Below are 144179 nucleotides of genomic sequence, written 5' to 3'. Positions count from 1 at the left end.
AAATTAAGGGAACATACTTCAACATGAGAAACAATGCGGCAAAAATGGGAGAAGAAGTGTAGAGGAGGAGCAATGAGGGGAAGGTTAAGTGAAGCGCGAAAAGGGGAAGATGAAGATATAAGACATTATGTCAGTTATAGTGATGAACCGACCTAGAAAGTCTTATATTTTATTACAAAAGTGTCACTCTTTCACTTTCAATGTCAATTCTAGGTATAAGCATAGAAATTTTTCTACTTTATTATGTAATTGCCACCTCGCCAACTTTTTATGCTTGTTCTAGGAATAACTACAAGGAAAGTCTTCTACTTTATTATAAAATTGTCACCTTATTAACTTTTATGTTGATTCTAAGTATAGTTAACATAAATCTTTTTTATCATATTTACGAAATTGTTAACGCATCACTTATTATCTATAACATAACAATATATAAAGGGGATTTCCCTTTTTGTGTCCACATTTTAAAATATCAATTTTACCCTTTAAATATAATAATTTTTTAATTTTTTAAAAATTGACTGTTACTTTTACAAACTTTTTATAAAATTGGCTATCTCTGCTTCTTCTCTTCTTCTTTATCAATGGTTATTATTTCATCTGTTATAATATATTTTACTTTATTTTTAATAAATATAATTTTAGTTTATATATTAACTTAATAAAATTATAATATTATCATATATTAATATAATATCATACATATTTAAAAAATTGCATACACAGATACGATAAAACTGTGTTTACGCCGGTAATAAATGAATTATAATCCACATAATAAGTTATCATAAAAATTTGTTTTTGCATTAGTGACTTATTACAATAATATCACTATGGAATCTTTTGCATATGTTAGATCCACACAAGACATAAATCTAAAAACATAGTAGCCTATTTTTTTATTAATATTTGTGAAAATAAATAAATCATACTCAATAATCCATATTTTCATGATTATATCAAATACATCCAAATGGATAATAACAATTTTATTCACATGTTCTTTTATTTCCTCTTGTATTCAGAAACCCTCTTATGATCATCACATAATATTTTGCAAAGTTGAAATTTATGAACTTCTAAGGTTTCACTTAAAACCAAAGATTTACAATACAATTTGTTAAAAGTATATTATTGTACAATTTGTCTTTATTTTCTGTAGTGGAGCACATTTCACTCATCTTTCTTATTCTCTCTTACATTTATTAGGACAGTTGGCACGTTTTTTGTTCTTGTTGGTTAGGTAATGTGTTTCCATAATACCTTGTACTAATATTTTTTTATAAAATAAGAAAATGTTCGAAATCATTTAACAATAAAATAAAAGTAAATTTTATTCATCGATTTCTTACTCACGAAAAAAAAAAAAGAAAAATCTAACAAAAACTTAAGATATCATTACAAAAAAATTAAAAATATATGGATTGCTTTATTAGATAATTTAAAATATATAATCTTACTAATATAAATCTTATTTTCCTAAATATAAATAACTAATATGATTAGTATTAAAATACGAACTCAACAAATAAAATATATATTAATTTTTAAGAATAAAAATTTCTGTTATTTATTGTATTAATTTAACATCAAAAATACATTTTTATAACTTTTGTTATTTTTCTTGTTCTCGATCTAAAAAAGATTACAAATGAGATATAATCAACAAGGGATTAAAATGAAAATAATTATATTTTATAATAATTTCAAGTACATGTCATTAAAACATTAAATATTTTACATTGAATTATCACATAAATTTATACTTATCGATGATATATATTCTACTAAGGTAGTTTTTTTTAAAATATTTAAATATATATACATATAATTATAAATTTGTATAAAGTTCATATTTAATCATTTAAATTTAGAAAATAATAATAATCATCATCATCAAATTAGAAAAAAATTTATCAACATCAAACACGTGATCAACTGACACATGTTTAACCTAACATGATCCCTAATAAAAAAAATCCAGCTACAACAATACACATGTAACTAATATCTTACACAACTTTTAATCTGATCATTATCTCTAATTAAACATCCAACTATATTACTAAGAAATATAATAATTTTCACATCAAGAACAAGCCAAGCAAATCTGGAAATATCTTTAAACCTAATTAATAGCCGACATATTTCCATTTACTGCAATTACTTAATTCACTCACGTTTAAAAAAAAATAAAAATAAAAAACTTACCCCAATATATATACATTTCTAGAGTTCGAGTTGCTTCAACCTACATCGAGATTCCAGAACTCTCTCTCTCTTATCTTTTATTAGTCAAACACCCTCTTTCTTCTTCTCCAACACCATTCACAAATTTTTCAGAAACTCAAACAAACAAAACCCAAATCCAAATCTAAATCCAAATCCAAAGACCCTTTTTCTTCCTGAATCCAAAGAATCCAACTTTGCAACCTTTCTCGAAGTGGGTCATAGAGAATTTAGAAAAGAAGAAGAAGAAGAGGAAATAATGTTGCAGCTGTTCTTCACAGTGGCTTTCTCCACAGTTCCTCTGACCCTTTACGTGCCACCGATCAGAAGCTTGAATCTGTTTGTGGAAACAATGGAGTTTGTCGTGAGAGAATCGAGAAGTTACAGGAACAGGGTTTATCCTCGGCTACGAGTAGCTTGGTCGAGGATGTTGGATTTCATGCTCTGCAACAACAACATCAGGTAGATTTCTGCAGTTTCATGAACTGAAAGAACACCATGTGTTGTTGTAAATAATTTCTTTTCTTTTTTTCTTGGAACCTTTTTGTGGTTCTTCATTTTCCTCTTTTGTTTTTGTTTAACATCGATTCCCCAATCTGCAATAAATCGTGTACTTTTGACTTTGCCACGGATTATTGCTGTAATGTGTGAGTTTTTTTTTTTTTTTTTTCATCTGAGGTGGTTTATGTTCAATTTGATCACACCTTGTTGTAACCTTGCATAGAAAGAATAATGGAATTCTCTGTGTTCATCATGATTCAGAACTGTTTTTATTTATTTTATTTATTTATTTATTTTATTTAGAATTTACATAATTACATTCCCCACACATTTTCGAAAATAAATTATTCATTATATATTTCTATTTTTATTACGTGGGCGTCAGATTCTGACATTTTTTGTATTTTTATTAAATTTTGATCATTACAAAAATAATTTATTTGTAGCAATTATAATTTCTATGAATGATATTTTTTTTTAATGTGCTTTCATTAATTTGATCCTGATCTTCGTTCGAGTTTGAACCACAAAGGTGGTGCCACTTGGCCACGTATTAAATGCCGGTGGAAAATGGGAAAATTATTTATTTATTTTTTAAAATATTTTAATGTTTTGAAAGTAGGACGCTACTGTTTTAATAATTTTTATTGTTATTTTATAAAAGATGGGAATCGTTAAAGATAGATAAAATAATAGCAGTGATAATAATAGATTCAAAAAAAGTAAAGAGAAACTTTTTTTTTTTATATATATATATGGGAATGTAGGGTAAAAATCGTCTTCAATGATACAGTTCAGAGCATTGTTTGGTAATGTAAAAGAGAAATAACTATGAATAATATATGAAACAATTTTGTTTTTGGATGTTACTTTTATTTTACATCTGAAATTGACTTTTAATGAAAAAGAATAGTATTTTTCTCTGTTTATTAATTATAATTGTAGTTTTATCATTACAAAATAAATAATTCTTATCGTAAGTTTTTATTTAAAATGGTATGAAAATAAAACTTTGATTCTAGTTTCAAATTGGTATTAAAAAATTATCTTTTTATAGAGATTTGGAAGATGTGTATGTGTATACAGATATTTACTAAATAATAATATCTCTTTAATTCCTTTTTCTTTTTTTCATCTTTATTGGTAAAGTTCTTTTAATTTTGTCTCTGATCACTTTTGATATTGGTAAAATTTTCAAACCAAACAATCAAAATTTGTCCTTATCTTTGCATAGAGATGTGGGTTTAATTTAGGGTTTATCTCTTTGAGAAAAAAACAAATAGAAAATGTTTGAGGGAATGTCTTTCTTATGAGATTATGACAATTTTAGATTCCCCTGTGGCAGTTCTGTATCTATATGCAGTGTTCTTGGTATGTGTAATGATCCTCATGATCATCATGTTTGAAAAATGTTGTTTTGTTCAAAATAATTATTTTAACTTTTCAAAAATGTTAAAATAGGTAATTTTAACTTTGAATAATAACTATTTGCAGTAAAAAGAATACTAAATATTTGCAGCACTATCTTTAAATTTAAAATTATAAATAACAAATTTGCGTTTTTCTTTATCAATGATTTATTTCATTCATACACATGTACAATGCAGAAATTTTAAGATAATAAATTTGTGTTTTTATCTTTATTTATGGTCTATTTCTCTCATACATATTTTAATGCGAGACTCTTAATTTTAATGGTGAATTTCTCACAATTTCTTCCTTAAGTTTAAGTCTTTCAATATTGTAAATTCTTCCTGAAATTTTAAGTATATTATACACAAGTTTTTTATTCGTATAATAATTTCTACATACATTGATTCTTATCCAAGTTAATATATCAACAAAAATTGACATATAACTTAGAATTTTGGATATGAAATTACAACATTACTTTTAATTCAAAATTTTAAAATAAAAATTTATTAATTTTTTTCATTTTTCAGTTTATTCATCTTAATTTAATGTGAGATTTTTGAATTTAACATAACAACAAAAAAATTAAAGAAAAAAAATTTTTACTCATTAGAAGCTCTTACACACAAAGTATATTAATTAATTCATAAAATACTACAAACATACTATACACATTAAGCCCTTTATATAACCTAGGAAACAAAATGAAAAAAAGAAGAAAAACTATTAAAACGAACTAAACTTAAACATGATTTAATATATATGATAGACACTTTATCTAAATTTCACACTATGCAACACTATTACGTACTTCTTTAATAAGTGTGTCTATATTATTCATCATTAAACATATGATTTGATTTGAGAATCAAATGATAGTATTTCCAATTAATAATTCATACCAATTATATGTCCGGTCCACAACCCAATTTTTTAATTAATATTATTTCATACTAAAATAACATCTCTATAGGTGCAACTTAAAATGTGTAAAGACACTTTTAGTGCATATATCTCTATAGGTGTTATAACATAATTTTAGGTTAAAATACTTCTAAATCTTTTTATACTGAAATCTCAAATAGAATTCTCAAGTCTCAATTATATTTATGCTCAAATAGTTAACAATGTTAAAATTAATAATAATTTTTTTGTGTAAACATGTACATGTGATTTTTTTTTATGATGTGGATTTATTATTTTAATCAAGACAATATTTCTTTGACCGGTAAGATTAAAATGAGAAAAGAGTTGTCATTTTCGAAATGAGATTTTAGCGGTGATCCCATTTGTCTTCCGACTTTTGTTTTCCTAAGCAAAATTAGGATTTTTTAGTTTTTCTTATTGAATTGAGTTGGGGGTTTCATTTTTTTTTTAACTTGTGTTATGATGTGTATTTATGTTATTAGAATTGTCAAAATAGGTTGGAAATCGTGAATCAACTTGGCTCACCATAAATTTGAGTCGGGTTGGGTTAAAAAATTTTTAATCCAATCTATCTATTTACTAATTGACACACTAAAAACAAGTTAGACAAAAAAAGGGTAAAATTAATCCGTTTTAACGTACCTATTTAAACTTGAAGGACGAATATATCATTCAACTCAATCAACATTATTATAAACCATTGTTAACATTTAACTCTTCAAATATTATAGGTTTTCTCAGCGTATCGAAATATGATTTTATAACTACAAATTGAAAATTTTTCACAGTAGATTTACTCAAAATCCACCATGCATGGAACAAACCCTAATTAAGTTACTTTGTGTTGAAGATTTGGTTGTTTTCAAAAACAGCATCGGCACTGTCTTCAAGAATAAGATAAAACATTTTGTTGGATCTCGTAAATTGCGGCTTCAGAACATGGATTTGTGTTTTACAAGGAACATGCTAAACGACAAATTAACCCACAGATTCACACCAACGTAGCATTGTTCCTGTTTTGCTCTAATTTAAGATAAGACTTCATTTACAAATACCTTTTCTCTATCCACCAAAACCATGTTTCAGTAAAACAAAACTATAAAACTTAAAAACAGACACTGACGTAACACTGATAATAAAAAACAATATTTAAGAACTTTTTCTTTTTATCTCGAACACATCGAAAAATACCTTCACAATAAAATTGCGATACCCACGTGATGTTAATTAAACAACTTTAGATTTAAACTTAATTTAGAATATGTTAAAGCCCGAAACATTCATAATATATGTTTTTAGAATATATTTAAATATTTAAGATTAAATATATTTTGGTCCTTCAAGTTTTAGTGAAATTTAGAATTAATTTTCTTCAAAAATTTTGATCAATTTAATCTTTCATCTCTAAAAATGCATGAATTTAGTTCTTTTAACCAAATTTTGTTAAGTTTATCCAATGTTTCAAACGCATTTCATGATAGTATTTGAATTGTTTACACCATTTGACATATTTTCGCTTCAATGTTAACTTAAATATTATCATAAAATGCGTTTAAAATGTCAAATAAACTTAACAAAATTGGATAACAAAGACTAAATTCATGCATTTTTAAAGATGAAGAACTAAATTAGTATAAAGTTTTGAAAATGGACTAATTCCAAAATTTACTGAAATTGAATGGACCAAAAACATATTTAACCTAATATTTAAATATACAAACTCCAATAATATATATATATATATATATATATATTATACTATAAATAAAGTCCTTAGAAACCCCTAATACTTTATTTTATTTCGATTTGTTTTAGATAAACACAAAAACATAAATATTATATGATAATTTTAGTAATAATTTATTAAATATTACGCCAAATATTCACTCACAAAAAAATTTGGTTGATTTTATTAGAATATTAGAAACTCATTAATTGAAAGTCTTACAATTTAACTATCGTAATATAAATCCAACAAACCTTTTTAAAAAAGTTACTTATATACTTTTACATTGTGTTTGGATCGATGAATATGTGATGAATCCACGAAAAAGGAGACTATATTTACATAAAAAAAAAACTTTTCACACTACACTTACCAAGATTTTCGAATAAAGATATATAATTCAATTATATTTCTCCTATAATAGCTTATACACAAAAATATTAAGAGTTATTAAAATAATAAATATAAAAAATTATAAATTTTACAATTTATATTTTGTAAATTAATTGGTTTTAATATATTTTATTTTGAAAGTAACTTTTTCTATTTATTAAATTTTATATAATTTTTATAATTTAAAAAAAAAAATTATTACACTCGATATCATCTATTTCTCCGGTCCAAACGTTCGATTATGTCTCGCGGCTTAAGAAAATATGATATTAGAGTTTTAAATAATTTTTAAGTAAAGGGTACTTAAGTAATTTGACTGACGCAATGGGCTGCAAGAGGAAAATATATAGTGTAGGAAGAAATACCTTAAAGTTAAATACGCTAAACAATCTAAAGATTAAATGAGCTCATAAAATTCAATACAAGAATTTTCTTTCTCTACCCCATATTTTCTAAAATTCCAGTTGTACATCTGATGAAATTAATAAAAAAGAATATTGCTTTCGTGTTTTAATATTCTAAGTGCTGGAAAAAAAGTTAGACAAATTCTTCCTGCAACATTATAATATTAAAATTTTCATTTTCTTCCTTTTTTGTGGATTATATAATTTAAAATTTTAAAAATAATTTTTTATTATGTAATCTTAAAGTTAAAATTAACTTCTCAGTTGTGTAATCTTGAAGTAAAAAATGACTTCTAGATTCAAAAGTTATTTTCTTAAAAGAATTTTTGAATTACACAATTTAAAAATTACTTTTATTTTTAGATTATGCAATTCAAAGATCAAAAATAATTCAGTGGTGTAAATTAGAAGTTATTCTTTTATTAACCTTTCAAACTCCCGGAAGTCATTTGTTGTACAGTTCAAAGTAAAAAACAACTTTTGAATTGTGCAATGTGAATGTTTTTTTTAAGAAAAACATGACTTTCACATTGTGTAATTGAAAGTTAAAAATTTCTTTCAAATGGTTCAATATATGAAAGTCTTTTGAATTATGTAATCCAAAAACCTTTCACTCGTACGATTAAGTTATTTTTGACTTCTTACAAAATTCAGAAAGAGAAAGACAGAAAATTTTGTATTCATGAAAGTGTTAGACGAAAAAAATGGAGGTTTAGAATTTCACTTGAAAACGATTTAAATTTATATCACTAAATCGATTCTAATGGTATACTTTTGAAAAATGAGTAATAGTCTCTGTTTGAGGAAGAAAATATTAAATCAAAACAAGAAGTTTAATTTAAAACCGTAAAATGGTTTTTATTTACTTTCATTTAACAAGGAAAATAATAAGATTTTTCATACAAAAAAATAGGTTAATTGCAACCCTTAAAAAATCCTTATAAACATAAATGTGGATGATTGTGCCTATTATCCTCAAAGCAATACTACCACATCCTATAGAGCATTCAACACAAGTATTTCATTTTTGAATTCCACAAAGCATGCAAATGAGATTTTTTATTCCCAACACAGCTTGATCAATGACTAGGAAGCAGAATTTTGAATCCGAAACACCAAAGAAAGGGACATAAAGCTTAAAAGAGAATATATTGAATACACACAAAATCACACATTAAACAGAAGATGAGTCTCCATTAGAGGTTGTTCTAGTAAACAAAACATATATTGAGAGCTGCCATAGTTCTTCATATTACACCTACCTACGTGTAAGAAATGAAAACTTGAACGAGACAGAGAGAGTTGGATGAGAACCAAAAATTAATGGACAAAAAGGGGCCTCTTGTGATATCTTGATGCATCCATCTTGATGCCTAATGCGTTGATTCCTCGCCAAAAACCTCAGTGTTGCACACAGGACATTTCTGAAAAACAAAGTCAAATGGTAAAGACACAGGATTCAAGTGAATGTGAAAAATGGTAGAGACATTACATAGGATTCAAGTGAACTTGAGAAGAACAATGCATTTAAAAAAGTGGATACCTTGTTGATGCTGAGCCACTTGGTGATGCATTCACTATGATACACATGGCTGCATGGCAATTTCATTTGCTGGTCACCTCTTCGGTATGTCATCTGACAAATTACACACCTGTTTTCAAAGCAATTTCGTTGTGAGTAAGTATACCCTGAAAGTAGAAAATAAAGCTGGAGATTGAAACCAGGAAAAGGTTCTGTCATAAAGAAATGTGACACACATGCAACAAGTTTACACAATGTTCTGTGTCAATCTCTCTTCATAACATCATTTCGTAAATTTCATACTTTTTCTCAGTTGTAAAATTTGTTATGCAAGTTGTTTTATAGATATGATTTCTCCATCATAAATCTGCCAGGCAGAAGTCCTAAGAACCAGAAAATAATAATAATAAAATAACATCAAACTTCTATGATCAATGCAGTCCTACGTAGAAAACTAGAGAATAATGAATCAAATTCTCTGGGAATCGGATTTAAAGTAATTAAGACTATCGAAACAGTGCAATATGAAATAATGGATCATTATATTTCCAGGCGTATAGGGGAAGGGAGGAAATCAATCAAGAATAAAAAATGGACAAAAGTTCAATTGAATTTTCTTCTCTATTCACTGGTTGTTGACTTCTAGGATGATGAAAAACAAGGGAAATTACAAAATTGATAAATCTAAAATTAATAAATGCTACAGGCATGAAGCATAGATTGAATTTTAAGCTTCACTTGTCCTATATATTTTTCAATAGATTGACTTTGGTAAGATAAAAGATTGCAATTAAGCACTATAATTTTCACCCCTCTTCCACATTGCATTCACCTCATTTTCCTCAATAATATAATATAGTGTTGAGAACCAGGAGTTTACCTTTTCCCAGAATTTTTTCTTTTGAATAAGCTACCAAATTTGTACTTCGAGGTTGGAAGCATATCAATAAGTTCTTGTGAAAGACCACGGTTCTGAGTCCCAACTGCCTCTCCCAAATCCAGTAGTTCCTGTCACTCACAAAATATCATGTATTGATTCATATGATTTCTAATTCAAATTCTACTCAACATACCAATAAAATTGAAAGCTCAAAATATTGAAATACCTATTAGCCCCAAGTTAAACCACCTTGCTTAGTTTCAATCATCAAAATTTATTAGACATATACGAACTGGATCCTTTCTATATGCCAAAAGTCCAAACACCCTTTTTGATATTAATTATTCAAATTAAATATGATAACATATAAAAGCACCATTTCTGTTTGATTGACGTTCTTTGGACCTATTTTATTCATGTGATTTACTCTAACAACTTAATCTTTGAGTTAGTTCTTGACATGGTACTATTATCAAAGGTTCTATTATGACTAAGCGTCTCGGTGATCTGTGTCTAAATGGCCTGTGTAGTGAACTGGGGTGTATTTATATTCACCGGTCTTCACAAAATAGCTTGAACTTTTGAGAGAGTTGGCTAATGTAGAAATAATATTGAACATTAAGAATTTTAAGAAAATCCCTAATTCGCTAAACAAATCAGAGAATGTAGAAAATATGTTAACTTTGGATGCTTACCCGTCTGACTCAGCATGAATTAATGGAATATGATGTTTAGTAAAACATAACTAATTTAATAATCAATGATATAAAAGACGTAAAACAACATTCTAAAAGTAAGAAACTACATGCATACATCAGCATTTACACATAAAACATTTAATGTACCACACCTCATAAGTCATATTATCAGGATCGATGTTGTCTTGCCATATGACCTGCACCAATACCCCAAGGATTATTGGCTTCAGATGATAAATTTTTATGCTGGTTCTGATTATCAAGTTAGAAGTTGGAAACAACATAGAGAAGGGTTAACTACTTTTTGACATTAAGCAACTGAAATGCAGAGAGATCTCAACTCAAGTTTTTTCAAGTCCTCGTTTTAAATAATATAATTCCCAGTCTGATCAAGCTTATGAGAGAACAGTTATACACGGAAGCACAAGAAATCAATTTAGAGGGTTCAAATAACATCTTTGTGGATTGAATTCTGACACAGATATTGAGCTCCAGCATGAGAGGTATAAAACCCCTGCTTTTGTATAACAGAAGAACGGAGTACAGAAGAAACAACAAATCTAGTCATGTTCTGTTTATGTTTTAATCATTCCCAGTTAGTGATCCCCAAATGTTAATGGTTAGTTAAAGTAGAATATCAACAATTAGTTATAACAATCAGTTAGTTAGTTATATCAACTAAGATTTCTACCATTTCCTATTGACATCTAATCGCTAATAGGTTCGTTATTGTCTTCATATTTTCCGTACAACATTTTTGTTTGTTTTTGGCTTGGTAACATTCCCATGACTCAGTTTACTCAATAAAGAAACGTTTATTTGGAGACATTTCTAGCAAGAATAAACTGAAGATGGTTTATATGATGTAGAAATTATCAGTTCATATGAAAACCGTTTTGGGAGAAAACCAAGTCTAAAAACCAACATATGTAAACTACTTTGTACGAAAAAGACAATAACATCGTTGGCAACAATACAAATCCTATTTGATTAAGTGTCATCAATCGGAAAATATACCCAGAAAAGGAAGATGAGATAGGAGGCAATGGTCCCCAGGATTTGATAATAACAAATAAATGATGTTTAACTTCAAAACTCCTTTTTGGTTTCTAGACCACATAAGCAAAAATGATTCACATAACATGTCAGATACATGTTACTATCAATCATTGCCTATTACCAATATCATTCCCTCCTTGAGCATCACCCGTACATAAGTATCAGATAAGTATACAAAGTGCCACAGCATTCGGGATGCACATGATACATGTGAAGCAAATGCAAGCATTGGTGCTTTGCATTAAGCAGGAGATTATATGCTGTTTGGGAAAATCTATAAAAATATTGTTTTGCCTGTTTTGAAAATGATGTTAGGACCCAAAAGAAATCATGGACACAATGGGCGGAATTGTTCATCTTGTCTCATTGGCCTAGGGTCTGGAAAGTTTAGATGAGGGAAAATGGGAGTAGGAAACTGGCAGAGAGAATGGCTAGCAGATGACATGCATAATAGATATAACGGAATGGCTAGCAGATGCATTATGATATAACTCTGACATTCCAAAGAACCTAGTCTAATAAGCTGAAAAGACAGATTAACCTAAGTTTGGTCAAATTTATGGTTAAATTGCGAATCACCCCGTTTAACTGTGACTGTTGTGCAACCTGCAGTGTTTACAACTTTGGTTTGTTGCTAACCCCGTAAAGCTTTCAACTTTACAATAAATAAGCCCCTGTAATTAATTCATAAAATTAAACCCACAAGGATTACTAGACACAAAGTAAAGTTTAGGCAAACTATTTGCTAATGACATGGTGTAATCCATGTAGTCGACCTCATGACCTACGGAAATAAGGTTATTGTTGTTTGTCACACATTGAAAGTATATGCAGACTATTTGCCAAAGTTTAAACTACAGGGGTTATCTGTCACATATTGAAAGTTTAAACAAATCAATTGCAAAAACTGAAATCATGGACTATTTTAGCCAAGAGGCCCAAGTTAAATTGAGTAATATTCATTTTGATCAACATTAACTGATAAAAGTGTTAAAGTATCCAAAAAAGTGTGCAGTAGATAGATCACAATTTATCATTAAAGTATGCCATGTACACCAAACTATCATTGAAATAATGTCTCCCAAATTTCAAGCATAGGGGACCCAGTGTTCCTACCAGTACAAATGATTGAATATTAAACCAAAATTCAAATAGGTAAGGTCTAAAATTGTGGCTCGGTTAATAAGAAAGCTTCCTACCTGGCTACTACTGTTGGACTCAAGATGATTTGGACTGCCTGCAAAAGAAATTTAAAACAGTTAATATACCATACTATAGTTCACATAGATTTCCTAAGTAATGAAAAAAGAAAAACGGTTTCAATTTAACTCAGAAGTGACGAAAAAAATGATAAGCTTCACTTAAAAGGTTAGCATGATTTGCAAAAGAAATCCAAATAATGAAGACGCTACCACAAAGTTTTCAATTTTTTTTTTCTGAATAGCTGCAATTTATAACAGTAATTCCAATAATGAGTTTCACCCAACCCGACAACCCCTCCCCCCTCTACAACACCTCGCCCCCCCCCCCCCCCCCCCCCTAATTTGATGATAGCATGGACCTAAAAGTGATAAAAATACAACAACCAAATTGCAGAAACCAACAACTTGGCCACAGGCCTTTGCTTACAGTAAAAGAAAATAAAATTTCACTAACATTCTTCAGGGATGGTCTGCATGCTAGTGATTCCATCTCTTCTAGGCGGAGAATCTGTTGTAGCTGGTTCCACAGCAGTAATTGTCGAAGGGTATTCCCACTCAGCCCTTTCAATCTCCATTCTCGGCAAATGACCATTTACCTCATAAGAACTATAGTAAGATGTACTACCAGGGCCAGACAATCCAAACTTATAGGGATTCATGTTCATTGACCAGTAGACACTTTCCTGGACAGAACATAAGATTACATAGTTATGGTCACAAACCAAAACAGAATCTTAGTAAAATATGAGTTAATAAAACAAAACAAAAGAGGATATTTTCGGCAAGTTCAACACATTCACATATGACAACAACTCAAAATTTAGTATTTAAATGGGTCAAAAGGGAGACATGCATGTATACGACACAGCTACTTGGAAATGCAGCATTACCTATCCCCTTTGCAATTCAACAAAAAAAAAAAAGTACCCATCATTCTCACATTATTTCTTGTACTTGACCATCCAACTCCCATTATTTAAAAACGAAAAAAAAAATTCCATGATTTCATGTCAAACATAGTGAATGCTATCATGTATCTAACTGTTAAGTAGCAGCAGTAATGATAGCAGCAAAAGAACTGAAATTTCTGCTTTTACTCCCATATTTTCAGTAAAATCCAATTTAGAACAAAACTCAATAAACACTAACAAAAACCCACATTTGCAATCCCTGGATGGATAGCATGATTCTAAATCACTGCCACCAAAACCATTAAATCATCCAGCAACACTGAAACAACATAAAAACAAGAATAAGGGGTATCACACGTTTATGGTCCCCCAAAACACCTTGAAATTCGATTTTAGTCCCTGTAAAAACATAATACATTATTAATCCCAGAAGTTTAACAGAATCACAAGTTTTTATTCCTGATATGCATGGCTTAAAAAAACAGGTCAGTGACCACAGTTTCGGCGACAAGGTCAAGTTTTGTGGGACTCTAACTGTGTTGCGACCAATTTGAGCCACATTTAACCGCAATGTCAAGGATCGCGAGCAAACCACAAAACTTCACCCACAAAAAAGTACAAAAGCTGAATTTTGCCATATTTGGCCCAAAATTTAAAAGAAAAAAAAAACAACAACAAGAAGAAAGAAAAACCTGATCAGGCATTGAACCAGCAAAGGCATAATTGACGGGCACATGAGAGAATCCTTGAAAGAAATCCACAAAGTTTTCATTCACAGCATAAGGAAACCCTGCGTCTACATAATGCAACCCCATTTGTCTACCGTCATTCATTTTGCACTTCCAAGACGAATAGAACACACCACTCTACACTATACCCTTCAACAACCACTGCACACACAAAAAAAAACACAGAAAGAAAAAGCACATTACACTCCACCAAACACGGCCTTCAGCAACAAATTCTTAAAGGGAACTACATCGAGAATCGCAGCGACAACCTTCGAATCCCACAGAAAACAAGGTTTGTTTGGCCTGAATTTCTCTCAAAAAAATTGAAAAAAAAAATGCTTGTAAAAGTTTGGTGTGTGGGGTGAGATTGAGTGTGTGTTTCTGGTGAAAGAAGAAGAAGAAGAAGAAGAAGAGAAGATGCAGAGTTGAATTACCTTGTTCACATTCAGAATGGTTGGAGGAGTGAGAGAGAGAGAGAAGAGAGAGAGAGAGAGAGAGGGTTTCTATGCTCTGAAGCAAATGGCAATGCAATGAGGTTCTCCTCCTTTTGTACCCATTTTCTCTTTGGGATTGATTTGGGACAAAGTTGAATAATGTAATTAAAATTTTATTTTCTTGTAATAATATTATATACTAACAACATATTATACTAATTAATTATCATTAATTTCATCTAGAATTTTCCTCACGCATTTCATCAATAAGTTAACAAGTAAAATAAAAGAAGAAACTAAAAATAAAGAAAGCAACAATATTTTGTTTTGTTCTCTTTTGCAAAAAAGTATGTTGTTTTATTTTTTTTTCTTAAAACATAATTTTGTTTCATCTTAAAAATTATAAAACTGTGAATGAAACTCCAAAAAAAAAGTGTTTCACAAAATTATTTGATGTAAGAATTAAAAAAGTATGGATAAAAATGTGTTACTAACCATTTTTTATTAGAAATTATTACAACAAAGTTATTCCCTTAGTTTGTTAGGCTCAATTGATTTTTGTATGGTCTTGATCATAAAAGCTAAGAAAAATTAAATCATTATCTTAATTATAAATTTAGTAAAGTATGAATGTAAAAGTAAATAAAATATTGATGTCAATAAATTTTAAATTAGAATTATAATACAATTATTGTTTAAAGTATTTTTAAAAAAACAAAATTAGAAAGAAACATATGGATAATAATTTTCTCGAATGGTCAATTTCTGATTCATTTTCCGATAAATTAACGACTCGTGGCGGTCATGGCCGATGCTTCCGTTCGTGTTGGAACCAATCCCATTTGCAAGTATTTAGTAACTTATAAATCTTATATAAAATAATTTCTATCTACTTTTAATTCAGATATTACATATTATGTTATATAAAAAACAAGAAAAAAATAATTCATAGATTTTTTTAACAAATTTATATTTAAATAAGTCACAACTGGTGTTAAACATAAGTCATTATATTTTTAACATATTTTTACTATTTTTTATCATTAAAAGACTAATTTAAAGTTTTTTTATTTATTTTAATTTGAAGTATTTATCAATATTTTTTTTTACTCAAGTGTTTGATAAAATGTTATTTAGATAACTTATTATTGTATTAAATATATTGATATAGTGTTTATAATGATTCAAATTTTTTTAACAATTTGATCTCAAGAATAAAAATATAATTAAAAGTCAATTATCATAATTAGTTTATTTTTTACTAGTGTAAACACAGGCGCTATCGCGCCTGTGTGTACGCATTTTTTGAATTATATTAATAATTGATGATATTGTAATGTTATTAATTTAATAAACAAAATAAAAGTATATTTATAAAAAATAAAATAAAATGTACGGAGAAAATAAGAAAAAAATAACTGTTGATGAATAGTAAGAGAAAAAAAGAAAAAGGAGATAAGTAAATAATTTTATAAAAACTTGTAAAAGTAACCGCTAATTTTTAAAAATTTAATAAATAATTAAATTATAAAGGGTAAAGTTGGAATTATGAAATGTGGACACAAAAGAGGGAATCCCCTTTATATATAGTTATAGATACAAAGTTGTTTAAAAGAAAAGCCAGAACTCATTATAGCACATTTGGAAGAGGAGAGCTTCATCCGATATTTGTAATTTAGAAAATTACTTCACTCTCTAGAAGATGATTGACACTATAGAAAAACATGAGTTGTGAGATTTGATTTTAATAAAAAAAATATTTTATTCTAAGATTATTATACTAAAAATAGCAATTCAAAAATTCAAATAATGAGAAATGAAAACGTTTAATTGGAGGACTACAAAAATATTGTCCTAAAGAATATTTAAATCTTTCATAAATTTATATATATATATATATATATATATATATATATATATATATATATATATATATTACTCAAATAAATTCCTTTCACAAATCTTAAATATGTAGTACTTTGTCACATTATTAATATTATTAACAATGACTAATTTCAAATTCTAAAAGTAATATCGTTCAAAATTAAAGAATAAAAAAAATGAAATATTTTTATTATAGATTGAAAAGGAACTATTTTGTTAGTATATAAAATTGAAAACACACCTTATCTAAACAATATAAAAACTAGTTGTATAATTGAAAAAAAAATAATGGTAAAATAACATGGAAGTGAATTAGGTTATGAGAAAATTTTGTATATTAATTGATTTAAGGGTGAAATAGATCCAAAATGAGATGAATGTGAGTAAAAAAAATAGGATTGAGAAAAAAAAACAAAAAAAAAACAAAGATTGAAGTATGAATTATAGTGGAAGAGAAAGATGAAAGAGTGTATTAGAGTTGGAAATTGCATACAATGAACCAATAATAGTGATACTTCTTATTATGTAAAAAGATGTTGGACTTGAGGATGATACATATAGAAAGAATATTGATTATCATCAAACTCTGTCATATTGAAATCTGTTAAATTAAATATGGTATACACAGAAAAAAAATGACCATCACATTTTATCACTTTGAATAATATTGAAGTTGAAGATAGCACACACAGAAAGTAGTGTGACCACCATCTGTTGGAGTTGGTGATACAACACACAGAAAGAGAAATGGTGACCACTGCATTATATGACCCTCTGAGACTCTTTCTGAAAATGGCACACAGAAAGATAGTGATAGTGACCAGTCTTATGATGTTTAAGAATTTCAATTAAACAGGTCAGCAAGAATAACAAAAATTTAACAAAAGTTAGTATAATAATAAAATTTAGAACACTTAAATGATAAAAGAATAATTAAAATATTAAAACATGAATACTCTGAATATCTATAATATAATTCACTGGATTTCTTTTGTTATAAAATTACAACATGAATAAAAAAGAAAAACATAAAATAAAATAAATGATATGATGTAAAATAAAATAGAAAGTATAAGTAAATATGATGTAATAAATTTTTCGGTTAGTGAAATATTACATTGAAAAAGTACTAAATAGTATTTTTATTCACAAATTGAATTAAATACTAAATATTTATTAAAAATCATTTTGCAATAAAAAGAATTGAATAATTTATGAAATGTTTAATTTAAATTTTGTAATCATTATAAAATGTAAAATAGACAACTTTCTAAATTCATTTTAATAAATTTTAATAGTTTTAAGTATTAAAACAACACTTTTTATAGTGTTAGGGACTAAATTAATCTATATATATATATATATATATATATATATATATATATATATATATATATATATATATGTGTGTGTGTGTATAGTTCAGACAATTGTATACAAATTTTACACTAACCTTAATTAGAAAACATTATTACAAAGGCAATATTAAAAATAATTATCATAAAATAAATACCTTTTTTCCAGTTATGTTAATTCATTATTTAATAACACGGCACTATGTATGTTCTTAATAACTAGAACACTAATTTAGTCTTTTCAGACTAAAAACATATTGTCCAAAAGAATATTTAAATCTTTCATAAATTTATATATATATATATATATATATATATATATATATTACTCAAATAAATTATTTTTACAAATCTTAAATATATAGTACTTTGTCACATTATTAATATTATTAACAATGTCTAATTTCAAATTCTAAAACTAATATCGTTCAAAATTAATGAATACAAAAAATGAAATATTTTTATTTTAATTAAAAAAATCTATTTTGTCAATATAGAAAGTTGAAAACACATCTTATCTAAACAATATAAAAACTAGTTGTATAATTGAAAAAAAAACTAATGGGAAAATTACATGGAATTGAATTAGGTTATGAAAATATTCTGGATATTAATTTTTTTAAGGGGTGAAATAGATCCAAAATGAGAAGAATGTGAGTAAAAAGAAGGTAGGATTAAAAAAAGGATAAAAAAGCAAAGATTGAAGTCTGAATTATAATGGAAGAGAAAAATAAAAGAGTGTATTATATAGTTGAAAATTAAACTTAATGAACCAATAATAGTGATATCACTTCTTATGATATTGAAGGATGTTGAACTTGAAAATGACATTTAGAAAAAGAATATTGATTACCACCAAACTCTGTCATATTGAAAGGTATTAGAGTTAAATATGGCACGTATAGAGAGAAAAATAGTGACCACCACATTTTATCACCTTGAATAGTATTGAAGTTGAGGATAGCACACATAGAGAGTAGTGTGACCACCATCTGTTGGAGTTGGTGATATAACACACAAAAAGAGAAATGGTGACCACTGCATTATATGACCCTCTGAGACTCTTGTAACAGAAAATGGCACACAGAAAGATAGTGATAATGACCACACCTGTGTTTAAAACTTTCAATTAAACTTGTTAACAAGAATGACAAAAACTTAATAAAAGTTAGTACAATAATACAATTTAAAACACTTAAATGATAAAAGAATAATTAAAATATTAAAACATGAATACTCTAAATATCTATAATATAATATAATTGACTGGATTTCTTTTTATATAAAATTACAACATGAATAAAAAGAAAAATATAAAATAAAATAAATGATATGATGTAAAATAAAATAGAAAATATAAGTAAATATGATTTAATAAATTTTACAGTTAGTGAAATATTATATTTAAATAGTATTAAAATAGTGTTTTTATTCGTAAATTAAATTAAATCTAAATATTTATTAAAAATCATTTTGCAATAAAAAAATTGGATAAGTTATGAAATGTTTAATTTATATTTTTGTAATCATTATAAAGTAAAATAGAAAAATTTCTAAATTCATTTTAATAAATTTTAATAATCTTAAGTATTAAAACAACGATTTTTAATATATATATATATATATATATATATAATTATAACAATTGTGTATGATTTTAATTTGCCTATTATTTGTATAAAAATTTTACACTAACCTTAATTAGAAAACATTAATACAAAGGCGATATTAAAAATAATTATCATAAAATAAATACCTTTATCCCAGTTATGATAATTCATTATTTAATAACACGGCACTGTGTATGTTCTTAATAACTAGGACACTAATTTAGTCTTTTCAGACTAAAAAAAATTATCCAAAAAAATATTTAAATCTTTCATATATATATATATATATATATATATATATATATATATATATATATATATATATATTACTCAAATAAATTCTTTTCACAAATCTTAAATATGTAGTACTTTGTCACATTATGAATATTATTAACAATGACTAATTTCAAATTCTAAAAGTAATATCGTTTAAAATTAATGAATAAAAAAATGAAATATTTTTAGTTTAGATTAAAAAAACTATTTTGTCAATATAAAAAATTGAAAACACACCTTATCTAAACAATATAAAAACTAGTTGTATAATTGAAAAAACAATAATGGTAAAATTACATGGAAGTGAATTAGGTTATGAAAATATTTAGGATATTAATTGATTTAAGGGGTGAAATAGACCCAAAATGAGAAGAATGTGAGTGAAAAGAAGATAGGATTGAAAAAAAAAGATAAAAAAGCAAAGTTTGAAGTCTGAATTATAATGGAAGATAAAGATGAAAGAGTGTATTATAGTTGAAAATTAGATAATGAACCAATAATAGTGATATCACTTCTTATGATATTTAAGGATGTCGGACTTGAAGATCACACATAGCAAAAAAAATATTGATAACCACTAAACTTTGTCATATTTAAAGTTGTTAGAGTTAAATATGGCAGACACAGAGAGAAAAATAGTGACCACCACATTTTATCACATTGAATAGTATTGAAGTTGAGGATAACACACACAGAGAGTAATGTGACCATCATCTGTTGGAGTTGGTGATATAACACACAGAAAGAGAAATGGTGACCACTGCATCATATGACCCTCTGATGCACATGTAACTAAAATGGCACACAGGAAAATAGTGATAGTGACCATATTTGTGATGTTTAAGACTTTTAATTAAACAGATCAACAAGAATGACAAAAATTTAACAAAAATTAGTACAATAATAAAATTTAAACGATGAAAGAGTAATTAAAATATTAAAACATGAATACTCTAAATATCTATAATATAATTGACTGGATTTCTATTGTTATAAAATTACAACATGAATAAAAAAATATAAAATAAATAAATGATATGATGTAAAATAAAATAGAAAATATAAGTAAATATGATTTATTAAAATTTTCAGTTAGTGAAATATTATATTTAAATAGTATTAAAATAAATTGAATTAAATAATAAATATTTATTAAAAATCATTTTCAAATAAAAAAATTGGATAATTTATGTAATGTTTAATTTATGTTTTGTAATCATTATAAAATGTAAAATAGAAAACTTTCTAAATTCATTTTAATAAATTTTAATAATTTTAAGTATTAAAACAACATTTTTTATAGCTTTAGAGATTAAATATATATATATATATATATATATATATATATATATATATATATATATATATATATAATTATAACAATTGTGTAAGATTTTAATTTGCGTATTATTTGTATAAATTTTTTACACTAACCTTAATTAGAAAACATTAATACAAAGGCAATATTAAAAGTAATTATCATAAAATAAATACCTTTTTTCCAGTTATGATAATTCATTATTTCATAACACGGCACTGTGTATGTTCTTAATAACTAGTACACTAATTTAGTATTTTCAGACTAAAATAATATTGTCCAAAAGAATATTTAAATCTTTCATAAATTAATATATATATATATATATATATATATTACTCAAATAAATTCCTTTGACAAATCTTAAATATGTAGTACTTTGTCACATTATTAATATCATTAACAATGTCTAATTTCAAATTCTAAAAGTAATATCGTTCAAAATTAATGAATAAAAAAATGAAATATTTTTATTTTAGATTAAAAAAATTCTTTTGTCAATATAGAAAATTGAAAACACACCTTATCTAAACTATATAAAATCTAGTTGTATAATTGAAAAAAAAAAGTAATGGTAAAATTAATTACATGGAATTGAATTAGGTTATGAAAATATTTTGGATATTAATTAATTTAAGGGGTGAAATAGATCTAAGATGAGAAGAATGTGAGTGAAAAGAAGATAGGATTAAAAACAAAGGTTAAAAAAAGCAAAGATTGAAATCTGAATTATAATGGAAGAGAAAAATAAGAGAGTATATTATATAGTTGAAAATTGCACATAATGAACCAATAATAGTGATATTACTTCTTATGATATTGAAGGATGTTGTACTTGAAGATGACATATAGAAAAAGAATACTGATTACCACCAAAATGTATCATATTGAAAGCTGTTAGAGTTAAATATGACACATATAAAGAGAAAAATAGTGATCACTACATTTTATCACCTTGAATAGTATTGAAGTTGAGGATAGCACACACAAAGAGTAGTGTGACCACCATATGTTGGAGTTGGTGATATAACACACAAAAAGAGAAATGGTGACCACTGCATCATATGACCCTTTGAGGATCTTGTAACTGAAAATGGCATACAGAAAGATAGTGATAGTAACCACACTTATAATGTTTAAGACTTTCAATTAAACAGATAAGCAAGAATGACAAAAAATTAACAAAAGTTAGTACAATAATAAATTTTAAAACACTTAAACCATAAAAGAGTAATTAAAATATTAAAACATGAATACTCTAAATATCTATAATATAATTGACTGGATTTCTTTTATTACAAAATTACAACATGAATAAAAAAGAAATGGTGACCACGGCATCATATGAACTTCTGAGGATCTTGTAACTGAAAATGACACACAAAAAGATAGTGATAGTAACCACACTTATAATGTTTAAGACCTTCAGTACAACAAGAATGACAAAAAATTAACAAAAGTTAGTACAATAATAAATTTTAAAACACTTAAACCATAAAAGAGTAATTAAAATATTATAACATGAATACTCTAAATACCTATATTATAATTGACTTGATTTCTTTTATTATAAAATTACAACATGAATAAAAAGAAAAATATAAAATAAATAAATGATATGATGTAAAATAAAATAGAAAATATAAGTAAATATGATTTATTAAAATTTTCAGTTAGTGAAATATTATATTTAAATAGTATTAAAATAGTGTTTTTATTCATAAATTGAATTAAATACTAAATATTTATTAAAATATCATTTTTCAATAAAATAATTGGATAATTTATGAAATTTTTTATTTATATTTTGTAATCATTATAAAATATAAAATAGAAAAATTTCTAAATTCATTTTAATAAATTTTAATAATTTTAAGTATTAAAACAACATTTTTTTATAGTGTTAGAGACTAAATTTATATATATATATATATATATATATATATATATATATATATATAATTATAACAATTGTGTAAGATTTTAATTGGCGTATTATTTGTATAAAAATTTTACACTAACCTTAATTAGAAAACATTAATACAAAGGCAATATTAAAAGTAATTATCATAAAATAAATACCATTTTTCCAGTTATGATAATTCATTATTTCAGAACACGGCACTGTGTATGTTCTTAATAACTAGGACACTAATTTAGTCTTTAGACTAAAAAAAGTTAAATCTTTCATAAATATATATATATATATATATATATATATATATATATATATATATATATATATATATTACTCAAATAAATTTCTCTCACAAATCTTAAATATGTAGTACTTTGTCACATTATTAATATTATTAACAATGACTAATTTCAAATTCTAAAAGTAATATCGTTCAAAATTAACGAATTTAAAAATGAAATATTTTTATTTTAGATTCAAAAGAGTTATTTTTTCAATATAGAAAATTGAAAACACATCTTGTCTAAATAAATAAAAACTAGTTGTATAATTAAAAAGAAAATAATGGTAAAATTACGTGGAATTGAATTAGGTTATGAAATAATTTAGGATATTAATTGATTTAAGGGGTGAAATAGATCCAAAATAAGAAGAATGTGAGTGAAGATAATCATGATTGAAAACAAAATGGATAATAAAAAATAAAGATTGAAGTTTGAATTATAATGGAAGAGAAAGATGAAAGAGTGTATTAGAGTTGGAAATTGCACACAATGAACCAATAACATTGATACCACTTTTTATGATGTCGAAAGATGTTGGACTTGAAAATGACACAATAGAGAAAGAATACTGATTACTACCAAACTCTGTCATATTGAAACATGTTAGAGTTAAATATGGTACACAAAGAGAGAAAAAGAGTGACCACTACATTTTATCACGTTGAGTAGTATTGAAGTTGAAGATAGCACACACTGAGTAGTGTGACCACCATCTGTTGGAGTTGGTGATATAGCACACAGTAAGAGAAATGAGGACCACTGTATCCTACCCTCTGAGGTTCTTGAAACTGAAAATGGCACACAGAAAGATAATGATAATGACCACACCTCTGTGATGTTTAAAACTTTCAATTAAACAGGTCAACAAGATTAACAAAAATTTAACAATAGTATAATAATAAAATTGAATGAATTTATTTTGTCATAAGATTATAACATGTATAAAAAAGGAAAATATAATATGATGTAAAACAAAATAGAAAATATAATTAAATATGAGTTAATAAATTTTTCAGTTAGTCAATTATCATAAAATAGTGTTTTCATTCATAAATTGAATTAAATACTAAATATTTATTAAAAATAATTTTGCAATAAAAATTTTGATAATTTATGAAATGTTTAATTTAAATTTTGTAATCATTATAAAATGTAAAATAAACAACTTTCTAAATTCATTTTAATATATTTTAATAATTTTAAGTATTAAAACAACACTTTTTATAGTATTGAATAGTATTGGAGTCTAAAATAACACACAGAAACCATAATGGTGACCACCATCTCTTGGAGTTGGTGATGCCACACACAGAAAGAGAAATGGTGACTACTGCATCCTATGACCCAAAAGGCTCTTGGAGCTAAAAATGACACACAAAAAGACACCGAAAGGGTAATGGTGACCACCAATCTGTTGGAGTTTGTGATGCCACACACAGAAAGAGAAACGGTGACCACTGCATCCTGTGACCCTGAAGGTTATTGGAGCTGAAAATGACAGACAAAAAAGACATTGAAAAGGGTAATGGTGATCAGCATCTGTTGGAGTTGGTGATGCCACAAATAGAAAGAAAAAATGGTGACCACTGCATCCTATGATCTTGAAGGTTCTTGGAGCTGAAATGACACACAAAAAGATAATGATAATGACCACACATGTGATGTTAAAGACTCACATGTGAGAAAGAATAAAAATGTAATAAAATTTAAAATTTAGAAAACTAAACAATAGAAAAAAATTTAAACTAACAAAAAATGTATATTCTAAATATTTATATTATATTGTCTGGACTTCTTTCGCATATAATTAAAAACATGTATAAAAAAGAAAAATATATAGAATATGATAAAAAAATAGAAGGTACAAGTAAATAAAAAATAAAAATATAGAATAAGATAAATGATATGATAAAATATAAAATATAAAATATAAGTATTATTTAATAAATCTTTAAGTTAGTGAATTATCATATTTAAACAGTATTAAATAGAGTGTCTTTATTTATAAATTGAATTAAATACTAAACATTCATTAAAAACCATTTTGCGATGGACAATTTATGAAATGTTTAATTTAAATTTTATAATCACTATATAATGTAAAATAAACAACATTCTAAATTCATTTTAATATATTTTAATAAAACAGTTTAATAATTTTAAGTATTAAAAAAACACTTTATATGTGTTAGAGACTAAATTAATATATATATATATATATATATATATATATATATATATATATATATATATATATATATAATTCTAACAATTGTGTAAGATTTTAATTTGCCTATACTATTTGTATAAAACTTTTACACTAACCTTAACTAGAAAACATTATTACAAATGCAATTTTAAAAATTATTATCATAAAATAAATACTTTTTATCCACTATGATAATTCATTATTTAACATGGGAATGTGTATATTCTTAATAACTAGGACACTAATTTAGTTTTTTAAGATTAAACAATATATTGTTTCACAAATGTTAAGTTAGTTTAAAGATAAATTTGAATTTATTATATATTTCTTTACAGTTCTAATCATAATAAGTAAGAAAAATTAAATAATTATCTTAATTATGAAATTGGTAAAGTATAAATAATTGTCTTAGTTTTATTAACTAAAAAAGTTATAAAAACACAAAGAATTATTCAAATATAAAAGTAAGTAAAATATTTAATAAATAATAATCATTAATTAAAACATTGAGGTCAACAAAATTTTCAATATTAATGTCATTAAAAGATACTCCTAAAATTAGATAATTAGATTAGTCTCACACTAAAAAAGAAAAAAACTAAAAAAAGTTGAAAGAAAATATAAGAAATTCCTTCCTGATTCATATATAAATAAAAATAATTTATTTATACATAAACTAAAATTATTTAATGTAAATCTTATTTAATAGAATAATTTTAATAAATAAAATATCACATATTCAGTTTTTGTTTCATGAAATTTTTTTCAACTGAATTAGAAATACGAAGATGAAGAAGAACAATGTCTCGGAAGGAAAAGAACTCAAGAGGTTTCTAAAAGAGAATAAATGGGCCAACTGGGCCTTTAAATTTTAAATTGGACCCAAAATTATGAAATCATAAGTAGGATTTACACTTAACGCCCTTAAATTTTATGAATTATAATAGCAAATAGTTTTTTTAAAGTATTTTTTCATAAAAAAAAATAGAAGGAAGCATATGGATAATAATTTTTCTGAATGGTCAATTTTGTTTTCATTTTCCGAAGAACTTGTGGCAGCCATGGCATATGTTTCCATTAAAGACAAACAATAATAATTCATGATCATAATTCATAGATTTTTTAACAAAATTTAAAAAGAAAAGTCACAACTAGTGTTAAACATAATTCATTACATTTTTAACAAATATTTTACTATTTTTATCATTAAAAATATATTTTTTATTCTTTTTAAATTCGAAGTTTTATGTTTTTATTGTTTTCATTAAAATTTTATCCTGTGATTAATAAAGTGATATTTAGATAACTCCTGATATATTGATAAAGAGTTTATAATCATTCAATTTTTTTTCTACCAATTTGATCTCAAGAATAAAAATACAATTAAAAGACAATTATCATAGTTAGTTTATTTATGGCTTGAAATAAATTCTAAAATGAGAAATTGAGAGAAAGGAAAAAGAATTTAAAGAAAATAAAATAAAAGAGCAATGAAATCATAATTACAAGAAAAGAGAAAGTGTACTAGAGTTGGAAATGACACAAAGAGAACTAATAATAGTAACACCATTTCTTATGATGTCAAAGAGTGTTGAACTTAACACATAGAGAAAGAATAATGGTGACTACCAAATTTTGTCATATTAGAGATTGTTAGACATGAATATGACACACATAGAAAGAATAATAGTGACCATCACATTTTATCACGTTGAATAGTGTTGAAGTTGAATATAGTACACATAAAGAGTAATGGTCACCACCATCTCTTTGGAGTTGGTGATGCCACACACATAAAGAGAAATGGTGAGCGCTTCATCTTGTTAGAAATAAATATGATACACATAGAGAGAATAATAGTGACCATCACATTTTATCATGTTGAATGGTGTTGGAGTTGAATATAGCACAAACAAAGAGTAATGGTGACTACTATCTGATTGGAGCTAGTAATGCCACACACTTTGAAAGAGGAATGGTGACTATTGCATCCAATGACTTGAAGGTTCTTGGAATTGAAAATGGCACACAGAAAGATAATAATAATTAGTGACGGACCATAGTAATGACCAAGGGGAGCCATCCATTATTTTTTATATTTATGTAATTTTAAAAATATTTTTAATATATTTTACATATATGATATTCTAAAAACAAATATATCTATATCTATATATACAGATTTTTTTTTGTTGTCTATATTTTTTTCAATTTTACCTTTTAAATGTTTTTTAAATAAAAATAATTATTTTATTAATATTATGTTTTAAGTGATCATTTTCTTAATTTAACCATTTTTTCATTTGAATATTTTTTTTTAAATAATTATTATAAATGAAAATTAATTATTATAAAACTATAAAAAATATTTATATTTAATTTTATAATTATAATAAAAGACACAAATTTTATTATTTTACTTTTTATTATCATGAAAAGGATAAATATATGTACACATAGTCACATATTTTTACTAGTGTATACAAATTATTTAAAAAAATTATTTAATGTTTTCTTCCTCTAAAATTTTAAACATTTTTGTCATTTGTAATATTATGTGATATTTATTAATTATTTATAAATTGAATAAAATATTGGAAAACAATTACATGTGATGTAAGAATGATAAATGGTATTTCTAAATAGAATATAGATGTTAGAGACAAAAGTATTTTTTATATATCATATATTTTTGTTATAAAAGTCACAACATTTTAAAATGCTAAAAAACATATTTAAACTACTTTTTAATATATAACCATTAAGAAAGAACAAAAAAATTCAAACTACATTGTGCATTTTTGTGCATTTTTCTCACCTCTCCTTGTGAATGTGCATATCATTACTTTTAAAAGATATTGTATTTTGTTCTTTTAATATTTTACTACCAATCAAGTTTAAAAATTTAGTTTTCTAGAATGATAATAACTATGATAACAAAAAATAATTCCTATTTTTGGTGGGCTGTTTTTAACATATTTATCAATAAGTATTTAGATGACAAAAGGATAAAAAATTAAATTGTTGGGAACAATTGATAAGAGGATTTTTCCATAAATAATGTTGGATTAAGTTGTCACATTTGATTGTTATGCTTCAAACATATTCTAGAAGAGGTTTTATAATTTTAAATCTAAAATGATGGGTTTCATGTTGAATACCTCATTTTGAGTAACAAATATGATTTAGTTGTAATAATCTGAAATATCACTTTTTACCATCAAACATTTTTATTTGTGCTCAATGAAGATTTATTATTCTTTGAATAACTACATGAATAAGATTACTTCAAAGAATTGTTAACAAATATGCAAAATGATTGGAGTCCAAGTTACTTAATAAAAATAGTACTTATTCAAAAATTATATTAAGACAATAAACAGAGTATTTAAATATAATTAGTAATATATATATTTATTTAGTAGAAAGTAAATGGTTAAATTGATCATGAATTTGATAAAGTGTGAATAATTTTATTAATTTAATAACTAAAAAAATAGTTATAGAAAACATAAATAATGATTCAAAAGTAAGAGGAAATAAAATATTTAATAAAATGTGAGGGTAAAAAATTGATGTCAATAAAACTTTAAATATTAATTTTATTAAAAAAATATTATTAAAATTTGTTAATAAAAATTAGTCTCACATTATTAAAAAAAAACTAAAAAAACAAAGTGGAATGAAAATAAATTATTCCTTCTTAGTTCATATATAAATAAAATTAATTAATTTATACAGTAGCTAAAGAAATACCTAACACTCTTTAATTTTTTAAAATTATTTTTCATAAGACATTAAAAGAAAATATATGGATGATGATTTGGACAATTTTGTTTCATTTTCCAAAAAATTAACGACTCGTGACAGTCATGGGAGATGCTTCCGGTGGATTGGGAACCAATTGGATTTGCAAGTATAAAGCAATATCTAATTTTTAAATTAAGCAATTTTCATTTAATTTTATATTCAATATTATTTAGTGTAATAAAAAAACAATAGTTCATACTCCTTTTATCAAAATAAAAATAAAAAAAAGTCACAAGCGGTGATTAATATAATTCATGACAATTTTTTTCATATGTTTTACTATTTTAACCACTAAAAAATAATTTAAAGTCTTTTTTCTCTAAATTGAAAGTTTTACATTTTAGTTAGCTTAATTAAATTTTTAGCCATTTTTAGTTAGTTTAATTAAATTTTTATGATAACAAATTCTTCCTGATTATATTAATAAAATATTATTTTAGATGTTAAGTAGAAAATCCTGATTATATTAAATATAAAATAGAATATTTATGATAACTCAATTCTTCTTAAATCTAATTTCAAAAGCTAAATTAATAATTAAAAATCAATTATCATATTAATTTATCTTCGATATAAAGTTGCTTACCACATTTTAAATTTTATGATGTTGAAGGAAAGAGTGTCAAAAAGATAGGAGTGTCAAAACATAACTCAGTTCGTTTAGGTTTATCCAACTTCTAGCTCGTCAAATTCGAGGCGGGACGAGTCAATATGACATCAAAAAACGGGTTGAAAAATTGAACTTATCCTACCAATGGGCGGGCTAGCGGGTGAACCTGCTATTTCTTCACCCCGAATCACTTGTACTGCTTCCTTCTTTTTCATCACCATGACCTTCATTTTCTCCATCATCTTCATCAGCCTATTTCATGGTACAAAAATCCCAATATGCAAAAACCCCAACCCACAAAATCATCAGAATTAGAAATCAACCATGATTTGTATGGTGTGGAAGCAGAAGCTGGTTCGAGAAATGAAAGTGAAAAAACAATTTCAGCGGTGGAGTGGTGACTCCTTTTGGCATCTCTGTGAGCGAGAAAAAGGGAGGTGGTTGACGCCAACAAAGAAGCCCACTCTGATCGTCATCGCTAGCGCGACCTTAGTTGGATGGAGGAGTGGTTCGAGCAGCAACAACCTAATATAGGGCCAATGACTCATGAATGTTGAAAGGGATGAAAGAAGATGAAACTCATGTAGCCACTCTTGAGGAAGAAGAAGAAGGGGAAGGGAATACCTTCGGTGACGATCAACATCATTAACGAAAACCCATACCTAGATTGGCAAAGGGTCACACCATTGGAGTTGCTCAAAGTGCTAGGGAAGGGAAGAATGGTTCTTTATTTTAGCAGTGAGAAGTATCTTGTGGTCTCATGCCCTCTCTCTGTGCCCATTGAAATGGATGAAGAAAAAGGGATAAAAAAAATCAACATAATGGGCTGATAGGTTGGTGCGGGCTGGCTCGTGTTTTGTCCCTACGAGTTGGTAGGCCAGGCAAGTCGGGTTGTAGCATGCTGATGAACATGACTCGACCCACCATTTTTTTTTCAAGTTGGCAAGCCGGCCCGTCGGGCTCGACCCGTTTTGACACCCCTAGTTTAAGGGTGTTGGACTTGAAGATGACACACATAAAAAAAGTAATGGCGACTACCACATCTTTAACGTTATTTGAGTTAAAGATGACATACATAGAGATAATAATGGTGACACTACATCCTATGACGTTGAACACTATTGGAGTTAAAGATGGAACATATATAGAGAATGATGGTAACCATCACATCCCATGACATTAAAGGTTGTTAGAGTTGGAGATGACACACATGGAGAATAATGGTGACCACTACATCTTATAATGTTGAAGGTTGTTGTAGTTGGAGATGATACATAGAGAAAGAATAATGGTGACCATCACATTATGACATTGAAGGTTTTTGGAGTTAGAGATGACACTCAAAGAGAATAATGGTAACTACTAAATCTTATGACATTGTAGGTTGTTGGATTTGGAGATTACACATAGAGAGAATAATAGTGACCATTGCATTATAACATTGAATGACATTGGAGTTAGACATTCCATACGCAAAGAAATTAATGGTGATCACTACATTTTATGATGTCGAAGGTTGTTGGGTTGGAGATGATACACAAAGATAAAATATGACCACCACATCCTATGAAGTTGAAAAGACTACTGAAATTGGAAATGTCACACACAAAGAATATTTGTTATCACCACATCTTATGACATTGAAGGTTGTTGGAGTTGGAGATGACACATATAAGGAATAATGGTGACCACCACATCCTATCACGTTGAGTACCTGATGAGTCATTATTTTCTTCCATTTCACTAGCCTTTGTGTACCCATTAGACAGTTGATTAGTGCTTAATTGTTCATCATTAGAGTGTTTTCATCTGTTCGGTTTTATTGGGCCACTATTCCGAATTTGGACTAATTTCACATTATTTGGCCTAATTTTTGTTTTTAATTATTTTTAGGTATTTGGGTGAAACAATTTTGGAGCTTGGACATTAATATTTAGTTGAAGAGACTTTCCACATCATTGCCACATCATTTCCATGTCATTTTCACGTCAGCAAAGTCAATGGGTCAACATTTGAGACCCATAGTGACATTTTTGTAAATCTGAGTGGCAGAGTGACAGTTTTGTAAATATGAGTGGCAAGAGTGATATGACCACGAAATTAGGTCTGCATGAAGAGGCCAACCGCTCCATCATCTTCAACCTCTCTTCAAAACATCCATTTTTCGTTCTCCAAGCTTCCATGGACGTCCCCCTTGCTGTTTTTCACGTTTTTGGCTCATTTTTACCGTTTTTATGCTTATTTGACAGCACCCATTGAGGGTTTTGCGTTTTGAATTCGTTTTCTTGCTTGGGCAGTTCGTTTTGTGGGTTTTATTGACTTGGAACAATACCCATTCATGGGGTTTTCGCATTTATATATGATAACACCATTTTGCATTTCATTTAAACTTTGAAATCTCTATTTTTGCTCTTAAATTGCGTTTTCAGATTTCATAAGTTAGGGTTCTTAGTTCTGTTTTTGTGATTTCAGATTTGAAGTGTTTAATTGCTCATTTTTATGTCTAGCTAAATTCGTGTATTGACTCCTTGATGAAAAATGCAATGAAGCTTTGAGGTTGTGCTTGTTTTGTGAAATCTGTCATGTTTTTGTTCTGAATTCGTGGAATGCATGTGGTGAATCTGTTAATGCTTAATTTACAGAGTAGTTGCATATGTTTTGGTTAAGATAGGTTCATGCTTAATGTATATAGCTTGGCTGTCACGAATTTAAGGATGTGTGCATTGCTTAATTGCATAATGAAGTTAGATTGTAATTTTCGCTTAGTGAATTATTATCTAGTGGATTGAGACAAGGCACAATTGGTGTTAATTTGGTGGCCTATGATAAGTGAAATTGCGTTTGAATCAAGGATGTCAATACGGTTTTAATCACTGTAGCATTTAATTTAATCTGTTGATTAGCATTCTGAATCTGTCTGCCAACCCTCCTGTGTTTTATGGTTGTGTTCATCGGGAAATTTCGCTTTTAAATGAAAATATTAGTTGTTGGGAGATGACTTGGTTCACTTTCATGTACTACATTTAATATGTTTTAATTTAGTGGAGTACAGTCTCTATCACTGCCATTAGAGTTCGAGACGACAGAAAGAGACAAATTAATATTGATCACTACATTCTATGATGTCGAAGGTTGTTGGAATTGAAAATATCATACAAAGAGAAAATATAACTACCACGTCCTATGATGTTGAAGACTATTGAAACGGGAAATTTGACACACATACATATTAATTGTGATCACTATGTCTTATGATGACACATCAAAATAAATATATTAAAATATTATGTAAAATATAATAAATTATTATTTTAAATATCAAGACGAGCTTCATTAAACATTTAACGTCAATTATGAAATTTTACCTTTTATAGTAACATTTCGATGATTATTGACACAATGAAAAACTGTGTCACAAGTAACGTAGCGAGATTGAGATTGAATTCTAATAAAAGGATTTAAGTTTGTACTAAGATTATTGTGCCAAAATAATATTTTGCAGAAATACAAATGTTGAGAAATGAAAATGTTTAATTGGTGTACTTAAAGAAAGATTGCCCAAAAAATATTCAAGTCTTTTACTAAATTTTTAAAATAATGTTGTGCACAATTAAAGGCTAAAAAAACGTATTTTGTTACAGGACAAGAAAAATAGTCTCAATTTAAAATTCTAAAAACACACTTAAGTCTAAATAATAAAGAATAACTAGATATTGAACTACAAATAGGGTTAACAGGATGAAATTGAATTAGATTATGAGAAAATAATTACAGAGTTTAAGAGATAAGTTTATTCGAGGGTGAAATTTAACCCTTGAATGGATCAAACATTGAAATTTATGATGAAAAACAAAAATAATAGAGTACATTAAAATTGAAAATGCCACACAATAATGATATTTTAACACACAAATTTTATAATATTAAATATTGTATAGACCTAAACAGGGTTCATCTCCCAAAACCAACAACTTTAATAAATGAAAAACCTAAATTTATTATGACAATGCATAAGGTACCTAATGACAGAGCATGTCTCATTCAATTTCATTTTTTTTTTCTCTTGGAATTCTATTAATACTAACAGTGAATGTTCAGATCTGTCAATTTTTTATTATCTGTGTTTGAAAATTAAATATAATCTTTATTTAATAATTGTTTTATAAAGTAGTAAAAAAATCAAGAAAAATGCAGGATAAATTATATATTTATTACTTTAAAAACAAGAAAAAAAAAACTAGTTTTGATTCCTTCAACATTTTTGTTGTCATTTTTAAAAATTTAACTTATATTCCCTATGGTGGTTTTGTTTCTGTTCCCAATCCTCTAACAAGTTCACCAGATTTTGTTTTCAAAAAATTGATTTGGTTAACTTATGTATACTAAATTTACATATACTTTTCTTAATCATCATATATAATTTCTTAAAAGACTATATTTACTTTTATAATTAATGAAGGGAATATTATTTATCTACTGTAAAACGAATACAAGATATAATAGTAATTAATTCAAAAGTCCCATTTGAAATGATTTTTAATGGAATCATATTTAGTTTTTATGAAAATGCTTTTTAAGTAATATTTTCGAGTGTGTTAGCTTTGTGGTTGGAACATAGAATGTACAGAATCTGGAAAGAACAACATTCAAACAAGCAAAGACATTAACTTAATAATGATGCAGAGATAAAAAGTAACTCTCTGAAACAAAACATTTAGCAGTATTTAATAGAATTGAAAGTGACAGTGTCACTCAGAAGTAAAATAAATAAACAAAAAACAAGATCAAACTTCGATCAAAATTAAAAAAAAAAAAAACAAACTGGGAAATTGGGACAAAACTGCATTGAGCAAAGCACAGGCTCAATGATTTTCATGATCATCTAATCTAAATCAAAATCAGTGGTGAAGAAATCAAGCTCCACCAGAGCCATACTTCTTGCCAAAGACAATGACCTGCAACTTGTCATAACCAGCAAGCACACCAGCACCAGCAACAGCACGAAGAATGTTGGCACCTGCACCCTTGAACAAGGACTTGGCACCCTCGTTCTGAAGGATCTGTGTGAATGCATGCATGGAGCTCTTGTACTTCACAGCTTCCCCAGATGTCATCATCATCCTTCTCCTCACTGTATCAATTGGGTACGAAGCTAAACCAGCACCATTGGTGATTAACCATCCTAGAGCAAAGCTAGCGAAAAAGCTATCCTGCAATCACAAAAACAAAATCACACTTTCAGTACTGATAAATTATCTTCAATTTCTTATGTTATGTTAGATATTACTGTGAACTTTAAAATCGATACCTGGAGAGAGCCGGTTAAGAGAACCGGTTTGAGGGAATCGTACATTCCGAAGTAGAGGCCGCGATAGACGATGATTCCGACGCAGGAAATGTTGAAGCCACGGTAGAGACCGGCAACGCCATCAGAAGCTAGTGTCTTCTTGTAAACATCAACGAGGCCATTGAATTGTCTTTCTCCACCCTTCTTTGCAGCCTTGGCATCGTTTGCGAGACGGGTACGAGCGTAGTCAAGAGAGTAGACAAAAAGCAGGGATGAGGCACCAGCAGCACCTCCTGAGGCCAAGTTACCAGCAAACCATTTCCAGTATCCATCCTTGTCCTTCTTGAAGTTGAAAAGCCTCTTGAAGTAGTCCTTGAATGCAAAGTTCAGTGCCTGGTGTACAATCAAACAATCAATAATCATTCATCTCTGATATGTATCATCTGCTAAATTTTCAGAATACATCGATGTGTGTATACATCAATGTATTTTGAAGACTCAGCAGAGAATAACGTGTAAAAATTAATAGAGAATCTGGACTCGAAAATAAGTTAAGTTACCTGGGTAGGGAAATAACGGATGACATTTGCGGTGTTACCTCTCCATAGGGAACCGAAGCCTTCTTCATTGATTGTCCTCTTGAAGCAGTCACCGATACCTTTATAGGGTTCAGAGAGTCTACCGGCTTTGATCATCTCATCCTGGTTCTGGATCAAGAGCTTGACGCGTTCAATGGGGGCAGCGGCGGTTTTGGAGACGGCAGCGGAAACTCCACCCATGAGAAAGTCGATGAGGAAGTTTCCCTTTTCAGCAGGAGCTGCAACGAACACAGGTGAGAATGGTGCAACGGCAGAGAGATCGATTGCGCCTCTGCATTGTGGTGCCATTGGATACTGAAATGCTGCATTGGAGTGTTTCTGGAATGAGAGAGCAGCATTGGAGTAGTTCTGGAAAGATCGCCTCTGCTGGTACAGTGGAAGACCAGTGCGAAGATGGAGCTGACATGCAACCTTCTCCATCACTCTAGGGTGCTGAACCTGATCAACCATGATGATGTTTTTCCTGCACAATATGCAACCAAAGTTCAAAAACACATCTTAATGAATGAATCAAGATTTCAAACACACATCCTAAGGAATGAATCGAGACTTACGAGAAGAAACTAATTCAGAGAAATTAAGGTTGTAGAAAAGCGTGAGAGAGAAGAGAAGGAAGAGTGCAGTGAGAAGGGTGTGGAAGATTAAGGTTTAAAAAGGGAGTGTTGGTGGCTGTGCGAGTTTGTTGGAGAGGAGAAAACTCTTTACAGATGGAATGAAACAGACCGTTTGTTTATTTATGAATACGAAGTTATAGGAAGAGGGGAGTGAATCGCGAAGCAGTTTTGAACACGATTAAACTGACTCAATAACTGAATCGGGGATGTGATTTTTTTGTAATATATTTTTATTTGTTTATTATTTTGGTAGGGTATTATTTTGTGATTTAAATATCTATATTTCTAAAAAAAAATTATCATTTTTTTTTGTATATTTTATGTTTTGATTAATTATATTATTTTTATGATACTTTAAATAAATAATAAGTCATATGTATTTATTTGAGATTTTGAAATATTATGTGGTATAAAAATGTCTTGTGAATTTTATAATGGATTTAAATTGCTATAAGAATATGTTTAATTGAACTGTATTTAGAAGACCTTCTAATCTCCGTATTTTTACGAGATTTGTAAAAAAAAAAAAAGTTGAAGTTGTTATTTTATGTAATATATATTATTTCTTGTTTTTCTTTTGATAAAAAAAGTGAATAATAATAAAATAAATAAGTATCTTTTAAGTGTGATTAATAGAATTTAATGCAACTTTTTCTAAACTTTGAATAATTTAACATTTGATGAATAAAGAAGAAGAATTGACTTGTATTTAAATGCATCTTAAATATTTTTAATTTCATATTACATGTTTTTATTGTGAGTTTGTTACTATCATATGAATGATTCTTTTGAAGTGGATAGATATGATGAAATCCATATTAACATCGTCACCCTAAAATATTTAGAATAAGTAAATTTTAATAATGGAGAAAACTTCTTTTCAGATCTATGAATTTACAATATTAATGAAGTTTTAAAAAACGTCAAGGATATAGGGTTGGAAAATCACAAAATAGAGATAAAATAGAGGAAAAACTTTACATAAAAAATGTATATATAATTAGTCTTACAAATCACACTATTATCTATACTAGCAGCTTCTCCACATATTCTGCCATCATATAGAGAAGAAAAAAAGAAAAAACATAAAACACAATAATGCACTTTTTAATAACAACGTACTGTTGACTTGGTTAATCAAAAACTGAATTAGTTGTAAACAATAAATGTAATCAGTTATGCATTATTGTCTCAGGAACAGAAATAGGAGTATCATGTAAAGCATGTATAAATACAACAATGTTCTTTCTGTAAAGTTCAGTTGGAAAAGCTATGAAAGTCAAATAAAATACTTACTTCTCTCTAATTGTAAAAGGGTTTTTTCTTCTTTCATTCTCTATGATTACAGAGCAGGTGTGTGTCCTGCAAGGAGGAAAAGGTGTGGATGAGTAACCTGTGAGCAGAAACGTACGTGGCTTACAGTAAAAGAGGTGGAGAAGGAACGTAGCTGACGCAGTAGTAGGAGAAGCAGCTGTGGTGGTAGCAGAGGCTCGGTGAGTGCGGGAAGCTTAAAGAAGGCACCTGCAGAAAAGATATTTTCATCTTTTGGCGTGAGAGAAAGAGTTTGTGATAGTGGCAAGTGGGCTTGCACGTGGGTTGAAAACAGAGGCCCAACAGAGTGGTATCTAGAGCAAGATTCAAGAAAGGGAATCTTGGGAATATTGTTGTGTGCTCTACTCATGGCTAGTGGAGGTTTGATCCTGGGAAGCTTACCCATATTTGATGGAAAGGGCTATGATGATTGGTGTGTAAAGATGGACGCTATTCTTGGATTTCAAGAAATTGATGAGGTCGTGAAAGTGGGTTTCAAAGAACCACCCAAGAATGCTGATGAAGAAGTCAAGAAAACATACAAGGGGATGAAGAAGTTGGACTGTAAGGCTCGTGTATTGCTGCATTAATGTGTTGCTGCCCCTATCTTTCAGAAAATCTCAAAAGCTGTTACAGCAAAAGAAGTTTGGGAGATCTTACAAAATGGGTATGGAAATTCTGGGAAAATGAAGAAGGTGAAACTGCAATCCTTGAGAAGGCAATATGAACTTCTCTCTATGACAGAAAAGGAGACTGTGGCAGAGTATTTTGACAGATTACAGGTGATCACCAATGCCATGAGAGCGTGTGATGAGAACATAGAAGACAACAGAATTGTAGAGAAAGTTTTGAGGACTTTAACTCCACGATTTGACCACGTTGTGGTGGCCATAGAAGAGTCAAGGGATCTTGATGTTATGACAATAGAAGAACTGCAAAACTCTCTTGAAGCACATGAACAGAGAGTGAATGAAAGGAAGAATGGTGAGAAGGTGACTGAACAGGCTCTACAGGCCAAGGTGACTTATGGAGTTAGAGGCAGAGGTAGAAGTGGCTGGAGAGGCAGAGGTAGAGGAAGGTCTAGAGGCAGTTCTAGAGGCAGAAGTGGTGGCAGAAATAGTGAAACAGAGACCTAAGAAAAATCTGAGAACAATGGGTCTGAAGGTAGAGGCAGATATCAAAATAGAGGAAGAGGAAAAGGTGGCAGGAGACCATATGATAAAAGAAGAGTTCAGTGCTACAATTGTGAAAAATACGGACACTATTCTTATAAGTGTTGGCAGGAGGACAGATCAAAGAAGGGGCAAAAAGGAGAAGAAGCAAATATGGCACAGGAGGAAGGAAATGGGTCTGATTCAGACCAAGTACTACTGATGGCGACAACATGCAGTGAAGAGGATAACATGTCTTGGTACTTGGATACAGGGTGCTCTAATCATATGACTAGAAACAGGAATTGGTTGATTGACCTTAATCCATGTATGAGAAACAATGTTAAATTTGCAGATAATAGCTCCATTGTGGCAGAAGGAATTGGAAAGGTGATGATCACAAGGAAGGATGGCAAGGTGGCCTACATGAATGATGTTCTATACATTCCAAGCATGAAGAATAATTTACTCAGCCTTGGACAACTTTTAGAGAAGGGCTACACCATGAACATGCAGCAAAAATTGATTGAGATTTATGACTCACAGTAGAGGCTCGTGATTAGGGCACCAATATCCAAGAACAAGACATTTAAGGTGAATCTAGACACTACTGAAATATAGTGCCTAGCAGCTGCTAATGTGGAGGATGAGAGTTGGTTGTGGCATTACATATATGGTCACCTGAATTTTAAAAGCCTAAACCAACTCAGTAGCAAGAAAATGGTGGAAGGGCTACCACAGATGGAGTTACCAGCCAAAATCTATGAAGGGTGTGTGATTGGCAAACAGCCCAGGAAGGCATTTACAGACTCTGCACCAAAAAGAGCCAAACAAGTACTGGAAGTGGTGCATTCTGATGTGTGTGGTCCCCTAGACACACCATCACTAGGAGGAAACAAATACTTCCTCACATTTGTAGATGAGTTTTCGAGGAAAATATGGGTGTACTTGATAAAGGAGAAAGGAGAGGTGTTTTCTGTTTTTGAAAGGTTTTGTGCCCGTGTTGAAAGACATGCTGACAACAGGTTAAAAATTTTGAGGACTGATGGAGGTGGTGAATATAAGTCCAGAGAGTTCAGCAAGTTTTGTGAAGAAAAGGGGATAGTGCATGAGGTGACTGCCCCCTATACACCACAACACAACGGGCTGGCTGAGAGGAGAAACAGGATGTTGGTTGATATGACAAGGTGTATGTTGAAAGGTAAAGGCCTGCCAAATGGCTATTGGGGAGAGGCAGTAACTACTGCTGCCTACATTCTTAACAGGTGCCTAACCAAAAGACTAAGGTTTGTGACACCAGAAGAGGCTTGGTCTGGTGTCAAGCCACATGTGCAACACTTGAAGATTTTTGGGTCAATATGTTATAGACATATTCCAGATGAGAAGAGAAAGAAACTAGATGACAAGAGTGAGCCCCTGATCCTGATTGGGTACCATCCAACAGGTGCATACAAGCTATATGACCCAGAAAGGCAAACAATGGTGATTAGTAGGGATGTGGTAGTAGATGAGACAGCCAGCTGGAGTTGGGAAGAGAAGGAGAATACGGTAACACATATTCCATGTGTTCTTGAGGATAAATCTGAGCATTCAGTTGCTGTTTCAGACAACAGAAGGACTCAGAGGATGAGGTTTCCCTCCACTAGACATGAAGTTTATGGAGATGGTGTAATTACAGGAACCGGTGATCTAGTTCACCAAGCTTTGATGGCTGACACAGAACCCATAACCTGGAAGGAAGCTCTAAAGGTGAGAGAATGGAGGAATGCTATGAAAGAGGAGTTGGAGGCAATTGAGAAAAATAGAACATGGGAATTAGTTACACTGCCACAAGATAAACTACCTATTGATGTGAAGTGGGTTTTCAAGCTAAAGTTGAAACCTGATGGGAGTGTGGCCAAGTATAAGGCCAGATTGGTAGCAAAGGGCTTCCTACAACAAGAAGGAATTAACTACACAGAGGTATTTGCCCCTATAGCTAGGATGGAGACCGTGAGGCTAGTTACAGCAGTAGCAAGTTCTAAAGGCTGGAAGATGGTTCAAATGGATGTGAAGTCAACCTTCCTTAATGGCCCACTAGAAGAGGAGGTATACATTGTACAACCACCTGGTTTTGAGAAGGAAGGGAGAAAGCACCTTGTGTACAGATTAAGAAAGGCTTTGTATGGGCTCAAGCAAGCCCCTAGAGCCTGGAATAAGTTGATTGATGCAGTTCTAGCCAAACTGGGATTTATGAAATGCACAGTTGAATTTGGTGTGTATGTGAAAAACACAAGTCATACAAATACACTCATTGTGTGCTTGTATGTTGATGACTTAATCATTATAGGAAATGAAGATGCAGAGGTTGGAGATTTTAAAGAAAAGATGAAGACTGAGTTTGAGATGACAGATTTAGGAACACTGAATTATTTTCTTGGCCTAGAGTTTGTACACACTCCTAGTGGAGTGTTTCTACACCAGAAGAAATACGCACAGGAGATTCTGAAGAGATTCAAGATGGAAGAGTGCAATGAGGCTATAATTCCAATGCTGCCTGGAATAAAACTGACAGAAGAAAATGAGGCTGAAGTGGTAGATGGAACTTTATACAAGCACATAGTAGGTTCACTTAGGTTTCTGTGTAATAGCAGGCCAAATTTGAGCTATGGAGTAGGTCTGATCAGCAGATTCATGCATGACCCCAGAACACCCCACTTGGCAGTTGCTAAACACATCCTAAGGTACTTGAAAGGCACTACAGATTGGAGAATTTTCTTCCCAAAGACAGTTGACCAGAATAAAGCAATGCTTGAGGCATTTTCGGATTCAGACTGGTGTGGAGATAGAGTTGAGAGAAGAAGTACATATGGGTACTTATTCAGATATTTGAGTGCACCAATATCTTGGTGCTCAAAGAAGCAAAATGTTGTGGCCTTGTCATCATGCGAAGCAGAGTACATAGTTGCCTCAGAAGCAGCTTGTCAGAGTATATGACTGGAAGAAGTTTTGAAGGAGTTGAAGCTGGAATACATGAAACCAGTTCAGCTCAATATTGATAACAAATATGCAATCAACCTATCAAAGAATCCTACACTACATGGAAGGAGCAAACACATTGACACGAAGTTCCATTTTCTTCGTGATCAAGTGAGCAAAGGGAAGCTGACATTGATGTACTGTCACACAGAAGAGCAAACAACGGACATTTTCACCAAGCCTCTAAAGCAAGCAAGGTTCGCTAAGCTGAGGAAGGATCTTGGGATGACTAGCCTAGGGTTTTTGGATTAAGGGGGGGTGTTGACTTGGGTAATCAAAAACTGAATTAGTTGTAAACAATAAATGCAATCAGTTATGCATTGTTGTCTCAGGAACAGAAATAGGAGTATCATGAAAAACATGTATAAATACAACAATGTTCTTTCTGTAAAGTTCAGTTGGAAAAGCTATGAAAGTCAAATAAAATACTTACTTCTCTCTAATTGTAAAAAGGCTTTTTCTTCTTTCATTCTCTACGATTACAGAGTAGGTACATGTCCTGCAAGGAGGAAAAGGTGTGGATGAGTAACCTGTGAGCAGAAACGTGGCTCACGGTAAAAGAGGTGGAGAAGGAACGTAGCTGACGTAGTAGTAGGAGAAGCAGCTGTGGTGGTAGCAGAGGCTCGGTGAGTGCGGGAAGCTTCAAGAAGGCACCTGAAGAAAAGATATTTTCATCTTTTGGCGTGAGAGAGAGAGTTTGTGACAGTGGCAAGTGGGCTTGCACGTGGGTTGAAAATAGAGGCCCAACACATACATCTCCAATAACATTACCCATCAAACATTTTATACAACAAACATTTTTTAATATTCTTGCATGAAATTTAACTCAGATGGAATGTGCACATGTATATAGGCATATAATAAGAAGAGAAAGCTCCAGCCCACCTTTCTCTTTCACATTTAATTGTTAGATGCAACATAATCACTTATGTAAATTCAAGTTTTTAATTCGTCTCGTATGCCTTGGTTATCCCAAAACTAAAGCATATAATGGTACAATAATATTTTTACAATTATTGTCAACTTTTATGCCTTGGTGTTAAATTTGACTTGTCTAATATAATCCAATTAAGAGGGGTAAATTGGTTATTTTAATTTTTCACTGTTTTAAAAGGAATCTTTAATCTTTATATCTACAATAACCAGTTTTTCAAATTTGTATTTAATGGACTGATTTAATCAATTAGGAAAGACATAAAAAATGAAAGAAGCAAAACAACACAACAATTTTTATACTGATTCGATTCAAGATGAATCTACGTCCAATCTTCTCCTAAGAAACTCGAGCCTAGGAGGATTCTACTAAATGAGTAGAGTTACAAGAATTACAAGAACATATATATAATTCAAGACCCTAAAGACTAAGGAGCTTAATCTACAAATCAAGAACTCCCCTAGATGCAATGCCTCCACACAGTTGCACCTAGACATTCACTGACACAGTGAATCAACAGTGAACAAAAATACAATTCAAAAGAGAACAAGGAACGAATACACCTAACGAATATGCAGATGTGACACTTGATCCTAATGTCAGGCTTGACCATCCAAGATTGAATCCATCATCAATCTTTTTGAATGTCTAATTGAATGGTCTCCCAAGAAAGCAAGAGCTCTACGAATCTCAATCTCATAAAAATCTCTTCTTGATTCAGTGATGCGTAATTTTTGAATTGATTTCAGATCTGTTTTTAAATCAGAGTTCTGCTGTTGAGATTAGTGGATTTGGAAATTTACCTAATCAATTATCGTGGGTGAATTTTCACTGCATCAGTGCAGTGACTTATGATAATCCATTAGTTAAATATCTAATCCATTAACAAGTTCTACATTTGACATATTCAAGAGATTAACAACTAATCTATACAGTTCAAGCTTGACTTACATGTAATCCTAGATATGCATCAACTATACAACAAATAAGTTCAGGACTAAGCCTAAAATAATGATACAAGGACTTTGGACATCATCAAACTCAACTTTGTTAGATTGAGTAGGCTCACCCTTTCAACACTTGGTTCAACATATACCTGAAGCTGAAAAACCTTTTCTGCCTCGGTTCTCAAAAAGCCTCATATGCTTCGGTTTTCAATACCCGAAGCCAAAAACTTGGTTTATATTTCAAAAATGCCATTTGGCGTTTGATGTTTAGCCTCGGGTGGCAGGGAAACCGATGCCAAAAACGCTTTATGCCTCAGTTAAAAATTGAACCGAGACCATAGTGTTTACTTAGGGTATGAAGTATAAAATGATACATGCATGTTCTAATGATTGCATATTATACAGAAAAGAATTTGAAGATTTGAAGAAATGTCCAAAGTGTGGGTTATCACGGTACAAGCTGAACAAAAACAATATAGATGGTGGTCAAATAGAAAAGGAAGGATCCGCTATGAAAGTAGTGTGGTACCTTCCAATCGTGCCCAGACTTAAGCGTTTGTTTGCAAATTCAAAAGACGCTAAAAATCTTAGATGGCATGCAACTGAGAGAAGATGTGACAAACTGCTTCGTCATCTAGTTGATTCAATGCAATGGAAAAATATTGATTAGGAATTTCCCAAGTTCGATCAAGAATGTAGAAATGTTCGTTTTGGCTTAACTATCGATGGAATGAATCCATTTGGTAATTGAAGTACAAACCATAGTTGCTGGCTCGTTATATTATTCATTTACAACTTATCTCTTGGACTTTACATGAAGAGAAAATACATGATGTTATCTGTGATGATATCTGGTCGAAGGCAACCTGGAAATGACATAGATGTATATCTCAATCCACTAGTTGAAGACTTGAAGTTGTTGTGGGTTGATGGGGTTGAAATATTTGATGTTGTTACTTCTAAAACTTTCATGATGCATGCAATGTTATTTTGCACCATTAATGACTTTCCAGTTTACGGTAATTTGTCGGGGTATAGTGTCAAGGGTCATAAAGCATGTCCTATATGTGAAAAAAACATTGCATCTCATCAATTGAAAAACGGAAGGAAGACTGTATATCTATGACATCGAAGGTTTTTACAAGCTAATCATCCTTATAGAAGGTTAAAAAAAGCATTTAATGGACATTAAGAGAACGATGAAGCACCAATTCCATTGATTGACCTTCAAATTCATGAAAAAGTTAATAAAGTACATCATGTATTTGGAAAAACATCCAAGAAGTCATTTTCATCGAGCCCTTGGAAGAAAAAATCAATATTCTTTGATATTCCATATTGGTCGAAGTTACAAGTTAGGCATTGCATAAATGACGTGTGTGTAGAGAAAAATATGTGATAACTTGATTGGTACACTACTTAACATTCAGGGGAAGACAAAAGATGACAAAATTTATTGGTAACTAATATTAATGTTATTAGCATTATAGTTTGATTTTATTGATAATTTGTTAAATATTATTGATGACATTTTCTATATTGCAGCTAACATTTGATATTCCAAATGTGGGGACGCTTAAAAATATTTTTTTATTCATCGATGACTGAGAAATTTCGTGGTTTTAAGACCAAGTTGACATCCAGGTCTTAAAAATCCATTACAGAAATACACATGGATTGATGAAGAGACTTGATGTCAGTTTCTTGAGCTTTAGACATCTGAGGGATGGTAGGTATGTTTATTTGAAATCATGAATTGCTCAATTAATAATTGTGTACATTTTGCACTAATTCATAAAGTGAGGTTTATACGTTAGAGGAAAAGAGAAAAAAAGTCTCAAAGTATAAGTGTTCAAAATAAAAACTCGCACATATTGTCTCGTGGTGGATAAGTCATCTTTGTTAACTTGTGAATATAATCTGCCATTTTAACGCATAACAATGAATTTATTTTCTTCTCAAGCGTCATTGGCAGCTACTTGTGGTTTCCTTGAGGGAGAACTTTGTTGTGTGTTTTTTCTCTTTGCACCACCATGCCTCTAACCATCTTAGACAAGTGATAGATTGGTAAGAACCTCAATGTCAATCTTATGAATATTTTGTGTTATATAAAAGTATCATAACACATTCCCTTTATCATAGTTCAATTGTTGGACATATAACATGTGGTTAGGGAGATCAACAGTTAAGGCAAAATGTCTTGCATGGTGTTTCCTCTAGTTTGATATTTTTATCCATATATTATAGTTGTTTGATTTGATTTTCTTCCTTAATTAATTGTAATGTTGTTGATATAATGTAGTGTAATAAACAAACCACTCTTATGAGTACAATTACTATATAATGCAATGTATGACAATCATTGTGTGTGCTTGTATTACAACTAATTGGGAAACAATAATATATATTTAAATTGAAACAAATACTTTGCATTATTGTCTTTCTATATACTAACGTAGTTTAATGTCTTATTTTGTAGACATTCAAGAGTACTATATCAATTCATGCGAAGTCTATAAAGTTTGGTAGGATAACATTTGCCAAATTTATAATTCAGATGTACAATAGTATTGATTAAGATATGTATTTGGATTTTAGATGATTTTACAAAACACTTTTAAATGTATTTGGATTGTGAATGATGTTATGTTTCATAAATTTTTTTGTTCTGGTCTATTCTGGTTTGCTGAAAAAATATGCAGGTTAAAAAAATGTAGGAATAACCAAAAATAGAAAATTTATTTTAAAAAATAACAGGACATTATTTGGTCTCAGTTTCAACCATAATCGAAGCAGAAAGCCACATACGGTCTCAGTTCAGATCACAATCGAGGGCAAAAAGAGGATATATATGGTTTCGATTTAGGTCCAACCTAAGCCAAAATGCCTTCGAATTTTAAAATTAAATTTAAAATTGGTGACTATATGGAGAACCGAAGTAGAAAGAGGGGCTATATGGCTTCAGTTCAAAAAGAATCGAGGCATAAAAGAGTTTTATTGCTTCGGTTAACGTCCAAGGTCAAAAGTTGACCTTTTTTTATTTCGACCTTATATATTTTGAAATTGAACCAGAATAGTAAAAATAACCACTATCAAATCTCCATATCTGCACTAGTAAATGTACATATAATGATGGGTAATGTAAAAGTATCTTAAAATATTTAGTCTATTTCAATTAAATACCTCTCTTATATTCATTCACGCATCAATTTCCTTTTTATTTCTGAGTCTACGCATTGTAAAATTCTTTTTAAAAAATATATATTTTTAATTGGCCACCGTATATTCGAAGGCAGACAGTTATATTCCAAAAACACAAAAACCTTATTCAGAATACGTTCTTCCCACCATCTTTGTCTTCTTTATCTTCGCGCGATTAAAGGCAAATACAGCAGTTGCGTTCACTTCTTAACCAAATATTATAATAACATAATTTAATATAATATTTTTATGTATTATACGTATTATATATACATATAAATATATAATATCTCAATAACATAATTATAATAATAAAGTTAATTTTAAATTTTTTGAATATTTTATATTTTTAATTAAAAACATAATAAAATTATAATTTGAAAAAGTTACACACAAAAATTATTGGTTAGACAATGCGAACCATTTAATATATATATTTTTTAAACATCGTGTTATATAAAGTATTGATTATTTATAGACTAAAAAAGAAAACAAAACATTTTGTTCTTTAAAAGAAATAAGTTATTTTTGTCTTTCTTTATTATAATTTTCAATTTTATTGTATTACATGCATAATACAATAAAAATGAAAATAAAAAGGTGTGAATAAAAAAAATCAAATAAGATAAGAAGTTCAAGAATCTTTCTTTCATTTGAATTTATCCGGTTTAAAATATTATTTATTCTGAAATAAAAAATTGAAGAATCATACTTCCTTATTTTTTAAATTATAAGAAAAAATAAGATCAAATTACACTTACTCTTTGAAAGTCACACATTTCCCCTTGATGGGTAGGTTTTCAATATTTTTTTTAAAATGAACTAATAATTATAATAATAATATTCTTTATTATTGAATTTTAAATGGTATGAAAAAATAAGTAATATGATAAAAAAAATCAACTCCATCTACAGTTATATATATATATATATATATATATATATATATATATATATATATATATATATATATATATATTAATATAATATAAAAGTACTTTAGACATATTAATTTATTTAAAAATAATATAAATCTATTACAAAATCACAAATAATTTGAAGGAGAATGATAAAAAGTGAGATGTAATCGGTACAAAATTATGATTTCTTTCTAATCAATAAAACTAACATTATATAAATAGAAATGTACAATACTATTGGTATGAAGGAAAAATAAAAATAAATGTCTCTAAAGTTGTGACTTCCAGTTAAGAAATGAAATGTTCATGCTTCCTGTCTCCTCAGTTTATTAATTATTATTTTAATTTATTGATATTTTGATCCAAAACATTTTATTTCTTTTCATTTGGGTTGAACCGATGCAACAAAGATTTGTACTTGCAGGCCCAATATCATTTTAGAAAAATCATCTTAACCATTTATGAATACACCATCCATCTCAAAAACAAATAAATGGGAGCACTTCTTCCTCCACCCCAGGAATTATTTTCAACACCTCCAAATTTTTCTAAAATTCTTAAAATAACCTTTTTCCCAATTCACCAACTTGTACCTCTAAGACAGATTTAAAAAAACATATTTAGAAAGTTACATATTTCTTTAAAAAATATCAAATTTTGAAATCTAAAAAGGAAATTATCGAATTTCAAATTGCAAAATCCGATATATATAATTACCGGATTTTGAAATCAAATGCAATTTTTTTTTCGTTTTTCTAATTTTTGTTATATATATATTAAAAAAATAAATAAAATTTTAAAAAATGTGAAATAATATAATATAAAATAAAATGATATATATATATATATATATATATAGTTTAATTTATTTAATTTTAATTTATATATAATATATAAAGAAACATAAATAAAATAAGCAATATATAAAATTAAAGTTAACATTAATAAAAACAATATATATATATATATATATATATATATATATATATATATTTTAGTTTATTATTATTATTTTTTATTTTTGGTTTTCTTAATGTTAATTTTTTGTAATTTTATATATTTTAGTACATTATTTAAAAGTAAAATTTAAAAAAATGTAGATATATGTAATGGATTTTGAAATTCGGTATATATATTTTGAAATTCGTTAGATTTGGTAATTTTCTTAAGTGAATTTTGAAATTTTGTATTACTTAAATTGGATTCGAAGTCCGGTATTTGTGCATGAGGTGCTGTGCTGATCTAAATGTTAAAGGTTATTTTTAGTATTTTGTAAAAATTTGGGGTGTTTAAGAAAAGTTTGAAGTGGAGGGAGAAAACCCAATAAAGGATATGCTAGTAATCTTAGTATTCCGTTTTTTTTTTCTTTTTTAAAACACTTTTAGAAAGTTACTATGAAAAATGAAAATTCAATAAAATCTCAATGACATCTAAATCTTTAATTAAGAAAATATAGATAATTAAGTTTTTAATATAAGATAACAAATGGTTGAAAAAAGTTAGTCTAAATTTTACGTTCGATAAAAGTGAAAAGAAAAGAACATTATATAGGATTGAAGGTTTATAAATTTATTTTTTAAGATTTTGAGTTAAGGAAGATGTAAATATTCTTTATAATTAGACTCAAGTCTCGTTGATGTTATTTTCATCTGGTGAATCGTCGGCTCAGATGAAAATAAGAAATAGAAAGCAACGAGTTTTGTTAAATATATAAATACAAACTCTTCCATTGTTCCTCTCATATTGAGTTAATTATGCAGTTTCATATCACATTTGCATTCTACCTATTGTGTCAGTTCCAGTTTTCCTTTTTGTTGGTTTTAGAAAACACTGTTTTTCCTCCATTTTTTGCTTCATTAATCAGTTCGTTTAAAGTGGATACTATTATCGAAAAGAAATGGTTAATTTTTGAAGTACAGAAGAATTTTCTCTTTTTCTGCTGTTGATTTATATGCCTGAGCTGCAGCAAATAATTCTAATTGTCTGGTATAGGAAATGAAGGTAAAATAACAGATATCAGAAATCTGGAGCATAAGTTGCACACAGATTTGGTACTGAAAAACGGTTGAGTGGTCAAAAACTGCTATTAATGAGGAAACATAATGGTAGTTATGTGCAGTCACAATTATAAATGACTAGTATCATTATTTGGAATCGGTGTGTTATGATTTTCTTTTTCTTGCAACTTTTTTCTTATCACTTACCTACAAAGTTTTAAAATTTTACTCATTCACTGCCTCATACAGATAGAGACAGAACCTGAAAACAGTGATGCAGTGCCACCTCGGTTCTGATTAATTAATTTCACGGCACATATGCACTGCATTTTGATGACACACAGTTTCTCATGGACTGTTTCTGAGTTGTTTTGGAGCCCCCACTCTTTACTTTTCCCACTGTGAAGTCATCATCTTTGAAACCTTACAATATTTGACAGTGGAAATGCATGAACATAGTGGGGGGCATGGAAGCTTATTTGCAGGATATGGAAGTTGATGTTTCAAAAATCCCAAGACAAATTCATTCATTTAGCTTTGTTGAAAGTCCCACATCGAATAATAAGAAGACCGACTCAAAACATAGAAGTGAGTGCAAACTTCATCTTATAAACTGATTTTGTTAAGTCAAGTTAGACTTAAAATTCACTTCTTAATAAATTCTGATCAAGAAACTTGATCAGAACTGACAAGAAGTTCGGTGCATGAATATGACTATGTTATGCTGTTGTTAGAATTGAAGATTCATTGCAAGGTAAAGAAGCAGAAAGTTGTAAGGTCATATTCATGTGGCACTACACTCAACATGTTAAAGGGAAATGAAATGAAATGAGGAAGTGCATCATGAGTAGGGTGAATAGAAGTGTGACAAATACAACAATTTTTGGAGCTGTGATTCATAATTTATCAAAGTTAAGATCTTTTCTGTGACATATGCTGCAATCTGATGGTGAAGTTTCGAAGCTTATGAGCAGTGAAGAGTTTGTAGCTAATGATGGGGTGTTTTCCAACATTTTTCTTATTGTTTAACAATAATACCTTCTTGTGATGTGTCAAATCTTGTGGACATTATTGCCAATTATATACGTGGGTTAGTTAACGGTAATTAAATATTGCTTGACAGATGAAGATTTTCTGGAGATTTTATGAGGAAAAGTTGATTGTTCATATAAGTCTTTTTTTCTGGTGTGCCATTTAGATATTTTTCTTTTCATGATTAAACATATATGGATCCAAAACCTATGTTGTTGTTTTAGGATGTGTTGGGGAAGACACAATATAAAGAACAAGTATAATTAACAACATAAAACAAGGTTGGTATAAAACTAGAAAAATCCAAAAGTTTGTATGTTGAGTGGTGTCTAATATAAGTTTATTGAGAATAGATAGGATTTGATTAATGGTTTCTATTTGATTATTCAAAAGTTAAAATTCTTTTTGAACTACTTTAGGTGAAGTTAAAAGAGATAAAAGTGATTAGAGTAATTGATAGATGTATAACCTTGTGAAAATTGTCTTCTAAGACCATGACAGATAATATAAATTTGAAGACTTTATGGTTGTCACTGATAAAAGTTTGAAGATTATTTGATCTTAAAATTAAACTCATTAAATATTGTTCTAGATATGGTTGAAAAAATGTTGAAAAGTATTGTCAAAATGAAAGTTCTTGGTATCTCTCAAGAATAACTTGTTGCTGATTATGTCAAAACTGTATTAACTACAATCCTAATTACTTATAGTTCACATTAGATAATGATATTTTAACCAACATTTTTTTATCCATTTTTAACCCACTATTTCAATCACCATTAGATCATCACATCACTAAAAAAAATCAAAATAAATAATCTAATAGTGATTGAAATAGTAGATTAAAAGTTGGTCAAAAAAGATGGATTAAAGTATCATTATACGTTTACATTATCTTCCTTTGTTGTATATCTTTAATGAATGAGAGAATTAAAATGACATTTTTTTTTATTTTTGTCATAAATAGTCTATATTCTGATTTTAAATGTTTTATTATTATTTGTGGGAGATTAGGTGTTCATCATCCAAGTTTATATGTTCAGCTATTCAACTACTCAAAACAAAATTTTATATACTTTTACCTCTTTAATTTTTCAGTGATTATGTATAGCTATATATATGTTTGTTTTTCCATATTTGAAGTTCTTTTGACTTTTAATTGCGAGAGAACCTAAAAAGAAAATCAAATTATAGTAAAATTTAATGCTTAACTTAAACTAATTGGCTACTCTATATCCTTTGTGAACTATTTTTCAGGAAAATACATGAGAGAATCAACATTAACAAATAATAAACTTATCTAAAAGATCATGATGCCAATTACAAATCTTAATCCTTATTTTGGGACTGAATGACATGTTTTTTGGGATGTATTACGAATTATTCTCAGATTATATATGAAGCTCTTCATAATAGGTTATGCATTAAATTGTGTAACACTTAGTCTTTTCTTATATAATGTTGTTTGAGGAAATACTTCACTTGTCTAATGTCAAAATTAGTTGTAGATTGAAAACATATGTGTCTGCTTTTATATATATATATATATATATATATATATATATGGAGGAGAAGAGTTATCCTTGAGAATTTTTTTTAATGCATATGGGTTTAAACAATTTCATTATCAAGTTAAATTCTATTTATTCTTGTTAACAAAAAAAAAATTAGAATTTATAGAATTGATTTATAATTTGTAACTTGAAGTTTGCACAAATAGCATATCAACAATAGATCCAACAAACAACAAATTTTCTTAGAATAAATTTTTTTATTGCATGACTGTTATACCGTATAACTCTAAGTCTAACTCAATCTTACAAAATCGACTTGTAAAATGAGATTACGTGGATATATATATATATATATATATATATATATATATATATATGTATATATATATATATATATATATATACATATATATATATATATATATATATATACACACACACACTAGGGTTAAATATGTTTATGGTCCCTCAAGTTTCAGTGAATTTTGGAATTAGTCCCTCTTCGAAACTTTATACCAATTTAGTCCTTCATATTTAAAAATGCGTGAATTTAGTCATTCTTACCAAATTTTTTTAAGTTTATTTAATATTTTATGATAATATTTGAGTTAACATTGAAGCTAAAATGTCTCAAACGGTATAAACAATTCAAATACTATCATGAAATGCGCTTCAAACGTTAGATAAACTTAAAAAAATTTGGTTAAAAAGACTAAATTCACGTATTTTTAAAGATGAAAGACTAAATTGGTCAAAAATTTTGAAGATGGACTAATTTCAAATTTCACTTAAACTTGATGGACCAAAAACATATTTAAACATATATACTACAAATTGATCTTATCTTTAATCGACATAAATCTAGATATTCACGAAAAACTATACCAAACATGCAAAAATAAAAACCTAATGTAACATGTATTTGAAGTGCAGAAAGTGAATAACAGTTGAAATCTAAAAGATGAAAAAAGTGTGTTTTGGTACCCCCATGAGTGCCCTAGATCCTGTTGAAGAAGGAAAGCATAAAATCTAAAACCATGAAAAAAAAAAAGCTGTGAAAGAAGGAATATGAGTGATGTTTCAGTACTTTCCCCTCTTGAAGGCTTTGTGGTTCTTCATTTGGACTCCAACTTCAAAGGGTCGTCTTAGAATTTTGTCATCGAATAATTCTTCACCAATTAATGACATCAAGGATTTGCTTTCTGCAAAAAAATCAATGGATAAGGTTCTTGTTGCCACTTTCTTTATCAGCAAAACGAATATCATATTACTCACAATTCTCATGAACACAAACTTTATTCGCAAAAACAAAACTATAATAAGTTCGATAATATCTATGTTTATTAACCTCTGGTTTTTGGTTGAGAATAAATAAGTTTGATTAAAAAAAATATATAGGAGGGAATGTGTGGCCCATTGCCTCCAAGTGCATTGTTCTTAAGAGTTAAGACTTCAAAATTTAAAGTCAATTTCTCACTAGATTTCCGGGATATGCCATTTATCTTTAGGTATTGAGGTGTAATAACTTTACGCCACTTGAGGAATTTTTATGCCATGCCTTGACTTTAAATTCATATATATATATATTTACAAAAAATATATATCATATAGAAGAATAATCACTACTAAAAATTCTTATATTATATGAGAATTTTCTTGTAAATTTGTTAAAAAAATTTGTAAGAAAGACTTTTTCTTGCTACTTTTTTAAGAATTTTAATTGGTAAATAATTCTTTCGTGAGTAATTATTTCCTGCAAAATTATAAAATTCGTAAGTATTTCTTACAAAATTTGTTGCGAAAAGTGTTTTATACAAAATATTTTGTAAAAAAATTGACCCAATTTCTTGTAATTTTTTTTCATAACAAGTACTTTTAAAAAAAAATTCAAAACAAAATTGATAGGAAATATGAATTTTTTTAATAGTGAATAAATCATTATTCGTTTGCATATTATCTTCTTCCTCTTAAATTTTTTTACTGCGAAGAGATTACATTCACCCCTGCAGTAAGAGTGCCTGTAACAGATAGTGAGAGTTTGGAAATGATTATTTAGAAAAAAAGAATATTGTGTTGAGAGAAAAGTATTTATTTATCTGGTTAAAAATAAGGTCTATCCAATTTAAAAAACTACTTCATGAAGTAAAGGTGATTTATATATAACACATTTCAGTTTTATAATTTGACATCACAAACATAAATTTTATAATATTAAATATTACATATAGTCCGATGATAGAAAGATAAGAAGAGATTTAATATAGCCAACAATAATGATTTTAATATATTATCTCAAAAATTTGAATTTTTTGAATTTAATATAAAAACTAGTAATTAAAGTAACGGATGTTTTATCTACTTCTACATATACTATTATATAAATAAGAGAATTCCTTATTTATATTGATTTTGAAATGGTGTGGTATATATTAAAAATTCAGGTGTGAATTTAAGTCCCACATTGATTAGAAATGAGAAAGTAGAATAGAACTCACATTATATAAAAATAAAGATTCATAAATTCATTGTCTTAAAGTTTTGGGTTAAGAATGATATCAATATCTTATATAATTGGACTCAGGTCTCATTAGTGTTGTATCTCCCTAAATAAAATTACATCTATAAAACGTAGGTAACGGTGCAAAGATCCTGATATAGGTTTTACATGTGTTGTACGTAACAAGGGTTAGTTTGTTGTGTGATAACAAAATGGCTTTGAATTGCATGAAAAATGTCTCTATCATCTCTGTGCTATTCTGCTATATTTTGAAGGTCCATTTTCTCTTCAACAACAGATATGCATTTATCTCTTCCTTCTGCTTTCACCTTTGGGACTCACCATACAACTTCTACACGTTTCCCACAAACTCTTGTCTTTAATTTCGACTTCTCATATTCCTTCTTCACAATCATTCTGGATCCCATCACACTTTCCAACTAAACCCCTTCTTCTCTTTCATGCTCATTCATCTCATGTTAATTTCCTATTTAAGTTCATTTCACACTCTCTTTTCTTTCAACAATTTTATGTAAAATTAAATTACACTTTTAGTTGGTGTCATCAAATCTTATACCATCAAAAAACAATCAAATCCAAAGTTACTTTTTCTTTTATTATATTCCCATTTTAAATTTGGTGAAATAGTATTATTAGAATTAAAGTTTAAAATACTTTTGATTTTTTTCGCGTTTAATTTGGTCTTTAAGGTGTTAAATTATGTTCAATTTCATCATTTTTCGTTAACGTCATTTAAATTAATAACGTGACACTTTTCACATGACGTTAAATCACATTTGACTCATTGTGTTTTGTTCAAATAAGTCCATATTTTAATTAAATTTGTTCAACTTAATCTCATTCTCCATTTCATGACCATTCACCACTGTCACCACCACCACCACCAAATGTTTATGATGTTCAAATGTTGGTTTAGATGTCAAAGCAAGAAAGAGGTTGAACCAATAATCTCTTCTAGAACTGCTATTATTCAAGTGATAATATTGATGAGTTTTTTTGAGGCAGCATCACCAAAAAGATACAACATCATAAGACATAATTTCAACCCACACATAAGGGATTAAAACCATCTCTAACCCAAACCTTAAGGCAAGTCTTCTTCTTTATAAAGTGCTCAACTTTCTCATTACTCACACCTTAATTCTCAACAATCTTTTCCTTAAGGGTGAATCCTTCTAAATTGATACACTCTCCTTCGAACGAAAGCATTTTCAACTACGAATACCGCAATGGTGACCTTTTTATTTGACTGAAACCCATGATAGAAGACTTTTGATACAAGGAATCCCTACATCTAAGATTCTCCATCCTTATTATATATGTCTAAGTTAGTCACTAAGACACCTAACTCTAATAACACTAATGGATTTTTCGAGGGAAGATCATTAAGGAGTACAATATCAATAGGACATGAGCCTAGTTCACACATAAGAAATTGATATCATTTCCAACCTAAAACATTAGGACAATATGTAGATGAGTTTTCTTCCTTATAAGTTGCTCAAGCTTTCTCATCTCTACCTATTGTGACATAGACTAATCACTTAGGTTTTCAATAGGTATCAAATGATGAGAAATCGAGAAAGACTATTGTATCAGATTTTGTAAAGAAACCACCTAACATAGAAAGTGATGCTTTTGATGGACCAGATGTTAATCTTTAATAAGATAAATTATACAAATTTAATAGGAGATGTAGTTTATAATTTATGTTTGTGAGTTATGAATAAGTTGTAATTTGTTGTTATCACGACTCTTTGGATTGAAAATGAATAATTAAATTGTTATCAAAAGTGAGAATGTATGGTGATATTAATACATGTGTTTGAAAAATTAGCTCATCTCATGTGTGTTGTATTAATGTTATAATCATACATGATACCCAAGAAACTAATGAAACTAATGTTGCAAACGGAAAAAGATTTTACATATAGGAATAGAAGTATAATTTTTTTATATTTTTAATTTTTTTTAATTCTATATACTTTTAGATCATAAAGTTCATTCTTGATATATAACTACAAAAAATTCTCATATTATATGAATTTTTTTTTACAAATTTGTTAAAAAACTTGTAAGAAAAGACTTTTTCCTGTTATTTTTTCTAAAAATTTTAATGGATAGGTAATTCCTTCGTGGATAATTATTTTTTACAAAATTATAAAATTCGCAAGTATTTCTTATAAAATTTATTGCGAAAAGTATTTTATACAAAATATTTTGCAAAAAATTGGCAGCAATTTTCTGCAAATTTTTTTCATAACAAAATTTATAAATATTTTTCTACAAAAAAAATTAAAAACAAAATTAACAGGAAATATGAATTTTTTTAATAGTGTATATTGTAATATAACTTCTTATATTTATATTTACATAACTAATATTATAATATAATTACTTTTTAGGAGGTTACAAATAATATAGTATCCTTTCTCTTATTACAATTACGATGGTAATTAAAAATTTAAACCTTGATTAAAAATATTAAAAAGTGGAATTACTTTCAAGTAATATGAGATATTTATTTAAATTATATATACTTTGACTTTTTCAAAACTTTTATTTCAATTTTTTGGTTGATCCAAAATTTTCAATCAAGATCTACAAACACTTCTTTCAACGCTGAAAGATTATTAAAAGAAATGTGATCTATTTATTTTTTGCACATGATTATAATTGAAGTAATATTATTTACATACATACATACATTTTTGATTGGAAAATGATTCCATCTATAGCATTCACAAGGTGGTGTTCTTGATTGGCCTTATTGAAGCAATTTCAAAATCAAGTTTTTGCATCAATCAATCACTGTAATGGCTCCCGGACCCCCACTGTGTGTAAAATCAGTCACTGATTCTTTGTATTCAATTTTTCTCATAACAAAATTGGGAAATAATTTTATTTATTTATTTTTTTCTATGACTTGCCAGAATTGCAGGCCTTGAGTTTTTGAGTGACAAAGCTTGCCGGAGAAGGTTAACCACACAACCTCGTCATTGTACAAGGTTACACGATTCTATGAGAGCAATGCTTGGATTTGTACTCTTCTTTTTCTTACCTTACACTTGTACCTTAATATACACCTGAGAAAATGAGTCTTCTAACTGCATTCTCATATCTTAATTCATTGTCCAATTCAGTCTAAAGAATGGGGAACCATGCACTCACAAGCTTTGTCATTTAGAGACTTGTTTCTTTCACTTCATTTTTTTCTATGCATTTGTGATGGGTGTGTAAAAAATTTCACTCCGAAAACATAACATCGTCAAATATTTAATTTGTTTAAGAGATTGACATCGTCATTCGTTTAGGATGTGAGTTGTAAATAAATGAACAATGGATGCGTTATAGTGTTAATATTTGTTAGGATGGTAAAAATAATATTTCTTATAAAGTTTTACGTGAATCGCCTAGTATAAGTTAGAGAGTGGATATTAGTGGTTGTATAATGCACTCTAATTTCATAATATCTTTTGTTTCAGTTAAAAGACAATTTAAAACTTGAATTTGAATTTGAATTTTCTTATACTAAAATTTTGGAAGATGTGAATGAGGTCAAAAAACATGTAAAAATATTCTATGTGCTGTACAAATTTTTACATTGATTATTTTTAGACAATATTTGAATTTTTTTATTCAGTTTTAGAATTTTCACGTTATATTCTTAATAAAAGTGATACATTTTTTCAGTAATATTTTCAGTTTGGGTGTGTTTTAATTGACAGTAATAATCCCATATTTTCTTCTAATGATTTTATACAACATTTTTTATATATTGCTTTAACTTTTTTATTTTAATGAATATAGAACTTATACTTGTAATTGAATTTACAAACATTTAAAACAATTAGTTAGAAAATGAACTATAACATATTAATGTCAAAATCTAAACATGACCTATGTTTATCAGTGTGTTTTGGCCATTTTGTTCATTTAGTTATGAAAGAAAGTGCAAGTATTATAAGGCTTGAGTATATTTTAGATAGTAATTTTTAATTTTGGTCTTTGTATTTTGTTATTATTTTAACTTTGATCTTTGTAATTTTTGTTAGCTACATATTGTAAAAACCATAAATTAAGAGGCAGAAAACAAAAAATTTATGAGTAGGAATGTTAGACATGTCTAAATTTTAAGAAATCCTTGAAATATTTGTTTTGTTAAAAAGAAAATATATAATTAAATATATTTTAATCTATAATATAAGGACAGTATAAAAATTAAAAACGGTAGGTATTCAGAAATCTTTGATGTGAAAATTGCATGTGATTTGACAGTTCAGTAGAAAGTTTATTGTGCAATAGGATATTTGGGACCCAAACTGAAGTTTATACAGTTACATGCGGTAACCATTTTGTCTGCAGGCACAAAAACAACTGTTCTCACTCTGTGTACTCCTCGATGCAAGAAAAAAAATAAAAATTGTTACTTTTTTCATTTTTGTTTTCTTTTCATAGATGAAACCTTGACAAATTTAATCATGGAGAAGCTTAACACCATTATTCAAACTTCTTTCAAGCTTTACTGTGTAGTGCCTTCATCAAACAATTCTGCAAAAACATTTATCAGAACACAGACAAAGTACAACAAAACATTATGTTAAAGCTAATGAAAAAAAAAGTAAATATTTTTTTCCTTAACTTTTTATAAATTTTAAAATTAATTCATTTTAAAATTTTAGACTAATTTTACTTTTTTAAAATACGCGGTTTTTGTCATTTTAATCAAATTTTGTTAAATTTATTTGACATTTCAAGTATATTTCAAGATTTATTTGATAATCCTGAGATGCGTATGAAACATCAAATAAACCTAATAAAATTTTAGTAAATTTTGAAATTAGTCCATTTATGAAATTTTGGACCAATTTAGTCTTTCATCTTTTAAAATACGTGGATTTAGTCATTTTAATCAAATTTTATTAAATTTATTTGACATTTCAAGCACATTTCAAGATTTATTTAATAATTCTAAAATACTAAAATACGTATGAAATATCAAATAAATTTAATAAAATTTTATTGAAAAAACTAAATTTATGAAAAATAAAAAATTAAATTAATTTAAAATTTTAAAATAGACTAATTTCAAAATTTACTAAAATTTAAAAAATAAAAAATATATTAAAAAAAATTTAATTTTATATTTTTACCATATTGTTTTATACCATACAATTTTACCAGAAAAAGAAAAAGTGAAAGTGGACTATGATTGTGTCTCTCCCTCAAGTACTGAAGAGTGAAGAGCTAGCAGCAGCTGGAAATTGTGAAGCAATTATGTACTGACATGAGAATTATGACGTTGTATGTGCATGTGAACAGTGAGTTCCAATCATGATTCTGTTCTTATCCCCATGCATGGCTTCATCTTCTGTCAACTTCACTGTACCAAATTTCAATCAAACTTTCAGAATTACATATAATAAATTATAACAAAAATAAATAATAACATCCCACACACACATAATGCCCATTTTATTATACAAAGAGTCTTGTGCAGTCTTGCAGTTTCCTCCATTGACACATCACTTTCACTCTCTTAAACTGCATAGAGAATGCAGACAATAAAATTTTGTTATATATTCATGCTATATTTTTTTCTTAATGTTTGGATAACAAGGATCATGATGCTTCTAAATCTCTGCATAACAAACAAACAAACATCATGGTTTTGTCAAAAAAACCTTAACATTGTAGCAGATCATGTAAATGAATGTTACTGATTATGTGTTTCCATTTCCTGTATTTCCTGTTCATATCTGTGCATTGTTCCAAATAATTTTAAATTTGAATTTGAAGTATTTAAGATAATTATACGTGAATTGTTCCAAATAATTTTGGAAAAGTATATATATATTTATATTTGAAGTAAAAAGTGGTGATGGTGGTGGGGTCAGCAATTAGTGAAGAAGTGAGAGGAACATGGATGATATAACAGCGAGAATATAGCATCTTGCCACAGAACCAACATTTTCGGCTCACTATGATGCTCAAGACACTTCTGTCCTTTTTTTTTTATGCAGATGATGTTACTGTTGACTAATTACCACTTTAAGAAAAAATAAAAAATAAATAAATGATTTAACTCGGTCAGCATGTATTTATATCTTATATATACGTGTGTGTCAAATATCATTGCATCTGCATGCGTGAAGGTGATGTCTATCTGTATTTATTGTATCGGTGAAATTAATTATTTTCATTTTTTCTGAATTTATGTTTTACTAAAAAGTAAAGTTACATATTTTTTATAGTTTTTTCAGTTTTTATATACAATAGAAAACCATTAAAACAGACAGACAATATTTCATAGATATAGAGTGTTCGAGCGATTCTATCATTAAATTTGAAATTGTTACCGTATATGATTTAAACCTCGATATATTTTAGATATTAAATTTTGAGAATGAATAAATATAATTTTTTAATTTAAATATGTTAAAAATATGTGTCAAATTAGTATTTGAATTATTAATATTATTTGATATGTTCCTGATTTAATATTAACTTGAAATTTTGAAATTTCATATTAATCAGCAATAAGACTAATTTAAAATGTAAATATGATATAAATTTTATCTTATAAATCGATTATTTTGTACTTAAAGTATATTTTTTACATAAAAAACCATTTTATTAAATTAAAAAATATTAAAATAATATTAAAATAAAGAAATGAAGTTTAAGTTTGAAAATATATTAAAAATATAATAATATACATACTATAAAGATTTATTTAATACTTTTTTTTAGTTTATGACATTGATTCACTGATCTTTCTTGCTATGATGAATGTTTATACTATATTTTTACTAACAGACAGAAGTGATAGGATCTATGTTTATTTTTCTTGTACGTTTTTTCTTTGAATGTTTGGGGAATGGTGTGGAACGTGCAATGACTTGGTTTTATTTACTAGATGAAAACCCCAAGGTCTAAGAACACATTAATTCTTCTTCTTGGCATTGGAAACATTAAATAATAGGTCAAAAAACATTTTTTAGTCTTCTCTCACTTTTTCTGCAAAGAATATTTAAGTTCCTCTAAGTATATTTTAATACATTAAGTTGCACGAGTGCCCTCGAAAAATGGAGCATGAATTTTGAATTGAACAGAATTTTGAATTTAAGAGAATTTTATGAATGAATAATATAGGTTATGTTCAAGTGATTACAGAAACCTAGGAATTTGTATATTTGTATTCCTATGAGAAGATTTAAATGACGGTTATATTATTTGTGAGTCAAATAAAATATTTTTCAAACAATCCACCATTTGTCCTTAAATGACGATTACGAAATGAAATTTGGAACAATTGTGATATGAAATGAGATTTGGAGGCAAACTCAAAATCATTTAATTTTGGGTTAAGCCGAAAACAGTGGAGGTAAACATTTAAAATAATTTAGTTATCGAAATATATTTTGGTCCTTACCAAAATATTAAAATTTGTGTAAGTGAAAAGTTGATTCATATTTAGTTACAGAAACACATTCGGTTGTTATTTAGCCACCGCAACAACATTGGTCGCTAATAAATTACTTAATTTGATGACTATTTGGATAGTTAAGACAAATAATTTATTTCATTTTTTACGGTCACTGATTTAGTAACTGAATGTTTGTCATTAATATTTTTGATTACTATTTTAATCACTGCTAATATCAACAATAAGTCATTTGGTTGTTGTTTCGGTAATTAATTTAAGACCGATGTAAATAGGTAGTTATTTCAGTTACAATTTGTGATTACTTTTTTTCGGTGGTTAAATAATTTTTTTCTAGTAATGTTTGTGAGGTGAATAAAATATTTTGCAAACAATTCACCATTTGTCCAATAATTATATTAATATAACAAAGTTAACTTTGACATTATTTTGATTCAATAATAATGTCTCACCATGATAAGAGGGTGGAAAAAAAATAAAAGTAATGATTCAAAGAATATGAAGACAAGAAAGAAAAAAATCAACTGTTTAAGATATATAAAGACAAAAGCTATCGACAGTGAGGATTAAAGAGATACAGAAACTATCGACAAAGTTATTAACAATGGTTTTAGATAAAATTTGTATAATTAATATTTTTTTTTACTATGTAATAAGGTTGTGTAAATTCACAAATTTTAGTTCTGGGAAGCTTACAAAATTCACTATTTTCAATTTCTTTATTAATTTTATATATTTATATATTATATACACTTTAATTGTTTTTCTTTATATTTTTCAAATGTTGTCATGTATCTCCTTCTTTCACTTTATTTGTAATTTGTTTGATTATTCTTAAATTATATAATTTTATGTGAAACTTATCTTAAAATTGAATTTAATAGTATATATGTGGAAAAAATCTACCAAAAAGGATAAAAGATCTCTAGAAGAAGAATTATATCTTCCCTTAAATGCACATTGTAAGATTATGTTTATAGACAAACACAAAATTCATGGTCAATAAGTATACATAAATCGAGGGCCATTAATTTTATTTTAAATTAAACAAAAGTTAAATATGTATCCTATAGAAATTGGTGTTGAATAACTTCTCGAAATAAACTTAAATTCAATTCACTATATCTACAGAGTTTCAATGCCATAACTTTTCATCGAAAACAAAATTAGATGAAAATTCAAATGAACTTGGTGGTGTTTTTTTTTTTTTCCTTTTCAGTCAAAAGGAATGAAAACATAAATATTAAAATTTTAATTATTTAGCTATTTATTTGTAAAGGTAATATCAATGATATTAATTATTTAGATATTTAATAATAAATGAACAACTTATAAATAATTGAGTGGTTTGAATATGACTAAAAAATTTTAGAAGTGGCTAAGTGTTTTATATGTAGAAAAACTTTAGTGTTAGCTTTCTACATAAAATACTATATATAGTAAAGAGTTGTACCACAAATATTTACGACAAATGCTAGTATATAAGCATGAAAATTTTCTTACTTATGGGTAAGGAAAAATATTTTTAAATAAACTCTAGAAGGCCGAAACTGGAAATGCGCCAAAAAAATACTATTTAGTGTTCTTCATCATCAACTTTTTTTTATTTCTTGTACAAAATTGTGATATTATTCAACAACATTTGTAATATTTAAAAATATTAAATAATAAATCTATATAATTAAAAGTAGTAAATAATTAGAATAATAAAAAAAGATTAAAATTGTAACAAAAATTTAATAGTGTTGTTACCGGTGGATTATGGGTCAATCCACTTTCACTCTAACTCGAACTCATTTAACCTGTGGGTTAAATAAGTCAGGTTAACTCATTTTTTAAAATATAAATATTTTTCGATCTAATCCAATTCGAACTTGTAATGAGCTCGGTTGACTTATGAATTGGACCCATTTTTACATTTCTATATAAAATCTTCAAAACTAACTCAAATAACAAAATTCAAAAAATAATTTTATTTGAATACTTACTCGTCAATTATAATACTTTTATTGAAAACATGTTTATATAATCTTATGATTCTAATTTTCTTCAACTAAATGAAAAAAGAAATTAGGAATTTGAAAACCATTATTTTTTATTAGGGATTATTTTGTTAGGCCATACCACACTGAGAAAGCACGATTTCTTAAAGTTATGAATCTTGACATCATAATTTTTAAAAATAGTAAACTATATTAGTTATTGTTGATATATATATATATATATATATATATATATATATATATATATATATATATATAATTTTAGTCTTTTAAGTTTTATAAAATTTGATGTTTTATTTAGTCTTCGTTTTACCTTTACAATAGTTACACCTTCAAATCACTTTCCGAGATGATTCACTATTTATTGTTTAATTCTAATTAGTCATTATTTAATTCTTATATTGTTCTTTTCTAATACGTAGGGAAATTTAAATCATGTAGACAGAGTAAGAATGGTGTGTCATAGTTTTGTGTGTTATCGACACTGATAAATAAATTAATATACGTAAATTTATGTATGACGGTATACTAATAGACATAAATTTATATCTATTAGATGTAATTTTACGTATGATATATAGTGTCAGATAGAAATTTTTATGTATAATTTTTATTTTTTAAATTTTACGTCTGGTTAAAGTTTACTATATGTAACTTTATGTTTATTTTCTTGGGTCAGAAATAAATTCACGTTCCACTTTAAATCAGACGTAAATTTATGACTACCGTTACTACGTCTACCTTGAATCAAACAAGAAAAAACAAAACACACTATACATAAAAGATTTCTTTTTATTAGTGATAAGTTGTTTATAATAATAATAATATAAATTGATAATGGCATAATATTTTTACTGAAACACTAAAAAAAGAACCATAAATGTTGAATTTTTTAGAAGTAGACATAAATGGAATTGCAGAAAAAAAGGGTATTAAAATTGAGTTGGACAGCCATGTGTTTTTGCAGAATACCTGAAAACACGGGGCATACGCAAAAATTAATTCACTTCAATTATTTTAAAGGCATTAATGGACACTTTTGGTATAATTTTCAGTACGTGAAAATGGGTAAAAATAACTTTTCATCAAACTCTTTAATCATATTTTCATTCATTATGCGAAAAAATTGTGTCCAACAAAGTTTCTATGCAAATTTAATGACTAAGGCATACAAGAAATACATTCGATCATTCTTATTTTTTATAATTGTTTTACCATTATCTAATTGTTATTTGATATATTTATATAATTATAATGTATTTATTAATATTTAATTGAAACAATGTTTAATATTTTGATATTAAATATTAAATATTTAATATTTAATAATATCATGATTTTTTATTAAAAAATATTCAATTAATATTTAAAATAGTAAAATAACGGGTAGGAATATACCTAGTTTCCCAATAGAAATGGAAAAAAAAAACAATTTTGTAAATGTTAAATATGAATATATGGATATAAATATTAACAATATTTTTTATTTCAATTAACTATTTGACATCTCTAATATATGCACCAATAGTAAAAATCATTTACTAACATTTGACATATATATAAATATATATGCCTTAATTTTTATTCTAAAATAAATGAATTAAAACTAATAGATCAAAATTATTAAAGTAAAATATCACAATGAGTCTTTAGTATCGGGATTTGTGTGGATGTGCTATGTACGAAACGTAGTAATTGAAAACAAAACTTCTTTCAAATTGAAAACCGCTAATATTTTTTAATTCGTAATTTTATTCTCTTAGGAGAATACGAATATGATATTTTGAATATATTCTCCACTCTTATATTAATTTTAAATCCTATTCAATTCCCTATTAGCCATACACATTAATTATAATTAATCAAATTTTCTGGTAATTAATACATATAAAAAAATTAATAGTTATTTCATATTTTGATGTGTTCACAAATATCAAATGATCGAGGTTAAATAGAGGAAATAAATATTAATATGTTTTTATTTACATAAATATTCATTAAGTATAAAATATAATTAGTTAAAAAATATTATTCACTAGAAATAAAAATGTTGAGTAATATATAAAATGGTTAAATATATTTTTGCTCCCTTAATTTTCAGTAAATTTTGAAATTAGTATATTTCGAAAATTTGGACCAATTTAGTCCTTCATTTTTCGAAATACGTGGATTTAGTCATTTTAATCAAATTTTGTTAAGTTTATTTTATATTTCAAACGCGTTTCATAATAGTATTTGACTTAACATTAAAGCAAAAATGTGTCAAACCGTATAAACAACTCAAATACAATTCTGAAATGCTTATGAAACATCCAATAAACCTAACAAAATTGGATTAAAAGAATTAAATTTACGTATTTCGAAAAATGAATGACTAAATTGATCTAATATTTCGAAATAAACAAATTTCAAAATTCACTGAAAATTAAGGAATCAAAAATATATTTAACCATATATAAAAAGAAAACAACTTACAATATTGTATCGAATTTCTTCTTCAATAATAAGAAAAATCCGAAGAAAGAAGTGATGAACTTGTGTCCATTTTTTTGAAGTTAAATAAATGTGATTATTAGTGTTTGTGGGGCAAGTTAATATAGTCCATAAAATATGCTCCCCAGTGATGAATTTTTGTTTGTATCACTATCACATTATTCTACTATGAGTGAAGCCACATATTGGGTTTCATTTTCAAGTTCACACTTTTGTCCTCCACGCCCTTCAACAGTTCCTATTTGCCGACTACCCCTCCCAAATCTTCTGTATCACAATCCTCCACTTTTTCAGATCCTGTATCTTTGCAACTACAAGTTAACCACTTGTTACCCATCAAGAGAAAGACAAGGGAGAAAAAAAGAAAAAAAAAAAGGAAAAGAAAGAAAGAAATTTCAGAAAACTGAAAAAAATAAACACCAAAGAAACATAACTTATGTTGTATAAAAGATTAGTATCAGATATAATATAAAATCTTAAAGTAATAAATTTATGAATTTTTATCATTATTGAACTTTATTATTTAAACGATGCTTTCAAGTCTTTTTTTCTTCAAAAGAGTATTGATTCATATTCCTTCACGTTCATAGTCATGTGCGTGTGAGATACAATTAGAAGAAATCATAAGTAAATAGTTTCTACTTTTATAAATTAAAGAATGTAATATGTAGATTTTAATTATTATTTTAGATATTTTAGGTTTTATTTAATAAAATTGAAAAAGATAAATATTTGGTTTACATATTTAATATTTTGCAAATAAGTGAAAATATCAAATAAATTAAGAAAAATATCAACATAATTTTATTATCAAAGTTATCAGCAAGATAAAATATTTATAAAGTTGGTTACTCAATACAAGATCAAGTACAAAGTTGTAGGTCTTGTCCAATTCGAAAAATTTATAAATAAATGACTTGACAGATGTTTTGGGAGAGAGAGAGAGAAATAATTTTTTTGGGGAGAAGAACACTTGACCTAGAAGGAGAAAAGGTAGAAACCCATTATTCTGAATGCAAAAGGCATTTATTTTTATTAAACTTTTGTACATTTGTCAATTTCATAATTCATCTTTATTAAACTTTGATATATATTAGTTCTCAAACTTTAGAAATGAATAAATATAATTTTTTTAGTCCAATATTATTTTTTATATATGTTAAACAATGTTCCAAACTGACATTTGAGGTAGTATGTATCAAACGGTGCTAAAACACTAACTTGAAATGTTGTTTAATACATCAAAACAGTTTAATGTAGTTTGGATTATAATAATTACATCTATTTATTTTTAAAGTTTAGAAACTAAAATATATTAAAGTTTGAAACAACGAGGAATTCTAATTTTATATTAAAGTTTAAAGAGTAAAAACATTTTAGTCCTAAATTAAAATAAGGTAATTTCTTAAAAATATAGGTTACTTAATGGATTTGTCATGATTGATACGAAATTATTTTAGACAGAAAAAATTTTCTAACATAACTATTAACTATTATGAATAGAACTTTAGAACATATGTAACCTTTTTTTGGAGTTTAACCTCTTTTTTTTTCATTGAGTTTGACTTTGGAGGTTTTTACTTCTTTATTTCGATCATACATGCTTTTAACAATCACAAACAATTGTTGTTTTTGATTTACAAAATAGATGGAAATGCTGATAATTAAAAATATACGTTTTATGTATACACATATGTGTATTGTACCCTAAATCCTAAAATAGAAAAATAATCGTGTCTGATAAAATAGTTAACTTTAATATTGATTAGATTTTTTTTCCAAAGTAGATTCCATTTCCTGAAATTTAAATCATTCTAACTTATTATTGTTATGCTTTCTGATTAGGTAGGCTATGGATTAAATCCATCATATAGTATTTTGTTTTCCTTTTTCTTATTTATCTTATGGTTTTAAGTTCCATGTTTAAGAATTAAATTTTTTATAAAATATAATTTTGAGTCTAAATTCTGTAAATCAAGATCAGGTCAAATTCCATTCTCTATCAAATAAATGGACTTAAGATCGTTTATTTTCAATTCAATTTTTGATTTATACATACATATATATATATATATATATATATATATATATATATATATATATATATATATATAAGTGGGATGGAATGGATTTCTTTTTAAATTCATTTTAATAATTTTCTTAGTATAGCTAAATGTAAATATAGGACGGTCTTATTATAATAATATGATAATTTAATACTATATATATATATATATATATATATATATATATATTAAAAAAATTAAGGATTAAATATGTTTTTTTGTCCCTTACCTTTTAGTGAATTTTGTAATTAGTCCATTTTAAAACTTTGGACCAATTTAATCCTTCACCTTTTGAGATACGTGAATTTAGTCATTTTAATCAAATTTTATTAAGTTTATTTGACATTTCAAGCACGTTTCATAATAATATTTAACTGAACATTAAAGAAAAAATATGTCAAACAATTAGGGATGGCAACGGGGCGGGGCGGGGACGGGTTTCGCTATCCCATACCCATCCCCGCATAAAAAATTCATCCCCATACCCAAACCCAACGGGTATCAAACTTTTTTCCCATCCCCATCCCCACCGGGTAACGGGTATAATCTCGTACTCATACACGTACCCGTGTTCTAACTACTTCAATATTAATTTTTATAAAAGAAAAAAAATTACGGTAAAGAAAACATAATATTATGAAATATTCAATATTAGGAGGATTTTCTTCGATGCCAAATACCTTAAAATAAATTATAATTGTTTACATTTTATATTAGAATACCAAATAAAATTTCATGTGAACCAAAACATTTGTTAAATTTGCAAACTACAACATTGATGAACTTAGTTGATAAAATTAAAAAATATTTCAAAAAAATATAAAAGGAAAACAAATATTTAAATTAAAATATATTTTAAATGTTTGTTTACTTCAATTTTTTAAATTCTAATGAATATCTTTTTTATACACTAATAAAAGTTATAATATATCACTTGATCAAAATGACACAAAGAATAAATAATAAACACAATAATAAAAGGAAAACAAATATTCAAATTAAAATATATTTTAAATGTTTGTTTACTTCAATTTTTTAAATTATAATGAATCTCTTTTTTATACACTAATAAAAGTTATAATACATCACTTGATCAAAATGACACAAAGAACAAATAATAAACATAATAATAAAATTTTGACATAGATTTTGTATCTTTTGAACTTCAATATATGTTGGATAGTGACAAAAAAAATATTCATAGCAATTACATTAAATTTTTATATTGTAGTAAATAAAAGTTATTTATACAATTAAAGTGGAAAAAATTACAGTATGATTAATAGTGAGTTATAAAATAACAAATAATTAGATAGAATATATCGAAATATTATTCTACATGATGAAAATAAACAATAAATAAAAATATTAAAAGACTAACAAATGTGTGTTTTAGAAATAATTTGAGAGACTATCGAAAGAAATCGCACAAAGGAAATCAAATGTATAATTAAGGTATGATAAAATGAAAAATACCTTACAAAACTAATTATTAAATTATGTTTGAAGTGGTTAAAATTAAATAGAAATATCATTAGTGACCAAAAAATTTGTCATTAAATTACATATAAATTAATAATTAAATTGGTCACTAAATCAAGTACAGATTCGATCATTGAATCGGTCACTAATTTAGTCATTGATTCAGACAATAAATCAACTACTACCACCAATGACGAAAAATAGTGACTGATATGGGTTACTGACTAAATCAGTCACCATTTCATGTTTTTCTTGTAGTGAATTATCATATACTATTCCTAAATATCATTATATATATATATATATATATATATATATAAAATTTTAACCACTTCAAACAGAATTTAAAGTGAAAAAATTACATTATGATTAATAATGAGTTATAAAATAAAAAATAATTAGATAGAATATATCGAAATATTATTCTACATGATGAAAATAAAAAAATAAATAAAAATATTAAAAAACTAACAAATGTGTGTTTTAGAAATAATTTGAGAGACTATCGAAAAAAATCACACAAAGGAAATCAAATGTATAACTAAGGTATGATAAGACGAAAAATATCTTAGAGAATTAAGAAAACTTTTCAAATATTAACATATAATTAATGGTTGAAAAATAACGAAAATTATTTTAATGAAACAAAAGAGTTCTTCAAATTAAACAAAAATTAATAATAATAATAAGTAAAGAATTTTTTTTATATTATCTTAAATTGAGAGTATAAACATTCTCATGTGAAAGAAAAATTTATAATAAATAAAAATATTAAAAAATAATATAAATATTCAAATGTGAGGCATAATTTTTTTTTAATTAACATACATCATTTTAACATAATTACATAAAGGTTATGATAAGATAAAAAATATATTGGAGATGAGAATGAGTTTCATGACAAATGAAATAATTAAAAGAAATAAAAAATAGAAAAAAAAAATATATATATATATAGGGGTTACTTGATTAATTGTAAATATTTTAATAATTTAAACGAGAATGGAGATATGGCGGGGACGGGTATTATGGCGGGTATATGTACATCCCCATACCCATCCCCATACCCAACTGAACAAGTCGGGGATTCCCCATACCCATACCCATACCCAGTCAATGTGGGGATTCCCCGTCAAAACGGGGACGGGTTCGGGCAATACCCACGGGGACGGGTTTATTTGCCATCTCTACAAACAATATAAACAACTCAAATACAATCCTGAAATGCGTACGAAACATCAAATAAACCTGACAAAATTTGATTAAAATGACTAAATTCATGTGATTCTAAAAATGAATAACTAAATTGGTCCAAAGTTTCAAAATGAACTAATTTTAAAATTCATCGAAAATTAAGGGACAAAAACATATTTAACCAAAAAAATTAAATATGATATATATTAATTCGTCATTTACACAACAAATATTCTCCCCACAAGACATGTTAATTAACAACACTTTTTGAAGTGGAAAATTTGTTATATACAAAATTGTTACTAACTCTTAAAAAAAATAAAAGTAATATCCATAATCACTCTAACTCTACAAATACTTTAAGAGTTAACTACCTCTATTCTTTTGATATTTTATTTATTTTTTAATAAATTATTTATTTGATTCCTGCATTATTAAAAGTTCTGATTATGTGAGTGACAGAGTGTAAGAGCTGTGATTATGTGCCATTGGGGAGTTTCATTTGGGGATATAAAAGAGAGTAACAAGTGTGAAGGAATCCAAGAAAATTATGGGATCAGTACTCTTATTTTTGAAAAGTGTGTTATTAATTTGTTTGTTATAGGCAAAGAAATATCAGAGAATTGACCCCACTTTGCCTAGAAACATGTAATAACTCACTTCTCTAGATCTACACTTGTATGCAAAGATGAGAGTCACAAACACAACAAACTTAAGGTTTTTAAATCGATTATAATTAATGGAAACTCTACTTAATTATCTAACCAAACAATTTTGGTACACAAAAATCTCATTAAGTTTCTTAATTTGTTTAATTTGTTCATGTTCCAAACTTTGATATATTTTGATTTCAAACTTAAAAAATGAATGAATACAATCTTCTTAGTTCAAGAAAAATACTTTGTTAACGTGGTAAACAATGTATATATTAATATTTGAGTTGGAACCTGTTAAATAGGGTAAGCAGTTCAAATATAATTTAAAATACAATTTAATACGTCAGAAAAGTTCAAACACTTAAGTTAAAGGAATTATATCTGTTTATTTTTTAAGTTTAAAAACTAAACTGTATCAAAATTTGAAAATAGATAAATTCTAATTTTGTATCTAATTTAGGGACTAAAGATATATTTAACCTTTATTTAAATAAGGGTAAAATATATCTTTTCCTTAACTTGGACACAAAAAGACATAAATGTTCCAAATTTTAATATAGTTTGATCTCAAATTTTATAAATAAATAAATACAGCTATCTTAGTCTAACTGCATTAATTTTTAGTATCAGACGAGTTTTAAAATATGTTTGAGTTTTTTAAGTTTAACAAGTTCAAATAAATTAATATTATTAAATTAAAAGAACTGAATTCATTTATTTTTAAATTTAAATATAATAATAATACATGGGTGAGAATACTCATAATTGTATAAACAGTGATTAGTCACAAAGACTAAATATAAGCTTGAGGTTTTGATATGAACTAATAATGGACAGTCTAATCATCTATGTATTCAACTTGTGTTTTATACATGGATCAATGTCCCATATTTATTTCACTTTTTTCTGACAAAAAAATAGAAAAAAATAACTTTATTAAGCTTCTTAATTTTCAAATTAGCATCAATTTTAATCGCTTATATATAGCAATGTTCTTTAAACAACACAAGGTTGATATCATACCTATTTGACTTTCAAAGTTTGAATATAAAATATATCAGAGTACATTTATACAGTTACTATCAGCAACTGTGAAAAAGAGTTGAAGTAGCTCAAGTATTTCATATATATAATATTTTATCTTTAATAACCAAAAAAACAATTATGTTATTAAACAATCTAGCAAAAATAAACTTATAAATTTAAAAAAATAAAAGTGACCAAGAGAAATGTACTCTTGTACTTTATGCCTAGAAATATATGTTTAATTTGTTCAATCTTGAGTAATAAAATCTAAAAGTATTTCGGATATATGGAAAAAAACTATATACATGTATAATTAAACCATGTAACATAAAATACTAAAAGAGAAAGCAAGAGTCGTGTACCATATTAATAGGGTGAAAGTGATAATATAATGATAAAAGTATTTAACCTATTATTTATAATTATACTTCTTTTTCTATCTTTCAATTTCTAGGTATATATTAGTTTTTCTATCAGTAATTAATCTGTATAAATATACAACTATTTCCAAAAATACATAAAGTTTGATTTGAAATTACAAATTGAACCTCAAACAAAAACAACATTGTAGAAACCTAGGCTAATACATAATGTGTTTGTATTTTTTACTATATATTTTGAATCATGATGTATAATTTGTATAAACCTAGGCTAATACATAATGTGTTTGTATTTTTTACTATATATTTTGAATCATGATGTATAATTTGTATAAACAAAAGGTTAAACCTTTTTATTTATTTCTTCCACCAAACACATTCTACTTTTCTTTCATTTTTTTTTTCAAACCTACTTTCTTCTTAAAAATTAGAGTTGTCAAAACAGATAACTCGATCTAACCCACTACGGGTTGATCACTTAATGAACCAATCCAATGCAGCTTACTTATTAACCAGTCAAAATCACAAATATAAGTTGGTGGGTTAAACGGATTCGCCCACGGGCTCACTTAATTAAAAAAATATTTTTTTGTGTGTCAAAACTAGATTATAATTCTAATTAAATTTTAAATAAACTTTAATACAAATTATCTATGTGTTGGCTAAAAAAACAACCTAACATCATCCAAATACAAAATCCAACTCAACAAAAAATTGTGTGACTCTTTATTTGTGGGTTGGTGAGCCAACCCGACTTACCACGAATTCAATCCAGGTGAGTCGGATTCTAGATGAGCCGAATCAAAAATCAATTTGTATTAAAATTTGTAAAAAAAATTCAACCCAACCCAGTCCAAACCTCCGGATTAACTTGCAAGTTTCAACTAACTCTATTAAAAATAAAGGGTATTCAAATTTGTATTTGCTAAAAATTTGAAATCGTTGCTAGTTAGTGTGTTCCGCAGTGAGAGAAAGGTATGTTATCATTCCAAAAAAAAAAAATCACATGCATGAGAAAATGTTAAAAGTTGAGAAATAGAACAGATTTCGAAACTTTCAAAGGAAACTGAGACGCCAAAACCAATAGTATGCATTTGATATTTTGTTGACCGAGAGAATGGTAGAATTAACATCATCATTATGTGTGCAAAATCAAACAATGCCTTCTAAACACACTAACCCAAACAATAAATAAGGATATTCTCATGTTACTTACTATTACGAGGGATATATTATAAAACAAAAGGGTTAATTTTTCTAAAAGTTCAAGTATTTATTTAGGAGAACTCTTTTTTTTTTAAAAGCTCATGTATAATATATTATATGGAAACATATGATCAAAAAATATATTAAATATGGGTAGACAACAATTAGTGATAATTTATAGAAAAGTTATTACTTAATATTTATGATTGTAAATTTTATCTTTTGTTTTTTGTATTTATAAATCATTTATTTTATTCTCTATGACATCTAGTTAGGGTTTTTTACAAAACTCATTCTAAACCATTTTATCTCCTTTAATTCTTTCTCCCTTTTAATTTTTTTTTAATTTAAACTCATGGGCTAATGAAGATTAAAAATAGTGTGTACATAAAGTAAAAATTATAATTTTGAAGTATATGAAGTGAGATATATAACATGTAAGTAGAGAATAATTTAAGTGTGAATCTAAGTTTCACAAATAAAAATAATTTAAATATATATATATATAACATTTATAAATTCGATTAAAAATTATGTAAATTTCATATATAAATTGGGCTCGTGTCACATTTTATAATGTCTCCTTAATGAATTTCTTTGATAAAAAAACCCATCAATATAGGTAACCAAGTCAATCATCTTTTGGTAGACTTTAGATAAGGATTAAATATTTTTTTAGTTCTAAAACTTTGATGAAAAAATTGAAATTCATCCATGTCCGAAACTTTAATATATTTTTGTTTTTAAATTTTAAAAATAAATGAATATACATTTATAATATTTTTAACTTAATTACGTTAATTTTTTTTGACACATCAGACCATTTCATTATAACATATGATTTATTTGTATCATTTAAAAATCATTCATTCATTTGTTAAAATTTGAGAACCAAAATATACTAAAATTTCGAACTGCTCGCATCCAAGTTCATGCACTAAAAACATATTTAATGATGCAATAAAAAGTGTTTGAGTGAATGGAGTGAATAATGTTTGATGAGAGTTAAAAATGGTAGCAATAGAAAGTTGTGTGTAAAGGTTTATGTATGTGTATGTGTGTGGTGGTGTTGTAAGAAACACAAACTCTATCTCCTGGGAGACAAACTGCAAGTCTAATCTCTGACTCCACCTTTGCCTTTCCCTTTCGCCTTTAATTGCCTTGCAGGGGGTAATTTCTTCACTTTCCCTACACTTTGGCTTTCTAATCCTTTTACCTTCAAAAACTTACTTATATGCCTCTCTCTTCCACCACATAACATCCACATTTTCTCTCTCTCTCTTTCTCTTGCACACACTCTCATATATGCTTCTTCTTTCTTATACACATCACACCAATTTTTTCCTTAATTTCTCCCACATCAAACATCATTCACTCACTATGACAGATCCTAAGTCCAACAACATGTTCAATGAATGGTTCAACTTCATGCTCTTCCATCCTCACTACTCTTCTTCTTCTTCTTCTTCTTCTTCCTCTTTTCAACCCTACCACCCTCTTTCAAATTACTCAAACAGATTTGGAATTCAATTACAAGGAGCCTCATCTTCTTCTTCTTCATCTTTTTCATCTTCATATGCATATACATATGCATCAGTTCCTCCTCCTTCTCCTTCTCCTTCTTCTCCTCCTCTCATAGAGGCTCTTCCTCTCATCAACAAGATAAGCCTCACAACAAGTGAAGAGCTTCAAGAAAATGAAGGCTCACCAAATGTTGTTGTGGAAGAAGAAGAGAGAGAAGAGGAGAAGGTGGTGGAGAACAATGGTGGTGATGAAGAAACTGTGACTGTTGCCCTACACATAGGGCTTCCCAGAATGGATACTTCTTCTGATCTGGGGTCATCTAGGGTGTCCTCAACCTGTATGGAAATGGGTGAGAAAGAGGAAGTGAACATGATTTCTGAGCACCCTTTGGATAGATTGAACAAGGGTCAGTATTGGATTCCCACCCCTTCACAGATTCTCATTGGTCCTACACAGTTCCCTTGTCCTGTGTGCTCAAAAACCTTCAACAGATACAATAATCTTCAGGTACGCTGTAATAATCTTCTTCATGAATTTTTTTGTTTTCTCAAAGCTTTTTTGACATTGAATATCAGATCGGTGTGTTTCATCATTTTTGTTTTCCTCTATGCAGCCCTTTTGCATGGTCTTCTTTTGTTTTTTGTTCTTTGTTTTCTGATCAACAACACTGTTTGGTCTCGATCTCAGTACCTTAATTAATTTCTTGTTTTCTTTGAAAACTCTTTGCTTCTTCTGCTTTTATGTCGCCTAGAACACTGTGCTGCGCCAGACTGCAAAGTGCAAATGAATGGAAAGTAAAAACAAATTATTAATATCAATGCTTCTCTCAGGATTCAGATGTTCCTCGTCAAAAGCCTGTGAAACTTACCACAGCCTTTTCAAAGCACTGCAAACGGTAAAAAAGAGAAAAAAAAATTAAAAATTAAAAAAACTTGTTATATTATTGATTCACTTGTTCTTCTGATGAGATCATTTCCTGATCACATGTCTTAATGAAAGTGTGTAATATTCAGAAAACATATCTTGAAATCTGAACAAGTTATAACCTTTTTGTAAAAGGGGTACGAACTTTGACTTAGTACTAATTAACTTGTCATCTTCTTGTGCAAAATTAAAAATTAATTAATTTTGCTTCTTCCCTTTTAAATTTTCAACTTGCTTTTTACTTTTATCTTGCATACACGCCCTACGCCCTTCCAAATCTGCATGTGAATATGAGAGAAGCCAGAAGAGTTAATCATGGTTCATGTACCTGTCTTCAATTTTTTATGAGTTGAATTTTCTATAATCAATTATTTTCCAGGGACTGTGATATATGCATCTATGTTTATGTTCAGCAAAACCCAAATATTGTACATGCACCTTAATTTCTCTTTCTGCATAACAACTGGTTTAGAACTCCTATTTGTATACGAAGTAATTGAAAGCAAATTAGAACCTTTTGATTATAAGTTTCCCATTTCAACAAGTCTAACTCGATCTTATAAAACTGAATTTGTATATTTTTGATCGATGTGAGATTTCTAACACAGTTAACGGATAACATCGGTGTTAACTTGATTTTCAGATGCATATGTGGGGGCATGGATCTCAATACAGAAAGGGGCCAGATTCTCTGAAAGGAACACAGCCAACAGCTATGCTGAGGCTTCCATGCTTTTGTTGTGCAGCAGGTTGCAAGCACAACATTGACCACCCAAGAGCAAGGCCTCTGAAGGATTTCAGAACTCTTCAAACACACTACAAGAGAAAGCATGGCATAAAACCCTACATGTGCAGAAAGTGCAGCAAAGCATTTGCAGTGAAAGGTGATTGGAGAACACATGAGAAGAACTGTGGAAAAATATGGTATTGCTTGTGTGGCTCTGATTTCAAACACAAAAGGTCCCTAAAAGATCACATCAAGGCCTTTGGCTATGGCCATGGTGCCTTTGGCATTGATTGCTTGCAAGAAGAAGATGAAGCAGCTTCTGAGATTGAACATGATGGAGAACATTCAATATGAAACTCAGAAAAAGGAAAAAAAAGAAGAAAAAAAAAACACATAAAAGGGTGAACTGTTGTTATATATCCAGTTTCATCACATGCATGTTTGTAATAGACTTGACCTAGTGTCTTCTACTTTTCTTCTTTTTCAGTTTTATTTTTCCATAATCATGTGGGTTGCTTGCTACCTTCATTTTAATTAGCAGAATATGTACTTTTTTAATTATGATCCTCCTTTCTTTCCTTTTTCTTCATGTCATGCTTAAACACAGTTAATACACCAATCTTGAGAATATAAACATATAAATGTTCATTGTACATTTCAGAGTCTAGGGTTTGTGTAGAATTCCAAATGAGCAAAATCACCATGGTATTGCAAACTACTTTCTTGGAATATATTTTTTATATTAATTTGTTTGTGATTTTACTATACACATTTTACAAGACAACTCTTCATACATTGTTCAACTTTAAGTTATGCAGATAATATTTTATGAATATCAGAACATTAAGCACCTGCAATGGCAGCATCAAGGTTCAGAAAAAAGAAGTGTGTATATCCAGAGTTCTGATATAAGTATTAGGTTGGAGCATAAGTTGTTTATACTAAGATAAAATGTGTTGTTACATTGAAAAACAAAACATCATTTATGTTGATTGATTGAAGAACATGGTGTAATTAGTTCTGATGACATCGTATATATCTAACAGTTTTGATAACGGTAGAGAGTAGAATAAAAAAGTGAAAATGAGAGAAAGTATTTTGTTTAATGGAAGATATTTATTTACAGAATACTATAAATATACATCTAGAAAGATCATAAAATTGATAAATTTATAGGATGTATAATGACATAATAAAAAAATGAATATTCATGATAAATGTTCATAAAACTGTAACAGATAGAAAAAATATGTAGGAAAAAATATTTTAAATAATATATGTGAAACTTATATTAAACTATTTCTGCACAGAAATCGAGAAATAAATGAGAGTTGCGTTGAAAATTTTTCCATCGATTATGTTTCCTCTCATTCCTTTTTTTCTGTTTTGTTTGCAACATTTTGTATAATAATAATAATAATATTATAATAAAAAGTAAGTAATAATAATTAAATTTCAAATCGTGTTAAATAGCTAAAACCAAGTAATATAAAAAGAAAAATAGTTTTTATTTGTTCTCTCTCCTCCCGAACAACTTTTGTTAATATTATATTGATTTTCCTTACTTAATTAATACCTACTTGTTTTTCTTATACTTTTTTTTTCTCTATCAAACACACCCTAAATTCTATATGTCCAAAATTATTTTAACTTGTTTGGGATTTCAGCTAAAAGTGTATTTGGTGTAGATTTATTGTTAATATTTTATATATTATTTAAAAATTAGTATAATTGTCTAATAAACAAGTCACTTTTCAAAAGGTATTTTGTTTTTCATATAACAAGCTAATATATCGAAAGTGGTAAAAACTATTAACACTTCACATATTAACTAAAAAATAATATTATCGTCTAAAAAGCTCTCATTAAGTACATGGTTGTATCAAATATTAGAATTCACTATATATAGTATAGATGTTATTAAAATGTTGAAGTAATATCTGAAAAGTGAAATGATCTGAAAAAGGTTACATTAAAGTGTACCTGGTTTGGGTTGAGTGTGCTCATGCATATATATGTATGACAGTGTATTATATTTTTTTTCCTCTGTAAGCAAAAGATTTCTCTAAGAAAGATAGCCAACTTTTTGCATACAATTTGCCAAAAAGTTAGTGACAATAGCCACATACAACTTATTGCCAAGTTGGAATGTTCTAATTTTCAATTTGGTTTCATGTATTGTTATATAGCCACATACAACTTATTGATTTACGAACTTTGATATGTCAATATAACATAGATGTTAAAGTTACTAACACTATCTAACATCAACTTATCTGAGAATGGAAAATCTCAATGAAATTCCCAAAAATTCAATGATCAAATGCACAAATTCTAAAAATTAAATGCCAAAAGGTAGTTCATTTACGAGGAGTATAGATCTTCAACAAATATTCAGGAAGTACCAAAATCTTTATATAGGTGTATATAAGAGGTGTCAAATATAAAAAATATATCAAATTTGACATAAATATTTAAAATTATATATTAATTTATATAAAAAAATTAGGAACTGATAATTAACATTATCATGATTTTATTTTAATTGTTATTTTAGTTTTGGATTTTATTTGATATTTCAAGTTTTATTCAATAAAAATGGAAAAGATAAATGTTTGGGTTATATTTTGCAAATAAGTGAAAATCTCATGTTTTGGGGAGTGAAATATTGAATAATCAAAGATTATCAACAATATCAGTTATCCACAAATTTGGTTACCCAACTACAAGTCAAAAGAATTGAAAAGTAATTCGAAAATATAGAGTTCTAGAAGATAAAAAAAAAATCCGACAGAAGATTTCAGTACAAAATCAAGTACCAAGTTGCAAGCCCAATTCAGTTTCACGCTATTCGCCCAATGAAGGACCACTCGCCTAATGAATCATGCCTAATTCGCCCAATGAATCATGCTTAATTCGTTCAGCGAGATGTGCGTTTGGAAAAATCTATAAATTGAGGGTCTAACAAAGGTAAAAAACACACACATGGAGATAAAGAAACTTGATTTAAATAATTTTGACAATAGAGCGACATTCTGAAGGTCAAAGACATTCAATTTTATCATCAATCTAGTATTCAAGATGTCTAGGAGTAGCTAACTCCCTCATTTATGGGGGTTGGGTGTAACATATTCTTAATTCTTCTCTGTGGATTCTACATTCAATATAATTATTTTCCATCATCTCTTATGTTTTATGCTAGTTTTAACTACATAGTCTATGAATTTTGTACATGCGAGAGTACCAACTGATAAAAAAAAATGTTTGGGAAACCTAATTATGATCTCCAACTTGCATGTTCTATATATGGTGCATATTTGGGATTACCGGCCGATCCAAAAGATAGTTTGGGAAACCTGAGTAGGATAAAAAAGCTAATTGATTTCACATGCTAGACATAGTTATGGTCATTCGTCATTCTTAAACATCAACATATAGTTCATTAATGCAAACTTAATAGTAAAAATTTTTAGACAGAGTTTTTATTATTCAAGTTTAGGCTTGTCTGCGACAAAATCGAGGTGAGTTACAAAAGATGTGAATGTGGGAGACGAAAATAGAAATATATTGTTTGTTGTTTTTACTTTGAAAGGAATCATGAAACCCAATGTCGGTGAAGCTTTTATCTTATACTTTTCGAAAACAAGTTCATTGTTTCCATTATGAAAATTTTTTACTAAGTCTTTATTTTTATTTGTGAATTTATTTTCTTATATCTACCATGATTTATTAATTGTACCCTTGATTAGTAAACAATCCATTATTTTAAATCATATTAGTTTTCATAGGAACGATATTTGGACTTGTCCACTGTATTAGTTGTGCGATTTGGTACACTTACCAATTTCATACAGGGGCCAAAGCCTCCTATGCCTATACTAAGATTTGCCACGGTTTATGAGAAACCAATATGGAATATTCAATTTCTATCAATATGAATATTCAATTTAGATCTTGTTAGGATAGTATTTGATGATTATTATACTATATTAAGAAGTGGAGTTTATATATTTAGACATGCGATGCTTTTATAAAATATTTTTAGTCAGAAATACTTATTTGCTTAAAATTACTAAATTTTATTTTTATTTTATATAAACATTTATTTATGAGGGAAATAAAAAAATATCATAAACAATAAATATTATTGATTATATCATTAATATGATCGTAAAAAATATAATGTTATATTTTTTGTGAGATAAATTATATCATATTAAAACAAGTCAAGAAATATACATAATAATAAATAATCTCAAATGACAATTGTAATGTATATGTATGAGAGGATAATGGGTTAGGTACATAATACCACTCAAATTATGTTTGTATGGCTTTGAGACATGAGATGATTATTAGATGGGTTGGCACTCTCACAATTGCAAGATTTTGAGTTTCTGAATTATACAAACTCGCTAGACAAGCCTATATCTCGTTGCGCGAGTAGCGATTGCCAAAATGGACTTTGGTATAGGGAAAATCTTGTTGGGTGAGCAATCCTCTCATTGGACGAGTTGGGTTTTCCAACTCTGAGTCATCTCGGGAAAATTTGATTATCGTTTCATTAACTGTCGAATTTAGCTAAACTTTTGACAACAAGTCCTAAATGTATAATTCTTTATTTTGACCTTAGGGATCTTTAATTGAAGGCCTGTAGTTAGAGCAATTTTTTGTGTAATGTTCCCGTAGTTTAGGTTGTTAACATTTTCTATTTTTATTGCTTGTTTGGTGCATAACTTTTTTCATAGTTACCCAATTGGGTTGATTCTTTTTGCATTTTATTCTTTAGTCAATTGTCTTTAATTTGAATAAAAGAACATAATTTCTAGAGTTTTATAAAAGCTTCAATTTATTTATAAAGTCCTAAACAATTGTACCAATGTTGTCAATTGGTCATTTTGTATCTTTATATACTTGTGTGAGAATTGGGATTCAATGAAAGCATATGAACCATTTCGGTGATGTACATCTTTTAGAGTATATATATATATATATATATATATATATATATATATATATATATATATATATATATATATATATATATATATATATATACATATATATATACATATATGTATATGTATATATATACATATATATACATATATATATGTATATACATATATGTATATACATATATATATATGTATATATATATATATATACATATACATATATGTATATATATACATATATATATATATACATATATATACATATATATATATATATATACATATATATATATATATATATATATATATATATATATATGAAATGTGTGATGTGAAATGTAAAGAATGCATGTTACTTGTGTTATGAATGATGAATGGTTGAGTAACATTGTTGTTGTGTGTTTTGGTGTGATGAGCTATGTATGATTGTGGAGTTTTGTTATAATATTTGTAATTTCAATTGGAAAGGTTATATTATGATATCAAGTAATGTATGGAGTGGAGAGGTTAGTGAAAAGAATTGTAAATTGTATTCTAAGGAAGTATGATGGCTTTAAGAGAGTGAAAGTTGATCAATGGAATGGAATGAGAACAATTTTGAATTGTATGATTGTTTGGGGTTTTGCCTTCTAAGGAAGAAACACAAATCCTTATTGGTTTAGTAGTATGCATTGACTAGGGACATGTGTTGGTCAGAAGTCATCATATACTCTACTACGCTTACAAACTCACAAAGAGTGTTGTAGTATAGGTGGTGAGAGTTGAAAGAGTTTCTTATAGCGGTATTAGGGGTGAGACCCCTCATTTGGCGATTCCATAAGTTGACTTACCATGTCTAGAGGAATTTTATCAGTTTGTTAGGTTAGGTGGAACCAAAGTCTTTGTTGCAATCCACTAAGAGGTTTTATGACATGTGCAAGGCTTCTTATGTCCAAATTGATGCATAAATCTGGATAGTTGAGTCTAGCTTATGTTTGTATGTGTTGATGAGATTGCATTGTGATTTTGGAACAATGAACTGTTAAGTTGGGTTCGATATCTTATTGTGTGGACATTTTATATATGAAGTTAAATTATGTATGTTTAAATTTATATTTTGCTTACCCTCACTTTGTTTGTGTCATTTGTTGTTTGTGTATTTCTTCTTCTCGATGATCACCATTAATTGGTGTGAGCATGAGATGATGCAAAAGTGAATGCACCACGAGATGTAATAGGATCCGCAGCCTAAGCTATAGGATAGAAAATCTTCTTCTGTTAATGTATGATTATTTATTTTGGAATGATTGTACTTATACTTTATGTTAACTATTGTATTAACTATTTTGGGTTATCAAACTTATAATATCTTATTTTAGTGATTTTATTCAATTAAAATGGAATGTTATAAACTCTATTTATAATAAAATTATTTATATTTAATTTCATAATTATAATAATAATAATAAGTTTATTATTTTGTATTATCATAAAAAGATGAAAAAGACACACGTACACGCATTACCCTTTAAATACTACAAACGGTTGAAATAAATAATTAAAGAGTCTTAGCAATCAAAATATAATACTAAATTAAATTGTTAACATTAAACGAATATTTTAATATATAGCCTACTCAACATAAGTTTTAGTAGGGGTGATAATGCGGTTCGGCCTCACCATTTAGGCTCGACATGCATTTGGCTTGCAACTAGCCTGACCCGCTCTACATTTTTAACTCAGGCTAAAAAGTCATGCCCGGTTTGCCTTTTTTTTTAATTCTTATCATAAAGTTTTCAATATTCAACAAATTGGGAAACTTTATCAAGTTCACAAAATTAAGCAAAGACTTTAGGAGGAGTTGGATGATAAATTGATAATTCAATATTTTCATCATATTCATATTCGTATTTTGACATACACAATGTATTGATATATTCTTCAAATCTTAGCACTTTCAAAAATACATAATACTCAATCATACAAGAATTTGGAACGTTCATACAAAAGTCCAGAAGGAAAGTAACTGATATACACAAGTGCAAGGGCAATTTTTTCAATTTTTTTTTTCTGCATGTCGGCCCGTGCGGGCTACAAACTTTTGCAAGCCAGGCTACTGTAGGCTAGTAGGTTCATTATCTTGGCCCGTCCCGCATTTCTTTGGTGGGCCGGCCTGCCAGGCTAAACCCACATTGTCACCCGTAGTTTTTAATAGTAAGTTTTAATGTTTTTAGTTTTTCACTAAATTTTTTTTTAAATTAATTTTCATGCTTTTATTTTAAATGTAAAAATTATTTATCATGTTAACATAGTTTAAAGGTATGTTTGTAAGCTAATGATAATATGATAACAATAATCACGTCAATGATGTGGACAAAATAACACACAATTTTCTTTTTTAAATTCTAAAGTCAAATCTAGAATTAGATATCATATGTGAGGTTATATTGTATAACTTGTTTAAAGAAAAAAAACTAATCTAATAAATTTCAATGACAATATTTAAATATAGACAACCTCTTGTTTATTTCCAAAATACTGTATGGTGGGGATTAAGAGTGTAGTCATAGTACTTATCAATTAATGGCACATTGAACACTCATAAGAGGAAGAGAAAAAACATGAGAAAATGGAAGAAAGCAGTTTGTGTAACAAGAGGAACTGGTTTTCTTGCTTCATGGATTATCAAGACCCTCCTTCAAGATGGTTACTCTGTTAACACCTCTGTGAGAAACATCTCAGGTAATAAAATCACACTAATAGTATTGTTAATATTTCGTAGGGTTTTTTCTGCAAATTTGTTATAGCTAGTACAAGGTGAAACCATCATCATAGGAAACATGGCTGCCATGTCTACAAGGTGGAGCATTCTCATCATACTCACCACAGCAACTCCATCTTTTCTTCCAATTCGCACGCCCAGTGTTTGGTCTGTTATTCTTCTCATTCCATTTGTACACAATTACTCCAGATTTTTCACTCCAATCCCCATCAATTCCTTGGTGTGGTGGAGCCAATGAAAACAGACCTTTATCTCCTACAACATTACACAGGTAACAATAATCATTAGTTAAACCTCACAACACCAATAAGACTTGAGCCCAATCATATAAGGTATTGACACCACTTTTAACCCAAAATCAGCGATGAGTTTATGGACCTTGATCCTTATATGGTACTCTACTTTTTCATTTCTATTCAATGTAGAACTTAGATTCATACTTGAATTCGTAACAACATCCACACGATAGGTCCAAGAAACAATAACAAATCTCCCGATAACGAGCGACACATTAGGTCGAACAAACAAGAAATCTTATTAAGATAGACTATAATCCTTAATTCTGATATCATGTTAAGTAATAGACTTAAGTCTAACTTAATCTCACAAAATTAACTTGTAAAGTTTGTAACGACTTACGCATATTGTAAACTCAACTCATCTTATCTCTAATCAACACGTAAGATATCGAACAGGATTATCTTTTGGTGTTATTTCCTAATTAGATATGAAGTTTTACTTCAAAACACACAGTGGACTTTAGTGTAAACCTTTATTACAAAGTTAATCAAGTTAAAAAGGTAATTCTAACCAGAGAAAAGTATAATAAAAACACCAAAGTAATCTGAATGTAAGTCTTTTTGTCCTAATTTTTCTGCATAACTAAAGAAAGTGATATGCACATATTACAAATACCATTGGTGTGGCCGTGGAAGGAGCAAGAAAGAGGAGAATTATCTTGGTCTGAGTAAAGGGTGTTGCATCTCAAACACTTTTTCTTGGTTTGAAAATGGGATGTTCCTGCTTTGTTCTGAGACTGTGAGCAGCACCTGATCTGAAATGATGGCTTGCAAAAAAGTGAACTTTGACAGAAACTTAGAGCAAAAACAACCATTCAGATTCACCCTTTTGATTTTACTTGCCAGATGTAAGAAATGAAAGAGGGAAGTAACCAGCAGAAAAAAAAAGTGTGTTCTTCTTCAGAGTTCAGAAGGATTATGTTTCTGAGGGCAAAGAGTGATAACAGTGTTGTGTTGGATTGTTGTCATTGCCACTTGCAACACAAAACGACACATGAGATGCCAAATATCCAAAGTTTATATCACTAAAATAACATTTATCATAAAATATTTATTTTGTTCACTTCTAATTTTAAAATACAGTCTATAAATAGTTCAGATAACTTTCAAGAAAATAGAGTGATTTGATTAACATGCAAAAGTAAATAAACTGATATGGTGAAATTGTAAGGTTATTCTCTATTTTAATATATGATTAAAATATCTGAATTTGTTTTAACCAGTTTTTTCTTTTGCCAAACAGTTTTGAACATAAAATTTAAAATATCTCTCTTTCATCCCAAATGGGGTCTGGAGCTATTTTTATTTGTGTTAATACCCTTTATATTAATTTAGAAAAAATGTTTTGCAAAGGAGTATTTAAATAGTGTAAGAGAAACGTAATACCACATACTATTCAAAGAAAAAACATTCAAGTGCTTCTCTACAAAACATGTTTTTCTGAATAAAAAAAAATGATTTTTCCACAAAATATGTTCATCTTGCAAACCTCTTTGAAAACTCCACAACTCTAATACTTCAACGAAACATATGAACATAAATTTGTCAAAATTACAGCACTATTATGATCCCAAAAGCATAATGTCCAAACATGAACCATTTTTCAAATGAAAAATAATTGTTTGACTACTAAATTTTTATAACTTTCTCTTATAAACTTAGGTGTTTTTTAAGTGGTTTTTCATATTTCCATTTTCTCATTTTCAATATTCCAAAACCACTTAGAAGATGACACCTCATGTTATAAGAAAAAGTTATCAAAATTTAGTAGTCAAAATATCATTATCCTTTTCAAGATCGATCATATTTTTCAGATGGTAGCATATTTATGGATAACCATCCTCATATATGACATAAAAAGGTACATATTATTCCTTAAGAGAAATCCCTTTTTCCTTGCAGCATTGAATTGCATCATCAAGCATCTCCTCAACTCCATACTTGAACACAAATCCAGCATCTGTGAGCTTCTTTGATGATAAATCTGGTAACTTCATACCTTCTCTTCTGCTGAAACAGCTACAAGAAATAAACAACTAACCAAATACTTGTTGCAATGAAATCAAAGAAAAAGAAAATACTCAAATCAAGAAGAATGTTAAATGTGTAACAGCATGAAGTTCAACAGAAACTCACTCTACTGTCTCTGGCTTAAATTCTGGGTATTTGGCAGAAACAAGTTCAGAGATTGTTTCATAAGTAACCAAACATTTTGAACAATTATACCTCCCTTTTGGATTTTCATTCTCCAGCAGAAATATATGTGCTCTAGCCACATCATCCATATGTACCATAGGAATCTCAAGGAGGGAACCAAATGTAGTTTTTTCTCCTGCATAAATTTCCTTGTATATATTAATGGTCAGATATGTTCATAGTCTCTAAATTTTGACACGACATTGGAACTTGTTTCTGTCTTAAACTTTGATACATTTTGGTTCTAAAACTTAAAAAATGAATGACATGTCAAAGAAATTTAATCTAGTTTAGTCGAGAGAACTATATTCATTCATTTTAATGTTTGGAAAACAAGCTGTATTAAAGTTTGAGACAGAAACAAGTTTCAATTTCGCATCAAAATTTAGAGATTGTGTTCATAACTATTGAGTTGAACAACCATAGAAAATAGGACGCTCTTAGATAAACAGGAGAATCAAATTGCATCACTAACCAAATGCAAATTTCAATGAAGCATGAACAGAGCCAGGAAGCTTTGGACTAATGAAGGGTCCAAAAACAAAAGTTGGAATTAGTGTGACAACATCCAAGCCATTTTGTTCTCCAAATTCAAGCACTGCCTTCTCTGTCAGTGTCTTTGAAACTGCATAAGACCATGCAAATGGCTTTGAAGCTCTGAGAAGATCCACATCAGTCCAAGAGCTTTCATCCATCACTTGTTCTTCTCTGCCATTGAAAACCACAGCAGAGGCACTAGAGGTGTAAACAACTCTTTTCACACTCTTGCAGTTCAGGCATGCCTTCAAAATCCCAACTGCACCATCAATGGATCTTTTGGTCACTACCTCTTCTGCTTCTCTCTGTTCAAAGTCAACTGGGGTAGCAACATGGAACACTCCAACACACCCTTCAATGGCTGCACTGAAGCTTTCTGGATTTCTGAGATCAGCACTCAGAATTTTCAGCCTTTGAGATGCTCCTGGTAAGCTGGTGAGAAAGCTGACATCTTTCTTCTGTTCTGCTTTGTTTTAAACATCAAAATCACAGCTTTGGTTTGGTGAATCAAATCAAATGAAGAAGAACCTTGTAGAGATTATAAGAGTGTTGTTGTTTCTTTTACATTGGAGCCAAACTTACTCAAATCAACCTAGAATGCTGTTTCTTTGGCAGTTCCAAAAGGAACATGTTAGAAACGTACTAAATATCAATTTCAACAAAGATCACACGCACAATTCCTTGAAATTAAATGCCAAAAACAAGTAAAAACTCTTCCACCTTCAGCAAAAATGTCTGGTGTTAAAAAATTTACTTTAAATCTTACTGAGACAAAGTTTGCACTCACTTATATACTATAAGATTGTCTTATTTCTAGTTAACGTGGAATCTCCGACACACCTTTCAACATATCATAGAAATGTATTCTAAACTTAATTCAACTCCAGAAAACCAATTTATAAAGTGATATGATATCTACTATGTAATTCATACCAAATGGTTATCAGGGAATCAATATGAATATTCAGTATATATGGTCAAATTAAGTTCAGAAAACAACTAAGAACAATGTGGCATTTGATTTGAAAACCTATAACATAAAAAGTTTATGATGGAAAGAAAGAGAATGTTCTTCTGATTATGGAAAAAATTCAGCATGTCTCAGCTTTTGTATTATTATTACCTGGATTGTGCCTCACTGTGGTGTTAACAGAGTAACCTTCTTGAAGGAGGGTCTTGATAATCCATGAACCGATGAAACCTGTTCCTCCTGTTACACACACTCTTCCTTTGCTTTCTTCCATTTTCTCAGACCTTCTTCTCTCTTGCTCTCATTAGTCTTTGCTACAAATTCAGCTTTTCTATGCACTGATAGAAAGTTATAGTTGAAAGTGACACGTTTGGCCATTAATCATTCTTCACTGTGCACGTTCATTGCAGACATGAATTCTCTTACCTTCTTTCTTTCTTTCTCTTTTTGATATTATCTTAACCACACATTTCACCTCTTTTCCACACCTTTTATGTTCTTCATTTGGGTTTAGGAAAATGTTTTTTGGAAATTCCAAATGTTATCTACAAGTTCTAAAAATAATAATAAATGTAGTTGATGATACCAAATAAATATATTTGGAAGTTAAAAATTGTTTATGATTTTAAAGTGACTATATACGAATAGTGTTTTGGAGATGATGAGAAATTAGGGATATGCTTTAATAAAAATAGATTAAATGTCTTTTTTTTCAAGCTATTATAAATATTTATGTTTATTTTAAAATTAAATTTCTATCCTTATAAAAGTTAAGTAAAATATATTTTCTAGTGTTTGAAGATTATATCATAATTTATAATTTATTATGAAAGAAGTTTGTTTGTCATATGGAAATGAAAATTAGTTTACACGTGGGTTGTTAAAAAAAGACATATCACCTAATTTTCATTAAGTTGAGTAACGAAATAATTTATAATTTAATTTTATACAAAATTCATCTTTTTATAACGGTGTGGAGAGAAAAAACATATTTAATCTTTTGAAAATTCTTAAACTTATTGTAATTAAATGAGAAAAAATGAACTGAATGTAAGGAAATTTAATTGATAAATGAGGTTATTAAGTGATTCATAATTTAATATTTAATAACTTGTATTTAACGATAGTGTAGTCCTAAGTTGTTATTATTATGATTGAAATTTATTAAAGATTTACTTAAAGACTACGGAAAGACAAGTTAACACAGAAAGTGACAAATTTGTTGTTGGGACATTTTCTTCTCGAGAATGATTAATGTACTAAATGTGAGTATTTTATGTACATGACATCTAGTTAAATAATTTTCAAGTCCTTCATGTTTACTTTTAGTGTGGTGTTTTTGATTGGTGATCGATTTGTGAATACATGGTAAAGGTGTTTTGATACTAAAATCAGCAGATTAATAGATAAAAGCAATAAATATTATAATTAATAAATGATAAAAACTCTCAACAATTATATATTTGACTTGTATTTATAGTTTTCATAGACCTTTGATTAGAGTTGACCTAATCACAGTCAAATCCTATGTAATCCTGATTACCAACATGTCTGTACTTATTTGGGAGATCATCTGACTTCCAAATAGACTTGTCCGTTTAGCATAACTGACCAAACTAAGGTGCACTTATTTAGAGGAACCATATAAAGAAGATTAGCATGCCCTCTGTGCCGAGGGCGTATCTATTTAACGGAGTTGTGCAGCCCAAATATTAAATATAAGTCAAGCTGACGGTCATTGAGAAACTAGGGACGAAGCCGTGTGATCCAAATTGTAATTCTCAGTCAAGCTTACAATGACTGAGAAAGTGAGTAAGGTGCAAACAAACACACAATTTTCCATTGGTTCAAGGTGTGCGCGAACCAGCAAGTCGATAACATCTCTAAAAATCTTCTTCAAAGTAATCTCTTTGATCACCTCCCGTTGACTCAATTGGTTGGCCATAACGTACCGACCTGCCCATATAGTACAATTAGTTTTATACATTTATTAAGAGAAAGATATCTCTAGATTTAAAAAGCGTTAAACTTTTGTATTTTTTATCTTTTTGTGTTCATTTTAATTTTTTTTAATTTATCACAAATTTAAGGTTAAAGTACTCTTTTGGTCATTGTTTTTATCAAAAAGTGTCAAGTTGATCTTCATGTTTTTTTTTTTTTTCGTTTCAATTTGGTTCTAATTTTTTATAAGTGATTCAATTTCATCATTGCTTTTAAAAGACCAATTTGACACTTATTGACAAAAATGAGAATAACAAATTTAGCATAAATTTAACTAATTGACAATTTAAAATATATAAAATTAAAATTATACTTAAATTGATTATTAATTTATATATATATATTTTTTTAAAATTTAAAAATTATGACAAATTTAGTAATTATATGTAATAAAAAAATGTTTTAATCTTTATTTCAAGAAGCATTATATACTAAAACATATGTTTCTCGGTTATATATTAGCAATGAATACTAAATTTAATATTTCTCTATTAAAAATAAAACTAATATTTTTATATGTTAAATATTATACATTAAATGAAAAATTATAATATAATAATAGAAATTAAATATATAAACTTCATAAAAATTGTAACATCCTATTTAATAGTTTTCACGCTACTAAATAAAATATTATATTATGATTAGACAAGGCAGATAGTGAAAATAAACTCTTATAGAGTGCTGATACAATCATCCACAAATAACCATATAAGTCCCTATCAACCAGTGCAGTCTATACAAGGAAGAATTAGTCTACACAACTCAAAACTCATAAGAACCTAACCCAAAAGCCACTACCAAATTTTCAAGCAAAAGATCAACTTCTGTCTAGGAGAGGGGTGTCTTCATCTGGATTCTTCTCTGCTCACACCAAAGGTAGGTGATCATTGCAAAAGAAACACACAAGGAAAACAACATAGACAAGAAATGGTAAGCTAACTGAAATAAGAGAAATCATGCAGTTCACAGTATAAATATCATCACAAAGAAAGCTCAATTACATGACTCTAGACTCAATATCCGGATGTGTGTAAGTGACGTTGGATCTCTTGGTGGCATGCACCTGTGGTGGTCCCCAAACTCTGCAGAGTTTGGGCGCAAGGGGTTATCACCCGACCACTCCCAGGGTAAGTCCCTTTCGCATATAAGACTTGATCAAGTCCAAAGACTAGGACCTCCTGCTACTCCTCATGACATAATCCATTCTGCTCTATCTGAGCGTGAATGATTATTGGAGTTTCAGTATACCAACCAATACGAAGTCCTCACGTCCTTACACACATTAACATACTCATCTGAATTTCCCTTGAAATTCTATTTCAACCACAACTTCTCTTAATTCATATTCATCCAATTCACCACTCACAATATTAGCAATGACATTCCAAGCATATAAAAGGTTAATTGCACAAGATCATATTTAAACATATAATTGCATCCTTTAAAATAGAACATCAAGCACCCCACTGCAGTAGTTCTCGCTCAAGCTAGAAAATCTAGCCCAGGCGAGAGGCCATGTCGCTTAGGCGAGTCAATCTCGCCTGAGTGAGGCTCTAACCGTGGGCAAAATAAAAATATGGGCGAACTCTCGCTCAGGCTAAGCTGGTTCGCTTGGACGAGAGTGTCTCTCGCTCAAGCGACCTCAGCTCGCTTAGGCGAGGTTTCGCACAGGAACATGGATGGGTTTTCTAGTGTTTTCGCTCAGGCGAGAGCCACTCGCCTAGGCGAAAATACTAGATTACGAACCTGTTCTCACATGTAGGAACCTAGAATCCTTGCACAATTCAACACACACCCAATTATGCAGTTCAAACATCAATTCAACACTCAAACATGCAATCCAAAGTCATTAGAACAGATTTCCATACTAATTTTAGGATAATGGTTAGCTTCCCTTACCTTTTTATGATGTTTGAGCTTGGTAAGACACCTCCTCAACAATGAGGGCACAAAACCTCAATTCAACCTAGAGAATTTAGTCATTATAACACAGGGAGAGGAGAAACACCTGATTAATCCCATAATAGAAGCAGAATTTCGAATTCAGAGTCAAACAGAATTAGACATGTGAGGATTGACTTACTGTGAGGAAGGAAGTTGGAAGTGAAGTCAACTGGGAGCTCTGCAGGGGCTTCTTTTCCAGAAACTGATTTGCAGAAGAAGAAGAATTAGAATTATGGAGATTGTAGAGGGGTTATGAGGTGGAGAACTTAAGAGAAAGCTGGTGGGGAAGTGTTTTTGTTCAGTGTGGGTGAGCTGGTGCACTTAAACTTTGGAAAAGAAGATAAATCAGAGAAATAGGGGACTTCACAAAATAACCCGGATTTTTAAAATGGTCTATGATCATAATTTTGTATTATATTGTCAACTTTTTTTTACAAGTTTTATATCATATTTTCAACTATTTTAAGTGTGTCAATTATATTTGTTTGTAATAATTATTTATAATACTAAAGTTGTGATGATTAAGCATAACAAGGGTAGACGAGAGGTTATCGAGATAAGTCTCAACTAGCAACTTACAATTTATATTTTTTTTTTTCATTCATGTTACTCAAAATTATTATTTAAAGGTTATTAATGTAGACATTTGGATTTTCTCAAGTTCAATGAAGGTCTTAAGTCATTCGGTTTAAGTCTTTAAGTTTTTCTTAATAAGATTTTTAAAGTGGTTATTGTATAATAGATGATAGACAATAGACAACTGAGAAAATAGAAGAATAGTGGTTTTGTGAGATAATTTCACATATAATATTTAATGTAATATATAATTTAGGCTTAAATTTTATAATTCATTTTAAAATAACATTAACTATTTTCCATCAATTAATTATATTATATAATATAATTAATTTATGTAAATTATTTAATAACTTAATTTAATATTTAATTTCATAATTTTATATTTGATTTAATGTAGCATTAATTTCATAATTTCATATTTGCTTTATTTTGACATTTAATTTCATCATTTCATATTTAATTTAATTTGATTACTTTATTTTAGATTCTGTACTTTTAAAATTTTAAACATATCTATATCTATTTAATATTTTATGTTTAATATTTTCTTTATGTTTACAAGTGTACTTTATTTTTTTTAATTCTTTAAGGTCATTATTACTTTGCCTTTTAAAATAAATACAAACTTTAAGATTATTACTTAATAAAATGTGTATTAAAATATGTCATCCTTCACTTCTTTTTTTTACTTTTAAATTTTTGTAACTTTTTTCTATTCTTTTCATCTTATATTTTTCTTTTAGTAAACTTATAATCTTTTTAATGTCATACAAGACCACAAACATATTTCATTTTAGTAGAACCATAATTGATAAAATTTAATAATTAATGATTCTGGGTTAACAAATGATCTTTCTATATAAATTAACTTTGACTTAAATAATAAAGTAATAATCTAACATCTTCTCTCTCTGTCATTAAGCAACACGCATAGGGTTGTGTGTTTAAGTAATTTCTGCATTGCTACAAAGTTTATTTGATTTTTTTTTCATTCATGTTAAATGAACAATCATATTTTTTTAATAAAAATTATTTGTAACTTTTTTTATCTCCTATATTTACCACCTTTTTCGCATTTTAAGACTTTCTAATTGTCATTTGTTATGATACCTCAATATCATAATTAAATTCTAGTTTAAATGTTACTCCTACACAAATATAACTAAAATGGAAATTTTTTATAAAACTCACACTCTAATTAATTTCTACTTAGTTGTTTAAAGACTCCATAAAAAAAAAAAAACATATTTTAGCAATTAAATAATTTTTCACAAACTCATTTTCATTAATTTTAAACATTTTTAAAATGTAATTAACCCACTTGCTACTGTTTATCTTCACTGTTGTTGAGTACACAACGAAGAAGAAAACGAAATTCAGAAAACCAGAAGAACATTTTGTTTTTCAGTTTTCCACTTTCACCGATATCACAATCTCTTCATTCTACTTTCTAATGGCCGCCATAATTTCGCGAAGACTAAGGTCAACCTTAACCTCCTCGCTCCTAAAACCCTGTCGTTTTTCTTCATCTTCTTCAATCACTTCGTTTTCCCAAAACCCTAGTTTCCCAATTTTCAAACCCTCCCAAAATCCACTCTCTCCCTTCATCCCCTTCAGCTTTCTCTCATCATCAAAGCAATTTTCCTCTTCTTCTTCTTCAGAATCCGATGAAGCCCGCAAGCCTACAGCAGACCCATGCCAAGCACAAGCCCAAGCCCAAAGCCCGTACCCAAGCCAAAACCCAAACTTCAAGCATCAGGAGATCGAAGGCCCCACAGTGGAACGAGACCTCTCCCCGCTCGCGACCGAGACGCGCGTGGTTCTGGAAACCATGATGAGGAACATGTACAGGCTAAGCCACGCGCTCGCTGCAATGGGTCTGGTCCACCTCGTTCTCGGCGCGTGGATCACGTACCTGACGAAATCGGATCCCCTAACGGAGGTGTCGGTGCAGAGTCTTGCGGCGTTCGCGTTTCCGTTCTCGGTGGCGTTCATGCTGCGGCGCGCGCTGAAGCCGGTTGTGTTCTTCAGGAAGATGGAGGAGCAAGGGAGGTTGCAGATCCTCACGCTCACGCTCCAAACCGCGAAGCAGTTGGACGCGCTCTTCGCTAGGGCTCGTGTGGTTTCTCTGCTGTGCGTTTTTGGTGTTGCCGTTGGAGTGGGAATTGCAGTGGCTTCCAAATTTACTTGATTTTCTTATTCAGAATAAATAAATAAATATATATGTTACCTTTTTTTCTTCTTTTTTCTTGTGATGTTGATTTTTTTTTTGTATTCTCCAATTTTTAAAAAATTAATCACATACTTTATCTTTATTTACGTCGTGCAATTGACTGAAAAAAATTAATAAAAAGTATCAGGAGAAACGTTTATAAATTTAATTCGTGTAAATAAATATGTAATAATCTATAATTTGATATTTGATTTTTTAAAGTTCATATAAATATTAATTTTGAAATGATTAAAATAAAATAATATGATAGAAATATTATGAGAAATGAAGAACTTGTTAGCGTGTACCACGTCTCACTCCTTCACATTCGGTGTTCAACCAATTTCTGATTGTAAGAGCAACAAATCACACTTTTCTCCTTCGTGAACATGTGAGCAATTTTTCGTCTTCTATTTCACTATCAGATTTTCGTTTGTTCACTATCAATTAATCAATTGATATATCTCTGCGTGCTGCATTACTTCAAAATTTGAGCACTGATTTTTTCTTCTTCAGTTTTTTGTTTTCTTTTTCCAGCAATTTGACGTCTCTCTCTCTCTCACACGGTGGTTCTGATGTGGTTGTGACGTTCCGTTGAGGTGCATTTTTTTTTCAGTTGTGAAATTCGCCACTCTCATTGATTTTCAGCCATGACGGACGTTCATCAATTCAATAACATCACTCTCGGAGGCCGTGGAGGCACTGTAATCCCTCTAACCTTCGTTTTGCTACTCCTCTCCGTGTATGGTGCAAGTTATAATAAAATATTTCCATGAATCTATGGCTGTCTTTGAATTAGCAAAAAAAACTTCCCGGAATGTGGGTTTGAGAATGCAGCATGTTTAGTAAAAGTTTCGAAAAAGTATTCCCCTGAAACTATGGCTGTGTTTGAATTAGTGAGTCTTACAACAGTGTTCCCGGGAATGCAAGTTTTCAATGTTTGGTACAAGTTATAAAAATATTTTCAAGAACCTGTTAAGTCAGTGGTGTAGAATGGAATATAGTGGAGCAGAATGGAATGGGATGGATTGGAGTGAAGTGAAGTAAAAGTACCATTGCATTATTTGAATGTTTTAGAATGAAATGGAACGAAGATTTCATTTTATTGTTACAATTTGTTGTTTTTTGATTCGAAGTTAATAGTAATTAGAGTTGAAGAATTGGGTTTTTCTAGTGAATTTGTAAATGAGACTGAAATTGGCAGTTGAGATGTATGACATTTCTTCTCATGTTATGGGGTTGCAGAATCCAGGACAGATGAAAGTATACTCTGGTGGAATAGTATGGAAGAGACAGGGCGGTGGTAAATTAATTGAAGTTGATAAATCTGATATAGAGGGGGTCACATTTATGAAGGTTCCAAAGACTAACCAACTTGGTGTTCAAATTAAAGATGGGTTGTACTACAAGTTCACTGGATTTCGTGATCAGGTTACTCCCTTTAACCATTCCGAATGTGAAGTTACGTTGATAGTGCAAAAATGAATTTATAGCTTTGGTTTGGTTTCTTATATTTCGTTGCTTGAGGACTTTGACTTCAATTGCTATCAAATGTTTGATGTCGTAATTTTATACATTTTTGCAGGATGTTGCAAGTTTGACCAACTTTTTCCAGAACACTTGTGGAATAACAGTGCGGGAGAAGCAGCTTTCTGTTAGCGGACGAAATTGGGGAGAAGTTGATCTGAATGGTTTGCTATATTACATGAACTGACTTCTTTGTTGTAATTGATATTCTACGCATGATTTGTCACATATATCGTAAACATCTCTGTCATCCTTACTGGCTGCAAATTTGGTAATTTAGTGTGTGGGGAAAAAAAAGTTAATTTGACGTGTTATTCTGTTTGATTCAGTAGCACCCATGAAGAAATGGTATGTAAAATCTTTAGTAAAGGATAAAGCTCTCCTATTTTCAGAGAAATTCGGTTGATATCTTCCAGTTCTTATTTGGAGAGCACTGATTTATCTTGTATAGTGCTAGATGTTTTCCATATATGAAGAAAGGCTGAGAACTTATGTGCTGCCGTGCTACTTTTTTTCCTCCCCAGTCTGCAGTTGCTTATTTTCTTTTTGTTATACTCTAAGGGTGTGTTAACAGTTGTAAAAATTAGATTGTTTCAATAATCATTCAGTGTTATAATCTATTCTGGTTAGAAACAGTTTTTTGTTTGGGTAAACTTGTCGAAAAGTGTTTTCAACTTAGTTTGTTTATTGCAACAACAAAAAATCAATTTTTACATGAGAAAAACATATTCCTTTGGATCTAAAGGAAAAGACTATTGGAAATAATCACCAGGTACAAAACATTGGATTCATGGAAGCAACTTAATTTTTGAAAAAAAAAAAAGCTTCTTACTACAGTTTAGCTGATATCCCAAACATCCAGCTAATTTTATAAGCATCTTATATTTTATAAAAACAACTGAAAGTGAAGATAAAAGCTTCCCCAAACATGTTAAGTGTCAAATGGATTTAAGCACAACTACCTCCACATTGGTAATCATAAGTGCAAATTTGAGTGGAAAAAATTGTTAACATAGGAAAGTTGTTTAGTGTTTTTGGGTGGTAGTGGTGGTTGACTGCTTGCTCATAGAGCAACTTTATCCCATTCTTGTTTTCTTTTGTTATCAAATCGTTTCTCTTTAGGTTGGGCAACTTGTTTGATAATGATAAAACCGACTTGACCATTTCTATAGTTATACTACTCCACTTGTGGAATAGTGGATTTTTATCTTTCTATTTCCATTTCAGGAAATATGTTGGCTTTCATGGTTGGTTCAAAGCAAGCTTTTGAGGTGTCGCTAGCAGATGTCTCTCAAACTCAGCTTCAAGGGAAGAATGATGTGATCTTAGAGTTTCACGTGGATGACACAACTGGAGCTAATGAGGTATATCTACGTTTTCATGCATTTTAACAAATTAATTTTCAATGATTGTGCATTCTTTTTATGGTCTAATCCTGTTTATGTTATCAGAAAGATTCACTGATGGAGATAAGTTTCCATATACCAAGTTCCAACACCCAGTTTGTTGGCGATGAAAAAACTCCTCCTGCTGAAGTGAGTTTCATTGTGAAAGCAAAACAGATCCAGTGTTGTAATAATTTCTAGGTTGTTAAATGACATTTTGTCTTTTCTGCATCAGGTTTTCCGCAGCAGAATAATGTCTATGGCTGATGTTGGTGCTGGAGGTGAAGATGCTGTTGTTACATTTGAGAGTATTGCGATTCTTACACCAAGGTAATGTCTTTAAAAGCATATGCGAATATCAAGTATTTTCGGGCTCGTGGCTTCTCATAGTTTTCTTTTATACTAGTATTATTCTCCTTCCAATTAAGTATTAATAATAAAACTTTGTTCCTTTATGTAGAGGACGATACATTGTTGAGTTACACATGTCATTCTTGCGGCTTCAGGGACAGGCTAATGATTTCAAAATCCAATATAGCAGTGTGGTTCGCCTATTTTTACTTCCTAAGGTTCATTTCCTAATTATGTACTTTTATTTGACTGATATTTGTTTTCATCTTAAGTGACAAGTAGAATGTCAATTACATTAGCCAGTCATGTCTTTAAATTGATTATTTTTTGGACTTGTTAAGGGTAGTGACAAATTATCATGTGTATCTGTAGTCTAATCAACCACATACCTTTGTCATTATTAGTCTTGACCCCCCGATTCGGAAGGGACAAACTTTGTACCCTCATATTGTGATGCAGGTAATTGCTGCTTCTCAATGGTTCTTGGTTTGCTAATTTAAATGATGTGCATTTTACGTGTTTATGAACTTAACATTGTTTTGCTCATTTTTATATAGTTTGAATCTGATTATGTTGTCCAAAGTGAATTGACAATGAATGAAGATCTTTATAACACAAAGTACAAGGATAAGTTAGAGCTGTCTTACAAGGTATTGCTTAAAACTTTTTATAAGTGATTCATATGTCCATAGATAAACCCCTGAGATACTGCTCTTCAAGGACTGCTGGGGAAATTGGAAAAGAGCATCTTGCATTGCATATTTTCAAAGATTGAGTGATGTGAGAAGTTAGTAATTGTTGGTCATGCATATCACATGATGCAGTATCTGACGTGTTTCATTTTCAATTCGCAATCAGGGGCTTATTCATGAAGTGTTCACCACAATATTACGTGGCTTGTCTGGTGCCAAAGTGACTAAGCCTGGAAAATTTAGGAGTTGTCAGGATGGTTATGCTGTGAAATCATCTTTGAAAGCTGAAGATGGAATTCTGTATCCCCTTGAGAAGAGCTTCTTCTTTCTACCTAAGCCTCCGACTCTTATTCTTCATGAAGAGGTACAATGGATTGCGCTTGCAGACCACCAAATATCAATTACTGGTTGATAGCATCTGATTTTAAACAATGAGGTTTTACTCGTTTTTTCCTCTCGTATTAGATTGACTATGTGGAATTTGAGAGGCATGCTGCTGGTGGTTCCAATATGCATTATTTTGACCTTCTTATCAGACTAAAATCTGAACAAGAACATCTCTTCCGTAATATTCAGAGAAATGAGTACCATAATTTGTATGAATTTATTAGGTAAATATTAGCTCATTGCCAAATTTTACGTACAACTGGTCGTTATGTAAAGTATAAACAACTGTTTTTCACCTGCACATGCAGTGCAAAGGGCTTGAAAATTATGAACTTAGGAGATGGCCAACCTACTGCTGGTATAAAGAAGGTTCTGGAGAATGACGATGATGATGCTGTTGATCCACATCTTGAGCGCATAAAAAATGCAGCTGGTGACGATGAAAGTGATGAGGAGGTGATCAAACAGATATTTTATTACCTGCATTCTTATCTTTAATTCATGTGTGGTGTAGCATTTAGTAAATTTTGCGTTCTAGTTTTAGAAATCAAGGAAGCAACTTTTATTTATGCTGACCAACATATGAGTATCGTTGGGGAATCAAAACTTCGGTGAACTCGAAGCTTACATTTCAGTTTTTTTCAATTCTTTAGCTTATTTTGTAGCTGACCTATCGCCTATTCTAATTGTCTATTTGTTGTGTTCTATGTTTTGACTTCTATTGTGTATGCTTGTGTTTGTTGTGTTTGTTGTGTTGTGTTTGTTCCGTGCTTCTGTACATATATATTCAGGCTGGAGGAATCTACTCAAGTTGCTCAGCATTGGTCTTTGGGAGCTTACTGTGGCAGGGTTTTCTAGTCTTGTTTCTATATTTCATTAAACGGTGGTAAATGTTTACAGGATTCAGATTTTGTTGCTGACAAGGATGACGAAGGTTCTCCTACTGATGATTCTGGAGGAGACGATTCTGATGCCAGTAAGAGTGGCGATGAGAAAGAGGCACGTGGTTTTCTTTCTTGCCTTTGTTACCTTTGTAGTACTTCTCTACTCTTATATCTATGGTGTGTCTGATACCTTAATGATGGCAAATTTTCAGAAGCCTGTCAAGAAGGAAATAAAGAAGGACCTGCCTCCTAAGGCATCTACTTCTAAAAAGAAACCAAAAGATGACGAAGATGGAAAAAAGAAAAAACAGAAGAAGAAAAAAGACCCAAATGCACCCAAAAGGGCAATGTCCGGTTTCATGTTCTTTTCTAAATTGGAAAGAGAGGTGTGTTCTGTTCTTAGTCTTATACTCTTATACATACATGAACCATGAATGAACTGTAATTAAGGCAAGTTAGCTTTAAATAGGTGAGTACTCTTCCAGTGTGTGTGGACGGATTCTGCACTCTTGCACCGAACTAATTCTAGCCAACTATGACCATTAGCAAAATTGTTAATATCTATTTTGATTTTAAGAATTCACAAAATCTACTTGAAACTGTTAACTGGTTAAGCAGGGGTTTATACAGGTTGACTTCTCTTTACATAATATTTTTTCTGAAATTAGTGTAATTTTTTGACAGAATCTCAAGAAAACTAACCCTGGAATCTCATTTACGGATGTGGGAAGAGTACTTGGCGAGAAATGGAAGAAAATGACAGGTATGCAATGTTGCCAATTGTTTCATTTCATGCAGTTCCACCATGTATAATTCGTGCTCCGAACTTTATTATGCTTATGAACTAAACTGCATATTGTTTTACCTATTGAATGCACAGCGGAAGAGAAGGAACCATACGAGGCAAAAGCACGTGAAGATAAACAACGTTACAAGGATGAAATTAGCGGCTACAAGAATCCCCAACCCATGAATATTGATTCAGCAAATGTTACTGACAGTGCCTAAAGCTGGTTCGATATTTAAAAAACCCTCACTTTCTATATATGAATGCAATTGTCTTTTGAAACTTTCTGTCATAGACATGCAAGCCAATGTAAGTCATGCTCCATGTTTTTTTTTCCTGGAGATGGCATCTACTCGTGAACTTTGTAGACTGATACAATATTATACAAGTAATGTTCTTTGAATTGGCTTCATAACTTTCTCAGAGTTTTGTGTGATTAATTGGATGAAAAATTGGTGGAAAAGACTTTTGATCTTAACAATTTAGAAGGTGGAAGGTGGCATGGATCATGGATGGCATAAAATCAGAAATGGTTGTAGCAGTAGCAGTAGCGGTGTATTATACCGTTTTCTTCTTCACCTCGGATCCTACTCAACGAAGCCACCAACATTGAACTAATGGGACCATGAACACGTTTACAATGCATCAGAAAAAGTCTTTGCTTTTTTCATCAAAATAAGTCTCTTTTTGTCTTTTTGTTCTTTTGTTTGACATTGGGTAGTTAGATTCAACACATATATGGTTACAATTATTGTAACGTAAAATTAGATGTCTGTATTAAAAGCTAAAAAAATATGATTATTCTAATTACTAGTATTTATTTTTCGTAATTGCGTCTGATTACTTAAATTTCTGTGTGATTAATCTGCGTTTGCATGCATCTGTGTAATAAAAATTCCCATCAAAATTATAAACCATTGTAGTTGTAGTTATGAGCAACACGACATAATGAAAGAAAACTTCTATTTTACATCAAAAGTATATATTTTTTTAATTTATACATTTTAATCCTGATTAAAATACAAATAAATTGTATTAGTAAAATTTTCCTTAGTTTTTTTTAACTTCTCGTCTCTGAATAGACCCAAGGGTCAGAGTCTCTCACGTAATGAGAAAAACACGGCACGCTCACGTCCCTTTCACTAAAATGGGTAACACTGTGACACGTGCAAGAAGCCAGTGGTAAAGCTGAATCGGCCAACAAGCGTGCGAGGCACACGTGTCATTGACAATATGGACGAAAATGACCTCTGAGAAAACAAGGGTCAGATTTGGCGGCTAGCTTCTTCCTTCTTGTCACGCCCAGCTCACCCTTTTTTACTTTCCTTTTCCCATTATACCCTTTCTTGCAAAGTTAATAATAATAATAATATATACAACAATCTTCTTAAAAAAGTCACTTTTATCATGATTTTTAATTATTTGACTCTATATTTATTATTTTTTCGTCATAAAAAAAAATCTTCTGTTAATACTATTATTATAAACAAATACAAATCAACTCCTCACAAAAGCATAAAAATTTTGATATCTATATTTCAGTGGAGGGACACCTTAAGTTAAAAAACAAATAATGATTGATTAAGTGAGTGAGAAAAATAAATAATGATAGATTTTACAATAATGGAGAATATAAAACTATGCATAGTAGACAAACAAATTTTATAATTTTGGTGCATGTTTGGCATTAACAACTAGTTCCAAACAAAATCACTTTGATGTAAAGTCTTTTATTCAGCTTTCCTCATTAGTTTGGTGTTGGGGTGAACATGTTTGGATTAATCCATCTCTCAAATATATTACTTCATTAGGCCAAACAAGTCCTTCACATTTTCCTTTTTCATACCATTGTAGTTAAAAAAAAAAAAACACACAACTTCCTTTTTTTTTCTTCAAATTTACTCCTTTTATAATAAAATCATTGTTGAACAAAAAAAATAAGGCTTAAATATATTTTTATTTCAGTTAAATTTGAAATTAGTCCCTCTTTACAATTTTTGACCAATTTAGTCTTTTATCTTTAAAAATACGTAAATTTAGTCCTGTTAACCAAATTTTATTAAGTTTATCTGACCAAGTTTTATTAAGTTTATCTGACATCTCACGCAAATTTACTCCTTTTATAATAAAATCATTGTTGAAGAAAAAATAAGGCTTAAATATATTTTTATTTCAGTTAAATTTGGAATTAGTCCCTCTTTACAAATTTTGACCAATTTAGTCTTTTATCTTTAAAAATACGTAAATTTAGTCCTGTTAACCAAATTTTATTAAGTTTATCTGACATCTCACGCATATCTCATGATAATATTTGAATTATTTATTCTGTTTGACACATTTTCGCTTCAATGTTAACTCAAATATTATCATAAAATACATTTAAAATATCAAGTAAACTGAACAAAATTTGATAAGAAAAATTAAATCTACGCATTTCTAAAACTGAAGGATTAAATTAGTATAAAATTAAAAAAAAAAAACTAATTTCCAAATTCACAAAAACTTACCAAATACATATTTAACCAAAAAATAAAAATAATAAGAGTATTTAATTGTGTAGATAAATTATTTATAATTTGAAGAGAAAAAAAAAAGTAGTGGAGAAGTTGGTAATTGCATCACTGCAGAGACAATGAATGAAAAAAAAAAAAAAGTTTCCTTTCCATACGCGTCTCTACGACGTCCATATTCTATCTCTGCTTTCATTACCAACCTCTCATCTCATTCTTTTACAAATCCTTTCTTTTTCTCTCTCTCTCATTTCCAATCTCAATAATCTCTCTCTTTCTCTCCTCTTCTTTTTCTTCTAATTTTTCGTCTTTCTCACCAAAACGCAGAATCATGGCTCAGAAGGCGGAGAAAAACGACACCGATTTCAAGGTCCCGGAACCAATCACGCCCTGCGCCACCACTACCGCCGCTGCTGCAACTTCGATTTCCGAGCCTTCTAGATTCTTCGACGCTGTCACTCCGGCCACATCGTCGCGTTCGCCCAAGCGCTCGCTTCCCCAGGAGGACGCTGCCAGCGCGGACCGGACGGGGGCATCGGAGCCGAAGCGCGCGGTCAACAGGTGCTCGGGATGCCGGCGGCGCGTCGGACTGACCGGATTTCGTTGCCGGTGCGGTGACCTCTTCTGTGCGGAGCACCGGTACACCGACCGCCACGACTGCTCTTACGACTACAAGGCCGCCGGGAGAGAGGCCATCGCGAGGGAGAATCCCGTCGTGAAGGCCGCGAAGATCGTGAAGGTCTGAAAACCCTAGAATCGGAGAAGAAGAAAAAAATTCGATCGATCGGTGAGACGAAAACGAAGCTAGACGAAACGGAACGACGGCGTTTCGACGCGGTTGGAGATTTAAAAGTTCTTACGATCGCGGTTAGGTTGTTAATTTAATTACTCGCAGCGCGTCTTTTCTCGGGCGCGTGGGTGGGGATCTGGGGAAGTTGTAACCGGAACATGAAATTCTCGGTGATCCTTTTTCTTTCTTTTTTTATGTATAATTTTCTTAATTTTTATGTATTTTTCTTTTTTTTTAATTTCGGGTTGGGATTTATAAAAATTGTTTGTGATTATTATGTGAAAATCAGTGAATGGTTTTTTCTTGCCTCAAATATTTTTCTGCAAGTCTTTCATGAAGTTAGTCTTTGAAGGGATCACCTTTTTTTATTTCCAAAATTGTATGTTTGACATTTGATATATTTTTTTTCTTATTTTATTGATTCCTATTAAGTGTCTACTATTTTTATTCTTGAAATATAATTTGTTTAATTTATGATTGTAAAATTATTTATTGAACTCAGAACAAAAGTTATAGCGATCAAAATTAAGTAATTATGTATTGAACTGGCCAAATATGTTTATACTTTACAACTGAAAATATAATTAAATTTTGTCTTTTTATATTCTATTAAGATTAAATTAGTTTATTTGGTGAATTTAGGAAAATACACCAAATTGTTGTTGATTAAAACGAAGAAAACTTATGCATTCTTAGCATAGGATTCAGGATGTGGGAAAAAGGTAAATGACATTGAAGCTAAGGGTATAAGTGTCAAATTGTTGTGAACTTTGAATTTGGAATTTTCGAGAATAGTGATGTAGAAAGTTGGGTGGGCCCACTTGATTAGACATGTGACATTTTTTAATTGTTATCGCGATATATTGGTTAGTGGGTGATATCGTATCGTGATGTAGACGCAGCGAGATTTCGCGATTCTTGTTTCCATTGTTCTTGATAGTGACGCTTAACTTTTTGGCTTACGGCCAATGGGGTTTCGCCACGTGTGAGGTTTTAATTGGCCTCGCGTCTCGTTGATTATTGCGTTGTGATTATTTTATTTGGATAGAAGAATCTCGAGGGAATGTGACGAGATGATCCAACGCCTAGGATTTCGTGATAAAAGTTTTCTTCCACTCTCAAAATGTGTAATAAAATTTTGTTAATTTCTTTTTCTAAAATAATAAAAATATTAAACCTTGGGTATTTTGTTTTACGTTTAAATAAAACTCTTCTCGTAAAGTTCACAATGTAATTTTAATCTTCAACGGAAAGTCTCACGATATGTGGAAAATAAGTGTGCGCAGGTTAAGGGAGGGATGCGCATGTTTGTGCGTAAATCATGCGTGATGATGATGCATGTATCTTTTCCATTGGCATGTAATTATAAATGAGCATTTATAATAATTTTTAAAATATATCATTTTACTTTGTTAAAGTTTCTAAAAATGATAATATATTAAAATATGAAATTTATTAGTTACGATATTAACTAAGTCAACGTTTTAATTATTAAAAGTTCTATTTTGTAATTAAACGAATAATCCAAATTGTTTAAATCATTCAATTCAAGCATGAAAAACCCATCATATATACATAATTAAGTAAGATGATAAAAATATTTCAATTTAACCCAATGATGTATAGGTTTAGTTTTTGTTTTCTATATTTTCTCTCTTACAAAAAATATTTTTCCTTGTAGTTGCATAGAAGAAAAGGAATAGAAGAAACAAATAGATGTTGTTGGATGTTAAGATTCTTCTGCTTTTAACTTTCTCTTGTTGGTGGAACGTGATTCCTTTCATGTTCTTTGCACGTCAACAGTTTTTTTTTCTTTAATTTTAATTTGGGTTGAATAATGATTTGTACGTATGCATGATAACATATGTCTGGGAGCAACTCACGATGGTCATTGATCACAATAATCTAGGGCTACCCCACTTACCATATGGTAAATTTAATCCAAAATAAACAAGAAAACAATTTACAAATTATAGTCTTCAATGATTATTTGTCCACTTTTATGGTTAACAAATTATATTAATTTTAACCTGTTTTTCTTTAAACTCAAAAATATTTTAATCTATAGATGTATGACAAATGTTATGTGAATATATATAGGTTAACTATGAGTTAACAAACATAGATAGATATATGTTTACCTTCTATATCAGTGAGTACAGAGAAGAACAATTAATTATATATTGATGATTTCATGACCACACTTTCGATTATAGAGAAATGGAAAAGTTCTTTTAAAACTGTTAAGTTAGATTTCATGTCAGCATGTACAGTTAATTTAGTTTCTTGCATGTGAAAGTTAGAATTTTAATTATAAAAATAATTACAAATCATTCTTATTCCCAAAATCAAAGTAATATTTCAGTTATAAGGATAACAATAAAACAACATAAATATAATAACAAAATATTACAAAGATAATAAGTATATATAGGATCTCATTTTTTATAATAAAATTTGAAATAAATATAACACAAATTTAAGTCTTTCCTAAGTCTATAAATTTTAAGTCAACTTTTGGACATTTAATATCCGTCTTTGAATATCAAGTCAGGTTTGGTCTCGCACAACAAGTCTTAAACCTTAAATCTTTAGTTTTCTTAGACGAAAAGTTGTTATAACCCATTCTCCATCTTCTAGCACCGGGTCAAGCCTTTACTTTTTCTCACACCATCTTCAGGTACAATTTCTCCCTTTTTGCTAAATTTGGTGTCCATATCTAGCTGCATAATAATTTATGTCCTAATTCATTTTACCTGCAAACTAAACAACCTTTTGGTTTTTGTTTTAGTTGATCCCCTAGTCGAGCTAAGTTAGTTGCTTTAAACATGTGTTCCCCCTCCAAGCCTAGCTTGAAGTTTCTTTTATCTTTTGTCGTCAAATTGTAATTCATGAACCTAACTACAAGAAAACAATACAAATGACAAGTATATATAAATGACAAGTTTATATCAGATGCTTGTGATGTTTCAACAAAAAAAAAAATAGTGAAATCAAATACAAAATAACTTGAAAAGTTGAGAATAGTAACCACCAGAGTGTTTTAACTTGTTCACCTTTCATTGAGGACTTTCAATAATAAGGAAAGTGATTGAGTAACAAGTAAAGTAATTGGATAAGTACAGATATCTAGATTACTAATTTGTGAGCTCCTAGTGACAATATTTTCATTCAAGGTTAGGGCTCGATTATCATCTGAGTTTTGTAACTTTTCAAAGATACAAAGATATAAAGTAATATAAGACAATTGTACCTTGTTGAACTCTCCGGTATGTGAAAATTAAATATACTTTAAATAATGTATGATGTTTGTGCATACCTTATGTTGAATCAGAATATAATAAACAGTGAGCTCTTAGTGCTCGAATATGAGTCCTCAACATACAAATATTATGAACATCCTTAGAATAACAATGAAAAAAATCTTATGTATGACTTACCTTGGCTTGAATCGGAGGAGTTCAAATAAATTGAGGAGCCCTTAGTGCTCACATCTCAAAATAACATTATTAGAATAACAATGTATAATCTCATATATGTTTTACATCAGCTTTGATCCAAAGAGTTTAAATAAACTCAGGAGTCCTCAATGCTCGAATATCATAAACATCCTTAAAATAATAATGTATGAAGTTTTGGTATGACTAACCTTTATTCCAAGTCCTTAGTCTCTACGTAATTCATTTCATTATCCTTTTTATTGTTTGATTGATCTAGGTGTATTTGACTTGAAAAGATATGTTTTATTTGGTGCTGAAAAGATCAATCTTACTCCCTTTTCGAGCAGGAGAGATCAACTTTATTGGTTGCTGAAAAGATCACTCTTACCCCTTTTATGAGTTGAAAAGATCAACTTTATTGTAGTTGGTGCTGAAAAGTTCAGTCTTACTAAACATTTCATATTTGATCTTAATTATGTTAGTAAGGTTCAAACAGAAAAGTTTATTATGCGTCATGTTCATGTTCGTTTTCAAATTATCGATGCTATAACCAAACCACTTTATGAGTTTATTTCTCCATTTATGCAATAAACTTACAATGTTTGCTCTATCTCAAACCATAAATTTTAGGGACGTGTTAAAAGAGATACAATTATAGTTACAATTAAGTTTACATGCATAGTGTATATATTGCCTCTTCCACATGTGTGTTTTTAGGATGCAACCTTAAAAGATTTTTGTTTTTGATTGTGATGTAATTGAGTAGTGGAAAAAAAATGTTAACTTTTGTTAGTAAATTACCCGGTTAATGGTGCATTTGAATAACTTATAAAAATTATTAGTGAAGTTATATGTGATGATTTGAGGTGAAGTAAAAGACAAAAGAAAGAAAATTTCTTTATATATAGTTTTTACCCTTACCTACATGAGAATGATTAAATAAGTTTATAAGTCATTAAGATAAAGTCCCTAATACTAAAATTGATTCTGTTAAGAAAAATAATATTTGGATTTTTTATTCTTTTTTTTCGGAATAAAAAAATCATAAAATAATTTTCCTTGCCGGCATTTGGAAAAAAACAATTCAGCATCCCGCGCAAGAGTAACATATCATAACAGCCATCGAGCATAGCACCACCACCGTCACCACCGCACTCTTATTCCGATTTCATTTCACTCGCATTTTCCGTCGACCCGCAATGGACGAACCGGAGGAAGTAACCGCAGAGAGAGTGCCCCACCCTCCCTCTCCGAAGTTAGGGTTTCCTCTCACCGACGCCGGCGCCGCAAACCACGTCGGCGGTCTCAGCACCATCCTCGTCGCTTCAATTCAGGACGCCAAGGACCGCATCGCGCAGATCGAGTACGTCTTCTGCTCCCAGCTCTATCCTCAATTTAAATCCGACGCGGCATCGAAACGGCGCCGCATCGACCAGCTCCAGCGCGAGGTCGACGAGAACATGGCGCTGCACAAGAACCTCGTGGAGTTGGTGCAGTCCAAGGTGTCCGCTCTGAAAGACGCCGAAGAGAAGCGAAACGATGCGTTTTCGAAATTGGAGGACTGCGAGAGCGAGAAGGTGAAGCTGCTCGCAAGAATCGAGGAGTTGGACGAGAAACTGAGGAGGAAGACGCGAGAAGTTGAAGAGGAAGGGGCGCTGCTAGAGCGCGTGGAGGCGCTGACGCGTGAGTTGCAGGATGAGAAGGCAAAGAGGAATCGCGTGACTGAGGCGTATAAGAGGCTTAAGTCTCAGCACGTTTACCTTCGACGGAAGGTTGGTCTATGTGAGGAGAATGTGGTTGAACAGAACAAATTCGAGAGTGGGAGTGAATTTGGCACGCGTCAGAGTCCGGTCGCAGAACCTGGTATTGTGCTAATTTGTCTTGTAACCGTGTGGTAGAACACTATAAAGAGTTTGTCGCATGTTTTTTTGTTATTTGTGAGTCTGTTTATTAACAGTCCTTACTCACCAATTGTCTTTTGCATGCTGTTGCAGTTCTTGCATCTGATAATCCAAATATCACTATGGGTGCTTGTGAAGGCGCTGAAGTGAGAAACGAAATCCCATTGGAAGACTTTGGAGGTAATTGAATTTTCTCTTAATATTTACTCAACTGTCTTTGTATGAAATGGCCTTCACTTCTATCCACCTGCATCAAGTTAAACATACATACACAGAGTTTGCTGTCTAAATGCTATGTTGAGTTAGTGAAGTGTACAATTTAGGTTATTTGATTACACCATCTACTTCCCATTGTTCTAGGTCTTGAAATGAAAACTCCAGATGTGTTTGTTACTGCATGTGAGATAAACGAAGTGAAGGAGAAGCCGTCTGAGGAGGATAGAGGAGCCAATTTGAGTTCCCCATCCTCTGGTTTTCGTGATGTCCCTAAATGTCCTCCCAGTACAAAATTAGTCTCTGTATCTAGTACAAAGCGGCCTGCATCTTCGTGGCGGCAAACCCGGTCCCATCAAAGTCGAACAGGTCCTGACCCTCATGACGATTTTCTTGACACTCCTCTGGAGAATATCAGAGGACATTTAAATAAGGATTTCAATAAGGAGGACCTCCCAAACCCGATTCAGAAAGACATTAACAATGATAGCTCAGATGATGAAACACAGGATATGAATGCCAAAAGCAGTCCTCAGAAGAAGCTAAAGCAATCTTCTATTACAGTGGTTGACAAAAGAAGTTACAAGTATGTTGAACCAGTGAGAAAAAAAGCTGAGCGTGAAAATTTAAAAGGAGTTGAGTGCAAACAATGCAGAAAGTTCTATGATGCTGTTCTTCCTAATGCTGATGGCAAGGATGCTGACAGTAAACAGAACTTCCGCTGTGAACACCTAGATGGTGTTTCCAGGCACCGATATAGGTATGTTCCGCCCATGACTCCTGAAGGATTTTGGAATATTGGATTTGAATCTGAAATGTAAGATTATATTTTAGACCGATTACTATTTGATTTATAAATGGATTCTGTATCCAATTGAGATTTGTCTCAACTTTAGTTTCTTGGTAAATCTAGAAAAATAACTCTTAGGAACCTTGAACATTAGGTACATTATTAAATGATACATTGGTGATCTCAATGCCAAGAGGCCAAATTTACCTCTGTACATCATACTAAGCCCGGTTGGACTAATGCATGTGCTACTAGCTGTACATACCTTATGTTGTTGACAGCAAATAAACTTTTTGTTCTCATTTATTATAGAAATAGTCGTTGTACTGTACTCCTCTAAACAGTATCCTTGTGCTTGAAATTTATTTCGTATTTATTTAAGTTCTTGTGTATGACTGTTTATATGTATTATTACTGAAATAAACTGTTCAGGTTTAGTGTTCTAGGAAACTTTTGTATAGGTTGGGGATTTAGGGGATGAGATTGGGAGCTGAATTCTGGAGATTATGCTTTATTTTCATGGGTCTATGTAGCATGAACTACTAGCTGGGGACATTTTGTTATAATGAGATGCAATTATTCATTTTGCTGACTGAATTTGTATTGGTCAATGAACATACGGCCGTTAAAGCTGGCCACAATTTATGTGGGTTGAACCTGAAAATTTACCCTTTAGAGGTTTATACTTTTAACCGTTTGGCCTATTTTTAGGTGTTTTTGGAAAATAATCCTGGGAGTAGTTGGTGACAGATAATTTTTAAGTCTTCAAAACATTTTGATCGAGAAAATACTTAAAACACATGTAAACTAAGAAAGAGTTTAAAAAACTATTGAAACTCAATAATTAAAATTATATCGCTACTAAAATACTATCTTTTTTTCTGAAGATTGTATTTTGACGAATTTGCTTTGCTGTTTAGAAGCTTTGGAAGTAATGACTTTTGGGATTAGGAACAACTTGGATGTCTTTAAGTTTATTGAGCCTAATTTTTATTTGGAGTAATAGCGGGTAGTTGTTCCTCTATTCAGACTCAATAGGTTTTGGTTTTGAATGACGCATTTAAATGGACTTTGTTGGGGTCTGTCATTCTGGTCAACCGATTAAAAAGATTCATTAGTGGAGAGTAACTGAAAAATTATCTGCAAGTAGAGAATATGTTCATCAAAAGTAGGAGAATATCATAAAAAAGAAACTTGAACAGACTGGAAGAGATAGGGCTTCTTCAGGAAGGTGTTGATGGTTGAATGAAAACTGGAGAGAGGATTAGTTAAGTTAGATGACATAACTACAAACTCATAGTGGCAACACAAGTGGGAAGTGTTTTTATGTGTCTGCAGGGATAACTTGAAATTGATGGTAGCCCGAAGGCAAATCCACCTTAGTAAACATCGTAGCATCACCTAACTCTCCAGTAACTTGGGAACAATTTTTTATTATTACTGCATTTAGAGCATTATACACAAACTGTGAAGAGCCATCGTTTTGTTAACTAATTAGATAAGGGATGAAAAGGAGTTAGTGCTATGTTGAATCATACCCACTTGAAGCACTTCCCAAATGAAATTCGTAATGGTGGTCTTTTGTGAGTGTGTAGCCATATGGTTTGACGTTCATAGGTGGTGCACTAGGAAGTAGGGGAATGTGGTAATCATGGGCACTAAAGGGTGGAATGCTTTGTGGTGTTTTGAAATTAGTGTAATGGGTATGTAAGCTGGTTTGAATTTGTGGGTGTAAGGTAGGTGTGGAATACGAAATAATATTTTATATTTCAGATTATGTAATTTATAATATTTTTAAATTGTACTATTTGAAATATATTCTAATTTACGTAATCTACAAATAGTTTTAAATTGATTAAAAAAAGAGGTTGATTATTTTTCATATTATAGGATTGAAAGAAGAAAAACTGGGTGTAGGTAGAAATTACCTCCACACTTGTCTTTGGGTCTTTAGCTTGGGCCTTGGTGTATAACGGGTCTATAGCTTTTACTTCCTGCACCTCCACAATTTCTTTGTGCACCTACTCATTTTCGAATTGACCATTTAATCAGTCGCTGGATTATATATTCTGAAAACATCTCTGAACAATTTTTTTTGAACAGAATTTTCGGGAAGAAATTTCTAAAACATGATTTTTGGAACAGAATTTCGGAAATATATGAAATGTTATGTGTTGAAGTTGAAATTCATAAATCAATTACAATGATCATGAATAAATTCACAATATTCACTGAAGTTGGCTTTTTGATTTTTAAATATAGCCATAACAATGAAAATCATAACTTCTCAGGTTGGTTTCTTTAGTCCGAAACCAGTTTTAAATTTTTTCCATTCGGCTCTTTCTCGGGGTAATTTTGTGGTTCTTTTGGACTGGAACTCAACCTGGTTTTCAGTCCGATATGGATGAACCAGCATGTAGAACCCAGTTTCGATAACCATATTAAAGGCACTGATTTTTCTCTGCCATCAACTGTGTATATCATTTGCATTATTTTCTATCAGTGATTTATTTTTTGGACGGGTGGAAAAACTTGTCTGATAAGCCAGAAAGGGTATCACTAAAAGATTCCATATCACATTGCCCGAGAAGAGATATAAAGCAAATGAATGGAACAAATTGCGGTGGCTTTTTCTTCGTTGGAGTTTGCAGTGTTATACTACAGTAACTTTTCTCCTGACTACTTCACATGATAAATCAGGATAAAGGTACTCCTTTATTTCTTCCCCCATGTTAAATTTGTATGCTGAGAAAACATTGCTATGTACTGCTTCCTTTTACACCATATCATGACAACTTTAAATATTCCCAAATCATTCCCAACCTTAACTTGAGAAAGAAATGTGCTGATGATTACACGTAGTTCTAGGATGTTAGTGGATAAATTTCTCTAAAACAATTATAGGGGAAAATAAATAAGTTTTTCTACAATTTGCCATTAAATTGTGCATAGGTCAACATGGTGTGACATGATTCATAAACAGTTCTCCAAAAATATTAACTTCTCTGAGTTATGCTTAAATTAATTTCATGTTAATGAGATTTTTCCTGTCTCCTATAAACTGTTAGTAGAAATGTTTATCCTATTATATTTATAATGGATACATACTGTTGGAAAATGCAAGCTGCAATGATAATAATAATAATCTTGGAAAAGTGAAAACAAAAAGTTGTTAGTTACTCAGGAAATATAAAAAGTGGAAGTAATTAATAAGGTGGGATTAGGGAGTGAAAACCACAGAATCATCCACTTCTAGGAGAGGGCCACCTAAAATGTAGCCATTAGTGAGGTGGTGGGACGAACTCGTGTTTTGCAAGAAAAAAAATTGTGGGCCAATCTCACTTTGTGGTTGGTGGATTGTAGTAAACAATGGTGCAAGTGCAACCATTTTTTTTTTCTCTTGAGCTATTCATTTCTCCATCTTACTTTTACTTTTACTCTTAAGCGTATTTGGATGGAATTCCCTTTTGGACAAAGTTAGTTGATGTGAGAATGGATGAAAAACACTATCACGTGCCCGAAAGTGGTAGTGGTGCCTGTATTATTCTATTCCCTAAACATTAGTTTGGAATCCAACATATAAGAATGAAGATTCAAAAATTAATTTTCTTAATTTGGATTAAAAATTGTCTCAATATCTTATGTCAATTGGACTTTGTTCAGATTGATATTATGTTTTTCTTTTGAAAGACCCACCAACATTCAATTCAGTTCCTAAAAACGAATTATTTAGTGCAAGTAAGATTTACAAACTGAACCAATTACAGTCTAATTACGAAATTAGAGATCTTTTTAGTAACTTTTATATTTTTTTTCCTTTACTTTCAAAAGCTCAATCACGTGAACTCCTACCAACCAAAAGTGTTATACCATGGGGTAAAGAGGAGAAAATCAATATTCAAATCCTAATTTTATGAGTCTATAAGTAAATCTCATAAAAAAGTGCACACTAAAAAAGTATCAATAACAAAAAACGATATATATATATATATATATATATATATATATATATATATATATATATATATATATATATATATGAAGTACCGTTCCTTCACATTTGCTGAAATGCATTATCAGTGTTTCTTGAACTGTTATTTGTTTGAAAGACCTCTGAACGTTCACAGTGTATCAAATTTGGATATAGGAATGAAAATTTGATTCAATTAATTGAATATCTAATGAACAGAACAAATTTAGTAACATACTAGATTGAGGCTAATATATAGATTTTTTTTCCACTCCTAATTTTTAGAAATATTACTGTGAGCTTTTAATGTATGCATTATATATCTCTGTGATTAAATACTGTTAATACAAGAAATATTATTTAAAGTTATCTTAAAAAACAGGATGGGTTTGGTTGTAGAATCAGAAGACAAACGGAATCATGATCCAAATCTTTCACATGCAACTCTGAAACCCACATGCAATACAAGAATTTTCAGAGCTCTCTTTCACCCATGCTCACTTGCATGCACATGCAACCAGGAGCACCCTCATAATAACTTTTGTCCATTTCAACACTTCCTCTAATTATATATTACATCACAAAAACTATCACATTAGATAAATTCAAATCACACTTTGCCTCCTTCACTATGACCAAATCATATATATTAATATTCACCAACAACCCAACACTCATTCGGGTCGGGTCGACCATCAACAAGTCTTCAACGGGTTTCCACACAAACAATCATTGTTGCTGAACGACGCCGCATCAATGTGATCAAAGGGAGACCCGATTGGGATGGTTCCACACAGGTGGTTGTTGCTCAAATCCAAATGCCCCATAAACTTAGATGCGGATAACGAACTGGGTATCCGACCCGAGAAGTTGTTGAAAGACAAGTCAAGAACCATAAAATAAGAATCCGCCACGAAAACATCGGGTATGATACCCGAAAACCCGTTTCGACTGAGGTTCAGTATACCCATACCCGTATTGCTCAACAAAGTGGGAGGCACCGGACCCGTCATAGAGTTACCATCCAATTTCAAAGTAGAAAGAACCTTCATTTTCCCCAACTCAACCGGAATAAAACCGGTTAACCGGTTCAACGATACATCCAAATCCGCAAGCCGCTTCATTCTGGATACCGATTTGGGTACTGACCCGGTTAATTGGTTCCCACTCAGCAATGCCCGACTCAGCATGCGGAGTTTCCCAAAATCATAGGGTATCTCGCCGGAGAGATGGTTATTGCTGAGGTCCAGATGCATGAGTCTGGCGAGTTTCACAATCGACGTTGGAATCTCGCCGGAGATCTCATTGTCGGCGAGACTCAACACACTCAGGCTCCGGATATTTCCGATGTCAGTTGGAATCTGGCCGGTCAGACAGTTTCCGGCGAGGTCCAGAAGTCGAAGAGAGGAGAGTGATGTGACGCAGGCAGGGATCTCGCCGGAGATCCCCTTCCAGTCGGCAACTACGAGGGAGGTGAGGTTGCTCAATGTGCAAATTTCCGGCGAGATTGTCCCGGTCATGTAGCCGGAGCGGCCGAGTTTCTGGAACATTGGGTCCTGGGACTCGCCGCGGAGGTTGACGTCGGTGACGTGGCCGGTGGTGGGGTCGCAGGCGATGCCGTACCAGCTCCCGCAGCAGTCAGTGCCGTTCCATGTGTTGAAGAAGCCCAAGTAGGGTTCGGTTAGGGCAGCTTTGAAGGCCAAGAGTGCTGCCCGTTCTGACGGCGGGCAGGGAGTGACGGCGGAGATAACGGCGAGGAGAAGCAACGTGAGGAAGAAGAAGGAGAAAGATGAAGAAGCCATGTGTTTGTGTTTTGTGTTTTTGTGTTGCGTCGAATGCAATGCAATAGATTTGCATGGGTGTAGGGTTTTATTTGTACGATACGTGTTTAACAATGCATCATCTATTGATTAATAATAATAATTTTTTATTAGTGATAATAATACTAATTATGTAGTTTGTGAGTGGCTTGCACATGCCACATGCACATGTTGGGGTCAATAAAGTCAAGCCCTTCAATAATGATATTAATTAATATATAATCAATCTTTCGATTTGGATTTTTTTACTGGATTCGTGTTGTTTATCTTGTGTATGTATAAATTATTACTAATTTTGACGTTTTAAAATATATTAAATAAATATTTAAAATATTAATATAGTGTATTTTTAATGTTTAGTAAAGGATAGAAAAGAAAATCCAGTAAAAAAATCTAGATTCTGATTTTTGAGGTATTTGAAGAATGGAATTGTTTTATACAAATTGAGATAGAAACTTTGTAATCTGATTTTAATGTATGATGATTACGGAGATTTGTTTTGTAAATAACTAGCTTAAAGGTTTTTATTGGATTAAGGTAATGGAAGTAGGGTATGATTTTGCATTATTATTTTACTTTTTTATTTTTAATTTTGTCTTTACTGATTTGAGAACATGACAACTTTTCACCCCTTAATCAATGCCTCTCTTTTCAATAAAATATTTCTTAATTTTACTTTTTCTTTCTTTTGTGAAATGTATTCACAAAATTGAATAAATCTATAACTATAATCTGTTTACATTATCGATATATTTTCGATAATTCTTTATTAGTTTTTGAATATTTATTACATACATATATGTTATGACATTTTACATCGTTAAAATTTATTTATTTACGCAAAGAAAGTGTTCTTGTTCTAAGAAATTTTGATGTGATTATGCACGTAGTTTTGTTTTGTCCAATTTTTGTATAAATTAATTTGTTTGTTGAACTTTGGTATATGTGAATGATTATGGCATTTGATATAAAAAAATTTTATGATTAAAGGGTTTTAGATTGAGCAAATTTCCTCGTAGTCAGTGATTTATGGTTATGAAATTATTACACAATAGTATAAAGTTGTCATGCCCTATGATGGACAAAATATTTGCAAGATCATCATCATCATTAATTACCTTTTCCATATGAGTTTTAAGATATATATATATATATATATATATATATATATATATATATATATATATATATATATATTTATATTTATATCTTCTATTAAACGTAGTTAACAGAGACTTTCTTTAATAAAAATATTGTTTGGAAACGAAAATGTAGGAAAAGAATTTGGACAGTTGCTGGTTGTACTTCTATAACTTTCCTTTTACACTTCATAATTTTGTTCATATTTATCTTTTTAATTATTAAAATTCAGTAAAATTTTTAATTTTTGAATTATACAATTTTTAAATAATCCTTTTAAAAGAAATAATATTTAGATTATACAATTAAAAAAAATTAGATTGTATAATTCAAAAATTAAAAATAATTTTTTAGTAGCGTATTTGGAAGTTTTTTTTCTTTTCGAAAAAATGGTGTTTAAATTGTGCTGTCCAAAAATCATTAGGCTTTCGAATTGTATAATTTGATTTTTCTTTTAAAAAAAAACTAGATTGTATAATGTAGAAGTTAATTTTTATTTTTGATTACATAATTGAAAATAAAAAATAATTTTTAAATTATATAATTTGAAAAAGTAAAATGGGAAGTATTTTATGGGAATGTGGAAGAAAAATATGAAGCTGCAAGAAAGAGACTGCCAAGAATTTGTGTTCCAAAGTTGTGGGCTTTTAGATTGGGCCCTGATTGCTCTATTCTAGTTATAAGAAGGCCCTTTCTTTCTGCACCGGTCAAATTTCTTCCTGCACTCAGAAATGTGAAATTACGAATTGTCCCTAATAATTTCGTAAACTTCGCTTCCAAAATCTTTTATCATTTTGGAAGTAATTTAGTACTCTTAGGAAAAGATCATTTGTAATACTTTACACTAATATTTAACGTTACAAAATTAACTTTAGAAGCAATTTATAATTCATTATGGATCAATCTTTTTGAAACAATTTATAATGCATTCTGGATTATTGTGTCTAAATGTTGAGACATAATGGATTAACATTTTTGTATAATTAATAACGTAATAATAATATATTTAAATTAATAATTACAACGTGTCAAATTCTTTTTTTAAAACCACTTCATATTACAAAATCGGTTGTTATAAGAACCGATATAAAAATATACAACTTGTTAAGAATATATCAAATATTGAATTAACTTTATAAAATGTTTGTATGCTATTTTATTTACATTTGTTTATTTTTTCTGCAAAGTGTTGGTTTCATTTATTAATAATGTTTTCTCACTTTATTTTCTAGAATGAAGCTTAATTAATATTTTCATATTCTCCTTTTTTACATCTTTAAGTTTGGTGGAAAGGGAATTTTTTTTATTTTTAAATTTAAAATGAGATGAAAGATGGTGCTGAAATTTCAAAATAACAGTATCTGTGCATCTAGCAGAGTAAAGAAGGGTCACCAAAATCGAAAAGCGTAAGCCAACAAATTACATAGAAATCCGCAGGTAATAATGGAACACACAAAAACGAAAAAAAGAAACCTAATTTTTGTGCAAGTAGGTGACAATCACAGAAATACATTACTGCATAATCATGCATATGCATCAATATTGATGAAGATCAATTTATGAATTCTGCATTACCAAGCAAGCAATATATTCATGTACGGACATTTAATGATTTACATTGGAAGAAAAGATTCTTATAAACTCAAATATGAGTTTAAAGATTCACAACCGATGAGAAAATCTCGTTAGAAATCTAAATAGATTTATTTATGAGAGAGCAGACCATTTTATAATATATAAAATATATTAAATTTCATCTTATAAATCAATTTTTTAAAGTTGTGTTATATTTAAAGTTTATTTTTTAATATTATTATTATAGTTATTTGATAGAGTTTATTTTAGTAAAATTTGTTATATATTAAGTTTACTGTCTCAACTGTTATCTAATTATTTATTAATATCTAGTTTTACACTTATATATATATATATATATATATATATATATATATAATATTAAGTAATTATATAACATCGGAAAAAATTGATGTTTAAGAATGGAAGTGCTATACTTTTAATGAATGCATGTGTGTGTTTAGACTTCTTTTGTGTTCTTATCACTTCCTAACTTGAGTGATGGGACAAACTGCATCTAACCAATGATTCCTATAATATTTTATATATAATATATTATAGAGTTAAATATCTTTTTGTCATTTAATTTTGATTGAGTAAAAATTAGAATTAGTCTCTTGGAAACCTTGAACCAATTTGGTCTCTTAACTCTATAAATGTGTGGATTTAGTCATTTTTAATCAAATTTTATTAAGTTTATTTGACATTTCAAACACATTTCAGTATAGTATTTTACTTTGTTTATATCGTTTGCCACATGTTCGCTTCAATGTTAGTCGAAAAACGCGTTTGAACCGTCAAATAAACTTAAAAAAATATGGTTTAAAGAACTAAATTCATACATTTTTAAAGATAAGAAACTAAATTGGTTCAAGGTTTCCAAGAGAGACTAATTCCAATTTTTACTAAAAATTAAAAGACAAAAAACATATTTAATCGTATTTTATAATATATATATATATATATATATATATATATATATATATATATATATATATATATATATATTATAGACATAGCAATTCCATTAATATAGAATATTTGGTGTGAAATCACATCAGATCCATGGCCTCTATAAATGAGAATGCAAAAACATCAATTATCCATTGATGGCGTGCAACATTAGCATTCCAAAATTGAAGAATGCTGAACCTCAACTTCTGCAACATGTTCTCTGAGATGAGTTATGTATATATATTGTTTCTTTTATGACAATAATTATTGAAAGGTTCTCAAATAGTAAGAAAGAAGGACAAATAAAAAAATGAGATGTGTAAATTATAATGTGATAAAAAACGCAAGATGAAAAATCATATATAAAGAATTAATTAGTCTACATGTGTTGCACTTTTTTTTTTTAGTGTATTGTGAGTTGACACTGTTTAAATTTAGATTATTTTTTAGATTTTTACTATAAATAGGAGTCTGATTTTGTTTACAAGACAAATTTAGGATAATGAAAAATTGAGATTTTTTCTCCACTCTAGGTATTTTTTCGAAACTTCAATCTTTATCTTTAAAATTTCATAATTAAGTGACGAATCTTCTTCACTTATCTTGAATTATTCTTATAAGAGATGTGCCAAATTTCATCGAATCGAACGACTCTGTTGACACTTCAAATGACTTTTGCAAAACCTTGTTCCAAAATCTGAAACAGGCCTTCATCATAGGTTTACTAATTTCTGAATAAATTATCATTTAGTAAGAGTTTATTAATTTGCTTTAAGAAAAGAGTTTATTAAATCATGCATATGTAGAATGTTTTTATTTTTTTATCTACCAAGAAATACTTACTTTTGAGACACTTACTTATCTTTCTCACGAGGAATTAAACCCTAAGATATCGATTAAGATCAGAATCCCTTTTGTCTATCTTTACAATTGCTACCTAACATTTCAACTTTTTCACTTTAATAAGTATTTCTTTTCCGACATCATGCGCATAAGGCAGATAAAAATGGTGAAAAAATCTTAACCGATTAGGGCATGTCTCTTGTAAATTATATATATTCTTACTTATCTAAGACTATGGAATGAAGAAAAGTTTTTTTTTTTTTTATATCTTTAACAATATTCTTTGATCTCATTGGGTGGATTATTCGCAAGAAAAAGCTATAGAATTTGAGAAAAGTGGGGTTATCTGATTCTGTGATATGATTGTGAAAGAGAGGTATAGGTTCCCCATCACTCCATCAACAACAATGGTTCTTTTCATTTACAAAACCATATCTTATATCTTTAAAATCTTCATTTTTTATCGTAGCCTGTATTGAAAAATGAAAAGTGATAGCTAAAATATGCATAGTGGTAGATGCAAAAGCCTTAGTGGGAGTATTTTAATTTCTCTTTGGAATTGGGAATGAAACAAGAAAACAAATTTTATGGCTTTTTGTGTATCTCAGTTCATGATTTTGCACCTTACACGTAGGGTCTTAAGCATTGCTTTTTAAATATTTTGTTATGTCAAATGGTTTTGTTTCTTCTAGAAAAAAGTTTGAAATATGGTAAATGAATAATGGGGGCATTCTATTAATTAAAGAGTCTCTTCTGCTATAATTTTGTTTTGATTGGCTTGTAATTGTAAAATGAATGAAAAAAGAGAGTAAAAGATGGATATTACGACTGTCAAAATGGATTGGAACTTGCTAGTTAATCTGGTGTATTACGGATTCGGGTCAAATTAGGTTGAAATTTTTTTACAAATTTTAATATGGATTGATTTTTGACTCGGCCTACCTAGAACCCGGCTCACCCGGGTTGAACTCAAGTTGAGCCGGGTTGACTCATCAACCCGCAAATAAAGGGTCACACAATTGTTTGCATTTGGGCAACCTTAGGTTGTTTCTTTTAGCCAACCCATAGATAATTTGTATTTTTATGATTTTGGTTTGTATTTGGATTGAATTAAAGTTTATTTAGATTTTGATTAGAATTATAATTTAGTTTTGACTTAAAAAATAAAAAAAATTGTATATTTTTTTTATTAAGTGAGTCTGTGAGCTAGCCCGTTTAACCTACCAATTCGTGGTGAGTCGGAAGTTTGAATATTTTTTGCTCGTTGATAAGTGAGCTGAATTGGGTTGACTCACTAAGTGATAAATTCATAGTGGATCGAGTCAGGTCGGGTCAGATTATCCATTTTGACAACTCTAATGGATATAAATGATTTTAACAAAATTATCATTTGTGGTAATTGGGCTTAACTTCAATTTACTCACATAGTTAATTATGCTCAAAGTAGCCCATGAAAGTTTATAAATGATTTAATGTTAACTTTAGATACAAATAAAGTCACAAGAATTAATACACGTAAAAGTATGATATAATTAAACCCTTCGTAAGAGTTGAAAAAATATAAATTTTTTTATATAACTAATTTCAGTTCAATAACTATATATATGTTTATTTATATAAAATTTCATATTCTCATTACATATTTATTGATATTTTTATTTGTCTAATCATACTCTTAGAGTAACTATTGTAGAAACAATAACTTATAGTTTGTGTTAATTGTTGATTGGATGAAAATAGAAAATTATTTTATATTGCTATTGATATTGATAATATTTTTCTTGCTCTAAGCCAATAGTTAAATTTTGATTGAAAGCAATGTTGAAACTTGGTTTAAGATCACACACGTATCAACAAAAAGAGAGTGGTTAGGGTTTAAAAAGTTGGTCAACTTTCCGTACACTAGCCATGTATTTGTTCTATAAAAAATGTAGATAAAAAGTCTTGGTCTTTTTCTTCACATACAAACTTTTTAATTGTTTGAGATCATCACAATAATTTGACTTCACATAATGTTTCAATGTCAACTCTCACACCTCATGTGGCGTGTGAAAGGCTAATGACTCTCAAATAATTCAATAAAATTTCACAATTTCAAGGTTACATTAATGGGTTAGGGTTTGAATAAACCATAGTTTAATATTGAAATGAAGATCATTCAAATGAAAAAAAAAATCTTATATCTTGTAGTATATATTGTTTTAACTTTTTTTTTAAGATTTAGTTGTTTATTACTTTCTGAAGTTTAGGATAAAATTGGTTATGATATGTCAAATTAGAAAAAAAAAACATTTTATAGTTCTTCATTTTTTTTAAATAGCATTTTTACGTGTTCCAAATTTTTTTAAATAACAAATACATTTTAAGATCTATTCAATTTCTCAAATTTAGTACTCAAGAACGGAAATATATTTTTTCTAATTTGAGGGATTGAAGTGTGTTTATTTTTCAATTTTTTTTTTAATTTTTAAAACATGTTTTACCACAAATTTTAAAGACTAAAAGCATAATTAATTGAAATTTATTGAAATACTACAAAAAATATTATATTTATGAAAATTAAAATTATATATTTTTAAAGTTAAAAACGATCACCGATGAAATTTTTGATAATTAAAATAATTGTCAGAATTATATATGTCATGACAAAAAAAAAATTAAATTTTGGTATTATTGTTAGAAAAGAAAAAAAAATTACTACCGATTAAAATTTTAAATCTTAATTAGTGATTACATTTTTGTTCTTGTTATTTTGTGTGGGTTTTAATAAATTTTGATCAATAATACTAACCCCTCTTAGCTTGAAGAAAAGGTATAAGATTTTAGTGTTTGAAGTTGTTGAATCTTTTTGGAGAAATTATTAAGTATTGATGTTGGTTAAGATGTGAACAAAAACTATTGTCTTTGACTAAAAAATAATGTATTATTATTATTTGGTAAAAGCCAACTCAGTGAAGATTTTTCCAACATACTCTTACACTGAATCAGTATTCCGACAATTTGGGAAGAATCTATATATAAATATGAGTGCAAACAAGACACAGTTTAATGTGAAACAAAGAATATGAACACACAAAATTATGTCAGTAATATCTAAGAATCAAGAATTGGTAAAGTTTACTTTTTTAAAAAAATATAATAAAAATAATATAAAGTAGGGACATTTGAGTGTGTAAAACAAAAGTAAGATAAAAAGTGTTGAACCTCAATAATTGAAAAACTCTCAGATAAAGAATAGTTTATATTTTAGTTTGGTGCAATATTATTACGGAATGAATTGATTTAAGTATGGTTTAAAGGGAATAAGATTAATTTAGTTTGAAATAATTTGATAAAAATGTCAGTTCAAAAACTATCGAGTCTGTTTAGTTTTGAATTATTATTTATTAAGTTTATATAGCATAGATAGAAAAAATAAAAAAGAACAATTGGATCTTATTCTAACAAGTCAAGTTGATAACTCTAAGTTTATATTCAATAAATATAATAAATATAAAATCTTAGGTTTATTTACAAACAAAATTCTAACTAATTAACTTACTAACTAAAATGTATACATTGTTAGTGGTATTCCTTATATGTCAACAATTAGATTATCTAACCAGTCTATCATTGAGAAGGTTCGATATTGATATGATGATAATGAAGGATTAATATAATTTTGAGTTTTCTTTATAATTATTTTATCTTTTTAAATAAATATAGAAAATAATAATGTATATAATGATGATTATGTGATAGGTAGTGGTGTTAAAAGTGTTCATCAACTCAATGCTCGTCACAAATTGTTTTTGATGAATTTGTTTCGAAAATGAAGAGAAAAATGAAAGAGAATTTTGAGAAAAGAAAAATAAATCAAAAGAAAGAGCAAAGATATAAAAATAAACATAAAACATTTGATAATATTGAAAAAAGACGTGCTCAAATTGAAATGAAAGAAGGGAGACATAGGAAAAGAAAATTAGTGAAGAAAAAAAATAAAAAAGAAGTTGAGAGACAAAGAAATAAAAGATGAAGAGTTGAGAGAAAAAATAAATAAAAGATGAAGAGTTGAGAGAAAAGAAAATAAAAAGGAGGAGTTGGAAGCAAAAGAAATAAAAGAAGAGAAGTTAAGAGGAAAAGAAAATAAAAAGGAGGAGTTGAGAGAAAAATAAATCAAGAAAAAGAGAAAAGAAGAAATGAGTGGAGAAAAAAAATTGCCAACAAAGAAGAAGAAAAAAAAATAATAAAGATGATATTGTTTAGGATTAAATATGTTTTTGGTCCTTTAACTTTTAGTGAAAATTGAAATTAGTCCTTATTTCAAAATTTTGGCTTAATTTAGTTCCTCAAGTTCAAATTTAGAATTGCGTGAATTTAGTCATTTTAATTATTAGTTTAGTCATTTTAACCAAATTTTGATAAATTTATTTGATGTTTCAAACACGTTTTTTAGCTAACATTAAAACAAAAATGGGTCAAATTATATAAACAACTAAAATGCTATAATGAAATGTGTTTGAAACATAAGAAAAACTTAACAAAATTTGATTAAAAGAACTAAATTCAAATATTTATATAGTTGGAGGACTAAATTTGGTTAAAGTTTCAAAAAATGACTAATTCCAATTTGTATTAAAAGTTAAGGGACCAAAAACATATTTAACCCTAATTTTTTTTTATGATTATGTAGGTATTGTTGTTTTGTTCATTCAACGATGTGAAAAATAATTTTTTTACCAGATGTATCAATAACAATATATCATTTAGTATTAATCAGTCAATAGTGCATGCAAAGATTCTAATTTTGAATTGGAAAACTAATAAAAGGATGATCTTTGATCCTATTATTATGTTTCTTTTGGAGGAAGTACCAGTGGCATTCGATGATGAATGTTCTTGAAGAATGAGGGAATGATATGATCATGAGGGGTCATTTTAATTTTTATTTATTTATAATTTCTATCTTTTTGGTTAAATATAAAATATAATGATAGACATTTGAGTGCCTCGTCTATAGACACCACAAGTCTATCAAGGTTTTTTTTACAAATTTGGTATAATTTTACACCAAATTCCCATAATGGATAGATTCCAAAAATATCACGGAAGAAATCCTAATTGTAAATTTTTATCATGTGCGTGGAATAATGCTTTGAGAGTAGGGAAGAACTTAGATTTCATATTCACCCTAAAGAGTGTGAACCTTGTATCAAATAATTTTTTTGTTATATAGTCAAGAATGACTTTATGCACTTAACTTGGAGGGACATTGTATACTTGATGTTAAACTCAAAGGGAGTTTAGTAAACAAGTTAGAAAGGCTTTGTATACTTTGTTTGAGGAGATCTTATATAATCACATAAGTACTAATGACTTTATGTACTCATTTGTAATTTTTTTTTATCTTGAATGGTGGAACCCGTTGTTGTTTAGCCTCATGTCAATTAGTATAAACTTTGTATTATTATTTTGACTATGTTTATAACACACAATGCTTATAATTTCACCTTAGTACTGTTTACCCAAACTAGAATGTAACAACATGTCCCTTTTCCTCTTTAACAAGTTTAAGTTAGTCCTTTCAACAACTACAATATGTTCTTTATGCAATCTCCCTAATAGATGACAATACTTATCTTCCTAGGTTGCATAGTTTTTCTGTTTTAAAGAGTGATAAAAGCATGTACCACACTATATGGATAACTATGCCAAAGTTGAGATATGCTTGTGCCTAGATAGTTGACAAACATTTCAATTTTAGCTTGAATCCTAAGAAATATTTGAATTAAAATCATATTTGGCACGAATCTCTTTGGTAGAAAGTGGTGAAGACATTTCATACATCATAGACTTAAAGTCTTAATTGTACTTCGTCTGATTATCATCATTCACTTATTAGATGTAATGAAAATCTACAGGGTGCTCTATTGTCTATTAGATGAAGCACATGCACTCATGATCTCTACAACATCTACTTTTTCAAACTTTAAGTTTTGTTGTATTAAGCGCTCAATCAAAATAACAGGGTGTTGAACTTTTTCTCTAACATAGAGGTTGGACTTAACATCTTCACGTGTAATGTAATAATTTTCTATATTTGGATAACTTACTAAGTTCTCATAGAATGATATTAGAGGTTAGTATAACCATAAATTTTATATTCATCTTCTATTTTGATGACAATGTCTCAAAGGTCTACCAAGATTGAATTAAACTCATCAAGATGAACCTTTATTTGTGTATCTTCCTTCATACGTAGTACAAAAAGTTACTTCTTCGATAAAAACTTGTTAGTTATAAATTAACTTTATCACGAATATCAATTTAATCACAATATTGTTGAGGTCTTTTCCTTCACAAATTCATAAAAGATATTGTTTGGTATAGAAAGAAAAATCATTGAATGAGTTTTCTTTTTATATCTTCAAAACATGTCTTTGTAAAGCATTGTTTCGATATTTCTCTAGCTCAAAATTCAAGCCGCGACTTGAGAGAGAAATGTTATTGCTTGAGTGATAGTGTTGTGCATCTGCATTAAAAATTTGCTTAAACATCGTTCGAGCAACCAACTCAAAGGTCAAAACATCATATGCATTTTGAATTATGAACAAATACTGTTGTGCAAACAAATATTCATATAGTTATGATGGGTACAACTAAATTTTGAATTTGTATGCAAATTATCCAGATTAAAAAAGTTATTTGTTTTAATCAGATACAAGTATTGTCTAACGATCACAAATAAACTCATACATATGGATAATACCCAGATTGATCAAACATAAATATGTATATTGTTGAAAGTTTCACATCGACTAGAGATAAGACAATTTCATAGTATAAAAATGAAATACAAACTGCATCTTACAAGCTGGTTTTGTAGAATTGAGTTAGACTTAAAAATCCACTTCTAACGGGTATAGAGATCTTTTAGCATCCCAAACTCATTTTCATCATCATCTTAAATCACTAAAATAACATCAATTTATTTGATACTCTATTGGAAATTAAAAAGGGTGGTATAGTGTGCATATTCTACAAAGAAAAAAATAGAGATGAAATAAACACTCTTACCCATTAAACATATTGGATATGAAAATGAACATAATTTTTTTAATCAAAAATGAAAATGGGTATAATCTCCTCTACCCATTACCAATCTTAGTATTATCCATTTTATACATACGTATAGAAATACACAATTTATGAAAATTTCATCCAAATCTTTTGTCGTATTTGAGAACCCATTTTTTCTTTCTTACATTGCTTGCGGCGATAGCAACGATGTTGTTGTTGTTGTTCATAAATTTCTGTAATTACAAAGAAATCATAGTCTAGGTCTTACCAATTCAACAACCTTATTTGTCTTTTTATCAAAGGGGGGTTTTTCGCATTCAATTTCCCTAAAATATCAAATCTTTGACACACCAACTAGCCAAAGCAGCACGAGATTCATGTGTGCACTCAAAATAAAAAAAAAAATGGGTGAGTCAAGGTTTGACCACTATTTACATTACTTTTCCTTATTAATCTAATTAATTAATTTGTTAATTAATAATCCTTGTTCGTAATTAGTAGCTGTGGAATTTTTGACTTTTTATGAGAAGATTAAAAGGATAATTTTGTGGCTGTGAATTGATGCTAGCTGGAGGCTTTAGAACTCCCTTGACTTTTCATTTGAATGAATTTTAATTCAATTAAAAAGAAGAAAGTTGCAGCTTTTTATTTTATTCACACCAGTGAAAACAGAGTTTCTTTTAATGAAAACTTCATGACTTTTAATTATGGTCCTACCACGAAATAAAATTTACAAAAGAAAAAAAATATTAATATTATGATAAGAATGTTATTATTGTATATGTTGTTCAGGGATTGGAACTATAGGATATACTGGTTGAGACTAAGTTTGAACAATGTTAAAATTCACACAAATTATTAATATGATTTAGATGATAAAAGCATATATTAGAGATTTTTTTATAGAATATATTAAATATATTTTAAATATTATCAAGGTCACATGTAACTAAGAAGTTTAATAAATTTATTTTGAAATTTGATATTTTTACTAGTTATATTTTCGTGAAAATTCTTATTAATTATGTTAAAAAAATAAAATAAATTTCAATAAATTATTGAATTACATATCTTTTGGGATAATAATAGTCAAACCACCGTTGAACAATCACTTTTTAAGAAAGTTAAAATTTAGAAAAGAAAATTTGGTACATCTCATTAAAAGTTATAACTCCAAAAAAACTATGGTAAGCCTTACAATAAAAAACAAAAGTTTAAGATGATACCAAAAATTATCTTTATAAATATCTCTTTTACCATTTGATCACAAAATTTCATATTTTTTTAAATAATAAAATTTAGCAAAACAACTTAAATTGATATTGATATTATAAATTTATCTTATATCTAATAAACATGAGATTAAATATTAATGTTAAAAATTTCACATCGATTAGAGATAATGTCAATTTATAATATATAAGTGGTGTAATTCTCATTTTACATATCAGTTTTGTAGAGTTGAATTAGGCTTAAAGTTCACCTAATATCATAGCTAAATTAAAACTTATCCTAACGAACTTTCTTGGACATATAACTTATAAGATAAAATTTTTGAATTTCAATAAACTAAAATATTTTATTGAAAACTGAATAAAGAATATTTAAAGTGATCAAGAATTTATAAGTGATAAAAATTTGAAATGCAAAATAATATTTGCTGACGTAAGAAATTGTCTTAACTTTCCTTAGTTTTTCTCTTTCAGCCTAAAACAGTGGGCTGAAAGGTGAAGAAGCACTTGACCTGGACTCAGTTATTTGTTTTCTTGTGCTTTTCCATTGAACCAATTAAAAAAATTGACTAAGGAGATTGATTTTGAACCTTTGGTACACATCATGAGCCACTTTATTTTAATTTGGAAAATATCTTCATGCAAATAAATAAATAAATAAAGCATTTCATAGCCACCCTCAATTAAACTGTGTGAAAAGAAAATATTTTAACAGTGAAAAATGAGGAAAAGGAAGTTTCTGATTATTAACTTTTTGGTTATTAAGTGCCATCATTCAATGAACAGAGTTGAATAGTAGTATACTGCCTCCATATAAGAAGAATTCAAGCAATTCTATCATATTACCTAACATATTAATTAAGGGATAATCATGTTTATTCATTAAATCAATTTTAGATTTTGTCTTTACACCTAAACTTTATTAAATTCATATAATCTTATCCATTTGGTCTCTAAGTTGTAAGTATTCTCCTCATGCTATTATTAGAGTTTGCAAAAAAAAAAAAAAATCCACATGAAATAATTATATGACAGAGATAAAATATCAGAAAATCTCATAATTAGTTTTTCTAAGAGTTAATTAAATATAAATATAAATTGATATATATATGGATATTTAGTATAAATAAATTGAAAACCATTATTGGGAGAATAAAATTATTTTGAGAAATTAAATTATTTTTTTTAAAAGTATTTTTTGTTTTGAAGTAAATATTCACCGAAGTTTATATCGATTAATATTAAGAAGTAAGCAACAAAATTATTATAAAAATAATTCATAACTTTTACTATAACTCAATGTTGTGAGTGATACTAATTGTTCTGTGGCAGAAGTCGGGTGGACCAAGTCACAATCGAATCATGACGCTTGAGCTCATACGCTCTTAAGTAGAAAGAGTTGCGTTCTGACTAATAGCTATAACTTTTGGCAAGCGGTTGATCAAACAATTAGCATCAAGGCCAAGGTCATGAGTTCAATTTCCAGCGGATAATTGAGCTATAGCGCTTGATCCAACACTCAATAGATCTATTTAGTATATAAGACACTTAAGTCATTGTTTGTTACAAGAGAATTTGCAATTTTTATGCATGTTGAATAATTGAGGTAAATTTTGAGATGTTGAAACATGTTGATTTATGTTATGTTTTTATTTTTATTGTTATTTGTGAGTGCCATGTTAAATTTATGTTGTGTTTTAATTTTTATTGTTATTTGTGAGTGAGTGTGTTTATACTATTGTGATTTTCAACTTTAATTTTGTAAGAATTTTATAGAATTAAGTGAGAAATGAAAAAAAAGAGAGTAAATCTCAATGGATGGATAATGTGATATGATAAAAAAACAAAATGAGTTATAAAGTGTTTTAACAAATATATATATATATATATATATATATATATATATATATATTGTAAGAATAAAGCAACTCAAGATTTCCTTAAATATGTTGAATCATGCTTATGCATCTAACCATAGAAAACTTCCAATAAAGTGTCTTTCTTTTATAACTTTGTATGTTTATTAAGCAAAAGATGATCATTATAATAAACAATAGAACCATTTAGGAGATGATGGAAGAACCTAATATAAGGGTAAAGGTGATTGCCCCTTCTTGCAACCAAAGAACACCAAATATATATACACATCCCAACCATTGAATTCCCTAATTTGCTTAAATAGTTAATTACAAAAATAGTTAAATAATTTGAATATCTAATCTTCATAAAAATCTATTTGAATAGTATTTTTAAATAGTTAAATCTCTCACATGTTATCTATTATAGCTGTGTCACACTGTGATTATCTCTATATCTTCTTTGATAGTTTTTGTTGTAATGAGTTTTAACAGATAATATTAGAACTGGACTTTAAACTTAACTCAACCTAAGAAAAAGTGAGGTTGGGTGGAACAGAATGACTAACAAAGTTTGTTAAGATAAACTTTAACTTGGCTGATACCATGTTAGTAGTGAGTTTTAAGCCTAACTCAATCCTACAAAACTAACTTGTGAAGTGAGTCACTTATATATTATAAGTTGATCTTATTTCTAATCGACGTGGTCTTCCAACAGATAATAATGAACATTTAACAAATAGCCGTTGTTTATAGTATTACTTGAAAATTAGTGTAATGAATGCACTTTCTGTATTGAGTAAGCATGCATAAAGAAAGTCAGATTCAGAAACACACATTCTTAAGTTTGGCCAATTCACGGGGTAACATATGTTTCGTCAAAGGGAAGATTATGAAGAAAAATAAAAGATGAGAAAAAGACAAAACATTATCATGGACCACTTTATGTCATCATGGTATCATCGTTATAACGAAGAAATATAAGGGGTATTAATCTCTCCACATAAAACTACATAAATATATCTCAAAGGTAACACATTACAACCTTAGCTTTCATCATCTCCTCAACTCTTCTCTTCTTCTTAATTCTGTGTCAGAATTTTGAGCTCTGATACAAACTTTGAAGCTCAAGAACCTTAGCCTCATTGCACTCTTAACAAGCCAAAATTTTTTGTATGCCCTTTTTTGTTAATTTATTTTTTCCTCTTGAACTGTGTTTTTTTTTTAAGATTTATGATCCAAAAGCTACTCCTGTTATGGTAGGAACAGAATTCAAGAAAGATTGTAACAGGAAACAATGTTTCTCATTCTGTATCAATGACACTTTTTTTTTTCTGACTCTTGTCAGATTCTGCTGCTTTAAACTTTGCTGTGGACAGAATTTTCACACCCCTTTGGAATTTTGGTCTTAAATTTTCTTGGCAATCTCGGTGACCAAGGTAATTAATTACACAACCATGAACAAATTTTCCATGACAGAAACATGGTTAAACAAAAGGAAACATAAAGATGACTTCTTTTCTTTTCTTTTTCTTTGGGGTGCTTTTTATTTTTCTAAAGAAGAAAACTTCAAACCAGGGAAGCTATTGCTTAGTGTCAAAGACATGATTATTGGTTCCGAAAACATAGAATGATAAATTTTTGGTGTTGTTTTCAGATAACTGTGAAGATAAGATGAGCATTGTGTATAGTCATGCTGTGAAGTATTCCCCAGAAGTGACAAGGATGAAGCCAGAAATGGATTCAAATATTGGTCAACACTGTCACCAACAAAATTCTGGGCTAATGAGGTACCGTTCTGCTCCAAGCTCATTGCTCACAAGTCTTGTAAACAACACCAGCAACAACAACAACATCAACATTAACAACAACATTGGTTGTGTCAATGATGAAACTTTCAGAAGTGACCATAATCATCATCATCAGCATCAGCATCATCAGCAGCAGCAGCAGAACTATCCTCCCTCTACAAGTTCTGAAATGGAGACCATGTTGGCCAAGTTGATTTCTTCCAATGATTCTGAGACTCTGCAAGAGTTTGGAGGGAAGCCGGTGAAGGAAGAAGCAGGTGACAGAGTTTCACAGCCACCACAACAACACAGTGGCTACTCTTTCGGTTCTTCACCTCAGATAATGTACCAAACTCAGCAATTTCAAGGCTTTTCTATGCCAAATGGTTCTTTGAGACCTGCAGGGAATGGTTTTGATGGCTCATTCAGTGCAGTGAATTCCATGGCTTCTCAGAATTCCACACAAACCAAAATGGTTTCTTCCACCAATTGCTCCAATCTCATTAGGCAGAAGAGTTCCCCTGCAGGGTTTTTCTCCAATTACTCAGTTGATAACAGTAAGAACTTTCACTGTCATGGAATTTCATTTCAGTTAAACTTTCATATAAAGATTCTTACAATTTCTTGAGATATGGTTTTCAAAATATTTACTGTGAAACTAAACAACCTTACCATACATGAGAATCTATAATTGGATTCATGTTATTAGAGTGTTCTATTAGTGTAAATTTTTCTTCATCTTATGAATCATAATGGGCTAAATTCAAAAGGATTTTCCAATAGAATTAATTGGTCATGTGAATAGAAGAGATTATTGGATCATATATGATATATCTGATATAAGATTCACATAAATTTTAAATTTAGTATTCTGGAAAGTTTGCTGGTTAATTAATTGGCTTCAAGTCAAGTCAGATCCCATTTTTTTCCTGCAGTGTTTCTAAATATAGTATAGCAAATTGGTGGGTTGCTTGTGCAGAATATAAAACCGAATATCCATTTTCCTGCATAGAGAGTTGACTTTTGTTTTAACTATTCTTATTGAGAAATTAAAATCTTTGAATAACAAGAAAACTAATCATATAGTACGTTTGGGGAAAAGAAGATGTGAAGGGAAGAAATATCATGAAAGAATCTGAGAAACAAAAGCACAATACTTAGCTGTAAAAGGTACTAAAAAATTTGGGTCACAAGGGGAATCCTGCAATTATATGTATTTTCTTTTTCCTTTTGGGTATCAATAGCAGATTCCAATATCATGAATTGAGAGATAGACTTTAATAAACATTTTCTCTCTCCAATGTTAAACTCAGTGTCATTATCTTTAAGTCTAATTCAATCTCATAAAACTAATTTAATTTATATGATGAGATTTGATCACATATACTGAAAACTCGTTATTTTATCTTTAGTCTCTCCGTCTGTCTGTTTTTGATATTCATCAAAGATATCTCCAATTTCAGTTTAGATTTGCTGACATCTGAAGTGATATGTAGTGTTGTAAAGAGTATAAGCGTTTTGTTTTGGATGCAAATGTTGCAGCAATGAGAGATGTGGCAAGTTTTAGGGGATGTGATGTATCAAATGGACAAGCTATTACATCCACTAGTGGATTGCATGGTACTTTGAACTTCTCTTCAAGGCCATCATCCTCTTGCTCCACCAGAATGCCACAGATTGCTGAAAATGGAAATGAGGGTGTGGAACCAAATTGTGTTGAAAGCAGAAACCTGAGGAACATGCCTAGTTTCACCCCTGATTTCTGGGATGGTTCTGCCATCAGTGCCTCCAGAACAGCCAGTAACAACTGTGAAATATCATTTTCCACTTCAAATGCAATGGATATTCAGGTGTATATTAGAGTCTGAGTAGTTAATGAATTAACCGTTTATAGCTGGTTGTCAGAAAAATGTGAATCTATAACTTGTATTATTGATTGCATGAATATAACAATATAGGAAGTAGATAAGTTTATTCATATAAAGGTTTATTTGCTAACAAATTAGCATTGGCCTTTTTTCCCATGTTGTTGATAAGTGAAAATTTGTGTTCTCAGGATGAAGATTTTGGATATCAGAAACTTGGTTTGACCCATCATTTGAGTCTTCCTAGCTCTTCTACCAGAATGGCTGCTACCATGGAGAAGTTATACCAAACTCAAGGAAATGTTCCATGCAAAATTCGTGCCAAGAGAGGTTTTGCCACTCACCCAAGAAGCATTGCTGAAAGGGTAAAAGTCTACTGATACACCAGATTACGAAAATCATATGCAAGGTTACCCAGTGCTGACCTTCTTCATGTGTTTATCTTGATGTGCATGTTTCAGGAAAGAAGAACAAGAATCAGTGCAAGAATCAAGAAATTGCAAGACCTTTTCCCAGACAAGGTAAACTAATTATATCTGTTATGAATCCAAGTATAAGTCAAAGTCCTATATTGATAAGAATGTTGAGTATGATATAAAGGTCAAGTTCCATAAATTTATTGTCTTAAGGTTTTGGGTTAAAAGTAATGTCAATTCCTGATGTAAGAGGTTAAGATCTCATAGATAAATATCACATTGTTGATTGAAGCTTTTTCTTGTGCACTTTGATGACTTGATGCTTCTCTCTTGGCAGCAAACAAGCACAGCTGATATGTTGGATTTGGCTGTTGAGTACATCAAAGATCTGCAGAAACAAGTTAAGGTACTGCAGAATTTTAATCTTCACATAAGAAAAACAATAAAGTAACACATTCCCTTCACATAAATCCTTATAATCTTCATTAACTCATGTTGCAGATTCTGGCTGACACTAGGGCAAAGTGCACTTGTACAAGTAACCAGAAGCAATAATATTGTAGACCTTGTGTCTGATCTATGTCATTGTAGATAAAAGAAAGAAGGAGATTCTTTTTTTGAGTTTATCATTTGGTGTACCAAAATTTAGGGTCAGTGTGTGATTATGTAGAATAGTGCTGATATCTTGTAGTATCAAAAAAGTTAGGCTCAGCTCTATGTGAATCTCTTCAGTTTTGTTTTCCATTTTCCCTCATTGTTTCTTTCTTTCTTTCTTTCCATTGTTTGATTTAAGGATCATGATGTAATAGCAAGTTTAGAAAGAGTCACAGTAACTGTTCTTTCTACTTATCAGAGGTTTCATGGTTCCACAAAGCAAATTTGAGTCCTTAGAAACTGTCACAGTTTTGATCATAAACATGTTAGAAATTCAAATGAATGAAAAATCACACATTAAACAGAAATGAATAAACATTAAGCTTTAAGTGATGATAGATCTTTTATACAGACAATTCATATATCAGAAAAATTACAACACAAGTGTTTGAGATGCATCGAATTCATATTTTTGTAAGATTTAATTTATGTTAGTATCTATCACTTTCATCATAAATTAAACAAGTGAATATAGAGAGTTTTTATCGAAGCCAAATGGTGAAAAAAAAAACAAACTTATTTCAAATTTGATGTACTAAAAACTTTGTTTTGTTAATACTTTGCATATTGCGACACTCTTTACATACATATAAGTATTACTCTACAGTGTATTCTGTAGATTCCTGTCTTTTATCTCCTACTACTGCTTTTCCACTTTGCCTACTTTCTATTGTTTTCCTGCCACTACATTGTCTTATTGTTTATCTGTTTAAAATTTTCTTTAATGGATAACATACAACCATTCTTAGGCACTGACTACAAATCAGCCCTAACTGCGGTTGAAAAAATCACAAACTCTCCTCCTGTAGGTTATAAAAAACCTACTTCAGAAGTAGACCCTGTACACACAGTTATTATAGGACAAAATAATACTATAATAGCTCTTCTAGAAGAAGTTTCTAGAAAATTGAATCATCTAATTGATTCTACTAAAGGGACGAACTTGTCCAAAGACATAGACGGCCTTATAAAGCAAGTATCTAAACTATCTTTAGGAACATACACTAATACAAAAACAACTTCTAAAAATTCACAGAAATTTATCAAAGTCACAACTAAAAAAGATTCAAAAGCTGCAAGTATCAACGTAGCACCTCCCACAAACAATGATGATAGTTTATAATGATGACACAACCCAATACGTCTACACAAACACAAACTGATAATATTAATATGAATAGTACAACAGAACTTAGTAGCACACAAAGGTTCCCCGGAACCCCCAGAAGATTAAGAGAACATCAGACTAGAAGTCAAAATCTAATACAACATCCAGGAATCTTAGATAGATTCTTAAATAGACAAAGAACTACTAACATTAGAAGATTAGAAGATTTAGTAGATATACAACAAAATACAGATATAGGATCTAACTCAAGGATAGATTCTCTAAATCCTAGACAATTATACAACATAGGGTGGCTAAGTTCTGAACGAACAAGCCTTTATCGATATAGAAGAATAGAAGATTTTCATCTCCCTGACAACATCTATGAGATAATCCCTCTAATATCTCCACAAACAGGAAGACAATTACAAAATCAACAAGGAAGATATGTTCATATGGGGTTAATTACCATTGGAGTCAGATCCTTAGCCAGACATATGATTGGAGCTAGAGCTTTGATAGTTCTACACGATTCAAGATTTCAGAATAATGATTCACAAAGTGTAATAGGGATTTTAGAAGTAGATCTAAATCAACCCTTTTCCCTTATTTATCTTGCTCCAAATTTCACATTAACTTTACAAGATTTTATAAATCATATAAACCTAGAAGTACAAACGATAGGTTTTGGACCCAATTGGATGGGTGAAAATTTACATTTAGACATAACCTTCATAGGAAGAATAAGTAACCATATTTCTTCTATGTATAGAATAAACACTAGACCATTAGAAGAAGCCATTAGCTCTTATGGTACACAATTCTTACCAGCTCAAGCCTTCACAAGAAGAAATGAAGGACATTTATGGCAAACACATTTACCCAGAGAAGAAAATAACCCAATTACAGCCCCTTCATCTGCCATTTTACATAACAGGTCTAAAGGACTTAGTCTAAGTTTTGTAGATTACACAAATATACCACGACTTGACTTAGAACAAGATAGGTTAGCTGAAAATAGGCATAGCACTTCAGCCATTCCTGATAACGAACACATTTCCATGATGAATATCATACAATACGAAGAAGATGAAAATGATGAAATGACTGATGAAGAATGGAATCATCATCAAGCAATTATAGCCATGTATAGACAAGGATCTTTAGATCTCTTTACAAACACAAATATTGAGGATATTTATGATGAAACAGACAATATCATAAATATCTTCCTTGATAGCCTGTACTTAGACAAAGAAGACAACTCTTCAGTAATATCAGAACCTTTATCTACAATAGGTTTCGTCAATACAAGTGTAGGATCAGTAAACCCCAACAGTTATCAGTTAGAACATGTTGGTACACAAAGCTATTCTACTGGATTCATACCCAGAGAATCCCCAACAAATGTTACTTTTACAGATAATCAATATACAACACAGGGAAAGAGGCTCCCAATAGAACCAAATTTCCCATTACCAAATCTTTTATTAAACATAGGAGGAATTGACCCTCAATTATTACCAACATACATTGAACAATGGACTGCTACTGTAATCTGTGATTATGGTATCCATTACGAAAAAGAAGTTCAGTCCTCACAAGACATGATTGCCAAAGGAGAAACCTACTTAGGCGATATAGCCAGAGCATGTTGGGAATCTTTTAAAAAAAATTACCCAACAGAATTAAATACATTAGTGATCGAACCAGGTCCTAACATTTATAATTTTTGCTCCCTAATACAAAGACTACTCACTTCTCAATCTGCAAATGACGGGAATACACTCAGACAACAAATTTATTTAGGACATCTAGAAAGGTTATCTATAACATATTTTGGAAAAATTAAAGAATTTTTACAAGATTATCTCATGTATGCCTCCATAGCCGGATGTTTTCATGATATAAGTGTTGGAGAAAAAATGTTTCTTAAACTTCCAGGAAAATTAGGCCAGAAAATCAGAGAATCTTGGAAAAATGATGAGGTAACTCCCATGTTAAATAACCTCTCAATAAGAATACAACATATTATGAAAGTAATGGAAGACACTTGTACACATATTGCAATACAAAAACAATTAAAAAATTTTGATTCTGGAATTTGTAAACAAATATACACTCCACAACAATACAATCAAACTAAAAAATATATGTCCAGAAGAAAACCTAGACATAGCCAATCTTATAGTCATAAGTCTCAATCGACTGTACAAAGACCAACTAATTCTAAAAAAACTTATACTATAAGATCCTCAAATTCTAAGAAACCAACTCTAAATCCTGACAGGCACGTTAGAAAATTTAGAGAAAATAAAAATTACAAACAAACACTAAAATGTTTTGCTTGTAGCCAAACTGGACATTTCTCAAGAGATTGTCCAAACATAGCAAATCTTTATACAAAAGAAGCGGAGCTCATCAAATCTTGCCACATGAATCTTCTTCCAATCGATGAAGATGTATCTACTGACTCTGAAATATTATCAGTAGTTAGTATAACAGAATTCAATGATGAAATTAATTTGGAAAAACAACTCAAAAATTATGACTTAATAAATGATTTTACAAATAATGAATTTATTCAAATCTACCCTAAAGAATATGATTTCGAATTAAATAACAAATATAATGAATTGGGCGAAATATTAGATGATTCTGGATACTATCTAATGAATATAACTGAAACAAATATATGTCCTCATACATTACAATACTTTTCAGGACCAACATCTATTCCCTGCCAGTATTGTGATAGATATTTTCATAAATCACAAAGGGCTCATTGTCCTTTATGCTACAAAAATTTTTGTATAAAATGTATTACAACACATCTAAAAATACAAGAAATACCAAATTTTTTGGAACAAAAAGAAAACATAAAAGATAAAAACATAATTGATACTAGGACTTCAATCTTAGAAACCAGAATAAATAACCTTGAAGAAAAAATTCTTCGTTTAGAACAAATAATCCAAGATTCTGGAACAAGTATCATCTCAAAAAACATACAAAATAACATGATGGGAACCACAGAATGTATCCCATTAGTTTGCAATGAAAAACAACTAATATCTGTTAAAGTGTTAGTAAAATTAAATTTCCCAAAACAAAACAAAAACCCTGCTAAAGAAGAAATTATACAGGCCCTCTTAGACACAGGATGTTCTGAGACAGTCGTCTGCAAAACAAAAGTACCTTCATATATGATTACTAAAAGTAAACATATACAAAAAACAAGAACTATGTCTGGAGTAGTAATGATAAACAACGAAGAAATAAACAATATTTCTCTTCAATTTAGTACAAATTGTGACCTATTTGGACAAAAAATACATCTTAAAACCATGCGTGTAGAAAATTTAGTCCCTTCAAAACAAAGCATGATTATTGGTTTAGATTTTATTTTAGGCCATAATAGAACTATCACTATAAACAAGGATTATGTCATTATCAGTGATAAAACACAAATGTCACCCATAATTAGTGGAGACAACTATACAAAACCATCCTCTGATGAATGTTCATGTACAAACACTAAATCCTCAGAAAAATGTGATTGTATGAAAGAAGATTTAGAATTCATAGATTACTGTCCAGATGACGCTATGGACTCTTTTTCATCCATAAAAATATCTAAAACAATCACTTTTGATTATATCCAACAGATTCTGGATAGGTTAAATAAAACTAGCATAATAGGAGAAGATCCCACCAAATTTTGGGATCGTGATCCTGTTACTTGTAAACTAAACATAATCAACCCTGATTTAATTATAAAAACTAAAGATATACAGTTCAATAATTGGGAACAGGAAGAATGTCGAATGCTTATCGACCACCTTCTAAAACTAAAAGTTATAGCTCTAAGTGAAAGTCCTCACAGGAGTCCTGCTTTCATAGTAAATAAATCTTCTGAACAAAAAAGAGGTAAATCTAGAATGGTTTACAATTATAAACGTTTAAACGATAATACAGTTGAAGATGGATATACAATTCCATCTAAAGAAATTCTTATAAATCGTATTCAAAATGCAAAATGGTTTTCAAAATTTGATCTCAAAAGTGGATTCCATCAAGTAAAAATGGAACCAGAATCTATAAAATGGACAGCCTTCTCCTGTTCTGAAGGATTATACGAATGGCATGTGATGCCTTTTGGTCTTAAAAATGCTCCTGCAATTTTTCAAAGAAAAATGGATAACATTTTCAATGACTTAAAAACTTTTACATGTGTCTATATAGACGATATACTAGTTTTTTCCAAAACAAAAGAAGATCATTATCTCCACCTGAAACAAGTATTATACAAACTTGAAAAATATGGCTTAATTATATCAAAAGGAAAAATGGAAATTTGTAAAAATTTCATAGAATTCCTTGGAACAGAAATAGGTAATGGAACCATAAAACTCCAACCTCACATTTCTAAGAAAATTCAAGACTTTCCTGATAAAATGGAAGAGGGATTAAGTATCAAAGTGTGAACCCTTACTAACAGCTATAGCTTTTGGTCAAGTGGCTAGCGCTGCGTGCTCATCCTTATGCTCATCCTTTGGTATCAGAGCAAGGCCGCGTGCTCGATTCCTGCCGAGGACGGAAATGGGGCGAACTCGCTTTGGGAAAAAACGTATTAGTATTCACCATCGTCTTATATGTCCTCATACTCACCACCAAAATGGTGTAGTCGAACGCAAACATCGTCACATTGTGGACATGGGTCTTACTCTTCTATCTCAAGCTTCTCTTCCTCTGTCTTTTTGGGACCATGCTTTCCACACTGCCGTTTATATCATCAATCGTCTTCCCTCATCTGCTGCTCCTTATCATGTCCCATATTTCACTCTTTTTCACAAAGAAATTGACTATCATTTCCTCAAAATCTTTGGTTGCGCTTGTTTTCCACACACACGTCCTTACCATAACAACAAATTACAGTTTAGGTCCACAGCCTGTACATTTTTAGGCTATTCCCCTTGTCACAAAGGGTATAAATGTCTCGATACTAATGGCAAAATTTTTATATCTAAGGATGTTATTTTTGATGAACATACTTTTCCCTTTGCCACTCAAGTCCAGCCTCCTTTATTAGCCCCTTCATCCTCTCGGGTTCTTCCTCTTGGCATCATTCCTTCTGTGATTGTGTTAGAGTATATAGAATTATATTCTGCAATTCTGTTTTGACTCAGATTCTGTATTTGTTATACGGTTATAACCACTGTGACAGCTCAGCTCTAGAGAATATATTACTTTCTGTTAGATGTTCCCTATATATAAAGGCCAACATTCTGGTCTATCAATATGA

General features: G+C 29.4%; 14 protein-coding genes across 20 annotated transcripts; 9 read left to right on the top strand and 5 right to left on the bottom strand.

Moving 5' to 3' along the window:
- The first annotated feature begins 2237 nt into the window (after nucleotides 1-2237).
- LOC114168978 lies at nucleotides 2238-2986 on the top strand. The gene has a single exon (XM_028053983.1). The coding sequence runs from the start codon at nucleotides 2489-2491 to the stop codon at nucleotides 2693-2695; it is 207 nt and encodes a 68-aa protein (XP_027909784.1). The 5' UTR covers nucleotides 2238-2488; the 3' UTR covers nucleotides 2696-2986.
- A 5731-nt stretch (nucleotides 2987-8717) lies between these two features.
- LOC114168286 (E3 ubiquitin-protein ligase BIG BROTHER-like) lies at nucleotides 8718-15162 on the bottom strand. Of its 2 annotated transcripts, XM_028053038.1 has the most exons (8): nucleotides 15031-15162; nucleotides 14558-14755; nucleotides 13409-13637; nucleotides 12952-12989; nucleotides 10846-10890; nucleotides 9996-10123; nucleotides 9137-9245; nucleotides 8718-9017 (listed from the first exon to the last, which is right to left on the bottom strand). In XM_028053038.1, exons 2-8 carry the CDS (start codon nucleotides 14696-14698, stop codon nucleotides 8967-8969), a joined length of 741 nt encoding a protein of 246 aa, XP_027908839.1. In that variant the 5' UTR covers nucleotides 14699-14755; nucleotides 15031-15162; the 3' UTR covers nucleotides 8718-8966. The 2 variants fall into 2 exon arrangements, with proteins under 2 accessions (XP_027908839.1, XP_027908840.1); XM_028053039.1 differs by lacking the exon at nucleotides 10846-10890.
- Nucleotides 15163-34998: 19836 nt separating this feature from the next.
- On the bottom strand, nucleotides 34999-38495 carry LOC114169962 (ADP,ATP carrier protein 1, mitochondrial-like). 2 transcript variants are annotated; one of them, XM_028055374.1, is made up of 4 exons: nucleotides 36745-36860; nucleotides 36152-36653; nucleotides 35613-35984; nucleotides 34999-35514 (listed from the first exon to the last, which is right to left on the bottom strand). In XM_028055374.1, the coding sequence occupies exons 2-4, from the start codon at nucleotides 36638-36640 to the stop codon at nucleotides 35218-35220; spliced, it is 1158 nt and encodes a 385-aa protein (XP_027911175.1). In that variant the 5' UTR covers nucleotides 36641-36653; nucleotides 36745-36860; the 3' UTR covers nucleotides 34999-35217. The 2 variants fall into 2 exon arrangements, with proteins under 2 accessions (XP_027911175.1, XP_027911176.1); XM_028055375.1 differs by lacking the exon at nucleotides 36745-36860 and adding an exon at nucleotides 38101-38495 and having other exon boundaries at nucleotides 35000-35514.
- Nucleotides 38484-39251, top strand: LOC114169367 (eukaryotic translation initiation factor 3 subunit C-like). Its single transcript, XM_028054506.1, has 2 exons — nucleotides 38484-38684; nucleotides 38730-39251. Exons 1-2 carry the CDS (start codon nucleotides 38484-38486, stop codon nucleotides 39249-39251), a joined length of 723 nt encoding a protein of 240 aa, XP_027910307.1.
- A 16-nt stretch (nucleotides 39252-39267) lies between these two features.
- On the top strand, nucleotides 39268-39815 carry LOC114169366. The gene is made up of 2 exons (XM_028054505.1): nucleotides 39268-39315; nucleotides 39399-39815. Exons 1-2 carry the CDS (start codon nucleotides 39268-39270, stop codon nucleotides 39813-39815), a joined length of 465 nt encoding a protein of 154 aa, XP_027910306.1.
- Nucleotides 39816-76472: 36657 nt separating this feature from the next.
- Nucleotides 76473-79033, top strand: LOC114169129 (zinc finger protein WIP2-like). Its single transcript, XM_028054169.1, has 2 exons — nucleotides 76473-77331; nucleotides 78392-79033. The coding sequence occupies exons 1-2, from the start codon at nucleotides 76606-76608 to the stop codon at nucleotides 78827-78829; spliced, it is 1164 nt and encodes a 387-aa protein (XP_027909970.1). The 5' UTR covers nucleotides 76473-76605; the 3' UTR covers nucleotides 78830-79033.
- Nucleotides 79034-86094: 7061 nt separating this feature from the next.
- Nucleotides 86095-87451, bottom strand: LOC114168814. The gene is made up of 2 exons (XM_028053773.1): nucleotides 87110-87451; nucleotides 86095-86449 (listed from the first exon to the last, which is right to left on the bottom strand). The coding sequence occupies exons 1-2, from the start codon at nucleotides 87306-87308 to the stop codon at nucleotides 86220-86222; spliced, it is 429 nt and encodes a 142-aa protein (XP_027909574.1). The 5' UTR covers nucleotides 87309-87451; the 3' UTR covers nucleotides 86095-86219.
- A 558-nt stretch (nucleotides 87452-88009) lies between these two features.
- LOC114168813 (vestitone reductase-like) lies at nucleotides 88010-90644 on the bottom strand. 3 transcript variants are annotated; one of them, XM_028053770.1, is made up of 4 exons: nucleotides 90350-90644; nucleotides 89165-89689; nucleotides 88630-88825; nucleotides 88010-88512 (listed from the first exon to the last, which is right to left on the bottom strand). In XM_028053770.1, the coding sequence occupies exons 1-4, from the start codon at nucleotides 90468-90470 to the stop codon at nucleotides 88362-88364; spliced, it is 993 nt and encodes a 330-aa protein (XP_027909571.1). In that variant the 5' UTR covers nucleotides 90471-90644; the 3' UTR covers nucleotides 88010-88361. The 3 variants fall into 3 exon arrangements, with proteins under 3 accessions (XP_027909571.1, XP_027909573.1, XP_027909572.1); XM_028053772.1 differs by having other exon boundaries at nucleotides 88010-88500; nucleotides 90350-90642; XM_028053771.1 differs by having other exon boundaries at nucleotides 88250-88503; nucleotides 90350-90642.
- Nucleotides 90645-96019: 5375 nt separating this feature from the next.
- On the top strand, nucleotides 96020-97042 carry LOC114168789. Its single transcript, XM_028053736.1, has one exon. The coding sequence runs from the start codon at nucleotides 96177-96179 to the stop codon at nucleotides 96912-96914; it is 738 nt and encodes a 245-aa protein (XP_027909537.1). The 5' UTR covers nucleotides 96020-96176; the 3' UTR covers nucleotides 96915-97042.
- Nucleotides 97043-97181: 139 nt separating this feature from the next.
- LOC114168891 (FACT complex subunit SSRP1-like) lies at nucleotides 97182-103351 on the top strand. Of its 2 annotated transcripts, XM_028053859.1 has the most exons (17): nucleotides 97182-97326; nucleotides 97452-97639; nucleotides 98181-98366; nucleotides 98521-98626; nucleotides 99690-99826; nucleotides 99914-99997; nucleotides 100083-100177; nucleotides 100308-100416; nucleotides 100571-100657; nucleotides 100756-100848; nucleotides 101057-101254; nucleotides 101356-101501; nucleotides 101586-101733; nucleotides 102178-102276; nucleotides 102374-102547; nucleotides 102846-102924; nucleotides 103042-103351. In XM_028053859.1, the coding sequence occupies exons 2-17, from the start codon at nucleotides 97586-97588 to the stop codon at nucleotides 103167-103169; spliced, it is 1923 nt and encodes a 640-aa protein (XP_027909660.1). In that variant the 5' UTR covers nucleotides 97182-97326; nucleotides 97452-97585; the 3' UTR covers nucleotides 103170-103351. The 2 variants fall into 2 exon arrangements, with proteins under 2 accessions (XP_027909660.1, XP_027909661.1); XM_028053860.1 differs by lacking the exons at nucleotides 100571-100657; nucleotides 100756-100848.
- Nucleotides 103352-105555: 2204 nt separating this feature from the next.
- Nucleotides 105556-106582, top strand: LOC114168462 (zinc finger A20 and AN1 domain-containing stress-associated protein 5-like). Its single transcript, XM_028053286.1, has one exon. It carries the CDS (start codon nucleotides 105790-105792, stop codon nucleotides 106201-106203), a length of 414 nt encoding a protein of 137 aa, XP_027909087.1. The 5' UTR covers nucleotides 105556-105789; the 3' UTR covers nucleotides 106204-106582.
- Nucleotides 106583-110742: 4160 nt separating this feature from the next.
- LOC114169594 (protein gamma response 1) lies at nucleotides 110743-112933 on the top strand. The gene is made up of 3 exons (XM_028054829.1): nucleotides 110743-111551; nucleotides 111683-111769; nucleotides 111950-112933. The coding sequence occupies exons 1-3, from the start codon at nucleotides 110888-110890 to the stop codon at nucleotides 112621-112623; spliced, it is 1425 nt and encodes a 474-aa protein (XP_027910630.1). The 5' UTR covers nucleotides 110743-110887; the 3' UTR covers nucleotides 112624-112933.
- Nucleotides 112934-116893: 3960 nt separating this feature from the next.
- Nucleotides 116894-118456, bottom strand: LOC114169595 (DNA damage-repair/toleration protein DRT100-like). The gene has a single exon (XM_028054830.1). It carries the CDS (start codon nucleotides 118362-118364, stop codon nucleotides 117258-117260), a length of 1107 nt encoding a protein of 368 aa, XP_027910631.1. The 5' UTR covers nucleotides 118365-118456; the 3' UTR covers nucleotides 116894-117257.
- Nucleotides 118457-134058: 15602 nt separating this feature from the next.
- On the top strand, nucleotides 134059-137964 carry LOC114168555 (transcription factor bHLH130-like). 2 transcript variants are annotated; one of them, XM_028053430.1, is made up of 9 exons: nucleotides 134059-134214; nucleotides 134390-134480; nucleotides 134699-134831; nucleotides 134943-135388; nucleotides 136374-136681; nucleotides 136888-137061; nucleotides 137158-137217; nucleotides 137450-137518; nucleotides 137614-137964. In XM_028053430.1, exons 3-9 carry the CDS (start codon nucleotides 134716-134718, stop codon nucleotides 137665-137667), a joined length of 1227 nt encoding a protein of 408 aa, XP_027909231.1. In that variant the 5' UTR covers nucleotides 134059-134214; nucleotides 134390-134480; nucleotides 134699-134715; the 3' UTR covers nucleotides 137668-137964. The 2 variants fall into 2 exon arrangements, with proteins under 2 accessions (XP_027909231.1, XP_027909230.1); XM_028053429.1 differs by having other exon boundaries at nucleotides 134699-135388.
- Nucleotides 137965-144179: the final 6215 nt, after the last annotated feature.

Source organism: Vigna unguiculata, chromosome 11 (genome assembly GCF_004118075.2).
Source record: "Vigna unguiculata cultivar IT97K-499-35 chromosome 11, ASM411807v1, whole genome shotgun sequence".
NCBI lineage: Eukaryota > Viridiplantae > Streptophyta > Magnoliopsida > Fabales > Fabaceae > Vigna > Vigna unguiculata.
This window is presented reverse-complemented; position numbering and strand designations above follow the sequence as displayed.

Excerpts from the sequence above, each read along its gene's own strand:
- LOC114168286 (XM_028053038.1), bottom strand. The coding sequence starts at position 14,698 with ATGAATGACGGTAGACAAATGGGGTTGCATTATGTAGACGCAGGGTTT. Across the intron at positions 12,990-13,408 it reads GCAGACCATCCCTGAAGAAT|GCAGTCCAAATCATCTTGAG; the intron begins GTTAGTGAAATT and ends TTTCTTTTGCAG. Across the intron at positions 9,246-9,995 it reads AGAAAAAATTCTGGGAAAAG|GTGTGTAATTTGTCAGATGA; the intron begins GTAAACTCCTGG and ends CTTTGAAAACAG.
- LOC114169595 (XM_028054830.1), bottom strand. The coding sequence starts at position 118,364 with ATGGCTTCTTCATCTTTCTCCTTCTTCTTCCTCACGTTGCTTCTCCTC.
- LOC114169367 (XM_028054506.1), top strand. The coding sequence starts at position 38,484 with ATGGCTAGTGGAGGTTTGATCCTGGGAAGCTTACCCATATTTGATGGA. Across the intron at positions 38,685-38,729 it reads TGAAGAAGTTGGACTGTAAG|AAAATCTCAAAAGCTGTTAC; the intron begins GCTCGTGTATTG and ends CCTATCTTTCAG.
- LOC114168789 (XM_028053736.1), top strand. The coding sequence starts at position 96,177 with ATGGCCGCCATAATTTCGCGAAGACTAAGGTCAACCTTAACCTCCTCG.
- LOC114168813 (XM_028053770.1), bottom strand. The coding sequence starts at position 90,470 with ATGGAAGAAAGCAAAGGAAGAGTGTGTGTAACAGGAGGAACAGGTTTC. Across the intron at positions 88,826-89,164 it reads TTCATTGAAATTTGCATTTG|GAGAAAAAACTACATTTGGT; the intron begins GTTAGTGATGCA and ends AAATTTATGCAG. Across the intron at positions 88,513-88,629 it reads TTTAAGCCAGAGACAGTAGA|CTGTTTCAGCAGAAGAGAAG; the intron begins GTGAGTTTCTGT and ends TATTTCTTGTAG.
- LOC114169366 (XM_028054505.1), top strand. The coding sequence starts at position 39,268 with ATGGGTCTGAAGGTAGAGGCAGATATCAAAATAGAGGAAGAGGAAAAG. Across the intron at positions 39,316-39,398 it reads AAATAGAGGAAGAGGAAAAG|GAGGACAGATCAAAGAAGGG; the intron begins GTGGCAGGAGAC and ends AAGTGTTGGCAG.
- LOC114168814 (XM_028053773.1), bottom strand. The coding sequence starts at position 87,308 with ATGGTTGTTTTTGCTCTAAGTTTCTGTCAAAGTTCACTTTTTTGCAAG. Across the intron at positions 86,450-87,109 it reads CTTCCACGGCCACACCAATG|GAGATAAAGGTCTGTTTTCA; the intron begins GTATTTGTAATA and ends GTAATGTTGTAG.
- LOC114168555 (XM_028053429.1), top strand. The coding sequence starts at position 134,716 with ATGAGCATTGTGTATAGTCATGCTGTGAAGTATTCCCCAGAAGTGACA. Across the intron at positions 136,682-136,887 it reads CAAATGCAATGGATATTCAG|GATGAAGATTTTGGATATCA; the intron begins GTGTATATTAGA and ends TTGTGTTCTCAG. Across the intron at positions 137,218-137,449 it reads AAGACCTTTTCCCAGACAAG|CAAACAAGCACAGCTGATAT; the intron begins GTAAACTAATTA and ends CTCTCTTGGCAG.
- LOC114169129 (XM_028054169.1), top strand. The coding sequence starts at position 76,606 with ATGCTTCTTCTTTCTTATACACATCACACCAATTTTTTCCTTAATTTC. Across the intron at positions 77,332-78,391 it reads ACAGATACAATAATCTTCAG|ATGCATATGTGGGGGCATGG; the intron begins GTACGCTGTAAT and ends CTTGATTTTCAG.
- LOC114169594 (XM_028054829.1), top strand. The coding sequence starts at position 110,888 with ATGGACGAACCGGAGGAAGTAACCGCAGAGAGAGTGCCCCACCCTCCC. Across the intron at positions 111,552-111,682 it reads GAGTCCGGTCGCAGAACCTG|TTCTTGCATCTGATAATCCA; the intron begins GTATTGTGCTAA and ends ATGCTGTTGCAG. Across the intron at positions 111,770-111,949 it reads CCCATTGGAAGACTTTGGAG|GTCTTGAAATGAAAACTCCA; the intron begins GTAATTGAATTT and ends CCATTGTTCTAG.
- LOC114168891 (XM_028053859.1), top strand. The coding sequence starts at position 97,586 with ATGACGGACGTTCATCAATTCAATAACATCACTCTCGGAGGCCGTGGA. Across the intron at positions 98,627-99,689 it reads GGGAGAAGTTGATCTGAATG|GAAATATGTTGGCTTTCATG; the intron begins GTTTGCTATATT and ends TTTCCATTTCAG. Across the intron at positions 99,998-100,082 it reads AAAAAACTCCTCCTGCTGAA|GTTTTCCGCAGCAGAATAAT; the intron begins GTGAGTTTCATT and ends TTTCTGCATCAG.
- LOC114169962 (XM_028055375.1), bottom strand. The coding sequence starts at position 36,640 with ATGGTTGATCAGGTTCAGCACCCTAGAGTGATGGAGAAGGTTGCATGT. Across the intron at positions 35,985-36,151 it reads TCCGTTATTTCCCTACCCAG|GCACTGAACTTTGCATTCAA; the intron begins GTAACTTAACTT and ends ATTGTACACCAG. Across the intron at positions 35,515-35,612 it reads TCTTAACCGGCTCTCTCCAG|GATAGCTTTTTCGCTAGCTT; the intron begins GTATCGATTTTA and ends TTGTGATTGCAG.
- LOC114168978 (XM_028053983.1), top strand. The coding sequence starts at position 2,489 with ATGTTGCAGCTGTTCTTCACAGTGGCTTTCTCCACAGTTCCTCTGACC.
- LOC114168462 (XM_028053286.1), top strand. The coding sequence starts at position 105,790 with ATGGCTCAGAAGGCGGAGAAAAACGACACCGATTTCAAGGTCCCGGAA.